Below are 120,709 nucleotides of genomic sequence, written 5' to 3'. Positions count from 1 at the left end.
CATCAATATAAGGTTTACTTTGCCTAGGGGAGTTGAATCTTTCTTAATAATTCCTCAGATAGTTTTAGAAAGGTTTATTTTTATAAATTTCCTGTTTTCACCAAAGTATCATTTTTACGAAGGCCGTATTTTGTCATAATGTTTTGGAATTTAGGTCCTCAACTTTTTACTTGTATGACTTTTTCACTATGTTGATTTGAGCGTCACTAATTAGTCTTTTCTAGACGAAACGCGCGTCTGACGTATTAAATTATAGGCCTGGTACCTTTGATAACTTATATTATAAATCGCACCAGTACTGATGTAAACGGTAATAACAATCGAACTCATATATGTGTCCTTCGAAAAGAGTAAAGAAAAGTTCTTCGGTATTGTCAGTATTTTCTATATTTTCAACAATAGACATATTTCTAATGAATGAACTTGAAGCAACCGATGATATTATTAAATGGAAAATAGCGAAAATACACGGTCTATTGTTTTGTTTTTACATGTCTTTGATAAGTTGAGGTACTGAACTAATTAACTATTTTGCAACGGCGAACTCGAAACTTATGACGTTAGAAATAAAGGACTTCCGGTTCAATGGAGGGCATAATCTTAGAATTCACATTGTTATTCTTAGTAACAATTCATTAAGCATCAATAACATTTTTATTTCGTCCGTAATCACTGACACAAAATATAATGTAAATCAAAGTATATTGACAGTTGATAAACTGCTTGTTTTTTTTCTTTTTCTATCAAATCTACCGATGTTGTCGATTTAAAAGTTGGGCATATAAAGGTTTTCTTACACGGAATATTGTATATTGATATCCTTTTAACTGAAAACAAAGAGAATTTTTTTGACAACCTTGTTAAAAACCATGAAGCGAATATTTTAGCGAATAAAACTTGAAACTGGTCGAAAATTAAAATGAAATATTCATGACTTACAAAAACGTAAAGCCACTAAAATACTGAACTCCTAGTAAAAATCAAAACGGACAATTTGTAATTAAATGACACAAATCAAAAACTCAAACACATCAAACGAATTATTATCAACTGTCATACTCCTGACTGGGACAGGCATTTTTATATGTAGAAAATGGTGGATTAAACCTAGCTAAACCTTGTATGACAGTCGCATCAAATTCAAGCGATTCCGGCAAAAGGGGCGCTGAAACTTACCTCTACAAAATAAATCCTACACTGGTTTTGTGTGAATATATTGTATATTCGATCAGTGTTATTAAAGTTAAGCAGTTTGGTATCGTTGAGACTTTGAATCGTCATGTATCTGAATGTGATTTGTAAAAAGTACAGACTTTATTATATTTTTAAGCATAAGTCTGATCTTTTGTGTAAACCAAAAGAGTGACAGGAGAATCGACTTTTCTCTTAAAACCTGCTCTAATCTTTTCCGTACACTGTCAAAATTGATAAAAAGTAATCCTTCGCTTATAACTGAAGTGTTGCAATTTGAAAGTCATCTGACATATTGAAAAGATAATCAAACGTTGGACAATTTACTTTTCAATGAAAAATATGTTTGGTATGGTAAAGCCAAAGTATAAGAGAAATGGGACTACAGGATATGTCAAGTCTTCAACTTAAACAAGATAAATCAATTAACCACCGATGCTTCATATGGAAGATGGCAATGATTTATCAAACTTCACTTTGTGCCTCCCTGATGATTCGTGCGACATTAGTATGTAAAAGTTCTGATAAGAGGAGGAAGATGTTAAAACTCAATTAATCAGGGCAGAAAGACAAGACAATAACACAATTACATATGGCTAGTTAGAAATATGGTGTGAATTAAGTCTGCCTGATCGTTAAATAATGATTATAAAAAGTACAATTAATACCCAAGGTAATGAACGGAAATCTGATATCATAGTTCTTCCAAACACCTCACCAGTAACAAAGATAAAAATATACATTAGTTATGAACATAGCTAAATAGAAAATAACAAATAGAAAAAAAAATAACAAGCAAACAAAGATTTCCGTGAAAACAACACGTGCTTTTAGAATAGCTATACTAGCAGGTAAGTAAGGTAGGAAAGACATACTGAGTTATAGTTTGAGATTATTAAAACCAAAAGAAATCAAAAAGTTACTTTGCTTTGGAAGTGGCAGCTTGATTTAAGAATTAAGAATTTTGAATTTGAAATTATTAAAAAAAAAAAATTTCATTACTGGTTTAAGGTGGATTATCGCTATATATTTCCTCAGATAGGATTTTCTTATACTTTACCAATATGAGCACTTCATCATGCTTTTCCCACACAACATGGCACAAATATCATAGGCTTAGAAAAAGAATAGCACTATGAATATCTTTAAAGATAAAACAAAAAACAAAAATAACAACTTGATACCAATACAAAAGTGTCTAAAGTATAAAAACCTAAAAGAAAACCATAACAAAGTTTCCTGACTTGTGAGTACATGTAGCGCGGTTAGATTATTGTTTTATATATACCCATATATATTTATTATTGAAAAGTTAATATTTAAAAAAAAACACAAAAGAACGCATGATGAAATCAATTTCAGAACAAACACTCACATCTATTAAAAAGTAAGATTACAAAAAACTGTGCACCGAGGTAAATTTAAAACGGAAAGTCCCTAATCAAATGGCAAAATCAAAAGATAAAACACACCAAACGAATTGACAACAATTGTCATATTCCTGACTGTATACATACAGGCATTTTCAAATGTAGAAAATGGTGGATTGAACTTGGTTTTATAGCGCTAAACCTATCACTTGTACGACAGTCGCATCAAATTTAATAATATTGATAATGATGCGTGAACAAAACAAACAGACACAATAGGTAAAAATGTCACAAATTAAGGTTAAAATAGATATAGGAAGATGTGGTATGAGTGCCAATGAGACAACTCTCTTTCCAAAACATTATAATCCGGTAGGTCACATTAAGTTTATTTTAAAACTACAGCAACACAGTACATGTACATGCAAACCAGAAATAATGTTTTGAACCTGCAAATACATGTATAAAAAGACCCCTTTTTACACTCAAATACAGCATGCGCAAACAACAATATGAAAATAAATCTTGGTTGAAGGAATGAATGAATGAATTAATATAAGCACACTTTATAGTATAAGTCTCGTTTTCAAAAGACATTATGATTATGAAGATTGTTTACATGTAGATGTAATTGGCACATGGTTTTCTTTTAAACCAAATGTGACTGGGAAAAAATGATACTATGTTAAGCAATTTAATCCAGTTCAAATGAATAAGGAAATATAGACAACGATACACCTAGAGACCAACGGATGTCAGCAGGGTGCCAAACATACTCCAACAAAGCAACAATAATAAAAAATGAACGAAACTTCAATGGTCATTTGAGACCTAATATCGTAGTACATTTTGGCACCAAAATATTAACTTTACCTCAATTTTTAAATAGAACGTTTAAAAAATATTTCAAGTAAGAAAAGATTTTTTTTTATTAGTTCTGTATAGTATTCCTGAGTTAATCTTTACTTACCAATCAAACCAAGCAGACGAGTAGAAGGAACAGAATTTCATGAAAGTTTATTTGCGCTACTGCGACCTGGGCAAAAATACAGTTGTCACAAAAACACAATAACATTCCATATTTCACGTCAAAATTCATCCAAAGTATGGTCAAGCTAAATACGACTTAACTCCAGGACAAATATAGACAAGTAGTGATGATCATAAGTGCAACTCATCCTAAAAATGAAAACCTTCAGCGGTTTAATAACAACAGTGCTTAGTCCTTACTTACAATAAGTCTTTATAATTATTACACAATTTAGACAAATGTTACATAAACAAAATTTTGTTTCTGTTTAAAGTAAAATTCATGTTTTAAAAGGCATATCAAGTATAAAAACTATATGTTCCGATGTGGTCCATATTTCAATATTTATTCGTTATTCACGAGTAAAATTTGTTAATCCGGTGCAAAGTTTTAGAAGATGAGAAACAAAAGAATAAAACGTTCAGAAGGTAGTGGTTACATGAATTGCCTCCCTTTCCACTTTTTGTTTGCAATCTTTATTTCATCTGATCCATAAGATATGATAATTGATACTTGCTATGAGGAATGAAGGAAAAAGAATTTAAAAGAAAGATTCACAGAACTTTTATATAAATCATATTATCTATCATAGTAAATGAACATTATAGCATATCACTTACAATAAATAAAAACAAATATCGCGATTATATAAACATATAACAAAAAAAGTAAAATCACAAAAATACTGAATTTAGAGGAAAATCAATTCGGCAAGTCCATAATCACATGGTAAAATCAAATAACAAAACGCATCAAAACGAATGGACAAGAACTGTCATATTCCTGACATGGTACAGGCATTTTCATTGCTTATCATTCAACTCATATTGTTTTTGAATACTCAATAAAAAATTCTTTAAATTACTATTCTCCTTCCTTAAAATAAACATGATGATATAGGGTCATTCAAACATTGACATTTTCAGAGATATGTAAAAACACTGTCGATAAGAAATCAGTATTTATTTAAAAGTTGATACGTATTTAAATAAGCTATTTTTCAGTCTGGCATGTTATAATTTTCTATTGCTTTTTATGGATTGAGCTCTTTAACACGATCAGTCATTAGATTGCAACAAAATGAGAAATTCGTTAAGATTGTTTGACATTAGAATATCAATAAGCTAACATTTTGTTAATTTTGAGTCGAAACAACGCGCTTGTATTTCAAAGCTGCTTTATAACACCGTTTCATCACTTGCTCATGAAAGTCAATTGATTTGCAGATGGCGTAAAGTAATACTGATCATTCTAATTGGTTCTTCTGGCGATAAATCGATCTTTCATAGCTATTTGTCAATTTCAACATGTGCTTTTTGTTTACGGTACGTGTTGTTTTCTACGGGAAACTTATTCAAACGTACATGATTGAGAAACAAGCGTAAATAACAAGGTGCTATTTACATCCGTGTCTGTCAATAAAGCTAATAATTATTAATCTAAGACTAAATAACGCCGGAAATAGAGAATAAATTTCTATGTCGTCTTTGGCAATAAGACTCCTCGAAATTAAATAAGGAGCGATGGTATTTAAATATCTTGTGAAATTTTTTCAGAATGTTTATTAAGATTTTATTATTTACGGAAGTTAATGAGTATACTGATATATCCATATATCTATTTACAATTTATTGCAACTAATTTGTGTTTTGCAAACATAAGGCAAAAGAAAAATAACTCAATGTTATTTGATATGCAAAATATACCCATTTTTTCGAGAAAAGTTTTTTACGACTTTGACAAAACAGTTACGGAATTATAAATAGTATAATGACAAAATATATCAAAAGCTTATCAGAAAGAGAACGAAAGAGGTGTCGTATCCTCTACCTTTCTTAGAATATATCTTAGAATTCAGATGTGATTGAGACGTATGATTTGTTTCCATAATCTTATATTTTCACATTTTTATATTTTTTTTCCAGATTAATCACGATCTATATATATAACACCGTGCTCAACATTATTTTTTGTTCCCCATGGTTTTTCTATTGTATTGAAACTAAAATAGAAGGCAAATTTTTCAATCTGTTTGTCAAGATTTTCAGTCGATCTGTTCTTTTAGATAATAAACCTCAATAGGATACCGAATATATGTAAAAAAAAAAGTCAAATAACAATAATACCGAACTCCAAGGAAAATTCAAAACGGAAAGTCCTTAAAAAAATGACAAAATCAAAAGCTCAAACACACCAAAGGAATGGAAATAAACTCCTATTCTAGACTCGGCATTTATTTATAGGGAAAATTTGAATAGCTGAATTTACTTTGTAACCTTTTTTAAAGCTATCAAAACCTCCAACTTGTATAACAATCGCGTAAAAATCTATTATATTGACAACTGTGGCAGACAATAAACAGCTGATCTGCAAATTTATAGTTCGTCGAGTGGTCTAGGGTCCGGGACAAAGTGCAAGTGATACTGTCATTGTGTATGAAATCCCACTGAGGAAAGAACTAAAATTTGTCAGCTCAAATTTCCAGATCTAAAATTATAGGTTTACATTTTAGACCAAGCAACTTAACAATTATGATGTCAGCCTTGTATAACCACATTTTATACGATAAAGACTGTCTGTTTGTAAGGTTGTCACACATTCTGACTGATATATGTGTGGAATGAATATTGCATTCCAAAATCATGATGAAATCTTCCCGAAAGATCCGCAGAATGTCAATTTTGAGTTTAGTACAGAAAACCTTCTGAAGATGATATTGGATAAATGTATATTTCCCCCTTCCCAAATTACTATATATATTTCTATCATCAAGATAATAAATGCTATGTAATAAAAGACATAGTTTCTTTTCAAGACGTAGCATCTAAATACATTCAGATATTTTTCAGTGAATGTTTTGACAGTTCTATATATATTGAGGGCGATTTGTCAAACGGTATTGAGATTTGCAAAAGTTAAATTATAGTTTTAAAGCTTTCGATGCTACTAGCATAAAAACAATACAATACTGCAAGTATGTTCCCTTTGTACTTTAATAATTTCAGCTGTATGTTTTCCTATTGTTATTGCCTAGAAAAAAGCGATAATTGCCTAATGAGTAACTTTGGTGGTTGCAGCATGTTGTATTAATAACATGGGTACGAATTTTTAACGACAAACAAGCAATATCGTACTTATTAACGCATGCATTTAATCAAAACGGCCTTATTTTATACAAATAAGACCGTTAGTTTTCTCGTTTGAATTGTGTTACATTGTCATATCGGGGCCTTTTATATCTGACTATGCGGTATGGGATTCGCTCATTGTTGAAGGCCGTTGTCTTATTAGCAGTCATACTGCATCTTCTTTTTTTTTTATATTTGACCTATTATGTAATTTTTTGTTCATTTGTTTAATATGTTTTATGCGACATTTATTAATGAATATGCTATTCCCAAAGGTTGCATTGAAATGAAAATTGCACACATAACTGCTAATAAAAAGTTATTATACCATATTGAGTTAAACAACTCACGAGTATAAATTGATAAACACATCAAACTAAAGAGTATAGGGAGTTATCAATTTAATAGATTGTAAAATTGCATGAGTTCATTAATTTACCTCATTAGTGGCTTAATCTCATCAAAATAATATACAAAAATATATATAAACAGCAATTTGACTAAAACCAGAAATTAATGGATATAACTTTTATATATCCAAAGACCTGGCATAAGATATATCTTAGGACATAGCTGATGATCTTCTTATGAATATCGTAGAACATTTCTCAGACCTAGCCTCGAAATTATCTTCGGCTGATATTAGCAAAGATATCCTTAACCTGAAAAAGGGGATATCACAAAATCCGAAGAAAATTTAAAACGAATAGTCCCTGAAATGGACCAAGATTTACATCTAGTTACTCGATAGTCACTTGTGTAGCTCGATCAACTAACCCTTCCGGAGTAACTGAGTTCGACTTTCTTGTGTTTTTTCGGTGGGGCTATTACTTTTCAATCTTTAATTTTCTGTGTAGGGCTTTGAAGATTGTCATGTTTTTCTAAACGTTTTTATTTGTTGGCAAAACTGTGGTCTTTATTCGATTTATGATTTAAATTCCCTTTGATATTGTTACCCTTTGCATCCTTTGCAATGACCTTTAAAACTGATTATACATTTGATGCGTCTATTGCTTCGATATACTTGCACTGTAGATTCTAAGGACCTAACTGTATAAATGATATAGTCACCCGTTGTCTAATTAATGTGTCTTTATTATTCATGTTCAATTTAAATACTATGCCCAGTAGATCTGGCAACAAATGTCCGAGGTCTGACAAATCTGTAATGATAAGAAATTGACAAGGCACAGTGGAATCTGAAATATTGATATGCAATTATCAGGGTTCTAATCAAAATATAATTACGAAGTCGAGTTCAGTTGGTTTTGTTATTTACTATACACTTTATTCACTGTATAATTCTGTTGTCAGGAATAAGGAATGGAAATGTCTGTTTGTATTTGCATACATATTTCTTTATTTTAGAAATCATTTTCTGATTACAGTCTAACGATTTAAGATTCATAGAAATAAGTCAACTTTGAAATTACCATGTCAAATAAAATTACTGGACGCGTTATAATGTGCAGTCGGACATTTAGATGTTGAAGGGAATTGTATAGATTTTTTTCTTTTGAAAGACAGATTAAATCGTATTTGACCGTAAAGTTTTATTTTCTGCAAAACAGTTGTCTTTTATTTCTAAATTGATTTAAAGGATACATTTCGTGTCTGCCCATAAAACAAGATAACATATATCTGAAAAACTAGATGAACAGTATCGTAAATGATAATGCATTTAGGTTTAGCTAGCTACAAACCAGGTTTAATCCACTATATCCTACATAATGGAATGCCTGTTCCAAGGTTTGAAACGAATTTGACAGTTGTTTTTCATTCGTTAAATGTGTTTAAGCTTTTGATTTTGTCATTTCATGACGGACTTTCCGTTTTGAATCTACTTGTAATTCGGCATTTCTTTGTTATATTACGTTTTTTTAAATATTTTTCAGCCTATATATAAAAAATAACTCGTCAAAACTGTAGAATTATAATTTTCTTCTTTAGACGCGCGTTTCGTCTACAAAATACAAACAGTGACACTCAATATAACAATAAACCCATCCTTTTGATGAAAACAGAAAACAATGGGTTGGTCTGTACTTACATATGATATTATTTATTTCTGATATTGTATGTCTAAGATCTCATCTTTTTTTCTAGTAAACAACAACAGGAAATTGGGTACATTTTGATTGTTTTTCTTTGTATTTTTTTTCTTGCTTCAACTAGTTGCATTCTCAAAAGAACGTGAAAGACGTTATATGTTATAATACTAAATCTTTTAGCGTGTGTTTAATACAACATTAATTGTAGCAATTAACAATGAGAACATGTCTTCATGTTTCCACTTCTGATTCAGATATTGCAGTTCGTCAACAAACATCACTTTCCAATTCAGTCAACAATCAGTTTATGTGTTTTCATTGAAAAGACCAAAAACAAGGTTATCTGGGTTAAATGTATGATATGTTATGAATTCTCATTAAAATAACAACCTTGTTGCATTCTACTATACAGACAGTTTTCTGTTTGACGTCTCGTATAATTTGTCTTTCTTCAGTTTGACAACAAACGAAGACAAACGAGATTCAATAACTCTATAAAGAACATCTGATCTGAACCTTCACAATAAAATGAATGCCTTCATAAATAACACAGAGCCATCGATCTGGAACTTAGCCTAAATTGGTCACAGATTGTAATTGTATTACACAGCATGTACTTAACAAGAGGATTAAAATGACAACAAATCAAGATGAACAGTATTCTGGTTTGTATCTGTTGTCAAAAAATTCATTTATGTTCCCTAATTAAAACTCCGTATAAATACAAGGTCTTCGACCGTTTTCATTCATCATATAGGTAAAACATTTCAGTGTAATCCTTTTGACTGACCATCCAGAAGCTTCGACACTTACTGCAAAAAAATTTATCTTCAGAATACTGAACAATCTTATATAAAATTCCAAGATGTTGTTAAAATGCATCAAGGTTATTTGAAGATGTGATTTCCTTTTTTATTTTAAAGTTGCACATTTTTAATCTAATTATCTATGTCCAAATAGTTAGTATCAAATAACTGTAATATTGTTCAGTTTAGAGGGACTCCGTGCATTTATATATTGGAGCAATATTTCATTTATGAATTTAATGACATGTCAGAGGAAAACCTATTAGTGAATATTATCCAATGTGCATATCATGCAATGTAGCGTGCGGTGGAAGAAATAATAAACAATCCCTCTTTATAATAGATTTCTTCTCACAAAATATTACATACATGAGGAGAGAGAGAACCAACATCCATAATTAGGACACAAAATCATAGTAAAAAATTGCAAAATATTATTGAAAGTTTTTACATACAATACTTAACTAAGAATGAACGAGGAGATGCGGGAAAACATATTTTTAAAAACAATTGTTAAGTATGTTAAAGAAAAGAAGCACAACGACTAAGTGTTGACATAACTAGATGGATACATTCATTTTATATACTGATGGAACGTGTACTATTCCTTGTTAAATTTATTATCCAGAAATGTACATTTGAACATTCGTGTTGCTTATTCCATAGATATCTATGTTGTGGCATGTGTACTATTGTTTTTCTGTTTGTTGTTTCTTTTTTAGCCATGGCGTTGTCAGTTTATTTTCGATTTATGAGTTTGACTGTCACGTTAGTATTTTTCGTCCCTCTCTTACAATAATGATTAATCAGATACAACACAAACACAGTAGTAGTAACCAGCACAATGGTTTTAAATGCCGATTATAAAAATTGAGTTACCGTACATGAAGGGTTCTTGATGGGCCTTTGTGAAATATCTCTGTTGCAAATATCTTTATGATGTATTCTTCCTTTTTCAAAACTTGATTCATATCCTTCTTTCATTGAGTTCGACTTCACAGAATACGGACACCATCATATCTTTGGTGAACCTTTATGAAATGTCTATGTCGCAGATGGCTTTATGGTATATTCTTGTTTTCTTATCTTTAACCATATCCTTCTGTACTTGACTTCACAAAATACGGGCACCATTATCTCTTTAGTAGACCTTAGTCAAATATCAATGTTGCAAATATCTTTATAATGTATTCTTCTTTTCTTAGCTTGATTCATATCCTTCTTTCCTTGAGTTCGACTTCAAAAAATACAGACATCATTATGTCTTTAGTGGATCTTAGTAAAATTTCTCTGTCGCAGTATGCTTAGTGTTTGTTTTTATTTCTTGTCCACAATCATGTCCTTTTTCCTTGATTTTGACTTCACGGAATAAGGACACCATCATGCCTTTGGTGGACCTTTGTTAAATGTCAATGTCGCAGATGGCTAAGCGTGTATTTTCTTTTCTTTGCCACCATTATTTCCTTTTCTTCTTTATTTTTCTCTTATAGTTAATGTGATTCCCTCGTTTTGAGTTTGACACCCGGTTTGGTTATTCGATTTACAGCTAATAGACAGCTGAATACTTATGTTGCCTTTATTTAGCTAGCTGTAAAGCCAGTTTTAATCCCCCAAATTATAAATAAGAAAATGTGTCAAAAATATGACAATTGTTTGCATTCATTTCTTATTTGAAAATGCCTATACCAAGTCAGGAGTATGAAGGTTCTTGTCCATGTGTTTTTTTTTATGTCTTTTGCTATTTGATTTTGCCATGTGATTAAGGACTTTTCCATTAGAATTTTCTCTAAGTTCAGTATTTTTGTGATTTAACTTTTTGATATGTTGGAGCTTTGATTTAGCCATTTAATAATGTCTTTCCGTTTTGAATTTATTTTAACTGCAGTTCGGTATTTTTGTTATTTTTCTTTTTTTAGAGCGTTGCATGTTGATCGTCTTTTTTCCCCTTTGGTCTGTTTAATTGTTAATATTAATGTATCTACTGTCAAACAACTAGGATTGGATCTACGACAGATGTTCTTCGGGTCAAGATCCTATTTGGACAAGTTATCAGTTAATACAGACTAATATCAAATTTATGAATACCCTATATCAACTATATTACTGCTGTAAACCTGTATTGATAATCTGTTTCTAGTAAAATGAATATATCGACATGAATAGTTACATTGTTCATATAAATTGATGATATCACAGTTATCTCCACTGATCTTTGATGAATACAATAAATGGATAAATTGAGATAAATAGTATTATTGTAGAACCGACAGTTTATCAGATCACAATATTTTACCATTCAATACAAATTAATTATTAGTCAGTTTATTATCTGTAGACCATTCTTTCAAGATAAATATAAATCATAACCTGTAAAGAAGATATATTGTATGATGGTTCATTGTGAAATATGTATATGTACATTTTTATTAACTGCATCAAAGACGCTAGATTAAATATAGCGAAAATTTATATCATTCTGCAATTCCCATATTCATTATTGAATTGAAGCGTAAATAACAAAAGTGTTCACTGAGATTGTGTGTATATCTATTATATCTGGGTTTTTGAAATATGATATACATACATATTAGGTTTCAAAATGCAATGACCATAGATAAAGTTATCAAAGATACCATGATTTAAATTTTTTATTTGCGCCAGACGCGCTTTTTGTCTACTTAAGACTCATCCGTAAAGGTCGAATAAAGCATTGTTACAAAGGCCAAATAAAGTATGAAGTTGAAAAGCATTGAGGACTGAAAAATCTTAAAACTTTGGAAAATACAGTAAAGGTAAAAATATATACCTGAGGTGAAAAATCCTTAGTATTTCAATAAAGTAAAGTTTTGTTAACAGCTAATTGTCAATTATCATCATATCAATAATGATGCACGTAAAAACAGAAGTGCTGAGTACTGCGCTGGGATAATAGACACTCCAGCATGCAGTGGTTGTAGATAAACTCATCATTAAAACATGGATTTAAATTTTGTATTTTCGCCAGACACGCGTTTCGTCTACATGACCCCTATAATGAAGCACGAATAAAAAAAAGTTAAAAACGCCAAATAAAGTACGAAGTTGAACCTTTTTTTGATGTAGAAAAATTTTAGTATTTCAAAAATGTAAAGTTTTGTAATATTTTATTGTTAATTACGACAATATCAATGATAATTCATGTCAATACAGAACTGACAAATGGTTTGGTGATACCCTCGGGAAATAAAACTCTACCAACAGTGACATCTACCAAGTGGTTGAAATAAACCTTTCATAGATACATGTACCAGATCCTGCTCCTGAAATGTCAACCGCCATGCAACTCATAATGAGACAAGTCTCCATCCAAGTCTCAATTTGTGAAAAGTAAACCATTATAGGTCAACGTACATACAGATTTTGATTACACAATATTGCTACATGATACCAGACTTAAGCTTATTCATATATCATGTATGCTTCCATATGAAAGATTATTTCTCATTCAACATTTTATATATGTATTACCTTTGGTAAAGGGGTGATATATTTTTCTTCTTATTTTTTTCTTCCGCACTTTATTTTTATCCAAGATCATGATTATAAATTCGACCATATCGTGACGTCACATTCTTTTTCGTGCACAGATCTTATTTTAGATTATGAACATTTCCCTAATCAGATATTATAAATCTTAAACTTCTCGGGATAACCGCATTTTTACAGGCAAAGGGGGAACGGAAATGCAAACAATTCTAGTTATAAATGTGTTTTATACTTTGGTTGTAAGTTGCTATAAAATTGCTAGTATTATCTAAATCCCTGTAAAAGTATATCAAATGTACATTTCGTGATCATGTGATTTAGATTTATTATTGTAATCTAAATTACAGCAGATTCCAATTATCTAATTCCTATATTTGTTAGAGATACCACATATGTCAGCCATATCAATGTATAGTATGCTGTCTGTTGAAACGTTGTATCTTTGATGTGTTGACAAACTCAGGTGGTTACACTAACTTTAATAAGAAAGAGCTACAAGTAAAGTAACACGATATTAATTAAAGTCTTCCTTCAGAGCCATGGAATTAAACAAAATGTGATGGAATTGTCTGTCTGTTCAATTCTCAATTCGTTTGTTCAACGACCTTTGGTGGAGATGAAGCTGATTAGCAGAAGTCGCAGTGCAGAAATAGTGAAAAAGATATGTTTTAATCAATTCATCATGGTCAACTTGGATATAGTTCCGAAGTGTCTAATTTCTTCGAAAAGACTGGATAAGTAAAGTAGGCTACACATCGTTTAGATAAAAGTCACAAAAAGAGACAGCTGCTTCTCGAAATAAAAAACGTATTGTAATTCCCATAACTTTTTGTAATAATGAGAATATCTCGAATACACAATATTGCATGAACATGGTTCTTGCTGGACAATATTGTTTTACCAGAGCTCAATACCTAATAATATCCCAATTCCAATCTTAATCAATTTTTTTTACAGAAAAACAAATGTAGTCTGAGGGTTTTTTCAGATGCAGCTGTGTGATAATTTTAGACAAATAATTTAAGAATGTATACAAAAGAGGCCGAAGAAATGAAGGGGACATTCATAACGAAAAATTCGAGAGAAACTGGCGTCATGGGTTAAATAAAAAGAACACAAAAAGATAAACAAGTTCACAAACTGATAAACAAATAAAGTGTTAGACCAAGGAACACGAACCCCACCTAAACCGTTCTTTTTGAAAAATATATATTATAAATAATGAAAAATTAATTCATAAAGTTAACCTAGAACAATCATTATGATATCCATACGTTATATACTGATGTGAAAAACACTGGACAATTATGCAACTAGATTGGTAACGTTGAATTTGAATAAAGCCAAAGATGTGTAATTAAGATAAACAGTAATTCGATGCTTTACCCAATGCAAGATGGATCCATAAGAATGAAACACATGAATTTGAACTGACAATGGAAAAGATTCTATGAAAAGATTATGCTTTAAAGATAGGGAAATTTTGTCTTAGTTCTCCTGGATAATTAATACTACAGTCGCCGTCTTTTTTTATTCGATTGAACCCGCTCAGGGTTCCGCTGACTGTCCAGTACCGGGTAGTGCCGCATAGTTGTTTACATTCTCATTTTGGCTTTCTGGTGGATAGCTGTATCGATGGCAGATTATACTAGAACAAACGGGTAAAAACAGATCAATTGTTACAAATCTTGAGACAAAAGAATTTTTTTTAATCCCGTACTGGTCTGGGTTATGTTTTACGATTCTATTTGTTATCAAACATGGTCCAACCATTTATACTAAAAAAAGATGGAGAATCCAGATACTCATGGGGCAAAGTATAAAATGGACAACAAATGCCTATCATTTCCCGTTTCCATTCCAAATTAAAATAACTTTTTCCATGTTTTAAAAATTAAGCATCATGTGTGTAAACTGTATGGGTTCTCGACCGTATAAACAAAAATGGAAATAATAAAAAAGAAAAAGATGATTTGTGCAATGATACTAATAAAGATATATTAGATCGAATATGATGTCTATCAATTCATATTAAAGTACAAATATTTTGGCACAACAAACGCCCTTCATCAGTGTCAATATGTCATTTTGAAATGAAATATTTAGCCAGTCTTACAGTTCAATTTTACGATTGCATGTTCAGATGGTAACAAATATTAATAAAAAAAATCGTTTTGATTGATTATATTCATGCAAATTGACCTTTGATATATTAACAGTAATAAGATTAAGAAAACAATATATGGACTATGTCCTGGTTTCTTTTTTTCATATTAAATGATCTTTTCTATGAATCTATCATTTAATATATTGTTATATTATAGTTTGTTTCTGTGTTACATTTTATCGTTAGTTTTCTTTTATTTCTTAGTGTAAATTCACATTGCGATAAGACGTGTCACGGTACTTGTCTATCCCAAATTCATGTATTTGGTTTTGATGTTATATTTGTTATTCTCGTGGGATTTTGTCTGCTGCTTGGTCAGTTTCTATGTGGTTTACATTTTAATGTTGTGTCGTTGTTTTTCTCTTATATTTAATGCGTTTCCCTCGGTTTTAGTTTGTTACCTCGATTTTGTTTTTTGTCCATGGATTTATGAGTTTTGAACAGCGGTATACTACTGTTGCCTTTATTTAATATAATTCAAATTAGATTTATCATGCTTGACTTACAAATGCCCATAGAAAACAGGTTGTTGCTAAAAGAATTATTTACCCTGTTTAATATTTTATTTAAAATCCTTATATCCCATGTACCCAATACCAGAAATTAATTATGTACCGGTTAGAAAATGAGATGTTTTGGAAAAAATATGAGGCAGGTGTCATATGCATTGTCCAAGTACCTTGGATATACCACGAATTTAATTTGATTTTTATATCTTTTTTTTAATTCGATTATTAATGTTTAAAATCAGTTTATTTCATTTAAAGATAAATGAAAAAATAAAGAAAAATACAATGGGGTGATTTTGCTTACTTAGCGTGTGGTATTTCTGTAGACCCTGAGCCATACGAATACTTTATATCACAATAATGGATACATAGCGTATATTTCCTAATCGGATTTGAAGTACCCTTATTTTCAGTTGAGTGGTTGGAGTACCATTCTGCTTATTATCGTAACAATTCAGACTTGGTACTTCAGGCAGACGACACCTTGAATCGTGTAAATATAGAATCAGTACTTGAGATGGGATGGCATCGAGGTCTCAATGACATATTGTATAAATATGGTGGGATATTTGTTGAGTATACTATAACATTCTTCTGAAGAAATTAAATGAAGTACTAAGATTTCATTGACAATGTAATTTGGGCTAATGAATGTTATGACAGCATTCACAAACGCATGTGATCTATTTCTTTAAATAGGTAATTCATTTAGTCCTTTAAGGCATTGTATAAACTTTATTTAAGTATCAAAAGCAAAGTAGATAAGACATATCAAATGTTTTAAAGTATAGAAATTGTTCGTGGGAAAGTTATAATTTATTTAATATCTAAATCATAACATGCATGTACTTATGTTGGTGGATTTTTAATTGCCTTCGATAGAGTGCGAATCGTAAAAACGTTTATATATAATAAGGATTGATGTCGCTTTGACCCTGCCAATATAGATGTGTACAGTCATGATGTTTGATACCTGTTACAAGAAAATATATTTCGGGAAAAGAAGACCGTTTCTTCGCAGTAAATTATTTTGAAACAACTATTTTTAAAAATGAAAAGTTTTTAAAGTCAACACTGATGAAAACTGCAGTTAAAGTCATTTTGAAAAGACATTATGCAAAATAATGACACTAGGTTGAATTGGTTATGTCGTTTTGTCAAAAAAATCAAAATGGAAAAATATGTATATTAGCTTGGAATATGAAAAAAAACAGATATACTTATATGTATATATACCCTAAGTAAAAAACGACATATTAAAAAGTCATGAAATCAGTAAACATTTTGACGATTCAAGTAATATTTAAATTGCAGGACAATATATCTGAAGAAATCTTTCGACATCAAATAACATAACAACACAACTTAACTTAAATTTCATCTTTGCATGTAGAATTTGCGAACCGACGGTTGATACATAGAATAAAAAGGACAAAGATCTCAAAATATATTGAAAACTCACATATCGAAAAGAGACTTATTACGCAATGAGAAAACAAGAACAATGATTGAAACATAAACAAGCCTACACACCACTACACATGAAACAAAAATATGACCGACACAGACCGACCAATCCTATCTGGTGGTATCTCTGATGCTCCGGGGATTATTGTAAGGAAACATTTTAAATTTCGAAAAGAAGAGATTTGGTTTTCTTTATTTCAAAGAAATTTGCTGTAAGAAAAAAAATTGTCCGGAAATTTTGAATGTAAATCCCCTTAGCAAAACTAAACGATAGTTTAAGCAAACAAAGAGATAACAACGCAAAAAGATTTGGAAAACATCTGAAAAAACGTAAAATTCAAATAGATATCTTAGGTGTAAAAAGCCAGGATAATAAGCAAACTTGAACTCTAATCTCCCAGTATGAACGTTTAAATATCAGATAAGAAAATATATAATTTTATCTACATGTATTGTTAATCTACTAATTGTTTCTGAAGCTTAAAGAGGACCAACTCTCCCCACTCCTTTAAAAAAGCGTGAAGAACTGACCGATTTGGGACGGACGGGATGCAGATTTTATAGCCTCCTTTGGCATATAATAGTGATCTAGTAAAGGTTTATAGTCCTTCAATTTTGATCGTATATTTTCGCTGTATATAAAAATATTGGTCAACATCGCACCGCGACAACTAAAAAATGAAAGAAACATTCCATACATCTTTCAAATTTTGGAACAAAAACAAATTATTACGTAAGTCCTGAAATCCTCCTTAATAAAAATATCATAGGGGAATGTCAATAACCTAATTAACCTGTTGATTAGATAAATAATTACTAAGAAAGAAATCTTATGAAGAAGGGGTGGATTTAAAAGTCTTTATATTGTTGGAAGTGCATCAAAACTATAATCAGGGGAGATTTGTTTTGCATCCAACAAATAAATTGGATAAAACCATACAATACGATTCCTTATGATAAAATAACGAGATATTTTAGTCGATATCAATCAATGATTAGCATTCTATAACAATATCAAAACGTTTGTTCACCGACTGCCGACAATGGCGTAGATTCAACTGCCTCACTATATTTCACCCACGGCATAAAATAAGGACAACATGTACATCGTGTATTCCATACTGTATATATCTAGAGAAAAAATGGACCAATCTTTTTAATTCTTCGTCCTTTTCGCACGTATTTCAAATCATCAACTTATACTTAGAGACCGAGTAAAATAATAATCAGTTCATCATTGGTGTATAAAAAAGACCAACGTAGATACGTATAATACTGTCTTATTGTTACATTTTGGTTCGTTTAAGTATTTCGGAGTTTAGTGTGGCGTCCATATAATGCTAAACTAATATGCAGTCTTGTTTAGGGGCCATTTGAAGCCAACCTCTTAATGCGGGATATTTGCTGCGTTGAAGACGAATTGTCAGTCTTGTGCTGTTTTCTGCTATTTTGTTTGGTGGTTGTCTCTTTGACACATTCCCCGTTTCCATTCTTCTCCTAAATGAATGCATTCGATAGATGTGGACATTAAAAAAAAATTATAAACACACATAATATTCAACTCGTTGCAAAATATCCTTATTGTGTTGAAGCGACGTCAATCAGTTCAATTGTATTCTATGGAATTTCGGCATACTTATTACGCGAGGTACTTCTACTTGGTTTATGCCAACAAACTGTTTTCAAGTAGCACACTTCTTATAAGACTTAATACAATTAGAACTATACAGCAAAACACGAAAATTGTTAAACAGTGTAGCCATCTGTGAACAGAAATCATTAATTTTATCTCTTTTCTATCCATAAACATGTGCAGTATTTGATAAACGATAACAAATTGGTTTTGTTTTACCTCAGCATATAACCGATCTTTCAATTTGAATAGTGAAGCCATTTTCATGCAAATTGCTTCTGTGTCATCTATAATGTTGTATAAATGTTGTCTGTATTCAACAGATAACGATTTTTATTTTTCCTATAAGAAACCTTTCTTGAGCGGATATTAAAGTAACGTTTAATGCCTGCTTTTTATTGAAGTTTCGAATTAATTTTCACCGTTTATTCACAAAATTGAAACCGTAAAGCAATTTTGAAATTCTATAGTTTAATGAAATGAAATATGGTGCCAGTATAATTTCTATATAATGGATATCATATATTATTTCTATAATGTCTATATCATATTAAATAGAAATTCTTACCATGTCTCAAACGTAAAATAGAATTTGGCGAAAAACTGCAAGCATATTAAAGACAATTGCAAGACATCAAGAACTAATCTTTAAAAATGTTTCTTTTGAATTTATGTAACATCATGTCATATCATTTATCTATCAAATTCAGTATTTAAAGATATATTATACAGATACATGTACATATGACAAAGATAAGCTTTCCTGTTTTTGGAAAATATTCAATTAGAAAACAAATATACCACATTTGGTTTAACACTAGTTGTTTTATGAAATTTTGTGAAAAGAAAAAATTATCAATTCAAAACATTTTATTATTTGAAGAAAATTGACAGTTTTCTTCAATTTTGAGTAAAAAAAAACCAGGATAACTTTGTATAACGAAATATTGCTTGTGTTTGTGCATTGGATTAATAAAAAAGATAAACAATGAAAACAATAAAAATTGAAATTTGAAAATTCAAGATCTCCAGTTCATTTAACGAAGTTAAGATTTTTATTATTTATTTTTTTTAAACAAATGCACGATTGATTGTTGCCTGCATGTGAAATGTGAAATAATGAAGAGACAGTTTAATACTTGTACATGTCTAGGTTAATAAAAAAAGAAAGCTATAATGCTAGTAGTCTATATTTTAAATTTATGTATCGTTGTCAATTTGCGTAGTTTCTTTTGTTACATATTCTGAATTCATGACACAGATTTCCTCAAACTGAGAAATTACTGTGCGTATTGGTATGTGTTTCTTTATTCTACATAAGCTAGAGGTATAGAGGGAGGGTTGAGATCTCAAACGCCATGTTTTATCCCTCCGCATTTTAGCGCTTGTCCTAAGTCATGAGCATCAAGACTGTTAGTCTTGTATGTTTTGTTTTTTTTTAAAGTTTGAGTTTATTTATATGTTTTGAAGTTTGGTGTGACGTCCATCTTTATTGAACTAGTACACATTTTGTTTTGAGGCCGACTTAGGCCCTCCTCCGAGTGCGTTGTTTTCTCGCTGTGTTAACTCTGAGCGCCATCGATGGCTTTCGGCTGTTTTCTGCTTTTTGATCGGGTTGTTGTCTCTTTGACACATTTCCCATTTCCATTCTCAATTGTATTTTTATGGTGAAACCATTACAAGAACAAGAGGTTGACGGAAGTCATCCCCGTCTATTTTATCTTTCAAGTTGAATAACAAACAATTCAGAGATCATACAACAATAATTAGTTTAGACAAACGCTGAACACGATCTAATTTGTATAACAGACAACAACAAAACACATCACAAATGAATACTTAAACAAAACAAAACAATACGGAATAAAAGGATGATTGTAGTTACTGAAAGGAATTTCAAAGTAGTTCATAGTATATGCTGATGTAAAAATAATGAATCTTTAAATTCATATGTAGCTGTCATAAACATGGCATCTAGTTTGTGGTGTTTGTCTGGGTTTTAATGTCGGTTTTAAATATTTGGCAGGTATTATGGTTTATTCATTCACTGCATAGGCAGAGTTTGGTGGATTTGTAAAGATTGATTTAGTCAATCATCGACAACGGTGACGAAATCTCTGAATAACATTTGGTGAACACGTGGTGTTGGCCAACTGCTTTATTGACGTTTTTGTCCAAAATGTCCATGTCAATATGTCTGGCATAATTGGTCAGCTTAATATAGGTTTCTAAAAAGATTGATTGAAAAGTCAAGTATCATTAACCGAGTAGATTCATCGATTGTACAATAATTACATATTAGACAAAGATTTCTGGCATACTTGAACAACTTCAGCAGAAAATAAATATGCGGCATTTGGTAACCAATGAAAAATATCTTGAAACGCTATTATAATAGATGATAATTTGGTAAAAAAAAAAATAATTCATCTTAAACATTCGCAAAAACACATTAGAAAATTCTGTCATTTTAAGTTCAAGTTTCTGATACAAATAAAAAATGTATTTTGAAATGATACTACGACAGTTTGTTTTCTATTGAGGAAAACATATAAAATTAAGCTATAGAGAACAAAAAAAGAATAACTAGTGTATGTCTTAACTAGTCTTGAAGTCATGTCTGGGGGAAATGGTAATTAAATCAATATTACTTCTTGAAAACAAACATGTGTGATGAAAGTCAGTAAACTACATTAGGAGAGAGCGAACAAAGCACCGTTTACATCGTATTTGGTCAGTAGCATACATACCGCGTAACAAATTTATCTTGCCTACCATCTTAATATGGTGAATTAAAACTTAGTAAAACAATTGGTAAAACAGTTATATATATTTTTTTTCAGATGTTATTAAAGTGATCAGAACGAGTTGTAAAAGAACTATTTGGTATCTGGTTGACCATTACAGTGAACTAGTCTTCTATATTAAGAACCTACTTACAATGAGCAGTCTAATGTATACAACAACAAAAAATGCCAAAAACTAATTATTTTTATCTTAGTACCTTCTTAACGCTTCTAGGAATAGAATTGGTTAAAAGTATACACATTGAAAACCGTGTGGTTTATTTTTCTTATACGTAGTTAGTTCTTTGTAGAGAGTTCGCAAATCAAATAACAAAGTTCCGTTTTATAAAGGTATGTCCAAATTCCTTTTTTAATCATACCAAGGAATTTTTAAAAGTCTTGTAATATTTGCTTCATTTCAAAGTATCACAGCTTTTAAATGTGTGCGCGTTGAGGTTCTTACAATAACGCTTATTTCTACACAAATCACAAAATTAATATAAACACCCAAATTAATCCCAATGTAGACGGATTGTAGCATGTCTTAATTTTTTGATCCCAAACTGTGTAGGAAAGACATTGCTATCCAAAATCTAAATAGCTTAATAGTTAAATTGGTTGTTTTTGTGGATACAAATTAATTCAATTTATTAGAGGTTCAGCGATGCAATATTTTTACAAAAAAAAATCAATTTCGAATCAAAGTGTATTTAATAAATATTTGTAGCAATGAAAGTAATTATGATTTAAGAATATGATTTATACTTCGTTGTTGAAAAATATTTTTATTTCCTTAAGTTTTAAATAGTTTTATTTTTGACCTTGAGAGTGAAAAATCAACAGGTAAAAATGCCCTACCTCTTCAAATGTAAATATATGAAAGAAAATTAGGGTGACACCTCTGTCATTTCCTTTCTATCGAATATTTCAAGTCCTACTTTGTTTGTGACATTCAAACCAATTTTAAATTGTATTTACCGTGTTACCTTGCACTTACAGAAGCAGGTATTTTTTCTTATTTACTTATATCTTGAATTCAAGTGGTTAGTTAAAAAAACGTCGTAATTGTGTACATGTTATATTTTTCAAAATTTATTAATGTAAATAAGCACTTTTGTAACATTGTCGTATCTGTATATTGGTTATACGACAGTGATGTCGTGTGATGGACCAATATCTCACTAACTAAGATGTCGTCTGTCAAAGATTCTATGGTAAAAATAGGAAACACAAACTCTGGGCTCTTTCTGGAACTCATTTCTTATCCTTTCTTACACTTATTATTTATGTGTATAAAACTTGTGTGCTCATGTATTTAAAGATTTAATTATGCTACTGCTAATAAATCTTAAAACACAGATTTCATGTTATTTGTATGTTTCTGATTTCCCTTATTAAGCGTGAATTAATGTTGGATTTCATGAACATCACAAAATGTGTTTTTTTTAAAAGATTTTTTTTTAAATCTGTTTAAAATAACAAAAACACAGGTGATGACTTAATAAGTTTTCCAGCAAAACTAATTAGGTTAATTTCTTTATATAAGAATGAAAGAATCTGAGGTCAAAGTATTTGGGTTAAAGTCCTATCATAGAATTCCAGAGAACCAACGAAACAAACGGCCCTTTAATTGTTACTGTTATTTTATCAATCTCTGTAAAACGCTATTTTGTATTATTCCCTCGACATATCAAGGAACATACGGTTTATAACAATTATCAAATGTTTGTAATATTGTAGTTTTGTATAAACAGATGTTTTGTACCACCGCTGATGTATTTGCGTGTAAACATCTTGTACGGTTGTATTGATAAGAGCAATCAGTATTGTATCGATGGAAGACGATGTTTGGACAAATCTCAAGAGACGCTACTTGAGGCTTGCTTAATAGAACGATGCTCTTGTTTTACGGTATCTGATTTATTTGTTTTAACCTTAGATTGTTTAGGTCTGGTAAAACATTACTGCATCGTTAAGAAAGAATCTTGGCATTTTATGCAATGCATTTCTTTGTAGTTTGGATATAAACATGTTTCAGTAAGAGGAGAAATAGACCTGCTACATGTCCATTCCTAATCATTTTACTTCTGTATATTAACCCCTTCAGTTTTATTACTATAGGAAGTGTTTGTTATTGTATTGATACATGCAAATACAAGGACGTGTGTCTTGGGACAATCGGTATAATGACAGTTCGTAAGAAGACAATTAACAAGAACTGTAGCAAGGCTATAGGAGAATCAGACGTTGTGCAAATGTATGCAAAGAAATACACTTTTAAATGGCTAACATTGTATATGGATGTTATAAATACTCGAAAGTGAAGACAGAGATAAAAAGATGCAAATAGATGGGTGCACTAAAATGTGAAAATGAATCTTTAGTTTAGATTATCTCAACAGTTTTTTACAAAATCGTTGTTTTATTCCGAAAAGTCGCCTTTTCTTCTTCAACTAATGAATTCATTATGATTGCGTTATCAGTAACTCAATGGGTATTATAATTTAAGCAGAAACATAAATTAAACTTTCATTCATATAAGTTCATAAAGGTTTCTTAATTTTCTTGTTAATGTCACTTTTTATTCTTTTATTGTCATGTTTAACTTTCTAAATCGGTACGAATATGTAAGCAATGACCATAAGATAAATAATATACCCAACTATAAATAATATTATGAAAGCTGTTTCATTCTAAAGATTATTTGATTTAGATTTTACAAGAACAGCTTTTATTTTTAGAGGTTTGTTATGACATATGTTTATTTGTTCCCTTCTCTGTGTTGGGGTAACATCCAGGGTCATCAAACAAATCGTTTTAAATTTAATACCCCATATCTCTTCTTTATCATAATTACACTGACAGAATCTATATCTTGCGGACACCATAGTTTGCCATATGCTTGAGGTATGCATTACTTACTTAGAGCATCACTTTGTAATGAGTAATAAATCTGAATTCACTATTTCTTGGTTGCTCTTTTTTTAGAATTTGTTTATCAAAATGTTTTGCAGCCCATTCGAATTATTTTCCTTACTTATGCATGCGTCGTTCCTTTGTATCTCAAAATATAAGAGTTTGTTAGATTGCTTTGTCCGCTCTAGTCTATAATATCTTGTTGATACTACCCATATATGGATCTGTGTTCTTCCATGTATCAAGTCAGCAATATGACAGTTGCTATCCATTCGTTTGATGTGTTTGAAATAGGGGTTTTGCCATTTGTTTAGGGGCTTTCTGTTTTGAATTGTCCTCGGAGTTCGGTATTTTTTGTGAATTTATTTTTTGCATGTATTTATGAGCCATAAACATACAGTAGTGTTACAAACTAAACTTTTTTTCTGGTAATGTTAAGAAATGAAATAATTATGATATTGTTTGAGGATTATCCAAATTTGAAATCGTGGCTAATTGTACTTTTAACTGATGTATTAACATGTTAAACGTGTATACTAAAACTAACTTTGAGTTCGAAGCTTATCATAATGATTTAAAGGATACTTGAAGTGATTTAAAACATCAAATAAACAACAACAATACAAACCTTTAGAGTTATTTGCCTACTGCTTGTAGTTTCAATGTTTGGTTGGCTTGCTTGCTTTGTTCGAATAAACGTTTGTTCAATTTTAATTACAATGCTTAAGAAAACATTTACACCAACAAAGGAAGCAAGCCAACCACACCTTCAAACTACTAGCATTAGAAAGTAGCCATAAGACAACTTTATATACATATTAAGGCAAGAAGACACATACAAATTCTTACAAATATCATCTTTAATATAGTATGTTCAAGTAATATTTCGTTGTACAAATTTTCTTATGACGTATAGGAAAATAAACAGATTAAGTTGTGTCAATACGATAGATGATTTAACGAACGCACTCATGTTATGAGAAATATAGAAAAATAATCAATCTGATATCTGTTGATAATATACTTCAAAGAAATGGATATAAAAAGTGCAACAAATCGTTAAATATGATCCTTATCAAAGAAAGTTTGTGTTGTTTAAGTATTTTGGTGATAAATTCTCTGCTTATAGATCTATTATTTGCGATTTTAAGTTTTTGATGAAGATGTTTTTTGACAGTTTGATTTTTTACTGAATAATGAACAAATTGCACTGATATTTAAGTCATTACCGCAAAATCTATTGAACTCTATTTGGTACAACGTTCTAAGTATAAAATGCCATGGACTTTCTAATGGATGTATTTGGATATTTTGATTATCAAAACTTGTAAAGCTTTGTTCAGTAAAAAACAGCAACTTCTCGAAGCAAAAAATAAATAAATGACCAAATCAAATGCTTTTAGTAAGTGCAGTTCCCATACCTTTTATCAGAACTTAAAGGTGGGCGTGAATCATAAAGTGAGGGAGCATATAAAAATATACTGAGTGTTCCGCATACACATGCAGTTGTAAAAATATAAAGAAACAAACGGTCCATCACCATGGCAATATACTTCCAGTCACGTGCTTCCTAAAATAAAAATAAAAATCGTTATAAACGGATAAGTACCATACGACAGTTAAGGTATGAATAAAGGTTACATGTGTCATTTGGTCCCTTGTGGAGAGTTATCTCATTAGCCATCATACCACATCTTCTTATTCTTATAAGTAGCATTCGGGGAACACATCGGCTTTGACGAAGGTTGTCATTGGCTTTTTTTTTAGGAATACCATCAGAACATGACAATTTTCTCACCTTAACCATGATACTAGATCATGATTGAATTCATTTCAATAACTTTTACACAACTTAGGAGTACATCCTTTGATAGAAAAGTTTCTATTACTGGATAATTATAGTATGTTGACATCTAGATGTTTTCAGTATATTGACGTCTTGAAGTCTTTTGGTTATTAGTTTTGGTTGGTTACTGTAAAACTGACCTATGCCCCACATCAATCTTTTAGACAAATTAAAAACATCGAAAACAGTTTGTACGGATAAGAAAAAAAGATTTGAGATGGAAATTGCTTAATGTAACTGAAATTCTTGTTCTTATTAATAATATCTTTGTGACCTATACTATAATCTGATATCATAATCAATTAGGCAACCATTGTGTGTCAAAACAATATCCTTAACAATCTTTTACAGAATCAGGCCATTACTGAATATACTATACTATTTACTTTCACTACTGGTCAATTAGACGGATGGTACACGCAAATCATGAAGGATATTCTAATCGGTAAAACGTCATGGATACAAAAAAGTATCTTTTGATCTACATGATCTATGCATTCTTAAGAAGCTGCTTTAATCATGAAAATACATATGGTTCATTTAACTTGCTCAATATGAGACCAAGGAGATGCGGAGAATTCCTAATTTCCGTGGCACGTAGTGTAACGGGAATTAATTGTCTTCTCACGTAGTTCGAAGGCGTATGAATTTTTTTTTCTATATACACAAGCAGCAAGCTAGTCGACAAACATACGTTTGTGTTTTAGTTGTCTATTGTTAGAAGTGTTGCTATGTTAGGAACATAAGGTTTAGAGAAGACTTCCTAATTTCCGTGGCACGTAGTGTAACGGGAATTAATTGTCTTCTCACGTAGTTCGAAGTCGTATGAATTTTTTAGGCGGGAAAAATTATTGTGTTAAATGATAGGTGTATATATGGTCATTTCTAGCCCTGCTTTACTTGAGTGAACATCAAATTTTTTAACTTGTACGTTAAGAAACGTTTTTTAAATATATAAGTATGTTCAAATTAGCATTAAAGTTAAAACTTTTCGTTATATATAGGTGGTATGGCTATACAAACGTAATCGGATTCGGTTATTTCAGATTCATTTCTGTCTTCAAATTATTTCATTTAGCCGCAGTCTTTTGACTGATAGCAGATTCTTTGTTTTTTAAATGTTTTCTTAAATGTTTTTTGAACATTCTTATATCAAGTGCGGTCCAACACTTGGGGTTTCGCATGGCATCGGGCAAACGGACACAGGTTTCTAAAAGTAGTTTTTCCTGGACGGCCACGAAACATTTAGATATTAGTAGTAGATATTAGAAGTCATTATGATTGCCACAATTTTGTATGTGTACTGATGTGACATGTTTGTACATATTTGTTTAATAAAATCGGCAGCTCAGAATATACACAAGCAGCAAGCTAGTCGACAAAAATACGTTTGTGTTTTAGTTGTCTATTGTTAGAAGTGTTGCTATGTTAGGAACATAAGGTTTAGAGAAGACAACATTATTAAGTGACCAACCAACAAGAAAAATTGACAAAACATATTTTTGTTTGTATACCTCGTAATACATTTCCGTATTATTGATTTTGATTTCTGTCAATAATTTGAACCATAGGCTGGATTAATTTAAACCGATTTTTTATACCGTCCGTATCATTCATAAATGTTAGGATATGTGTTTTAGCGTATAAATTGTCCCTCATCACTTTAGAATTATGAACGACTTTAAACGATACGATTTTTTAACTGTTTGCATCTGATCCCATTTCTCAACAGTTCGCGTTTCCTTTAACATGTTTAATAGTTTTTTTAACCCTGTTTCGGTCATTTTTGATTGTTGGAAATTTTGAAAGATAGCAACTTTATGGATAAATGAAATTCGTTGAAATTAAAACTTACAGAGTTCTCTTCATCCTCAGTTTTTAGATGATCTGCTATAGATATAACTCCTTGAAACGCCTCTTTAATTTCTCTTGGATATTTTGTTAAATCACTGTTTTGTTGCGTATTATCATATGCACACTCTGTCGTCCACTCTTTGCTATGAGAAGACGCTTGTGAACTGGAATAGATGTCACGAACATCACGCATTTCTATCCCATTACAAGTTCGAATAGGCACTCTTGTTGTCCGTTCCATATCCGGCCTACGCATTAAAAGAATTCTGGGTAATATCTCTGTAAACACACGTCTCACCCATGGACTCATTCTATGAGTCGCAGGCCGACGAAAATTTATTCCTAAGGTATACACAGCTAAAAATATAGACATAGTCACAACTATCATAGTAAAAAGCAAATATTTACCTATAAGAGGTATCACAAATGAAGTTGGAGGATTTATGTCAGAAAGCAGCAGGAAAAACACAGTCAACGCCAGCAATATAGATATTGATAACGTGATCTTTTCTCCACTGTCGGATGGAAGATAAAATACCAACACGGTTAAACATGATATAGATACACATGGCATGATAAGATTTAAGGAATAAAATAAGGTACGTCTCCTCAGTGTGATATTAAATGTAATATCAGGATACGGTTCTGGACAGCACGGGTAAAACTTTTCTTTCCGTCTAGCTGTTACGTTTATTATATCCCATTCAACGTTTGGGTAAAAATCTTTTATATCAATTCCCCATGTTATAACTTTCTCTTTTGTTTCTTCATTATATACAGCTTGGGCATCACAGATATGTTGTAAGTCCAGCTCGTGTCCATCATATGTCCAAGAACCAAATTTCATAAAACATTCCTGCATGTCAAAAGGGAAATATTCCACATCAATTGGACAATAACTCTTGTATATCACAGGCGGTTCCCAAATAATCTTCCCATCAAAATTAACGGTAGCTTTTGTTAGCAAAGTAACAACAAAATCACCATCAGCGCTGAAAGAATAGAAAATTGGTTGTTGACATTGAATTAAATATGAATATAAATTAGTATGAACACTTTGAACACTGGGATTAAAGTTCTAACATGTATGTGAATAATAATAAAAAAAAAAATAGGATATAAGGATTGATAAAATTCAAAGAAAACTGACAGAGATACTTTTATTACCAGAGCTTTTTGACTGATTGAAAGAATCTTGTAACATAGTAGGACCATGGAAGTATTATATTGACGTCAATATAATACTTCCATGACATATAATACTTCCATGGTAGGACATGAGTAAAGAAAATTGAACTGATTGAAAGTCCTCAACTTTCTTCCAATGGACATGTCGTTAAAACTTAGATGAGGGTTAACTCATTTTACACTATACTCCCCTTTTAAGTTAAAACTCTTCCATAACTAATGGGACAGACATTAGAGTCGTTTCTATATAGCTTGGTTAATAAATATGCCGTCATATGATATTCCAGTGGGTAATAAATGTGCCTTTTTTACGCAGATTTATCCTTAAATATATTCATAATAAATCATTTGAAATATAAAAAGACACTACAACTAAATTATAAATGTTAATACTTTTGACCTTTTAAAGCCGAACTCTAGATATTTGCTTTTTTTGTTGTTGCTTTTATTATTTTCAAGTTGTTTTTTTTTCTAGAGGGAATTAGCGATGACAGTATATCATTGAAAGTCTTTGATATGTTAATATTCTTTTAAATTGGAACCCTATATACATGCAGCTCGACAAATTACAATACAATCGTAGTTTATATATTAATGGTATATTATAATAGATAATAATAATGTTATTTTTTACAAAGTATATACAAAGAGAATTTGATGTAAAAAGTAAAATCACAAAAATCACTGAACTCCGAGGAAAATTCAAAAAGGAGAGTCTCTAATCATGCTAATCAGATGGCAAAATAAAAAGCTCATACATACACAATTTTGTTTTGTTTATTTACAACTTTTCTTTAAACTTGGGATGATTTTGAGCATGGTATATATTGAAGAACGTTTGAAAACTTAAAGATGTCCTTGTATTTTTAAGCTGTCATTCGTTGCCCTCTCATTTGCGTAGGCTCCACACATCTCCGTTAATTGATAGTTGTCCAAGTTCAAATGTTCACTCTTATTTGGACTGGTACAGCAATTTAAATGCACTTTAATCATTTTGAGAAAAAAATTTCAGAAAAAAATTGAACTTCTTTTTTTGTTAAGAGTAATTCAATACGGGAAGTTTTAGTGATTATCAGAGAGAAGTGCCGTTTCATGCGGAAAAAGAAAATGACAAAATTGTATCCTTTATACTTCACTTGCCCAGTGATGCACACTAATTTCTTGAAAGAAATCAACTTTGATTTATTAGAACAGTTGCTTTCCGTAGTTTACTGTTATAGTGCTGACGAAAACTAAGATTTTATAATATGATTTGGTCAGAATCAATTTAATCAGTCTGAGCAGTGATTTCCAAATTGATGAAGAAGACAGTAAAATGAGGGGTCACACTTAACCATATTTTATCATCAAAAATATATTGTTCAATCGATTTACATGACAAGAAACTTTACTAAAATGTATTGTAATTTGATGTTGCTCTTTCTCAATAAACTGTTGTATTTATTTGGACGCCATTTCTAGCTAACACGATTACTACTATGCTCTAACAAAGCCGAACCAAATTGCACAGACTTAATTACATGGGATGATAGAAAATGTCATGTAAAACTTGGGAATTCCATACAAATTTCTTCATTTCACACGGAAACAAAATATTACACCATAACTTCATTGTAGCTTTAGATCATTAGTGAAGACGGAGGTTTTGCTTCAATTGCTGTCAGACATTTATAGGTTTTCAGGTTTGTGTTACTAATTATTCTGAACAAGCCTGGAACAAAATGAATGTACATGTTCAACAAATGTTTTCCCTCTCTCTCTCTTAATCCTCTTATCCTTTTGTCTCTCTCACAAAATCTTCCTATCCTTTGCTTTCTCTCTCATATGTCTCTCTTAAAATCTGTTTTTCCCTCTCCCTCCCACCCCCTCTCCCATCCCATCTCTCTCTCTCTCTCTCAAATTCCATTATCTATCTATCTGATTCGTTTGGTAGTTTTAATAAAAGGAAAACCCTATGGAAAGTTTCATTGTGTTTACGATTTGATATTTTTCATTTTAGCGATTCTAATAATGTCAATATAACATTATATCAAATTGTGATTATACTATATCTGATTACCATTTTGCATTTTGGTATACAATTAAGTTTGACATTAAGCCTTCTTTTTTGTGTAATGCAATGATGCAGAGATTTAAGTGACAGTAAGTTGGTCTCATCCAGACAATCGCAGTACCACAATTAACGGATTAAGTTATAGGAACACTGCAATTTAAAGTACATAAGACAAACACGAACCGTTTACCACTTACTGTGGATTCATATATTTTAGTGGATATCAATTTTCGTGGATAAATAAAAACTTTTCGTGAATATTCAATTTCGTGGTTTTCGCAAAGTCTGCAAATGTTTCTGAAGAAAACTTGTAATTCGTTGAACATTTTAATTCGTGGTTTCCTTGCACCCACGAAATCTACGAATATTTATGAATCTACAATATACGTACTTGTTGTAAAGTAGAATATCAGGACGCCAAAGATGATCAGACGGAATATGTGTCATTTTGATTCCTCCATATTCACTTGGATTCCATTTCAAACGTTGGTCAAACCATTCCTGTTAAAATATAAATTATTCATTCTTTTTGTTTCTGATCAACTACAATAGATATATCACAAAAACCAATTTAATATTTAATTTACAAAACACTTTTTTCGTGACAATGTCTTGGCCAAGAATGAAGGTCCCCTTATGATTTAACATACTGTTGTATTTTAAAAAAAATATTCAACAGTGCTTATTTTTTTTTCTACTTTCAAATTAAGACCATTAAACTTTAATTTTTCATTAACTTTCTCATGAATTTAAAATGAACATATATGTAAACAGTTATCAAAAGTCCAGGATTATAATTTAGTACGCAAGACGCGAGTTTCGTCTACATAAGACTCATCAGTGACGCTCATATCAAAATAGTTATAAAGCCAAACAAGTACAAAGTTGAATGTGTAAAATGATCCAATTTTAGTTCACTAACATCTCCTTATTAAACGCAAAGCAGACTGTGAATTGATATCGGAAACGAAGATCAATATAATTGGGAATCCTTCAAAAACCCAATCAGAGATTACACGTATCAATTTGTTACTCAAATTTTAAAGTTTAATGTAGGAATCAAAATTATACGAATCTGATTCAGTTGAGTTCTACATGTTCTACAGAATGAATTGGAAGAAGGAAATAACTAGGACCGTGTTCCGTCGTACTGAAAACTCCCCAAAAATCTCACGGCAGTTTGGTATATCTGCAAGCAACATCTTGTTAACCAATTGATTTACTGTTATTACTGTCAAATTACTACTAGTATTTCTTCTGGAAAAAAAACCCCACACGCAACGAGAACAAAACTGTTGTCGTGTCTAGCATACAGGAACTTGTATAATTGAAAGTATTGACGAACAGAAGGGTGACATATCAGAATATCGCCCAAAAGTTGCAATACATCACTGTCAAGATTTTGACCGAATACGAAATCATACTAGTCAGCACTATTCACATGAGAAAAGTATGACTTTGACACACATTCCGAAAAAAAATGTCGCATAGTCCCAACTTATAGAGTAAACTTAACTTGGTGTCTCACTTTATATAAAATAGAAAAAGAAAAGGAAAAAGGAAAAATCATACGTAGGTGTTTTTTTTGTACATGTATGTTTCTCTTGTTGTTGTTTTTTTTTTTTTAGGGGGTGCTTAAGGGAAGCATGCAAGTCGGAATACTAATTTCTGATGGCGAGTTAAGTTAAGCATTCATTTGGCTTTTAATATCTGGTTTTCAATAAATGCGTTAGCATTCAAAGCTCTATAAACTGATGCCAAAGTGTCAGTATTTACACATTATAGTTACAGTATTGCTTTGAATATTATTCTATTTTTATTTTGTTTTTGTTTTATCAAACAAAAACAAAAAAAAAGGTATTGGCTTCTGTGTCATTTGATGTTAGTATTTCTTCATTGTTTCATTTTCACTTTTATATATGTTTCTCATCCTTAAAAAAAATTGCTGTACACATTAACCTGTTTAAAAGTAATAGTATATACCTGCCGAAGCCAAACACTTGTTGTCATAATCTGATTCTTCTCATCCTGAAAGCAAAATAAAAAAATCATTAAAAGAAACCTCATATTTTTCAGGAATTTCTATCTCAAATGGAGGTGGAGCAGATTTCACTGAATCACTATAAGTGTTAGTTTAAAATGGCAGTATTATACTTTAATATTCCTGCTAACTTTGTTTCTCTTGTACAGCTGTTTCATGCCAATGGACATAAATTATGATTGAATAAGAAAGTTAATAGAACTCAAGAATCAATTTTGAAATTTCGATAAACTCCAACTACAAAAAAAGTAGAATCACAAAAATACTGAACTCCGAGGAAAAATCAAAACAGAAAGTCCCTAATCAAATGGTAAAATCAAATTACAAACCACATCAAACGAATGGACAACAACTGTCATATTCCTGACTTGGTAAATGCATATTCAAATGTAGAAAATGGTGGATTGAACCTGGTTTTATAGCGCTGAACATCTTATTTGAACGACAGTCGCATCTAATTTCATTATATTGACAACGATGCGTGAACAAAATGTCACAAAAAGGGGTACAACAGCAACACGAACCCCACCAAAAACTAGGGGTGATTCCATGTGTTCCTGAAGGATAAGGTTATCCTGCTCCACATGTGGCACCCGTCGTGTTGTTATTTCAAAGCTATTTAATAGTTCAATTCGGTAGGTCACATTCGTGAAAGGGGACGGGATTGTAGGTATGTCATAAGGAACATACCCGATATCATCTGTATAATGGATATTCCACAACGGTCAACAAAACAGACATAATATGTAAAAATGTCGCAATAAGGGTACATCAGTCATCCGCGTGTCACAATATCAATTAGAACAAAAACAAACAAATATTGATTATTTATCTTTAAAATCAAATACTATTTCAAAATGAAATTGACTTTAAGATTGCAAATTAATGCATTTGGATATGGTATGTAATTGTCTTATATATTTATGAACAACTGCACATGCATATATAACCGGGCGCATTGCATTTGCGCAATTTGTTGAAGAATGCAGTATAATTATACCCAATAAGTACACCTTACAAATCAGGTGCATTATCAGCCTTCGGTTCCTGTGCTGATATCGTGACCTAAGGCTGATCTAAAAACTATCATGTAATAATCTGACAATATTAGTTGCACCACAAGTTTATTTATAATAATAATCAAAAATTAATGCTGTTAATGCGCCAATTAAGAGGTAAAGTTATACATGTTATAACCTAGCAGCTAAGTTCAGTCAGACCTTTAAATTGGCATAATTTATCACTTTGTGATAAAAGCATGAATCTTTGCACAGTGTTAGTTTTGAAGATGATAAACATTTTTGAATATGGTGTCACCATAAATAAATCCAATGTAGACGCACAAATAAAGAGGGTCGACAAAAGTTACTGGGAATCGTGTATAATATTTACATTGATGGTAAAGTTTAGATATGTGCTATCCTGAGTAAACAAAGCTCGTATATAGGAAACTTGTAGAGTATCCCACTGCGCTCATGCTCATTTTGAAATGGGAAGATGACAATGTTTCACTTGCAGACAAAAAGAGAAAATACTTTAATATTTGTTAACGACCACTCATATGATACCTAATGTATTGAAAACAGGAGACAATTCGTATTGGTATACCATTAAATATAGTATAGCCATAATCACACCATATATGAACAGCAAAACAATTATATTAACATTGAAAGAACACAATTTACCACGATACCACGCATATGACTGTATTCAAGCAAGATTGTTGATGTTGTTGTTTAATCATCATTTGCATTTGTCACACCTATTGTTTGTATTTACTTAAATGACAAAAATGAATTACTAATATGCTATCACAACTACCGGTATGTTGGTATTAAAAGTCTTGTTCAAAATATATCTAATAAGCGTTATCGCAAATATCATGTTTTATTGTTGTGCAGATGAGATATTTGTTTGACGAACATGGGAAATTTCGTTGTCGCAAATGACATGCCAATTGTGGCAAAAAAAACATGATATTCAAAATACTGGTATATTTTGATTTCTTAATAAGAATAACATAAAAGAACATAGAATGACAATTAATTACAAAGTTTCTATGGCCATGGGCAACCTTAATCGAAATCTATTATTGTCTTATATTAATGTCCAAAATTATTAAAAGCCGTCTCCAAATAATCCAGGCAATTTTCTTAACTTTAGTTTCATTATAAAAAGTTGCAGATCAGTGTAAAAATGGCACTGAGGCAATAAGCAACCGGACAGTTACAACTTATTCTCGATAACCACATGTTTCATAGCGGATGTTGTCTAGTTATCTAACAGGGATCTTCAGTATAATAATATCCAAGAATGTCTGAATTTGCTTTGTAATATTCAATACTTAGCAGTTACTTGGTATTATTTTACTCATTCTTTTTGTTTTGACGTCTGTAAAACTGCTGTTAAAGAGTAAACAACTCTCTTTGCACTGATTGTTGTATATTTCTTTATTCTGCCATAATCCATTCTTAAAGATCAAAAGGGGTAGTTGGTTCATTGCCTAAGAAATTACTTATATACCATATGTCAAATGCCTATCAAGTCCTAGACAATTTCATTGCGGGTATTTTGTGGATGTCCTTTTTGGTGAAGTCTCAACGTTTAGCCACCAGGTTACTTAGAACTCACTTTTGAATAAACGCTTCACCTTTCATATACTTTAACAGATACATGTATAGCCAGTTTACAAGCCAAAAAAGAACAATCGATATCTTAAAGACTAGCTTATTTTTTTTATTTTTGTAATGTGTGTATATAACCCTAGTGTGATTCAATTATGTAACAATAAAAACAAACATCAACAAAAAATTGCTTTTTAACACATACAATACCATTGTACATGATCATTTTGTAATTTAGAGTTTTATTTTAAAACACTTCAAATCTTGATCGTCTATACAACTTGAATGTCACAGTATTTCGTGTTAGCAAAATTATAACATTTTAATCGCTTAGCGTTGATGTTGAAGTTCCTTAGTACAGCGTTAATCACGTCTATACTCCATTAATCTTTATTGTGATATAAGTAATGGCAGCATATCTTTGATTTTGTAGGTTTGTTTGATTTGATTTGTTTTGTTCTTAGCTTATTTTGTGTTCTGATAAATTGAGAACTTTTACCAAAAGTCACTATTTCAATAGCATGACCATCGACGTTGTTGGCCAACCGAATTCAGCAGGTAAAATAGTTCTAAAATCATTGCCCTGCAAAAGTCATTTTATCCGGAAATAATTTCGAATTGTGCAGTATTCTTGTATAATTCAAATTATATATACCAATGAAATTATTATAAATTGTAATTATAATTACTTCTTCACTGAATCAGACAGTACCCCATAGCAATGTTCTCTTTCTTGAATTATAGTTCTTTCAACACTCTGAAGGCCGTTAACAATAAATACCGTATCTCCTATTCATTAGCGCATCCTGATCAGACGTGAAGCTGCCCAGTTAATGGGTAGGCGTCAATCTTGTTTCCGTGCAATTTATTCTTAATGATCTAAATTCAACTAACACATCTGGGGTTGCTTCAATGTAGGAAACATTAAAAGATCTATAAAACTGTATCGTTTTAAATTGTAGAATAATGAAATTATTTATTTGAATTTGATTTAATCAAACAACCGTTTGTTCAATGATTTGTGTAGCTTTAAACAAATAATTCGATACCAAAAGAATATTCAAAATCATAAGTCGAAAAAAAAAAAACCGCCAACGCCGTGTCCAAACAAAATATATAGAAGTAACGAAAGGACAAACAACAGTATACAAAATACAACATCGAAAAACGGAGACTGAGTTACACGAACCACACCAAAAGCCGGGTGATATCAGGTGCTTCGGATGAAATCGTTTTCGAAAATGGACAATAGCAATTAATGCGATGTTAAGTAAAGAATATCTTTAATCTAAGTGTAAAGATCAAACCAATCGGCTTTTTGTAATATTTCACAAAAAGTCTGGACGAAAACAATTTGAACAGTTACTGAAACTAATTAGGGTCTACAAAGTGACTCCACCTAAAAGAAGGATAAAAAATAAGGAATGCCAATAGAAAAGTGAGTAACAGTCAGCAGTTACATAAACTCCTACTCGGACTGCCTCTCCTGACAGGTCTAGTCTTTGACCTCCAACTCACGGATTTATTGTTCATTATAATAAATTGTATTTATCCCTACCATCTATAAATAGCAGCTAGTGTCATGTGTTTAGTCTCAGAACATATTTGGTGTCATGTAACAACTGTTAAGTCCGTGATTTTCATTGGTGTTGTATGACAATCCTTTCCTTTTATTGCTACCTAGGTTGTAGACTTCTAAATATGTCTTCGGTATCATCCAGTTAACATTGTTATTACAAGTCAGTATCGTAAGAAGAATTGCTGTTTCTGACTACAGAATTATGCAATGTTACACTGAAAGCACAAATCAATTACAATGTCATGCTATCAATTGACCATCTGTCCCAGACACTCAAACTCTGTCATATTATTCGCAGCCAAACAATTAATTGTTTCCAATCTGTAAAATTCTATTTGCAGGAAGAAAACTGTCGTAGTTAAAAAATAAAGAAAATGTGTTTCCACTTGGGTTTCCATAAATTGATGTTATAAGCTACTTATCGCAACTGTCAGTTATAAGAATTCAGTAGTAATAAATCTTTTTTCCTTGAAAGCATTTTAATGTTTGGTAATAATCTGAACAAAAAGAAAACCATGGGTTAGGAATGATAACAATAAAATAAGACAGGAAAGGACAAATGGCGATGATTTTTGACGCGTAGTTCCTTGGAATAATGATCAAATATCATAACATTTAACCGGCAAGAGCATACCAATTGTATAAGATACATTGGGGAATAAAGTTAAATCAAATCATGTTATGTTCCTTTAACGGAAGCTATCACATGAGCATAGTTAGGGATGTCGGTGCTGCAATTGTATTAATTTGCAGCTTTGTTTTATTATATAAATTTGCAGCTTTGTTTTATTATATAAATTTAAATACACTGCTTTATTACTTCCTTTTGGAGCAATGGTATTTGTGAGATCTAGAGATAGTTATTTTCTTTCTGTGTATCTTTTCGTTTGATAGCCCTTTTGTATCATTAGACAATGATTTTCGTACTCCAAGTTAAATGCTTTTCCCTGATGTTTTATATATCCCTGACACTCTTATCCGTTAGCATTCATTCCATATATAATATTTTTTTATACCCCAGTACTATCTTTCAATCTTGAGACTTGCAACCATGACCTTATCAATGGCATATCACATACACTGAATAACTTTGAAGTTCTGTTTTCTTCTTGGAATAAATTGAATACCAAAGAATATATGTATATTTCACATACTTTGCAAAAGTATCACCTTCAAAATATCTAAATATATGATTTACTTCTAAAATATGTAATTAAGGAAGTGTGGTTACTAAAAAAAAAAAGAAATAATGTAAGCAATTAAAGGCAACCGTATCAATGTTTGTTAACTTTAAATTTTGTATGTTTGTTAATAGTGTCATCTGCTCGGTCTGGTAAAAAATTGCAATATTTGGATTTGACACTAAAACATAATTTGATTTGATTCATACAAAGGGAAAGAGTTTCATATTGTGGAGATAGAGACTATTTTTTGTTTGCATTGCATTTGTTTTAGGGAGGGGGGTTGTTGTCTTCTGAAAGTTCAATTACCTATCTTTCCATTGGAGTGAGACATATTTGACAAAATATTTGGTAATGCATTTTCGAATCTACATATAAATAACATTGCCATCTTAATGTTTTACATGACAAACACACCTACGAAGAATAGTATATATGAAGTTCTCCTTCGACACGTTCAAACTTCATTTAGTAAGAAAGTAAGTAAGTAAGTAAATTATTCATTATAGTGACATGTGTAAATATGTACAGATTATAAATATACAATATATGATAAATATTAATACACCCGGCCCAATGGACCTATAAGTCACCTCAAATGAAATTAAGTAATTTTAAAACAATATATCACGTTCTTCAAAATAACAAATTATTCATGAAATTATCTTTTTTGTTGACGAAAGTTAACCTTTAATTAATTTTAAAATAAAAATATATGGATATTAAGCTATTGTATGTATTTCGTCTATCAACATTTTATTTCAGTACAAGAGGATGTTTTTCTTAGCTGTCACTGAAATCTGATTTGAATGGATTTTTTTTAAAAATGGTATGTATTCTCTCATACGTGTAGCACGTATTTATACCACATTGTCAAAGCAAATACATACTCTTATTAACGTTTCACACACTTCTATTAGCAATTTTACCTGACCATATCGGGAAATAGGTATTTAGTCGGATCTTAACACGTACGTGTGATTTGTTTAAACCGGTTTTCGATAAAAAAAAAAAAGATATACGAAGAAATGTCAAAATGTTTAGAACTTAATTAAATCCGTATTTCGGTAAGATTGTGCAAGCATACGATTTTTATTGCGTCTTACACTTTGAGAAACGAAAAATCTGTAACTACTTTATTCAAATATTCTGTAAAAACAGATTTTTTGAGCTATGAAAGTCAAGTGGCTAGAGAATTTTTCCTGGGGAAGTTTTAAAAAAGTGCAAAAAAATATTTTTACAGTGGGTTAGCTTTCATTAGTCTTCACTATCTATAGATAAACAACTTTTGGTTATATTTATAATTCAGAATCATCATTGAAGGTGGGGCGCTATTGCGCAGTTAACAGTAATTATATGGATGTGCCATTTGTATGATGAGTGACATTCCGTGGTATTATGTGCCAATTACAAAAAGTTATACGAGAATTGTCTCCCCTTAACAGGTTCATTTTTTTTATAATTATGTTTAGGTTTCTGATATAACTTTGAATAATTACAAAATGAATCAATGCAATATATTTCAGTTTTTGTTATTGATGTATCAAAACATTTGAAATTTAAACGTTTAAAATTTTTACATACCAATATAAAGAACTTTTTATCATTTTTTAAATAGACTATGAATAGAATTTGCATGAAATTACTTTCCTTCATGATAGATTGATTGGGAAAATGAGCCAGTGTTATCACAGAGACACTGGGGTAAAGCTGATGACCGTAACTGCATTCACGGTCATCCCAAGATGTCGGATGAAAAATTAGGTCAGTATTTTTATTGTCTTTAGGTGTTTCTGCATCATTTTCTTTACAAAGCATACTTTGATACGATGTAAATATATAAAAGATTCACACGGAAGTCACAAATCTCTACCGAGGAACGTGTATAAAACGGGAATTTGTATTTGAAAAATTCGCGAGGATGACCGTAAATCGAAATCGAGATGACCGTAACAGGATTAGCGATTCATAACAAGGCTGACCGTAATTGGTTAAAAGATGACCGTAAATTGTTAAGGATGACCGTAATTTATAAAGAATGACTAAATTTAAAAGGATGACCGTCAATTGAAAGAACTATCCATATTTGTATGCATTGTTTTTTGTTGAGTTTGTCGCAATAGGGGCTCGGTTAGTTCTTTTTAACTATTTTGTTTGTAGTTGGATGCTACATATGACGAACCATGTATTTGAAGCACGTCTTATTTTTGTCTACCTTTAGGATAATGTTGTCTTAAAAAATTACACCTTTGTTAAGTCAATTTAGTCTTACTCAAACGATAGATGAACCTACTCATTTTACTGAATCGTCGTCATCATTGTTAGACCTTTTTATAACAAATGATGCTCGCATAATAAATTACTGTGGAGTCGGACCACCTTTATTAGACCAAATACGTTTTCACTGTCCTATAATCAGTCTTTTGAACTTTCCAAAATGTCGTCAAAAAATTTTTAAAAGGGAAAAATTGGCTATATGATCGAGGAGACTATGACAGATATCGTAACATTTTATCTGAAAAAAATGGAATTCCGTAATTAACTTAAATAATGTTGAACAATTTACAACCGAAATAACAAAAACTATCGCAAAAGCTGCTGAAAAATGTTTTCCAAATAAAATAATAACTGTTCGCAAAAATGAACCTCCATGGCTAACAAATGATGTTAAAAAAAGATAAGGAAAAAAAATAGAAACCACAGAAAGGCTAAAAAATATAATAACCCATCGGAGTGGTCAAAATTTAAGAAAATACGAAATGAAGTTCCTAGTTTAATAAGAAAATCGAAGGATGATTATAACAACAATTTAATAAAAAAAAATCATGAACAGTAACCCGTCCACTACTAACTGGTGGAAAACGGTTAAACAAATATCCGGATTAAAAACAAACGACGCAAGTGTACCCCCATTAATGGTTAATAACAACTTAATATTTGATGAAATCGAAAAGGCAAATGAATTTAATCGATTTTTTCCTTCCCAGTCAAATATTTATGATCCAAGTGCTGTGTGAACTTCATAATATTAGTGATGACATTAGTTATATGATCTTATATAGAACTTACTGTTACTGAAGTTGAAGATATATTAAAAATTGTTAATCCCGCAAAAGCTTCTGGCCCAGACCTCATAAGTCCCAAATTGTTAAAAGATCTTAAAAGAAGAATCTTCTGTTTTAACGTGTCCACTTTGTAAACTATTTAACTTATCGTTAACAAGGTTAAGTACGTCTACTTTTCCAGATCAATGGAAAAGAGCAAATGTTACCCCAGTTTATAAAAAAATAGTAAACCGAATGACCTATAATATTTTAACGAAAATCAGTCGGGCTTTACACGGGGGGGGGGGGGGGGGGGGGGTTCAGCAGGTAATCAATTAATTAACATTTCGAATGATTTTGGGAAGGCTTTAGATAGCGGTAAAGAAATAAGGGTAGTATTCTGTGATATAAGTAAAGCGTTTGATCGAGTCTGGCATAAGGGACTGCTATTTAAACTTCACTGACAAGCGGGCATACCGGGTTCTTTACTTAGGTGGTTTGAAAATTATCTTACAAATAGAGTCGAGCGGGTGGTTATTAACGGTTAAAAAATTCAAGTTCCGAATGGTTACCTGTAAATGCAGGCGTCCCACAAGGGTCCATTCTAGGCTCTCTCCTCTTTTTATATTTATAAACGATATTGTAGAAGACATTCAAGCTCAAATTAAGCTATTCGCAGATGACACTTCATTATATATTATGGTTGACAATCCAACAGAAACAGCTAAAATTTTAATGACGATTTAGATAAGATTTGTCATAATATTGGTAAAAAAAAATGGCTTGTTAATTTTAATGCCCAAAAAACTGAAAGTATGATAATTTCAAAACAAATAAATAGACCCTTTCATCCTCCATTAATATGAACACCCAAGAGCTACAAACAGTTAGTAAACACAAACATCTGGGTGTCTTTTTTTTCTAACAACGGATCCTTGAACGACCATATTGAATATATATAGTTTCTAAATCTTACAAAAGAATAAATATAATGAGAAAAATGAAAAATTTTCTTGATAGATTTTGACTTGAAAAAATTTACATATCATTTGTTCGCCCAATTCTTGAATATGCCGATGTCGTTTGGGACTCTCAAAATCATCACAAAATTTTGAATAATAAAACTCCAGAGTATTTAAGAGACTTATTGCCTGATTCAGTAGGCAGTAGGCATGATCATAATACAAGACAGAGAACTAATATTTCACAAGTCAACACACGGACCCGTCTATATTCTGAATATTTCATCCCTGCAACAACAAAACTATGGAACACTCTTAACTTAAAGTCATAAGAAACGAGTGACCGGTGAAAAATTATGTTCTTCCAATTCTTGAACCAATGCATACACACATCATAAACTTAGTCTTCTGTGCACGAATTTATCATTTTTTTCGTGTAAATTTCGTATAATCGTCAATTTTTTTTTCAATCGGTCAATGTTGTTGTGAAAATATGGCAGGTAATTAAAGTTCGTGTTTTGAAGCCGAAGTTTAACGATGGTCACCTGTTTGTCAACAATCGACAAAAAATAAACAAAAAAGCATGGAAAGAGAGCACGTGTTTAACATGTGTATTCAGATAATAGTTTATTTTAAGGACTTCCATGCGTATTGTGATCACCGGAGTTTTACGAGATGGGTTACACTGAGGTCACTTTGCATACGGAAAATATGTCGGGGGAATTGGTTGCTGGAAGCAAGCAATTAAAATAAAGTAAACTTCTTCTTAATATGAATAAATTAAAGAATTTTCTTCAGAAAAAAGTATATGTACATAAGTTTTATAATGAAAACTATCCATTGAGTTATAAAAAACATATGCATTATTTTTTTTGATTTGAGGTTTCTTATGACTTTAAACATAAGAAAATGTGAATCTTTATCATTATTAAAAAAACAAATTAGTACACAAAATGGTAAGATCCCATCGTTTTGGTCAAATTTTTCATGCTCGCTTAAGAGTGGATTCAAGCTCATTGAATTCTCACCTTTTCCTTCGTAACTTAGTAGCCTCTCCAAATTGTCGTTGTGGTGATGTAGAAACAAATTCTCACTTCCTGTTATCTTGTCCTATATATACTAAGACAAGAACAATTGGATTCTGTTTCAGTTCTTCCTGTCCAAGTTAACACAAAAACTTTGCTTTTTGGATCAACGGTACTCTCAGATGAGCAAAATAGTCTTTTGTTTAGTTTGGTGCAGACATATATTATTAAAGTAAACGTTTTAACCCTTGATGTTAATGCTTCATCACTCTATAGGAACCAAAGCATTTCACACTGTATACATTACAACATTTCATGTTTATTTTTTTTTATTTTTTGTTTTCATTAAATTTTTTCTTCATTTTCTTTCACCTTTTTCATATTCATATATTTATTACAGAGCATGCCAGTATTTATATTTATGTATTGTTCAATAAGTGTATCATTTTTGTAAAGGAGACAGATTTGTAAAAGCAAATTGCTTGTTTCTGAATCCTGAATATTATTTCCTTTGTATAATATCGTATCATGATGAATTATCTGAATAAATATTGTTTAAACTAATGTTGTCTTATAAATACGTCTTACACCAACACGATTAATTATTTGATACAAAAAAAGGTAATACAAATACGGATATTTCTTAGAAATGACGGTTATACTATGAAAGGTACGGTCATCCTTTATAAATTACGGTCATCCTTTCGAAATTACAGTCATCATTTTACCAATCACGGTCATCCTTATTATATGTCACGGTCATCTTGAACATATTTTAAAGATGATTTACGGTCATCTTAGCGAATTTTTCAAAGCCAATTTCCCGTTCTATACACGTTTCTCGGTAGAGATTTGTGACTTCCGTGTGAATCTTTCATAAATTTACATCGTACCAATGTATGCTTTGTAAAGAAAATGGTGTAGAAACAACTTAACCGACAATAAAAAAACTGACCTAATTTTTTCGTCCGACATCTTGGGATGACCGTGAATGCAGTTACGGTCATCAGCTTTACCCCAGTGAGAGAGGGACTAGCAAGCAAATTTTGATTGCAGCTATTTCATTGTTAAAACAATGTTCCACTATAAACGAATGTTATTTTATACAAATATAAGGACATAGTTAGATAAATCTACAAATTTTATTTGAAATTATGAATTTTTATTGCAATAGATTAATATGCTACTTCTATCTATAATACTTATTTAAAAATCTGTAACTTGAACATGTTGAATTATTATGTTTACTTATCTGTCCGGGTTATTCCAAGTACAGAAAACGGTGTTAATTAGTCAATTCATATGTTAATGACCTTTTTTATTTTATTTGGCGAGTTTAAAACAGTTTGCTAGACTTATAAATCTGATAAATAGCTTTAAACTTGTGACAATGTCAGCCGAAAACAGATTCCGGAAGCAATTAGCGACAAGATATTCCTATGTGTACATATCAATAGTTACAATTACGGCATAAAATATTACTGACTCCTTACTAAAACACTATTTTTATTTTCAAATTACGTGTTGTTTTTTTTATCTAAATGCGAGAAAAAGAAGTCAAACAAGTTCAAAACTTTCATTGTAGACTGCTGCATTAAAAAGATTTACTAATCTATTATATATATAGAAATACGGTTGTAAAATAACACGAGTACAATTGGTAAATTTGTAACTATTGAAGACAGGGTTCAATTCACGCATTGACGGTATATCAATCATCAAACCACCTCATTAATCAGTTTATGAATAAATGATTTACTGGTGTATAAGTTATTTATCAATAAGACAACAAACGAACGACAAAAAACAACAGAAGAAATATATACGGCAAAACACAGTCTTCGTCAATGGATAGGTGGCATATAATTTTCTTTTCGTTTTCGCTTTAGTTTGTCCATAGACGTATAAACCTTCTATGATGTTTTATCCAATAAATTTAAGCACACCTCTCTCAGTCAATCTTGATCTTCACACGTTCATGAAAGAAAGACAAACAAATTACCCTTTCAGTTATGATTTGTCACGATCCGATTTAGATCATGGTATGAATAAACGAAGACGTGATGTATTTGTCAACGAGACAGTAAGCCCACAACAAAAATATCAAGAGGGACATCTGAAAGTCAACATTATTTCATGTATTAACAGTTGTCTACACAATACCAAGGTCAATAAATAGCTCCGACTATATGAACAATTGTAAATAAATTTAAAAGAAATAAGAAAACTTCTTCCATTTTTCTAAATAAATGACTATCAAGGAGAGAGACTGAAACTGATTAAGAAAAGTTAATGGCCTAAAGGTTATCAACCTTGAACGTCTTAGCGGCATAAGAAAACTTTCGCATCAGCAGTCTTCCGTATGTAAAATTATGTAATCCATTGTTATGTGTTAACACAGTTATTGACCAATCACATCGGTAAATACATGTATTAGTTACACTGCACAGCTTGGTGACCCCTTTGACGCAAATTCATGACGTCGTTTGGGTCAAGTAGGGTCACCTAAGCTGATGTTTCGTTCAAAGATGCATTTAACATTAATGAAGTGAATATGGCGTTTATTGAAGTTTATATGTTATTTAAACTGCACGATGGAATGTCAACATTACAGACCTGCATTCCATCGTTTACAAGTTGGTATCCATCATACATTTTACATTGACATAAGAAGATGTGGTATGAGTGCCAATGAGACAACTCTCCGTCAAAGTCACAATTTGTAAAAGTAAACCATTATACTAAATGTATGCCAAATTACGGTCTTCAAAACAGCTCACATCGAACAGCAACTATAAAGGACCCCAAAAATGACTAGAGTAAACATCATTCAAACGGGAAAACCAACGGTCTAATCTATATTAAAAAAACGAGAAACGAGAACATATTTTTCGGCTGTTGTCTGCTCTACGGTCGGGTTGTTGTCTCTTTGACACATTCCCCTTTTCCATTCTCAATTTTATTGTTTTAAACGACTTTTATTTTGATAAAGAAAAATCGATGAACAGGATTTCGAAAAATAAGACAGCAGCATTGCTACATGTTCCATTATTTGGCAACGTTCTTTATAATTTTTATTTTGTTCCGAAGCATCGTTTATACAAGAACTGCTTATTCTAAAATGTTTGCTTTTTGAAAATTAATTTAGTTACCAAGCAGGTAAAACTCATGAATGATCTTGTGTATACTGTTTTAATGCAATACTAGTACAATATCTTTATTCTCATAACCTTTACAGATACATAGGCTGAGAGAGAGTATAAATATATACAGGAATATGCATTCATTTACAAACATTTATATTTTTAATACAGTGGTTTCAAAATAATATACATTTAAAGGGTTATGAAATCGAAAGATTTTTTAATTGAATTAATTCAAAACATTCCTTTTTTATTTAACGTGAAGGCGTTTTGTGTGTTGTTTATTAAGTCTTTTTGTTTGCTAGATTTTATATGTCTAGGAGTAACGATGTTAAACTATGTTTTATTATAGAATTCTATCTTTCCGTTTTTACTTGCTTATAATTTAACAACATTACTTTATTCTAAATACTATCATAATCTTTTCATGTGTTGACGAAGTAAAAGTCGGAGCAATTAAGATCTGTATTAACAACCAGATTGTTAAGTTTGAATAGCTACAAGGAATGAAACTTCAGACTTAGAACGCGCTGTAATTGTATGAATTGAAATCTTTTCGATTGCCAACTCGACAGTTCTTTTAAGACACTGATGAAATGACATATCTAATGAAATAAAACATTTTCTTGAATAATTGTTAAGCATTTTATCTCTTGAAGGAGGTATTTCAGAACGATTACAAAAGATTCAATATCGTTTAAGCCTTATCCGGGATTGGTGCCGTTTTTAGGTTGATTCATTATTGGTATTCAGCGGGTAAATGAAGTTTGTAATAATGATTTCCTCTATCTCAATCTAACTTGTATTTACATCTAAAATCAAATGAATTAAATGAGTAGACTCTTGATCAGATATTTACAAAGATCAATACTAGATGTCTTGTTACCCATGGATGAGGAATTGCAAATATGCTATAGGTCATTGTATGTCTGAATTTGTTATCATTTACTTTGTAACCAAAAGGATAACCTCTTGAGCAGACGATCCATTTATATGTCAGCGTAAGAAAGCAGGCGTCGATGACTTAAGAAATATCGTTTTCAAGACTATGTAGACGACAACAATATTCGAATGTTGCCTTTTTTTCCATCTTATTTAGACCTATTCGCAGTGCTTATTTATTGACTTATGAGCATGTCAATTAAAATCTTAAAAGGACCAAGTCTGCGTTATACTCAAGTCATGAAAAATGAATGTTAAATGTGCTTTTTAATGTTAGCTGCTTTGTAAATTATATATTACAGTTGTAAAAAGAAAAAAAAATACTTAAGTCATAAAAATTTGTTGTGGTCTGCGTACGAAATTTATTAATGATCTTTTTCATAAACACTATACATACTTATTTCTTCTAATAATCAGAAAATGCTTTGAGCTTTTTAGAGTTTAATGAACTCTCACTTTGCAAATGAGGAAACACAATTCGTTTCATTTATTGTGACATCACCTGATGGGACTTGTCCTCTAAGTTGAACTAACACACATATAATCTCTATATAAGCAACACAAAAGGTGCGAACTCTGGAGCAAGATCTGGTACCCTTTCTGTTTGGTTATAGGTAGGGTTGGTATTGATAAGTTTTTAGCATATTATGAATATTGTTTCGAAGACTGTTTGTCCTTTTTTATGCCATGGTTTTGTCGATTTCTATTCGGCTATTCACTGTAGTTAGCTATGACTGGATGTTTTAATTTCGGTTAATTTGCACGATTAATCAGACAATATGATAGTTTCTTAATTCAATGTTTTAGTGTGCATATTGCATATTCCTTCTTTATGCATTCAATTTAAAATAAAAACACGCATTGCCGCAAATTTTACGATTGTATAAAATATTCAATACCATGCGTCCTGTGCAATCAGATGTCCTTTTCGGATATGTTCTTTTCCAAAAAAAAAGGTGAATAACCTATGTTTAAAAGAAATATAATCAAATGTTCTCTCGACAATTCTATAACAAAATTGTCAAACTCATAGCCAAATTGTGAATATCAAAAGATACATAACAACTATAATCATGATAATAAAGGTTTTTTCAAACAATTACAGTATTTTGTAAAAATAGATTTTTTTCTACTCAATACTGTATCATAATTGTAAATGACATCAAAAAGAATTTAAATCTACAAGAAACAAAATATCGCATTTAGTAATCAATTTAATTTCTAATTATAAATTGGTTTGACATTTAAGAGTGAATTACTTACAAAATTTGTTGTGTTGATTTCCGCAGAAACGTTTGAGGAAAAAATTACGAGAATTATAAAAATAAAAATCAGTGAATAAAAAACAGGCAATATAATTAACAAATAGTTAATACATTCCAGTATCATTTGGGGAATATCAAAATGCAAAAAATATCAACATGTTGTTCATCAAAATATATTTACTCAATCTAAAAGTTTGGTATAGTCGGCATGGTCAAAGCAATTTGGTTCGAGCTCATGAGTAAATAAGCTTGAGCTACTACTTAAAAGTCTAAGTCGTGTTTAAAAACATAATGCTTATATTAAAAGAACAAAACATTGTGGGTATTATTTAAAAAAACGGAACTTGATAGACGTATGTCATTGTATGTTGTGTAAAGCGGGATAAAAGCAGGTTTTTAATGAATTTATCTACCCTGTTGAACGATCAATCTATGCCATCTCTACAATGACTTAGTTGCATAATTATAGAAATTGAGACATACATGACATAGGCATATTCTAAGTGTAGTGACAGCATGACTTAGAATAAAAGTGCTTAGAGCTTAATTTCAAGACTTGGGAGCATTCTTTCATACTTTTTTTTATAACTATATAAAAGTTAAATGCTTTTCCAATTATGGTTGTTATTGTGTGTTCTTTTGTTTATGGTTAGTTTATCTGATGACCGAGGCTTAAAATGGGAGGGTTAAGATTTGCAAAATAAATAAATATAATATACTCGCGTCTTTTCATTTGCATGCATGTCATGCATGTCCAAAGTCAAGAACCTCATCATTAATAATGTCATATCTTCATTTTGTTCAGAATTTAGTGCTAATTGCTGGTCTTTGATTGTTTTTGAATAATTCATCAAACGTTTAAAGTGTTTATAGATATGTGTCCTTTGCTGAGTTCTGCATCTTGCCCTTTAAATACATGTATCTTTTGGTTATTTTGTAGTTTGGTTATTGTCTCTTTGGTGGAATATACCATTATCATCTTTAGAGAACTTGCATATATCGCATAATTTAGATATATGTTTGTGGAATGAATACAACTTCGAAACTACATTCAGTGGCACACAAATACTCTTTTTTAAATAAATATACATGTTATATATCAATAATAAGCATTTTAATCAATATTAATAATGCAAAATAATTTACACTTAAGTATCAGGGTTGATTTTTTTTTATTTGAAGTTCACTTGCAAACCTAAATTCAATATGACGATTTTTCATTTCATTAATCTTCCAATGTTTGTCTATAGTTTGAAAAAAATGCATGGTGCACACATGTAGCGAATGGCGAAAAGATTATCCGCTAGATTATGGCCGTTTCAGTCTGACCATTCTATACTATTGTTGTCAAACACAATTGTTGTTGACCCTGAACTGGCACGACTACTCTGTGTCAATGGGAAAATGCCTTCTAACATCAATCTTATTCGTACACAGATGACAAATGTGTGAGCTGAACTTAACAAAATACGACAGATGACGCTTGTATTATTGAGAATATAGTTTGAAAATGATAAGTTTTCGGCATGACTTACTCTTTATACTAAACATGTTGAAAAGGGGGTTACTTATTTTAATTAACTTAAGGACATCATCGCTTTAATGGTTTTACTGAAAAGTTTCAAGAAAAAAAATGAACAAAATTGACACAACATCATTCAATCTATAAATATCATACACACATAATTTAATAATGAATATATCATAAATTTACACAGATATAAAGGCAAAAAGTACTTTACATAGATATAAAGGTAAAAAGAACTACATAGATACAAAGGCAAAAAGTACTTTACATAGATATAAAGGTAAAAAGAACTACATAGATACAAAGGCAAAAAGTACTTTAAAAAGATATAAAAGCAAAAAGTACAGTGAAGGGAGTGCGTTTTGACTGTAATAAACTTAATCATGTTAATTGGGCACAAAATTAAACTAAGTCTCAAATATCCAATCCCCCTTTTCCCCATTCATTATCATTAACTACGTTTGACAGTGACTTACCATATCTAGAAGCTGGGATAGACGTAAGCCTACTTTAACAGTAAGCCTTTGTAGATTACTATCAACAGGTCGGATGAGTTTACTGTAGGAACGAACGTGCAAGAGATCGTGATGAAGACGATTTTCTACCGGTTCTGGTGCTTTTTCTATGCAATAACACAATCCTATAATAGTCACACTCAAAATTCCAGTCAACATTTTCCTATCAAATTAGTTTCCTTCATGTCAGAAAAACATCACTTGAAATACGACAAATATTTGTTGTAATTACCATAAAACACTATCCAAACTTATTACTCAATATTCCTAACTATTGAAGACAGGCGACATAATCTTTAAGCATTTATCAAAAAGTCTTAAGACTGAAAAATTGATTTTTTTACAAATAATTGTCCGTGTCGTTTAAATACACCACACACACTATACATACTTATCATAGCTACAATAGAATGTAAATATTATTTCCGAATTAACAGTAAATAATCCATTTTTTCAAAATATTAATACAGTGTTCATTCATGTGTTGTCGAACGATTTTATTTTGGGGGGAATGTAACGACGGTACATGTACTAACTGCTCCGTTAGCACATGGGGCACTATGTAAACAAATAATAACAAACTTGGCATGTCAGAAACTCGACTTATGATGAATTGTGCGTTAATTGTTGCTGCACGCGAATACAATATAATATTTCAACATAAGTGTGTGAAACCCCGCGCCAGCTGTTATTCATAGCATCTTAATATTGTAAATGTAAATACAGTTTACTTGTTAAGCACATATGCTACAACACTTATGTGTTGGACATTATATTGTGTGATACGGAAACATAATGAGGTTTTCATTTACAATATCTACTACAATACTGTAAACGATTATATATTATATTGTTTTCTTTGATGCGAAATTAATATTGACAACACAAATCCATCCTATCATGTAATGAATACGAATGGTTCCAGTTACAAATATATCTTTGTTTAAATTTGGTGTATAAAATCTATTCCTTTTATTTAATTAAATTCTTACAATTTACTATTAGTTCTAGTTATAAATTGAAAAAAAAATGTATTGTTTTCCTTTACTTGCAAGAAATTAAAATGCAATTAAATGCAAAGGGGAAAAAATCCTTTCATTTAAAAAAAACCCATATCGTTTCTCGTATTTTTTTATCACCCATTGCAGACGCGCAATAGCAACAACAACAAAAAAATCCATAAATTGTTTACATAGGTAATTTTATTTACTAATTGACATAGACATAAATGCATGCTGCGAAAATTAAACATAGCCAAGATAAGTGTTGTTTAATTAATGCAAATTGCATTGGAGGTATATGACAAACACATGTTGAATACAAGTATTTTTTACTAAGAAATTATGGATCAGCATGTACATGATTATAATGCAGTGAAAGACATAGAAATCTGTACCACAAAGGACCTGCAACACGTGTTCCCTTTGTTGCCTGTATTTAAAGCTTACACAGCTGTATATCAAAGACAACAAAAATCAAGTTTCTGTTCGTGCTTAATTTTTAATCACCATGATTTTTCTTCTACGTTAGCGTATAGAGTTGCTCGTAAAACATATGCACAAATATGTTGCAATAGTTAAAGTCAAACGGACAACGCCTGTTACGTTATCATTTATTCTAATAGATATAAATGCTTCTGAAAACTCCACCTGTAGATTAAATGTATGATTTATAAAGTTATATAGTAAAGGAAACATTATTATAAAGTGTTAGGGACACGTTGATTTAGCATCTTATATAACTATAAACAAATGCATTGATGTATAAAATGTTATTACTTTATTTTCATAACTTTTTATGTAATATTAATCCAATATGTAAATAATATAAAAGTCATTTATAAATGCAATCAATTATTAGTCAGATATTGACTAGCAGATTAGTCCTAGAACTGTTTAATAAGATATCAATATGTTTTGTTTTATGTATAATACATGTATGGACACCTCAAAATAATAGAACTGATTGCCGAATACTCAAATATTTCCATAATTTGCTGAGGTAATAGTAAAATACATACCGCGATAAAACATATCGGTCATGACGATCCGATGTGGTATATTGGTTCTTAAAACTATGTCAACTCATTTGCATTATATGGAATATTATTTCAGAGACACCGACCCAATTGTAGATCATCTTGAGACTATAGCAGCAAAAAACTTATACCAGCAAAGGCACATTGCCATTCTTGAGAGGAAGTTGTACTATATTTGACTTAATTGTTATAACTTTTCAATGATATCATGACTGCCTAAACTAACAAAATCATTGACAGTTTAAAGAATAATAACAGCAGATGTAATAAAAAGGTGTTAAGTTACAAAAATACTGAACTCGAGGAGAATTCAAAACGGAAAGTCCCAAATTGAATTACAAAATCATAAGCTCAAACCCATCAAACGAATGGATAACAACTGTCATATTCCTGACCGTTACGAAGTAAATGTCGTACAAAACGACCATCTCATGGGCAATATAAACAATAATAGCATCAGCTGTCCTGACTCCTTTGTAGTATATATGGTACAACTTACTAGCATATCTATTCTATTCACACATTAAGCATTGCTGGTTCAACCTTCATCATGAACGCACGATCAAATAAATCTAAGACAGCAAATACAGGAAGTTTAAAAAATAAAAACTATAATTCTTAACATATGGAAATTACAACTTTTATTATTAGAATGTGTTGCTTAAATTGGTATATCATTATCGACTCACTGCATGGTTTACTTTTTTTTTTTTTCTCAACTGAAAAATTGACAATCAAAATCCTTTGGTACAATGTATATTTCATTGAGCGAACATACTCTTTATATTGTAATTTTAGCACGGAAATAAATATATAGTTGCTAGTGCGTAGGGGCTAAAGATGAGACGTTGTAAAAATCTTTTTTTCAAGCTTTATAATATATAAAACCGAAAAAGTAGACTAAATATATAATAAATAAGATTGTTTATAAATTTTGTATCTGAAACAGAATCAGATGTGGATATATTTCATAAACAATCAAAACAAAACAAAACAGTACTTGTCAAATCTAGGTTAACGGCCCATGAAATAGCTTAATGCATCTATATGTCAACAATTGGTTGTCAAAAGTATATGAAAGGAAATGCGTTATTGAATATTCAAAATAAACGAAAAGGGTACTTGATATACAGCTGATCACCCTCCCATAATATGTTGATTTAAACAATTTTATAGAAGCGGAAGAAGTGGAAAATGATTTTAAAATATTCAGAGAACCACTAATCAATTAACGATAATGATTACTGTACAATGTATGTGAGTTTTAAGATTACCCATTCAACCGATACAAGAAAGATAATCAAACATTCCTATACTTGATCATAAATAGTATACAGTCTTTCATAAAAATATGAAGGATGTTTAGCGACGTCATTTAGCTTCGTATAATAAACAAATTAGCACGGCAATGAAACCAATCGGTATCATCAGCCACACAAGCTAAGTTTTACCTAGCGGCGACACTATCAATTTCTATTTGACAACAAAGTTTATCGGAATACTTTAAAGCATAAACCCACTTATTCATGGCCCTGGGATTTTTTCTTTGCTAAAATATGTAGCTACAAGAATTCTTAGATAATATGTTTGAATAACTTTGAATACAATGACAGTCATTTCATGTAAAATATACCATATCCTGGCTTGCTCTGGAGAATCAACCACTCCTTTTTTTTTGCATATTACTGCACACTGTTTTCGAAAGTTAGGTAATACAAAAACAATGACTTCTGATACAGGACAGTAGAGACTTTTGTTAACGCATTGCCAGACTGGCGTAAAGAATAAAAAGCATGATATTTTTTTATGACATTTTATAAACAAAAAGATTAATTTACAAATGATATTTTTTTTCTTCTAAATCATGTAAGGTAGATGATAGATGGCAATGAATATACCTGATTTATTTCATATGCACGATAGTGGAGTTTCATGAGTAAAACCGTGAACCGGTGAAAGATAGACCGAGGAATGTCGTGGCTAGGAACATGATTAGTTATTAACACAAATAGAAAATAATGAGGTGTCATTGTTAGAAAACTAACAGATGAATACTTGTATATCAGAAGGACGAGGGTTGAGTGACAAGATAAAAAAGTCGTTCATCTTATGGACAATATTACAGAATCACGACGTGACTTTCAAGAAACATCAGGTCTCTACAGACTGGAGAAATCCATGCATATAAGCATGCCGACTGCGGGATGTTTTTAATGACTTCAGAAAATGTATGTTTCTTTGTTACATATTTGATGTTTTTTTTTTTTGTTCAATGACTGTAGTACCCCTTTTTTGACATTTTTATCGATTATGTCTGTTTGTTTTGTTAACCTACCGTTGTCAATTTAATGGAATTTTATGCGAATATTTTGCAACTGAGAGCTTTAGCTAGTTAAAAAAACCAGGTTTACTCCACCATTTCCTAAATAAGAACTAGAACAGACGTTATTCATGTGTTTGCATTTTTGAATTTGTCATTTTTTTGATGAACAGTTGATTGAGTACCCTTTTTTTTTTTTTAGAATAACTGTTAAAAGTTTAAATAGAAGTTGAGAAGAAAACTAGGCGATTTTACATTTTTGAATATAACGTTTCCGTTAGTGCATTGACGATGATTGTTAATTTAAACATTGATATTCTAATTATTCAATTTAAAAAAGCGACGCTTCTAACCCTCTGTTTTTTGCAATACTAAAATGATGCTTCTTTATATACTTTTTTACTCAGTGAGAGATAAAGATGTATCTCATGAACGACCCGTTGTATTGCAGACTTTTTGTTTTGTTTTTATGTTTGACCATCATCGATTTACCAATTCTAGTTGACCATCTTGTTAACTTCAATGTTTCCCATTATCCTGTCATTCATCAATTGATATAACTAGAGAGGGATTTTAATTGCATCTGCTGGGTCGATTTTACTGCAAGTGCAATGTAAACTTTGTGTCATCTATTAGTAGCCAAGTTTAGGCACTAGGGAACGACAGTTTGAATTTCTTGGAGAGTGACAGGAGGGTTTATTATGGATTGACCATTTATTTTCATTTGTTTCTTCGCATGTATTACTTTTCCTTCCTGCTTTGAAGCACGAAAAACTATTTACAGATTTTTATACGACTGCTTCCTGCATTTTGTGTTGCAAAATATTCATTTTCGTCACGTTTTTTTTCTCTCCAGGTATTCATTTTTAGCTCTTACCAGGTCAGGATATTCTTTATCAAAAGACTCCACTCGGAAAATCCCGTGACATGACGTATAGCTACATTTTTTTTAAATATGTTGCTGCCCTTTATTTACTATAACTTCAGAATAAAATTTTGAAACCTTTTTGTCTCACTGAATCCAATATTTCTGTGTTCAACCTGTTTCTAAATTGTGTCTGTCGAGCATTTCATACGTTACAAATTCCATATGGGATTTTTTAATTATTTGTCAATTATTGTTCAGCAGAGCCTCCATAATGCATTCACTGCCAAACAATGTCTGGTGATTGTCAAATATTGTTTATCCTTTACTTGATGTAATAAGGTATCATGTCAAATAGACTGTTACTTTTGACCTTATCAATAACGCGATGACTGAATTTGCATTTTTCTTTCAGAAACCAAGGTTTCATTTCAATCAAGCATAATCTATGCAAATTGTCTTAATAAAGCTTCTTTTGTATTTATACATCTAAGGTTTTGTTGGCCTTATTCACGTTGAAGCTGAAGGTTGATACGTTAAAAACTCTCAGTTGCTGGCATATAGTCAGTTCTTTTTCGACTTAAGAGTTTAAAAATCTCTTTGGTATCTTTTGTCATTTTTTTATCCGTAAAACAACTTCACATAGATTATTATGTATTGTGTTTTTGGCATTAACTTTATAACTACTTAACACTTTTCTTTGTAAGCAATCATGATTTTTCGAACCTTTGAATTATATCTCAATTCCCGCAATGTTTAATATTATCTTTATGCAATCTTCCAAAAAAAAAACAATGCTTTCTGAGTTTTATTCAACATTCCAAACCTTAATACAGAAAGGATTCGATTGAAGAAACGCTGGTTCATGACCCATAAAATAAGTGTCTTTAGTATTGATACATGTTTATGACTGCAATGAGTATGTACTATGCATATGTTTGAATGGTATTAATTTCATAAAATGAAGATCAATGGACAGAGTAAACAAAAAGCATTAAAAGAATTTAATATAAAAAAAACTTCATGTGGTATAGAACCACTTATTCGGGTCCGATCTGAAAGAACATACAAGAAATAAGTTCATAATCAAACAAAATAATTCCAGCGCAAAGCTGTAATAAAAAGACACAGCAACACGCACAGCCCTCCAAAAACTCGGGTTGATCTCAAGTGATCAGGAAGTGTAAGGATATTCTATTAAACATGTGGCATCCGTCGTGTTGGTCATGTATATAATACAAATCCAGTGATAAATCCAATTTGCTATTACACATTCGGGAAAAACAGGTCGGGATTGTAATCACCACACTTGGAACATATCAGTCGCCATCTGTGAAACAGATATTCCAAAACAGTTAACCAACTCGTAATGGCAGCCGTTTAATTTACAAATGGAAGATTTCAACTTCACCAATTGGAACTCATTATTTGATAACTTCCTTTATAGGACATACTAGTCCTTGAGTATTGTATCAACTGGAAGTTATACACTCTGTATAAATGTTTTCAATGAGTAAATATTTTGTTAATTTTGGTATTAATTGAACGCTTATAAAAGGACTTGAGATTACTGTTAATCCCTTATATAAGATAATTTTATCCATAATAAAAATATATATGTAGTTAAGATATGAAGGCATATTTGCCTTGTTGTTCAGATCAAAAGTACCTGTTTTTAAACTTCGTAACTTCCTGGAACACGTTCACTCTAATATACAATTAGAGGTATGTCGAATATTTCAGAACCAGTCATGTTATAGCTTTGAAATGAAATTGCTATCACGTCATTTATATAAAATGTTGGTTAACTTTGGTGAGTTTGTTTAAACATTGTCGCCTCTTGTTGAATTATAACATATATACGTCTTCTGTTTATGTTGTGTACAGTTAATTGTCAAGTTTGTGTCTTTTTTGTAATATAACGATTTTCTTAACAAACAAAAAATTATGAAACTTTTTTTTTGTATGGTTATAAGCAGCATTACAAGGACTGAATGAGTCATACAGTCGCTATGAATGAAAAAACAAAACTCGAGTCTGGCGTACCAAATTGTTTAGATATTTTTATGCGTTAACAACAACTTGTAGAATGCAATTGCTTATTGACGCCTTGTTCCGAAGCTTATCCCAAATAAGTAGTCACCTCTTCTTTATTGACATGAAATGTCATTAATTGTACCAGGATTATAATTTTATACGCCAGACGCGCGTTTCGTCTACATAAGACTCATCAGTGACGCTCAGATCAAAATAGTTAAAAAGCCAAATAAATACAAAGTTGAAGAGCATTGAGGATCCAAAATTCCAAAAAGTTGTGCCAAATACGGCTAAGGTTATCTACTCCTGGGGTAAGAAAAACCTTAGTTTTTCGAAAAATTCAAAGTTTTGTAAACAGAAAATTTATAAAAAGGACCATATAATTGATATTCATGTCAACACCGAAGTGCTGACTACTGGGCTGGTGATACTAAAGCAGTCAATGTCTGTACATTTGCTGTTCAAAATCATTCGAAACGCTAAGACCTGCTGCACCCCTGTCATTGATTGGCTTTGTCTGATTTGGTACAACGGTTTGAAACAATTTTTTTTCATTCGTTTTCTGTGTTTGAGCTTTTAGTTTGCAATTTAAAAATCGGACATTCCGATTTGAATTTTCTTCGAGTTCCGTATTTTTGTTATTTTACTTTTTGTTACGTTTGAACGACGTCTCAGACAATCGAGATTTTCACGGACATCAACTGTGCTTCTCTTCCTATCGACTTATGCATTTATTCATACGAGACAGGCTTTAACTAGGAATTTTTAAAAAGAATCAAAAGAAACTAAATTTAACTTTACATTAACCTATATATAGATGATGTCCAAACAATAAATAAATACAAGTTTGGTGACTATTTTTATCGCAAATGTTTTAATCGAACTTGAAATTAAAGATGCAACAGAGACAGTTGAGCCTGCTCTCTATCTTTACTTACATATAGAAATAGTTCGAAGCTTACAATTATTGATGGTTGTAATTAAAAAAGATAAGCATATACCATAGGTATAGTGGAAGAGAAATCGAAGTTCCCTAGCAGTGGTATCATCCTATTCTGTACTGAATTAAAGTAAAAGGCTTATAACGTAAAATTTGTCAATGTGAAGGATAATTCGAACAATTATAACTATACAAAACTAAATATAATGTAAAATGAAAAACGTTATTTTTTTCTACTAATTCAATCTTAAGAATAAGGAACCAGTGGTACTATTAAAGGCATTACTTTAACATACTAAATAATACAATAAGAAATTCAAAACCAGTCTCTCTCCAATCGATATGGAAATTGAAAGTGCACTGTACAATATATGACGGAGGATTGTGGAGATTTTATAATAATAACCAAAGAAACCTTGCATTCGGTATATTACAATTATGAATCGTCAATGCTTTTGTATTAATTTTTTTTTTTAATGTTTACATTAAAAGAGGTCTGGATTTTTTTCTTTTCAAATCTGAAAGGATTGGTTTAAAGGTCTACATTATTGAATTTTTCATTTTTGTGTGACTATTTGATTTGAGCAATTTTATTATTAACTTGTGCTATATTTTAAGTGTACTAAGCTTTAACTTACATATGTCTTCTATGGTATCTTACTGTGCACTATGTGTTTATAACTGTGTATGACTTTTGTATGTGTGTATTATATTTTGTTTATTAAGTCGAGCTTGTGTTTATTTAGTTTATTGAACTCTAAATTAATCTATAAAATTTGAATCTTGAATCTTAATGACAAGTTGAATATTAGAAAAACATACTTATTTATACAGCATTTTCTTAATTTTACAACCGAAAGGTAACATATTATTCTAATAGCTGCTTTTCATACCGTAAAACCTGTAACTGGAATAATGGGACAACCGTGGTTCTTAACCGCTATTTTTGTGTGTGGTCCTAGGTTGTTTTACATGTACGTGTTTGTTTTTAGCTTTTTAGCCGTTTGTTTTTGTTGCACTTCAGTGTTTCTGTTGTTCCCTTTTTCTCTCTTATATTTGATGTGTGTCCCTCAGTTTTAGTTTATGACTTGGATTTGTATTATATCAATCGATTTATGACTTCGAACAGCGGTAAACTACTCTTGCCTTTATACCGTAACATTAATTCAGTACTTTTTGTTTGAATCATTATGAGTTTGCTAGTGTCCTAGTTTCTTAATAAAATACAAAAAAGCATTGATTTCAATCAATTGATTGATTTTTTGCTATACACGGTTAGTGACAAATAGTGCATGCATATTCAGGGCGAGATCATATTAACAGTAACTCGATTAGACAGATTCTGCAAAGGGGTTTGCTTGTAAGAAAGTAAGATAGATATAGAATTTGAACTATTACCGGCAAATAAAATGATGCAACGTTACAAGCCACCTACTGATCCCTCAAAGAGTGTTTGCAAAAATTATGTAAGGTGCAGCAGTAATGACACTCTCTCTTAACAATGCATTGGTTTGAATCACCTAAAACATCATTCAGAAATGCAAAAGTCTTATGTTATATGTGTTTCTGTTGTGTCGTAGTTCTCTTATATTTGATAGGTTTCCCTCAGATTTAGTTTGTAACACGGATTCGTTTTTTCTCTATCGATTTATGAATTTCGAACACCTGTATACTACTGTTGCCTTTATTTATTGGAAAAAACAAAACCAGAACTTACATTTTGAAAACTTGCACAACTCAAAGAAATATATAAAATTGAGAATGGAAATGGGGAATGTGTCAAAGAGACAACAACCCGACCAAAATAAAAAAAACACAACAGCAGAAGGTCACCAACAGGTCTTCAATGTAGCGAGAAATTCCCGCACCCGGAGGCGTCCTTCAGCTGGCCCCTAAACAAATATATACTAGTTCAGTGATAATGAACGCCATACTAATTTCCAAATTGTACACAAGAAACTAAAATTTAAATAATACAAGACTAACAAAGGCCAGAGGCTCCTGACTTGGGACAGGCGCAAAAATGCGGCGGGGTTAAACATGTTTGTGAGATCTCAACCCTCCCCCTATACCTCTAACCAGTGTAGAAAAGTTAAAGCATAACAATACGCACATTAAAATTCAGTTCAAGAGAAGTCCGAGTCTGATGTCAGAAGATGTAACCAAAGAAAATAAACAAAATGACAATAATACATTGATACGATGGATAAATCTGTTGTAGAGTTGTCACTTGCTCAGACGTACTTATAAATATAATTATTTTCTGTGACTGTATCTTACATTAATTTGTATGATCCTTTACTATAGATAATTTAGCTGATCTGTAAAAATAACATATCCATGCCTTATATATCTATATAAGTACGTCTGAGTCAGTGACAACTCTCCAACAGATTTATCTATCGGATCACCAACAATGTTAGTTCTGTAAATTTGCTTTCGCAATTTTTTTGTGGAATCGCCGGGATTCGAACCAATGCTACTGAGATATCGTGACACCAAACCGCCTGCACTGTAGCCTTCCCGCTAGACCACACGACCAACTGGGCTTTACAAAAATAAAGCTTTCAGTGGCCGTGTGTTACCTTTCCTCGTCAGTTTTAATCTAACGTCGTACTACAGTACATGATATATAAGGCATTGAGATTATTGTTACAGATCAGCTCAATTATCTTAAGTAAAGGATCCTACTTATTAATGCAAGATACAGTCACAGAAAGTATTTATATTTATAAGTACGTCTGAGTCAGTGACAACTCTACAACAGATTCATCCATTGGATTACCAGCAATGATGGTGATACATGGCTGTGTACATTATGTATATACAATTCGTCTAAACATTAACCCAACAATGTTAGATCTGTAAATTTGCTTTCGCAATTTTTTTGTTCTTCCCTCGCAGGGATTCGAACCCATGCTACCGAAATATTGTGACACCAATTCCGATAGACCACACGACCACCTGGGCTTCACAAAAAAAAGCTTACGGTGGTCGTGTGTTACCTTTCCACAACTCGTATATATATATGATGTTTTAGAGAAGCAAAACTATATTAAAAGGGAGAGGGTGCAGTTAAACACTTAGACGAAAAAACCCAGGTCATAATACTAAAAGGTAATATGTCGAATAAAAAGACAGGATTTTTTTATAACATTTTTTCTTTTTTGTTTCTTTTGTTTACAAGTAAATACATTCAGTTCATAAACATTATGTATGTGTTACTAACATGATCTACAAAAAAATCATAATAAAACGTCCTATCAAATATGTTATACTAAATGTATATGATATGACTCAATAAGGAAGTTGCATGGCACTCAAAAGATATTGAAACGAATATAGATATTCAAAGTGTATAGATTGTCGATCCAAATCAGTTCATACATGGGAAGAGTAGTATACGCACTCACAATAATTTCGTACTTATTACCATCGAAGAAAAGTTCATACTCCAAACAAGAATCCCAAACAGGTCTACACGTTACTGACGGGTTGGTAGTGAAAACGAACAAGCAACCAAACCACACATATACAAGAATAAAAGTAAGTTGAAAAATTAATTTTCAAAAGACGATTCAATAGAAAACCTGGGGTCTACAACGTGAGTAAACAAGTTCACATGCAACTTACAAAAATGAAACTTATTAGAAAGTGAACGGGTCGACATAACATAGATTAATCGGGAAAGCAATATGATAGTAATAACAGAAGATTCGTGTGTTTTAATCCAGTACTGAAGGAAGCATTGTGAAAGTATTTTTTCACTAATATGAAGACTTATAACACTCACACATAAACACAAAAACACAAGATGAAATGGCTGAGTTGTGTTTATAAATGGTTGAAGGGAAGTAAAAGGACATTGATTATTACTAGAACGTAATTTGGCACATATTCATGAAATGTGCAAATGAAAATGTATAATCGTCATCGTTATTATGTTGAGAGTCATTTTATCAAAAAATATATTTACTTAATTTAAATTTTCATGTGCTTAAAATCCTTTTTTAGAGGATACTATGTTTAAAAAAAAATGAAATGTATATTTTCAATTATTTCTAAAAATTGAAGACATTCAATATTCCATATTGCAATCGAAAAATTCCAAATCACTAGGATTGCATAATAAGATCACAACAAAAGCTTTCCGTCCGAGTGAAGAATGATAAAGCATTAATGATAGTTTCATTGGATTTCATTTCCATTTTTTTTGTAATTTTAGTATCGTCACAAGGTAAAGTTTTTATACCTCCAGATGGCTTGCAATAGATTCGAAACATCCTCTCCGATATTTTTACTAATGATTTTTAGCTTGATATTTATATATCGCCATTTTGATTCGCTGATGAATCTCTAGTGGACATACTTAGTGACATGTATAAGCCTTCTATACATACTGAGTTTTTGGATGCGTTGCAGTCGACAAATGATGATAGACTGTTGGAATGAATATGACGATTAATTAGAAAGGTATATAATAATGTTCCTGAATGATATCAATACTATAAACGGTATTTAAATGAATAAGGCACTGCAATTCATTGAAATCACATGACATATATACATAATTACTTTACAATGAAAGACATATGTAGATTATTTAAGGCCAAGACAAATTTTTCAATGCAATGTTAAAATAAAGCTCAGTTTCATGCAAAAGTCACATGGTAGCAAAAAACGATAGCATATGCCATTTTTGATTGTTAAATTATTTCTGATTAATCAGGTTGTGTATGCTGATGAAAATACAATTCTAACTTTATTGTTTTGAAAGTCAATTTTTAAAACGATTGCATTTCACAGTAGCTGAAATGAACAGAAGAATAAAATTACTTTGTTATTAAATTCCTCGTCTAAAGTAGGATGAAGTAGCTTTTACAAGTTTTTGACGCATGTAAATTATCAAAAATTGCCATCAAAGCGTGTTTATTGCCTCTTAACGGTTTAATTAATTTGCAAAAACAATTAAAAGAACAAATATGTAAATTGAAATCTCTGTACTTGACCTTAATACTTACACGCCCCTTCTGCCCGTATGTTAGAGCTTAAAGGTGGGCGTGAATCATAAAGGGAAGGTGCATATAAAAATATACTGAGTGTTCCACATACACAAGCAGTTGTAAAAATATAAAGAAACAAACGGTCCATCACCATGGCAATATACTTCCAGTCACGTGCTTCCTAAAAAGTAAAACACAATTAATGGTATTATTTATAGAAAATTATACTAGAAAAAAATATTTCTTATCAAAGCCAACATAACCAATTTTTTTTTAAAATCACAAATGTTAATGTGTGTAAAAAAATCTTTTTTTTTTTTTTGTATTGACGTACCATGACTTTTAAATGTTTAAGTTTCAGTTTTCATGATGAAAGAAAATCGAGTAAGATCTGCGCCCGCACGAAATCTATAAATTGCTTAGATTTAGTAGCACTATGTCGATACTGATGATGAGCTTTAAGTCCCCTAATTTATCTTCAGCACAGTTTTCAGTGCTTTTTTATATATACTTTTTTCAAAACCCACCTTTCATAAACCAAGATACAACGGATAACCTAAGTTTACAGCTCGTACAGTGAAAGTTTTGTTTGTTTTGTTCTTGGTCAATCGGCTTCTGCTGTAGAAGCGAATTTAAGCATCCCTGGCTTTCAAATGCTTAAGAATGAGTGTTCCTATTGTAGGTACACACGCGATTTATAAAGTGTATACTAGCATGTCATTTGAAATTATTAATTATTTTCGTCTTTATCAGAGATCTAGACATACTGAGGATTGAGATACATTGCCTTCTCTAAAGCATAGAACTTTGACCGTGGTTCTCTATTCATTTAAATAATTTGGTTTTGATAGCATTGTTTATACAATGTCTCTTGTTTGAAATCTGCGCGATTTTCTTGTGACGATACTAAGTCAACATCTAGTTATATATCGGGTTTGGTTTAACTTTTAAAAATGAAGTTGGGCTGTTGGAATTCTCACAAAATATCAGGTAGCTCAAACATCATATATCTTTACTGCACGTACATGTATGTTAGTCGGATGGTTTCAAAAATGTAAATTGTATTTTCCCTATAATTGATGTTTCCGATTAGTTTACTTACAGAATTCTCCTGGTCCTCCGTCTTTAGGTGATCAGCTATTGAAATAACTCCTTCAAAAGCCTCTGTGATTTCTTTTGGATACTGTTTTAGTTCCTTGTTAGGACGAATATTTTCATATGTACTTTCTGAAGCTTGTGAAGCAGAAAGTATATCCCTGACATCACGCATTTCTATCCCATTACAAGTTCTTAAAGGCACTCTTTTACGCATATGTTCCATATCGGGTCTGCGCATTAATAAAACTCTCGGTAAAATTTCCGTGAACACACGTCTGACCCATGGACTCATTGTATGTGTTGCTGGTCGACGGAAATGGATTCCTAATGTATAAACAGTTAAAAATATAGACATAGTCACCACTATCATAGTAAAAAGTAAATATTTGCCTATTAGAGGTATCACAAATGAAGTTGGAGGATTGATGTCTGAAAGCAGCAAGAAAAACACAGTCAACGCCAGCAATATTGATATTGATAAAGTGATCTTTTCTCCACTGTCTGATGGAAGATAAAATACCAAGACGGTTAAACATGATATAGACACACATGGCATGATTAAATTGAGCGAGTAAAATAAAGTACGTCTTCGAAGAGTAATATTAAATAAAAGATAAGGATACGGTGCGTTCGGACAACATGGATACAATTTTTCCTTTCGCTTAGCAGTTACATTAATAATATCCCATTCAACATTTTGATGATAATCGTGAATATCTACTCCTCCGATAATCAACTTTTCTTTCGGTTCATTTGGTGCAGTTTGTAGTATAATTGATTGAGCATCACACACATGTTGCAAGTCAAGCTCCTGTCCATCATATGTCCACGATGAGAATTTCATGAAACATTCCTGCATATCAAAGGGGAAATATTCCACGTCGATAGGACATGAACTCTTATAGATGACAGGAGGTTCCCAGATTATCATTCCATCGAAATATACTTTGGCTTTGGTTAGCAAAGTAATGACAAAATCTCCATCAGCACTGTAAGTAAGTATGTTAAAAGATCAGAAACGTAGTAAAAAACAAGCTTGCTATTTATTATATACCTTGTAATGCTTTTTTTTTTTATATCTATTATGTATATTAACGTAAAAATAACTTACTCCTTTGCTAATCTATAATTAATGGTAAAATCTATATATAAATAAGATGTGGCATAAGATAAGTACAATTTTTTCAAGAGACTTTTTAGTTGATATAGTATAATGGAATATGTAGACAGCATTACTGCAAGCAAACAAAAGTAACTGTAAAATACTAGGTCTCCCTTGATCGTATAGCCCACCAACTATGGCGGTTCTTATATAGTCTTAGCTTTCAAAGCATTGACGTTTAGAAAAGAGCTTCGGGTGCACGAAATTTATTAAGTTCTGAATCAGTCATGATTGTATTTCTTTCTCTACAATGCAGCTTGTTTATCACTAAGGTAAAAGAATCAAAAAAGTTTAGTACCAATGAACTTTACAGCTGATTAAATTTAAAAAAAAAAGCTAAAGATATCAAATGCAAAAGTGTAAGGTATCGAAATTAAAAGGCTTTTCTGATCCCAGGCAAAGATTACCTTAGCCGTATTTGGCACAACGTTTTGGAATTTTGGGTCCTCAATTGCAATGCTCTCCCACTTTATATTTGTTTGGATTTCTAACTTTTTTTTATCTGATGAATATTATGTAGACGAAACGCGCGTCTGGCGTAATACATTATAAGCCTGGTATCTTTGATAATAATTTTGTGACTTTAAGTTCTGCTTTATGTTGCCATCTGAATATATGTGTTATATTTAAGGACTCAGATTGTGTGGCAACTATGCTATACATATTTTTCGTGTCCTAGAATAAAACATCAACAAATATTTAAACATAGCTTCTGCATTATTTTATCATTATAATAAATACTTGTTATAAAGAACGATATCTGGACGCCAGAGATGGTCAGATGGCATATGCGTCATTTTAATTCCTTGGTATTCTTTAGGATCCCATTGTAATCGAGGATCTGTCCATTCCTGAAAATTAAAGATATATAAACATCAACATGAGTATGCGCTACATCTGTTTCGTTATAAGCCCTCGCAACAACTCTTTCATGGGTCCGTAGTTGGACTGTTGTAAGACAAAATGAATGTCCCTATCCAATATATTCCTCTTGTTCAATCGAGACTATTAATCAGAAGTTCTCAACATTCATCCCAGTCGATACATATTACATGTTGTACTTTTTGTATTCATTGTTTATGGGTTTGTGTCTTGTATATCCGTGAAATACATGTTTTTGCCACTGGATGCAAAGCGTACAACAATCAATCAACCAATACATTTTCTGGCTTTCGTTAGATCAATACTCATGCAGGGTTACCTTTTCGGAGCTCATTAGTTCTTGGTATGATTCTTTCGTTTGCCAAAGTGTTTTGTTGTTGATTGTTATTTTTTTCCATTACCACCTAGGTTTCATCTCCTTATGTCAAGGTTCCCCCTACTGTTACAAGTTACCTTTCCAGTTGTTGCCTTAAGCCTACTTGAGGAAAATAATGGCAGAAACACGTGTAGCATAATTAAAATAAATGCATGTGGTTAATAAAAGATACTATCGCACAGATATGTCTTGTTAAAAGCTATATACTGTCTATATGACGCAAGATGAATTATTAAAGACACTTCATTTGTATTTATAATATGAACAATGTATTTTAACTGTACAGTTGGTATGTGTAGGTTACAAGTTCAGATTTGTTACTTTTAATCAAGTATCACATGTAAGTCATGCTTTAAGCCTACCTCATATTTTCAAAGGAGATAAACAAAATTAATAGAGATAGATCGCAAGTACTGACACGTTTCCCGCTTTAATTGAGCGATAAACATTCTTCATCCCTTTGAATGGAAGAACAAAAGGATCACTTGAAGACTCATAAAGAAATAATGTTAGAAACAGCACATGCATTATGGGTATTGGTATTGTAGAACAGCAATACATAAGTCTAACTTACTAGTACTTGATAATACCATATATTTAAAAACGAACGCATACTCTTTCGCGAATTAAAATTACATTACAAATCAAACGCTTAGTAAAAATAACGTTTTGTTATTTAAAACTCTATAGACGTAGGTTGCATAAGCCGTTTTTCTGGCATATATTTTAATTTTATTTTCGTTTTTTGGCGCTCTTTAATAGAGAAAAAAAAAGATATCAAAGGGTCGTTTAACTTCTTTTTAGATTTTGCGAAAGGTTTTGATTCGATTAACATTTATATTTCTTAAGTAGACAAAAAGGACGTCTAGCGTATCAAATATTACGCCTGGTATCTGTTCCTATAACTTGATTCCTACTTTTCATAGCAAGTCTCTATACTTGAGATTAAAATAGCAGGGAAAATGGAGACGGGATCTAATTGTCAACAGATATGAGGGTTTCTAAACTGTATAGACGTTTTACACATACAAATAAAAAAAGACCCTCTTGAAAAATAAAGTTGGTTGGCTTGTATGTCGAGGCTCGGTAATTTGAACTGCCACTAGAAAATGGAGGTTTATTGGCTGGGGACAAAAAATCCTACCTAACAATAGAAAGAGTTGTTTCAATTAATTGTTATTCAATGCACAAATAGGAGGATACTATCGACGCCAAAACAAGGGATTAAGCGTCATCATTCTTTCTGTTTAGACTTGTTTGCTTTTTTATACACTTAACATTAGACAAAAAGCAATAGCCCGGGTAAGCTCATATACTTTGAAAATAAACTACGCTTTCGAACAGCAATTCGGTCTCAATATTGCTATGAATCGATGCCACAAGTGTAAAGAGAACTTATAGTATCTCCGATTTAACCGTTACATGTATTCTGCAGTGTCGTTGAATATTTGGTTGATGTTTGGATATCTAATCGTGGAATAAAGTTAAGGGAATTAAACAAGTAAGTACATGTACCTGTCTAAGCCATACACTTGTCGTCATTATCTGGTTCTTCTCATCCTACAATAGAAAATTTGAGTACATATTTATTATATTAAGGTGAATACGTATTCCCCGAATAGTTGAAGGCATATATTAAAAATTACAAATACCACTAAGCAAAGATTATAGAATATTGAAATGTTATCATATAGCAAAGAAAGTGTGTCCACCTTCGATCTAGCTCCTCATTGCAAACGACTTTTCATTGAAAGGAACAAAAGTGCGTTTACTATTGAGATCACCCCCAGTTTTTAGTGGTGTTTTTGTTGATTAGTCTTTAGTTTTCTGTGTAACTTGTTGTGTCTTGTGTACTATTGTGTGTCTGTTTGTCTTATTCTTTAGCCATGGCGTACGTTGTTAGTTTTATTTCGATCTATGAGTTTGACTGTACCTTTGGTAAAATTTCGCCCCTCCTTGCGTAATGATATTAATAGTAATTGCACTAAATCCTTTTAGATGAATCTATCAATCCCAGGTAAATAGTATTAATTTCTTTTTCAATCTGTTTACGAATAAAATATGGTAATGAAACAATGGGGTTTAGCTTTAACCGTCATGACCGTGTTTATATCTAAATGTTAACAAGGTTTATGTGTTTTCTTTGTGAACTCTTTTACATTTGCACCTCTCTTTTTCCAAGAAATGCATTACTTGCGCTTTGCTTATTTTATTTTATATTTTAATTTTCAAAAATATTCTAAGAATATATTTGTAAATTTTATATTTTGTATGAATTTTACTGAAAAGGAGAATTTTGCGGCTTTGTAATTTAAATTTATAAAGACCATATATTCATCATATCTGTATACAATCAATTATTTAATTCTTTTCTTGTTGATAGTTAATACTTTGTATTTTTTTTATGTCTATTTTATTTGTGTTAAATATTTTTCTACTTATGATAAGCATGGAAAATGTATCGTTTATGCTGATCCATTTAGATAATAGGAAGAATCGTAAAATAAAGGGATATTTTTACTACAGTTATAATTGTTGTTGCTGAGCATTTCAATGATTGCACTATAATAAAAACATCTATGGTATACTGGGCTAGTTCTGCTCTCTCAGCTGTTTTGACAGATTGTTTACTAAGTCCAGTTGTTCTACATGTTATACCAATTTTTTAAATGAGTTTTCTTTACTTGGCTAATATAAATCATTGCAAAAAAGATTAAACTTACTTTGCTCAGCTATCAGCTTTTATCATATTTTCCTATAAATCTATATATCAATTTTAGAGTTGAATATGAGAATTGGGTTAACAAGGGATTCAAACAATTTCAATTTACAGCAAAGATGATACCACTTATTTTATCAAATGTCAGTGAAGGAGAATGCACTCATAAGCTGTGACTATCAATTGAAATAAAACGATAAATACCAGATATCATTGAACGTATACTTCTTGTATTCAACGTAAGTATTCACATGAATAACTAAGAGAAGGAGATATTTGGGGGAGTTTAATGCTTTTGGAAAAGATATGGTTTTTGGTATAAAAAAAAAAACAACAACTTAAGCCTGGAAAGAAGTCACTGAATTATTAATTTGCAGTTCTAAAATTTGCGACAAAATAAACGCTAACAAACACAATAACTCTATACAATGTTAAAATTGACTTCCGAACTTCTTACATTCGACAGTAATACTTTTGTTAATTAGATAAATGGGTTTGAGTCATCATATTTGTCATCGAAGGAAATGTCAAGGAAAGCAATACATGCTTTTGATTTACAAATTTCTCCTACTTGGAAATAACCCTTATGTTATATGAATAACTTATATAACTCTCTACTTGTTTTTACAGATAAATACATTATCGACAGGAGGTTATAAGCTTTAACAACGTTTTTACATTGGGTGTATGATAGTCATGGCAACAGTTGCTAAAAAAATTGGAAAACATTGTACCGATTGACGTCTTCTTTTCGCCAATTGTCTTATATAGTCCTTGACGACTGCACCTATTTTTAGTAAATATGTTGTTTGTATTTGATGGTTTAAAGCTCTTTAGATTAAACGCTTTGAGGGACCCTTTAAATCTAGGTTCACACTGCCGATCATATCAACTCGATGATCCCGACTGTCCAAATTTCCACGACCAAGCTCAGCCAAGTTCTTGATCGGGCATGTTTACGACTTCTACCCGACCGCCATCTGACTGTACGCGACCATTCACGACTCCTTAATGACTCAGTTACGACTCCATCCGAACAACAAAATGAATACTTAATCGATAATTCCGACCACTTCACGATCTTTACACGATCTTTACTCGACTAGCTAGACAAAATCAAATATTCACGATCGTTGGTAGTATGGTCACATCCCGATCAATACTGTGAGATACACATATGAAAATAAAAAAGATGTGGTATGATTGACAATGAGGCAAAACTCCACCAGAGACCCCATGATATAGAATTTAACAACTTTAGGTAACCTTCAACGCCAACAATGAACAAAGCCCATACCACTTAATCACCTAAATAAGGCCCCTATATGACCAAAGTGAAACATTACAGAAATGTACATAACCAACGAATGAAAAACAAATATGATATACAGCACCCAACGACAAGCAGTTAATCAAAGGCTCCTAAATTAGGGAGGACACACACAGAATGTGGGACAGCTTGTGACATCAATGTCGTCGATGATGTCTACATTTTGTTCCTTAAAAGCAGGTTAATGTTCTGTAGCAAGGCAGTACAATATGAAGCTTTAGCGATAATAAACTAAGTTTGTTATTAAATGACGGACGTGTCTGGATTTTAGCTTCCTTTGTAATAAAGAATCGTGACATTTATGTTCCATATACACTTATATGACACATCTGCATAGAAAACTACATAAAGTTATTTTACCATACCGAATAAATTTGGTTAACAAACATTTATTTGTATTTCTCCGTTTTACTAAAATATATGATCACATCCAAAACAGTATGTTATAACAGAAGCATTTTAAAGACAAGCTGCAATTTAGTATATAAATAAACATGTAACCAGAACCTAATAACTTCAAGATATTGTTTCATGTCAAGGCGACAAAATATGTGAAACTGCACTTTAAGGTTAAGGTAAAGCGCATTATACTAACGCAGTTTCAAAAGTGTTAAATTCCAATGAAATTTGCTTCTTATTAATTTGTTAGATTTGAATCGCAATGATATTTGCTTTTTCTTCGTTATATTTGAATTGCGATGATATTTGTTTTGTTTTTTTCGTAAGATATGAATTGCGATAATATTTGCTTTTTTATTCCTTTGGTTTTTCAATTGCCATGATAATATTTGCTTTTTTCTTCATTAGTTTTTAAAGTGTTCCATATTGTGTAATTATATTGGTGATATGTATACAATGTAGTGAGAATATATTTGTTCAGGGCATTTAAAGCAGCATTATAGAACAATAGAATAAAGAAAACTTCTACGCTACAGATTTATTGTATTTTATATATCAAAGGGGAAAGTGCCTTAGATTTTTTTTGTACTGCTTCATAATTGTATAAGGTTATTGGCAAAATGAATATAATTAGACTATTGTTAGATCTTCACATCGTAAATTTTCGGTCATAATAATTTTCGAATGAAAGCATTGCAGCCTTACGTCTTTCTAGTTTTTCTAGCTCTGCATATAACTAAGTTAGTACTACATTTATTGTGAGGTCAAGTTGCGGATATTGGGATGTAAATGAACTGAATTCATTATTAAATAATGAAATACTTTGACTTTGTTCTAGGTACAAAACGCATGTTATGATGAATTGAATTGTAAATGTATTTATTGTGTGATATCTTCAACTTACTGAGAAGACGGGACAAGGGTACTCCCCTGTTTTGGTGGAGTTCGTGTTGCTTAGTCTTTAGTTTTCTATGTTGTCTCTTCTTAACTATTTGTCTGTATGTACTTTTTTTTTTATTTTTAGGCATGGTGTTGTCAGTTTATTTTTAATCTATGACTTTGACTCTTTCATCCCTCTTTTTTGAGCATACTCGCAGAGCTTAAAATACGGAACAATATTTCGGAGCATGTGTAAAATTGGGAATACGTGGTCGTTATAAGAAGGTGACACGAGAGGGCTGACTTCTTAAATCTGGCCTTTTTATAATTTGTTCTCACCTCCTACTTATTTCCCAGACCCCACCTTTTACCACTATTATCTAACATATCACTGTTTACCACCTATATCTAACATTCCTAAATGCGTGCCACTCCCTCTTACATGTCTTCTATTGTTTTTCTTGTACAAATATGATTTTAACGTTCAATGCTAAATCGTACTTTTGGCTTTGGAAAGACGCAGCCACGTCAAGTTCTCATGAATAGGCTTGTAAAGCACAAAACAAATTATACTGGGCGTTAGGCAAACAATAATCAATCGATCGTTGGCCCTCTTGTGAAAGTAATTTACAAAATGCTATAACCGGGTCGATTAAGGGTTTACAAAATGTTTGCGTCATTAATCTATCAAGTTGAACAAAATTATTTTGACTGCGACTAAATGTCTACATTTTAGTTTCGTGCGCTTGTTGAACCTGTTATGTCAAGACAAAACGGAGAGGGAAGACTTCAAGATTGCACAGTATGTTCTTATACATATTTTACATAGACTGATCCATACGTTTTTTGTTATATATCGGACATTTATACCATTTTTGCGTTCTGATGTCGTCAAATCGAACGCACAAAATGTATGTGTTGCATTTTGAGTATTATATATCTCCCAGGTGATACAGCTGTCAAGGGCTTGTATTGCCTATCATGATTTCCTTGATCGAGAGTAGCTGCTCAAAAAGAAACTATTAAACCAATAGGTCCAAGTTGTGAGGTTGAATTCATCCATTTGTAAGTTTTTGGACGCTATCACGAGTTGGTTGACCGTTATGGAATATTTATATTTCGAAAATCCAGTCAACTTATGATGTTTAATACATGTTTAGAATGATATAGGGATGTGCGTCAATTAGACAGCAACTCAACGACAAAGGCAATCAATAACATCCGAGAGCTGCCAACTGTCTTCAACAATACACATGCATCTTTTAAATGTGTCAAAGTCTAAACTGTTCCGTGTCTATTTTCAAAGTAAAAGTAGTGTGCAGGTATATGACACCATACAATTCTCTTAAAGAGTTTGCAATGGTGTTTTTTCGTCAGAATTAGTTTTAAATTGACATACGATACCTTGAGTAGGGGCGTATATTATAATTATGTTTGCCTGGGTGTGTATTAAAGGGAGAGAAGGCAACACAAATGGGGTGGAAAAAGAGTGAAATATTCAATCCCTAATGTACACTAAAGTGATCTTTATTTAACAAATTATGTGTGATGCGATATGATTGCCAACTACTTGCTTCTTTTCTATTGTAACTTATCGACTATAAATCAAACTCAGTGACTGGCTATGATAAATGTTTCACTGATGATAAGTTATATACAGATTCCATCAAGCAAGATATCTTTTTTTCATTCTGCTGTTCGTAACCATATCGATGTAGTCTAATGAGCTTCTTGTATATCATTCATGCACAATGTTAGATCTATGGAACCGTCCTTCATTATACATACATATGACCTATTAATCTAACGTCAATATTTTCAATATGAATTGAATATTTCTGATTAATTTTCCATTTTTCTTTGACATATTATCTGAGTCAACGATCTGCAAATTTATTTATAAATCACATTTGCATCTTTTAGATTTTGAAGATTGAGACAGCCGGCTTACTGTTTTCCCTGTATTTGTATATAAAAAAACTGGGTACCAAAGGATAAATTTGGAGAAACACGTTAAAATTTACCCTTGTTAGCTACAAAATATATTAATTAACGATTGTTTTTGAGTTAAATTACAGTTCTTAATTTTGTTAACGATATGATTGGTTTCTTGAAATCAGTGTACAAAGGTGAATGCAGATTTAACATATAAGATGCCTTATAAGCACCTAATTCGATTATGGTTATGCATACGCACCCTCAAAAATACAGAGGATCGGAAGGAGAAGGATAGTTGCTGTATCTCCATAGTTAACGACACATCGTCACGTGTAATTACTTACTTACTGCAGCAACAATGCAACAAAGCATATAAAGTCATGTGATCTCTGTAGAGAAAAGAGGGGGTTATACCTTTTATATGTTAACCTGTTTTGACCTATTTCAAGTTGTTGTTAACTGTTTAAAATTGTTAACTGTTTTCAACCCACTGTGTTTACTGTTATCCACATTTTTGAATTTGTTGTTAACTGTTTTTGCCAAAATCGTGGTGTTGCTAACATGTTAACGGACCCCCTATTGTCCCCCTCTATGTACATACAGATTTGGTCCGATTCCCTAATGTATCATTTTAATAGATTCGCTCGGGTTTGTAAAAGAAGCAGTCTGGTATCGCTCCATTTGGGGTTCATGCTAATCTACCGGTGGTTTATTTATGATTTATGTATTCAAAATGAATTAATGAAATGTGTTAAGCTACTGGAGCCTCTTATCCGATGTCATTTCGGTTTTAGTACATCTTGTCTAGGGGTGCATAGTTGTTATAGATCAATTATGTTATAACTGTAACACTATAGGAGATAATCTTTTGATTTAAAGTATATCAGAAGAAAGCAGGTGCTCACGAAACATCGATATCATTATTGGCAAACTATTCAGCCTTATGTTTTACTGTGATGTAGTGGTTAGAGCAATGAAATGCTACAATGAAAGGTACCAAACAGCCTTTTAAAGATACATGTTTTAACACAAAAAAAATCGCTTTGTTTACAAGTTTTTGTCTTGATTTTTAGACTTTATATGGTAAAGAAAGTTAAAAGATTATTGAAGACACCATTTCACAGAACATTAATCTGACAATTTAAAGACAATAGCAGTTACATAGCTTTAGAGAAACACATAGCAGATCGCATAGTACAAAGATTTGATGATTTAGAATAAAAAAAAACACCTACTCTTGCTTTCCTGTTTTCTATTTACTCCATCACTTGCAAATTTTTTTAGAATACCTTTTGTATATTTATGTCTGCTACTTTTGCATTTACCTTCAACTGATAGGGCTTAAGTTTTTGGTTAAAATGTAGTTAATTACGGAAATTAGGTCACATCAACTTGAAACTGAGAAACCGTGTTCATTTTGATAGAAACTTTAAAAATAATATGGGTACAACATGTTTGTGAGCACAGAACCACCCATAACCAAATCTCAAGTTATTACAACATATAGACCATATAAAAATAATTGAAATCTTGTCAAAGTTTGGAATTGGACTAACACAAAGGTACTTATCTTGGGAAGTTTTTGAGATTATAAGTATTAAATATGAAAATTTCCTTTGAATTCTTGACATTTTTTTTTCTATAAATTAGATTTAAAGTAATTTTGATGCTGTCAAATAAATTGATAAAAGAACAATGAAGACATGTTTTTGGAAAGCCACTAAGACCTGATTTTGGGATAGTCTACTAAAAGACTAAAAATAAAATGATGTCATGATATTGTCAGCTGGTTTACATAGAACGAGAAGTCTATTTCTAGGCCTTAGAGATGGATTTCTGATACAACCCGTAGAAATGTGATGATGTCATAATATTGCCTTCTGTTATGAACTTAACCCTTGGAATGTAAGTATGCTAGTAATTATGTTATGATATTATCATATAATATCTCAAATAAATAGAAATGTGATGATGTCATGATAATTTCGTCCGATATACATATCCATAAAAATTATAACATTTCATGATGTTGTCTTCTGATGTAAATCCAACCGATGTACATGTATGATATCGTGATATTGCCTTCTGGTATAAATCCAACACATAGAAATATAATGATGTCATAGTATTGCCTTCTGATATACATCAAACACATAGAAATGTATTGAAGCCATGACATTGCCTACTGCCACAGAAATGCAAAGATGTCATGATATTGCCTTCTGATATCAATTCAATTATATATATAGAAATGTTATGATGTCATGATGTTGCCTTCTACATTATGTATGACAATCAAACCTATAGACATGCGAGAATGTCATGATATTGCCCTCTAGTATATATCCGACACAGATAAAAAAAAAAATCTAAAACATGAACTTCCAAAATGCAAAGACACAAACAAAGTATGAAGCTACATGTAGCTCATCGATACACGTTAAAATATATGAAGTCTGTTTGTAAAGAATCGAAAATGAAGATCATATCCAAATCGAATAAAAAGAAACGAATATAGATCTAGTGCGTAGAAAAGGCATGCTTAGCAACAACCAAAAATTTATACGATTCAGTCATATGTGTAACCATCTTACAGAGAGACGGTCAAGCTTCTACCTACTTAACGATTTAATGTGTCCAAACCAAAACAAAAGAGGTAAATGTTTCCTTTGGTGATGGTAAACGTTTCACGAACATTTCATAAAACATATCATGATTTTAATTTTGTATGTTTTGTATTCGTTTGAAACCACAGTATGAATAACACTAATATACTCATTTACATAGCGGGACATTGATGATGCTGTCAATTATGGTCTAAAAATAATAATAATCTATACCAGTACTCATTACGAAAAAATTGTGATTAGATTTAAGATTGAAAAAAACATATCAAGTCTTCACATTTGCATGTTGTTGTATTTGTTTGAAACCGCAGCATGGATACATGTAACAGTATACTCATTAACATAGCGGGATATTATGTCAATAAGATCTAAAAATAATATACTCGTAAGGATAAAAATATGATAAATGATCATGAATGTCAAATTTGAAAAAATAAAATGTCAATGTCCTGCTTTAACCCCAAAGTTTTACCGATAAATAGTAGATACTTACAATGTCGAGCAGCTGAGACAAACGTAAACCTATTTTGACTGTCAGTTTAAGAGAATCATTTCCAGTAGGTCGAATCAGTTTACTGTAAGAACGAATATGTAAAAGTTCGTGATGAAGACGATTTTCTGCATTCATGCTTACACTGTATGATAATCCAATTATTGCCAAAATAAAACATTCCGTCAACATCTTGGTTTTACATTAGTTTCCGTCATGACAGAACGGCATCGTTTAAATAGAATATATGTATTACTGTACCTTTTTCGAAACTTATTGCACAATTATTCCTCACAGAAGACAGTCAACAACATCTATCAAAAGTCGCAAGAAGCTAAAATTGATTTTTCATCGCTATAACTCCTATTCGTTTATATTACATCACACACAACTTAGTTATCCGTACATACAAAAGTACTTTACTGACGACTTATTTTTGTTGATTAGACATACATGATTATTGTTCCGTTCAAAAACTTGGCATACCACAATATAAATGTGAGGTAATCATAGCTCCACACACTAATTCTTTATGATATTTCAACATAAATGTATGAAAACTTAGTGTCAGATGTTGCTATTTTTTACATGTAAATGTAAATACGGTTTGCTTGTCAGCGGCATATGTTACAACACTTATACGTTAGATAGATATAATACACTCACTATACATAAGAGAAAATAATAAACTTTCATTCATTGTGTACGATACAATACAAACTATGGTACCATGTGGTATAGAAGACAACTAATAAAACCAGTTATCCTTTTCATTTACATTTTTTAATGTTATATACGAATGTGAGGAATGTTTCAAGGTTATTTCAACGATATATACCGTTAATTCAGGGTAACACATATAGTTTTCCTTATTTTATTATTGGTAAAACGACGATATACGCCAATCATTAGTATATAAGTTGTTGTAATAATATACAATAAATAAGTAGATCGAGATACGCTTAATTTGATTTACTAACCACATCTATTAATATATATTCGTATTCTGGCTAATTAAACCCCTGTTATGAAATCAAACTGCAAATAAGGTCCATATGTCTTCATAGAAATAAATTAAATTAGCACAGGTACAAAAAAAAAATACTGCATGGTAAAGCATTTTAGTTAGGTAATTTTACGAAAACGGTAATAACAAAAAATTTAGAAGGGTATATTTTGATAGCTCATCTTTGATGAATAGACAGGTTTCAGTAAAGAAAAAATGTTATGAAATCAAACTGCAAATAAAGTCAATGTCTTCATAGATATAAAATAGATTAGTATTGCACAGGTACAACAAAATACTGCATGGTAAGGCTTTTAGTTAGGTAATGGCTATAACAAAACATTTAGGTGGGTATATTTGGTACAGTTTCAGTAAAGAAAAAACGTTATACATTCCAACAATAATGATGATAATGAAATAAGTTAAAACTGAATATTTTTTTTTCGGATTTAATTTTATCTATAAGAAAGAGATATGGTGCTAAATATCAGGACTATTAAATCACTGTTGGTATTGTCACTTTCGTATTGATAGGAAGCTGAAATGTTTGTCAATTATTCATGTCAGAGTTAACCTTCGACAGAATTGACTTTAAGATGTATGACTTTTTAATGGTAAAGGAAATGTGCCTTTCCAAAATATTTTCTATAATTACACTTGACGATTTTTTCCCTTCTGCATGGTAGTCCTTCAAGTGAAATAGATTTGGTAGATATGTTTATTCGGGATTTTTTTTCAATAATACAACTTGACAAAGGCTCCGAATACTCCTCTTGCAAGCACCAGTTTCTCCAAGTATAGACCAGTTTACACGTATACATAATAATGTTTATAATTTATAACCAGTAACTACTGTTTCTGAGAGCGATGATATTTGTGAAATCTGTTTTTCAAATTTACATTTGACAAGAGATTTCCGCAATCAATGTTAGCAATTTATTTTCCATAAAAATCTATTACACTGTAAAGTAAAAATTAAAGTAAACTTGTTTGTATATTTTCAAATATATAAACCTTTTTCTTCTATCACAGTCATTAAACTTATGCAACAACTCTGGTAAATGCAAATTAATATTATAATTTCATCATGCGGTTGTAATTCAAATTTCAATTTTTATGCACCCATCTTGCTAACATTGTCTATACGCATATACTAGAAATAAGTTATAAATATAAAACTGTCATGAGAAACCGAAGCTCACTTTTGACATATTCGTGAAGAAGAAAAAATCTTCTTTGAGAACAAAGAGCAATAACTTCTTTAAGGTGTTGACTGACTATTTCGCCGGATCAAAGTGACTAATTTGTATCTCTTGTGATGTTGAACATTTTTCCTGATATTTGTTCATTCTATCTACTCATGCTTGTTTCGAGAGAGAAACAAAACCAAAAAGGTAAATGACTCCAATAAGTCTTTCCTTAGAAACAAAATCGGCAAATATCATTATTGAAGGGAAATTACTTCTACAATTATAAGGAGTGTTTATAACCCTGGGGGAACATGGAAGAAACGTTAATATGACCGTCTGAACATTTACCATTATCTTATATTTCAAGCCTTGTTGGTTGGTAAGCAAGATCATCGAACGTATTTTTTGTTAAACTATATGCCAGATGATGAAAAAAAAGTAGCACTTATCTTTTTGACCAGCTGACCTAAAGAATTAGTAAAAATGATCTAGCTCTGGAATTTCGTACCAACTGAGAAAATATACACATGGTGTACAAAGTACACGTACAGGCGCTACTGCAATGTTTATAGATAGACATTGAAAGTTCTTGTCATTTGAATGAAGTCAAAATAAAACTTGACATTACTGTGACGCCTTGCACTGAGCAGAGGAACATATTTCATGTTAAATCATGCGAACAAATATTAATTGTGTTAGAAGAGAGATAATTCAAAACAAATCTTTAAAAAAGTTGAATTGCTTGTACATTTCAGATCTTAACCAGTTCGTAATCTGATTTAATGACGTAATATGTTCTTTTGTCTTTCTACCGCAGTTCATAATGACATTAAACGGTTATGAATACAATTTTTTTTCTTCAAACTATCTATCTACCTTCGCTGTTAACAACTACAGCTATTCTACATTGAATTGTTATATTTCATTAAGCATCTTATATAATTATTAGTTTACATTAGACTAGTAATTTATAATAAATACAATATGTGAGCAATACAAATTAATCGTATAATTTATATATCGTCGAATAGAGAATGGAAACTGGGAATGTGTGAAACGAAAACAACCCGGCTTAAGAGGAAAAGAAAACAGTCAAATATATATAAAAAAAAGAAGATGTGGTATGATTGCCAATGAGACAACTATCCACAAAAGACTAAAATAACTCAAACATTAACAACTATAGGTCACCGTACGGCCTTCAACAATGAACAAAGCCCATACCGCATAGTCAGCTTTACAAGGCCGCGATAAGACAATGTAAAACAATAGACCACTTTTGAGTTCATCCGTCACCGGAAAAAACTCGTCAATTATACGCGCCTTTATCACCGTCATTTGTGCGTTTAGGGGCGTCGTTACTTCCCTTCCAATGTTGAGCGAGTGGTTGAAAAACTATAGTTCTATATTGTACGAAATATTCGGCAAATTGAATTCTCAAAATTGACAATCAACACTGCTGTCATTAGGGAATTGTCAGTAAGTACCTACAGAGCAACCATTATTTCTAGTTTATCCTGCACAAAGACGATCACTAAGACGCTTGATGAACGTAAATAGTGCAGGAATACAGGCGACCCCCTCTATCTGGTAAATGACGTCATAAAGGCGTGCATAATTGACGAGTTTTTGCCGGTGACGGATGAACTCGAAAGTGGTCTATTCAAACGAGAAAACTAACGGCCTTAGTAATGTAAAAAAAATGAACGAAAAACAAATATGTTACACATAAACAAGCGACAAACACTGAATTAAAAGCTCCTGACTTGGGACAGGCAAATACATAAATAATGTGGCGGGTTAAACATGTTAGCGGGATCCCAACCCTCCCCTAACCCGGGACAGTGGTATAACAGTACAACATAAGAACGAACTATAAAAATCAGTTGGAAAAGGCTTAACTCATCAGATAGACAAAACATACAAGTGGACGTTGCCGGTTACTTATACATCCCGACAGGCCACCAAAAGATCAATGTTACTGGCCAATATAAATTCATCCAATCCGGTGTAGATCTCGATGCTCCAGAAAAAGTAAGCTGATCCTGCTCAACGTGAGTCACATTTGTCATTGTGAAATTACAAACCCAGTGATTTAGTCTGATGCAGTACATCATCTTCGACGAAACGAGGACAGGATTGTGGTTTCGACAATTGAAATATATATTGTCCATATTGTTTCCTAGTAACTTGGGTAGGAGTTGATTACAAGTGTTTCATTTGTTCGTCGTCGGTAATAGCGTCGGCGTCTTCGTCTTTTCATGCTTTTAGATCGTTATGTTTCTCGGTTGTTTTGTTTTTTTACACATGTCATTTCGGGATCTTTTAAGCTTACTATGCGATAAGAATTTTTATCTGGTAGAAAGTTAGACTCAGCAAAAACAAGATTTAGATTCCTAGTCAGAATTTGTTTTTCCGAGCTATACTTGAGTATATATATCTGAAAATCAACAATCGCAACCATAGGAGCTTTAAATAGAACAAATAAAGAGTGAACTACATAAGATAAAACCACCGAAGAAGTTTTAGTCAAATACTACTAATCCAGTAAGACCAATCCAAATGTCAATTGAGTATTTATACACAAACTGAGGATAATTTAGCCAAATTCAAAAGGACTTTCAAAGACACAAAATTCACAAAGATAATGATGGGACATGACCAACAACTAAAGTCAACCATGGTGCATAACTTTAAAAAAATATATAAGTTGCAGCTCATCTGGAAATTCAAAACATACGCAAAGCAACTTGTTTGGACCATTTATTGCTAGTGAATGCTCAAGAGAAAATGCTGACTTCAAACAGACAGAAAACAGTCAGTTTTTTGATGAAATTTGGATTTATAGTCAATCTTCAAAAATCTTTTCTTATCTCATCAAAAGTGATCACTTGTTCAATTTCAAGAAGGAGATAGTTTCTCCAACTATGGAAAGAATTAAAAAGAAATGTTAGTGATGAGCTAAAATTAAGGGACACAATACAGCAAGCACTTATCTAATGTTGTTGGGTTTGATAGCTTCTTGCAAATAATTGATCCCAAATGGACGACTTTATATGAGGCCTATCTAATCACATCTACTTCATTTCTGGAAATCTTCTATCAGAGATCTCACTTGTCAAATTTCATTTACACACCATCTAAAAGATCGTTTGAATTGGTGGTTGGACAGAGCAAACACTACCAAGAGCAAATTATTATACCAGTGTTCGGCAACCGTCATAATAACAACAGATGCTTCAAAGACGGGATTTGAAGTCACATAAATAATCAGATTTTTCAAGTTTTTTAGTTTGTTCAAGAACAGAAACAACTCATAAATCCGCTGGAAATGGGAGCTGTTATTCGAACAGTACAACATTTCCTACTAAAATTACAAAAATAGAATGTGTTGCTCAAATCCGCAACACAACAGTATGTGAACAAACAGGAGGCACCAAGTCAAAACACCTTTGATACAAGATATGTTGTCTAATAAAAATGGCAATTAAAAACAATCTGACATTTAGAGCAGCTCATATAGCGGGAAATTTAAATATTCTTGCAGATCATTTGTCTCGAAACAAAATACACAGAGAACACTGGCCAAACAATTAGAACAATCAGTGTTTCGAATGTAGCGAGAACCACCAATAGACTTTTTTGCCTCAGTAATTAATTATAAAATACCAGTTGTTTGTGCTTGACTACCTCATTCAAGTGCACTAGCAGTAGATGCTCTGTCGATATCATGGGGAAAATGTGGGCATATGCCTTTTAACCAATATATTTTATACCCGTATCTCTATTTGTCCGCCATAACTTGACTTCACACAGGTTCCCGTAAAATTTTGACGTCGTAATTCAAAATATCTGACGCCACAATGGAAAAGTGATTGCTGTATGACGTCAATAGTTCAAACAAGATATATTCTCGAGACAGCCGGAAATTGCAACAAAATGTATTCCAAAGGTATAAAACACATGAGTCAGTTAAATTATTGACTGAAAATGCATTCTGACAGCTCCAACGTGTCAAAGAAGATATTGGTACACAGGGCTTCTTCTAAAATTCAGTAGCGAGTACAATTTTACTACCAACAAGGCAAAAACAACTCTCTCAGCCAAAACAACTATTAACCATCCAATTTCAGAATATCTAGTTATCAAAGGTACCAGTATTATATTTTAATACGCCAGACGCGCGTTTCGTCTACATAAAACTCATCAGTGACGCTCAGACCAAAATAGTTATAAGCAAAACAAGTACAAAGTTGAAGAGCATTGATAACCTGCAATTCCAGATGGTGCCACGGTAATCTATTCCTGGTATAAGATAATCGTAAGTTTTTCGAAAAAATTTAATTTATTAAAATACACCGAAGTGCTGACTACTGGGCTGGTGATACCCTCGGGGACGAAACGTCCACCAGCAGTTGCATCAGTGCTCAAGCTGACATGTGGAGCAGGATCTGCTTACCCTTCCGGAGCACCTGAGATCACCCCTAGTTTTTGGTGGGGTTCGTGTTGTTTATTCTTTAGTTTTCTATGTTGTGTCATGTGTACTATTGTTTTTCTGTTTGTGTTTTTCATTTTTAGCCATGGCGTTGTCAGTTTGTTTTAGATTTACGAGTTTGACTGTCCCTTTGGTGTCTTTCGTCCCTCTTTTACACAAGAGTTCGTCATTCCAAATTAAAAGACAAATTGAAAGAGTTGGTATTACTTTGTTTCATTAAAAAAAATGGCGAACGTAGTTACAAGTATTTTGTCTTGGGAAGGGATAAATCCTACTTTGTAAAGAAAAACTTTGATTCAAACAAAAACTTCTCTTAAACTGACATGTTCAAATTGCTTGATTTCTTGATTGACAACATATTTATTACGTTTTGAGGACGTGTTTTTCAACAGACTGTCGGAATTCCATTGGGAACCAATTGTGCCCTTCTTGCCGTCTTGTTTCTTTATTATTATGAGACTGACCTCATACAATAACGTTTTAGGATAAATGATAAGAACTTAGCAATATCCTTTTACTTTACGTTCCACTATAAAGATAATGTTTTCTTCATACAACTTCATACAGGAACTTCTTAGGAAAAATGATAAGAAGTTAGCAATATCCTCTATACAGTTCCACTATACAGATGATGTTTTCTCACTACATCATACAAAATTTGGTGACTATGTTGAACGCATCTATTCCATCGAACTAGAGATAAAGAATACTACAGATACATTTAATTCTGTCTCATATCTTGACTCCCATCTAGAAATTGACAATGAGGGTCGGTTAAAAACAAAACTTTACGACAAAAGAGATCATATTAGCTTCCCAATTATGAACTTTTCATATCTATGAATCAACACTCCAGCAGCACCTGCATACCGAGTACTAGTATATATCTCCCAATTGATACGATATTCCCGAACTTTGGTTTCATATCAAGCTTTCCTTGATAGACAATTGCTGCTCACAAGGAAGCTATTAAACCAAGATTGTGAAGTTGAAATCATTCCTTCGTAAATTTCACGGAAGCCATCACGAGTTGGTTAACCGTTTTGGAATAACCGTTTCACAGATGATATCAGATATGTTTCTTCTGTCGTAACTACAATTCCTTTCTCATTTCACAAATGTGACCTACCGAATTAGACCTTTTACCAAATTTGTTATAACATAATCCACACGACGATTGCCACATGTGGATCAGGATTTGCCTATCCTTCCGGAGCACCTGAGATCACCCCCAGTTTTGGTAGGGTGTGTGTCGCTTAGTCTTTAGTTTTCTATGTTATGTCTTCTGTAATTTTATTTGTCTTTTTATCTATTTATTATCATTTTTTATATATTTTATTTTTAGTCATGGCGTTGTAAGTTTATTTTCAATGTATGAGTGGGACTATGATCCCTCTGGTATCTTTCGTCCCTCTTTAAAATTGATTGCTCTCCACACAAATTTCAGAATTAAGGTTTTTTCAAGAGAAACTAGAAAGTTTCTTAGAAGATCATGGAGATCGGGCACACAGCAAGACTGTGCTTATAAATTCAAAAGATTTCATAGTTAATATAATGAACGGGAAAAATATCCCTATGCAGCTACTTTAGCAGATGTTTTATTTCATTTGTACACCTCAGGTTTACAGTTTTGCACTATAGCAGGTTATATGTAAATGTTATCATCATTCTTTACTACCTCCAATGTATAATGTTTCTAATTTAGTATAATAATATGGAGATGTCCCCTATATTATTATACTACTAAAAGGTTTTTCAACTCTAGACCTGCTGAAGAAAATTTAATACAATAATGGGATTTACAAAATGTTTTGGACATGTGGCAACATTCCCTTTTTGAACCCTTATTAAAAGCTGGTATGTAATGTTTAACGAACAAAGTTGTTTTTCTTGCAGTTATCACAATGTTCAGGAGATGTTCGGACATTCAACCACTGGTGATAGGAGAGTGTTTTGTAAATGTACAAAAGGAATCATTATGACTTGTTTTTTTAAAGAACAGGTTTATCAAAACAAGCTAGAACAAATCATTATGGAACTGAACATGCTGTGCCTTACTTTGAACCGTTAAAAACTTGATCATAAAAGAGCCGTTGCGATATATTTGAAACGCAAAGATGAGAAAAGAAAAGATGAAGGAAAACAATTTTGTCAGCAGTTAAACCTTTGAAACCAGTTACGTCACAACTAATTTCTAGGAGCTTGTGAATACGATCAAAATGACATACTTTAAAATACAAATTTAAAATTTAAAACTCATAGTACAAACAATTGAACCGTCATGAGCCTTATTCAATGGTGCTTGTATAAAGAATATTTTAGAGTCAGCTGGCTGGTCTTCAGATACAATATTCGTCAAGTTTTATTTGAGAAATGTAGATGTTAATGTTTCATTCTAACGTGTAGCATGTTTGTTAGGCAGACGTGATACACAAAACCAGCCTTCATTCAAATAAATCAACACACCAATTAAGAAGTACAAGGGCACAAGCTCACGTCAATGTCCGAATCATAATGCCAACCATTGACCACCAACATACACACAACATTATATCAACCAGAAAAATCAACATCATCAGTAAAATAAAGAAATGCCCCATTATGGCCAAGTAAACCAGCTGTTCTACCAGCATTCCAAGCCAGAAGCAAATTATGACGCCAGTGTATACTCAAAGCAATTTGATAACGCAAGCACCACCTTTCTACTCTAAGCAAACGCAATCTAGAATGTCAACTTCAGTACAACAGAGCCCCTTATTATCTCAGGGAACATATACTCCTTTACAACCATGGTATGTTAAGAGCCAATCTCAATATGAAGCGCAACGTAACATTCAGCGAATGCCAGATGAACCAATTTTAAAATCCCAATAGATCGTGATGGAGTATCAATTTTATGGCCAACAGAAAGGAGACCTTTTAAAAAAATCTAGATGATGGAAACAATAGAATAGTTGCTGTAGAAATTTTATTAATCTGCCAATAAATTCATATGCATGCTAACCAAAAAAGTGAATTCAGATTTTGAATATCAAAAACACTTAGATATTTTACAATCAATAGTTACTGTAGACAAATAAGAAGACACTCATTCAGTACAAGTCTGTGGAGATATAAATGGTACCTATTTAAATGAAAGGAATAATAGCCATGGTGCAAAGTGTAAGAGGTTTATAAAGAAAAAACAACATGATTTTCCACCCTGACATGAAAAGCAATTAAAATTTTTATTATTATGATGACAGATGTCTCAAATAGATTATACTATATCAAATAATGACATTCCTGAAACAACAATGGTTATCCACCAAAGTATAACATATCTTAACACATCTACCAGTTAAAGCCATAACAAAGAAACTTGATTTTAAACAGCAAAAATAAAATAAGAACAATAAAAATACTACTGCATACAAACTTCTGTGGGTCAAAGAAGTCAGAAAACGATAGCAATCAACATTTAAAAAATATTAGCAAGTTCACGAATTTACTTGACCAACTATTCTGTAGATAAAAAAAACTACATTTACCTTACCTCCGTTCTACATAAAACAGCCAAATTTGTTTTAACAAATTGGAGCATGATCCAAATGACAAAATATTCTTTCAGCTAATAAAACAATCATCTGCACCAGCATTTTTTTTTAAGAAAAGAGAACAAATAGATTCAACCTCAAACGAACAAAGACAACTTTTCGCTGAATACTTTCAGGAATTAGCCACCAACAAAACCATCCAAAATTTAAAGGCCAATTCATGCAAAATAGCGAAATTAAATATATTTAACATCATCAAGAAAGTCTCAAAGTCGGAAAGAAACTGGAAACTGATTTTACAAAGGAAGAAATAAACTAAGCTACATTGAGCAGAAAACAGATGAGTATTGAATAATACCAGAACTTATTAAGCATACTCATACTGGAGATTAAGCACTAATTAAGTTTTGAAATATGTATTTAAACAAAAGGCAAAATGAATCAATAAATATGCAGTTTGGATTTACCGAAGAGCTATCTGAAAATATGGCCTCACCCTTATTCTATCTGAAGTATGCTCTGATATACAGGAAAGAACACATTATTATTTTTTACGACCCTTGAAAACCGAAACCGTTTGATATGATCAATCATCAAATTCTACTTGACAACATATATTTTCTAGGTATGAATATGCAATTGAAAGCAAGACCCATATGTTGATACAACATCTACAGTGAGATGACAGGGAGATCATAGCTTCATCTTTAGAATTTAACAAGGCGTAAGGCAAGGGGAAGTCTTATCAACCCATCTCTATAAACAATTTATAAATGTACTACTTCTCAATCTGGCAAAAAAATTGAATCGGTAACTCGATACGGAACACCTACACAGGATGTCTTACCTGTGCCGACCATATCGACTGACTTTAATATGATCCTGCAGCAATGCAAGGAAATGTTGGACACTGTGTATACATATGCTAGAAATCATGGATTTCAAATACATCCTGTGAAATTATGCCATTATCAATAACATTTCCCAACAAAAATCAGAGAACTTTAGAAAAAAAATAGACAGTCCTTAACTTGGGGAAACCGCTATAGGCATCAAATCTGAGACCACACACCTTGAACTCAAGAGAATAAATTATGATGACAGAACAATACATGTGGATGAAAGAAATTCATAAGCTAAAACTTTATATTCACTCATCTAAAGTGGAGTCCACGGAACAAATGAATTAAACACAAAAATTTCAGTCAAAAACCTAATTATATGTTATACAAAGATTATTGTATGGGCTTTAAACTATAAATATTCAAAACAAGGACATGGTCTCAATCTGAATTTTCCCTCTGTCCCTCTGGTATCTTTCGTCCCTCTGTTTCCATCTAATCACACTTAAACACATTCATTCCTTACAAAATAGAACCGCTACCTCAGCAGTATACAGTGCAATGCAGTGAAGTTTAGCGTTTAATAGTATAATAACATTCTGGCGTATCAGACACAAACAACTTGTAACGTCTCATTTCACGTGAATACTGATCAGTTCATTCAACTTTATAGAACGCGTGTTTTATTTTCTCAGGTGTGATGTCGAAGGTTTGGATTTACCTTTCACTAAGCTTGGACGCATTTAAATGTATCTCTTAGTTGGTGCTCTTTCAATTGCTGCAGAAATCTACAAGAGACAGTTGAGTCTCTTCCACTCCATTGCTATTAATAATAATTTCTCTATCAGGAAAATAGCTCGCAGATAACATATAAGGAAAACACAATCTAGCTTTAGGGATGTTTGCTTGTCATGTTTTGGAATTTTTGTCCGATTTTCGAAATCCATTGGTTTTATGCATTTACTTGCCTAAAAAAATGGCCAATGAACCCCCATTTTTCCTTTTATAATTCTTTTACATGTATAAATATAAGCCATTTGTAAAAGTCTTATAATATCTTTTTTTTATTTTTTAATAGTTTTTGAGAACTTTAACTAGTCTAGGGTAAACTATGATAAATCAAGAGAGAACATTTTCCTGCCAAAATTCCAATGGCTAATATCTCGAAAACAAGCACATTGACGCCTTTATTTATTGTTTTGCTTTTTTGATTCCGCAATTAATGCCCTATCAATAGATACTAGTGATATGGAAAGTCAGTTATTTTGAAACTGAGCAGCAATCATCCTTAAACTACAAGACGTACTCACTATGTACTTATTACCGTCGTCCAATAAAATAAGGAACTGCCATTTTAATAAATTAAGATTAAAGCAAAATTACATGCATCAGAACATGATCAATCAATTCATATTGGTCTTCTTAACTAAGGGAAGACTGTTAATTAAAAACCTTTTAGTAAAAACTGGCATTTGAAATTATGGTAATAGGAAAAACACATAATATATGGGATCTCATTATTAACTCTGTTAAACAAGCTAAACAGGCCGTGACAAAAGCTCGAATGGCTACAGGAGCATATACTCTTACAGATCCATAAAGTAAATTTAATAAGTCCGAACTGTATCCAAGTTGCTCTAAATGCAGATCGGAAGATGAGACATTTTTCCGTGTACTAAATAGATCTTCGGCATATAATGATTTTAGAAAATCACGATTTCAAATCCTGAAGAAATTTTGTACAAATGGAAAAGACAAATAATCTGCCAACTTAATACTTGACTGTCGGTGACTGGTTCAACAGAACTGGTTGTCCAATGACAAGGAATTTATTGGAACTTAAAATTCATTATTAACAGTGTATGTAAAGTGCGGATCCTAAAATATCATTTTTACTGTATATGCCATAAATGTCTAATGTAGAATGATAAATAAACAGACGAACTTTTTTTAATTTTTGAAGAAAATGAAGAAAATTAGTTAAAATTTATATGTTCAGAAATACATAATACTTATAAAACAAAGTAAGAGATGCGAGCGGGGTTTTATCGCGCTTAGAGCCATCCAGCTGTGAAATATATACCAAAATAGGTGAATATTTAGGACATTTCACGAACAGATCGTGCAGGTGCTTTATAACTAACAGTTAAGATGTTGTTGCAGTAAAAAATATTCATTTTAATACAATTATTAAAGTTGTATAACGTAGAATATGTTTTGTCATTCAGTTTCTTCATATTTAACTAAATTCCACTATGATGATATCGTAATGCTAGTCATGTTTACTGTCGAATAATGATACCATTCTTTCATTTTCACTGTGGAGCGAATCATTAGTATTGTATATGCGGTGCATTTTCACTGTATAATTGTTATTTTGTTTATCTATTACAGCTCATTTCTTTAAGCATGTAGAGCAAGACGTTAGTTGATTGCTTGTTTTTTTTTTATTGGATAATCATTATGATAACACCCAATTTAATTCAAGTATTAAAAATACATGTTAAACTATACCTATTCATATTGTTTAAAAATATCAATCTTATTTACAAAGTTTGTATAAACTTATACAAACAAAGCAAGCAAGCCAACCAAAGTTTTGCTGTACATGCATTAGGAAATCAGCTGTAAAGCCTTAATTTAGCCGACTTGCTCAAACAATAGATAAAGTAAGACAAAGATTTGATAAAATTTAACTGACGGAGGAAAGTTTGGTTTTAAAACACTCTAATAAATTCAATAGAAATAACATTTATTTCAAATGTATTCCATTTAGTTTCTTATAAAGCGTATAGGGATCTTTATCCTTATTTTTTTTTATCCATTTCCATGACACTTTACCACTAATTACGTACATCTTGATATAGATTGCACCTTTGTTTTCCCGTTTAAAAGGTTTTACACTGGATCCTTTTATAACTTGCTGTTCGGTGTGAGCCAAGACTCCATGTTGAAGACCGTATTTTGACGTATAATGGTCTACTTTTATAAATTGTGACTCGGATGGAGAGTTGTCTAATTGTCACATACGACATCTATATATGGCTCAAAAACGAAACGAGACGGGATAAAAATGGATAAAAAAATCCACGCTACTTTTTTAATATATTTATAGTAGTGGGGGAAGTGGGGGTTCTGGCGACTTTTGTCTAATGTTAACCCTATGGGAAAAGGGTAGCCTCCTGAGAGGTAGCCTCCCGATGTGAGGCTAATTTTTATGACGTCATTTTGGGTATTATGACATTAGTTAATTGTTTTTATTGTAAAATGTACAGATGTGTGTAGGTGTGTGTGTATGTGTGTGTGTATTTGTTTCTGCTTCTCGGTACCACATTAGTAATAATAATAACAATGGTGTGTACAATATTTAATATCTCCGTCAAATCAGACAAACATGGGTCGGAGAGCCACCCACATGATGCCTTTACAATATAACAAAATTATATACAACTATTTTATACATCGAGATAAAAGTATTAGAGAATTGTCTACCACTCAACAGTATCTATAACCTTACGAAAGGGCCAACAGTATGCTATCTTTCGTGCAGGGGTGTAAACTGTCGAGACCTGAAGTTAGTCTTTCCGGGGTAGTAAACTCTCTCAGATATTAGATAAATCGCGAGCTTTAATCCAAGAATTGAATTTCTTTGGCCAGTGTAACTATTTCACATAATATTGTTTGTTGGGTCCTTTGCCTTCTGTTTTGAGGATTTTTTCAACTTTCCACATATCGTCTTCCCGAACATCCACTTTTTGTACTTCTGAATGGTAGAAGGTTCCTGAAATTTCTTCGTTTTGAAAATCAATAAGTCGATAAACTGGGAGTCCACCACGTAATATTCTTTGAGATATTTTAAATATCTCTCCGCTCCATTTCTCATCGTATTCCCTGGTAAAAGGATTTCTCATGTATGTAATCCGAACTTTATCACCGATTTTGAAACGGAAAGGTTTTCGTACTTTCTCTGTCTTAGGTTGTAATCTTTTCGGCCAATACATTTTCCACCAAAGGTTGGTCTCTTTAGATATGGTGACTTTATCTGGTGCCATGGCAATCGTTCTATGGAAGGTCTTATTGTAGCTGTTAGCAAAATTCTGTAAGTTATCCACATAATCATATGACTGCTTACTGGTGATAAATCTCATGATTTTTGATTTAATAGTCTTGATAACTCTTTCAAAGTAATTAGCTTTGATTTCAGTATTTTGTGCAAATAAATGTTGAATATTTCTCTGTTTTAGGAGAGATTCTACTAATCTTGATCTGAATTCTTGTCCTTTATCTGTTCTTATTCTGTTTGGTGATCTTCTTCTGATAAAACGTGTTTCAAAGCATTCGCCACGGATTCGCCTTTCTTATTCTTTAGAGGTCTTAGCCATACATATTTGGAGAAAATGTCAATAACCACCAATACGAAATTGAATCCACTGTTAAATTTCGAGAATTTAGACATGTCCATCAAATCGATATCCCATTGGTCGTCTATTCCAATAACGATAACTCTGTTCCGCTTAAACGACCTTTTTAAGGGTCTTTGTAAACTATATGGTTCCTGTCGTTGTAGCCATTTTCGTATTTTATATTTACTGAGAACGAATTTTCCATCTGTTCGAACAAATCTGTAAAGTTTATCAGGCCCTGCAAAACTCGCTGGGTTAGCTGGATTGTAATAAATAGTTCTCAAGTACTTTTCCCAAGAGGCCATCTTTTCACATGGAATGATGAATATAGAATGATATACAGAGGACAACGTTCTCATATTTATATAGTTGAACTTTCATCGTCTTCATCCTCCTCCTCCTCCTCCTCCTCTTCCTCTTCATCGTCATCAATGCTATTGTCACTTTCAGAACCATCATTATTTGTTTCGTTTTCAATGGCTTCATCCAGATAGCTTTCCAACATAGGTTTATATTTCCTGATGGCTACTTTAGTGGCTCTTACAGTGTCCATGCCATCGTTAACTAATTCTGTAATCATATGCATGACTTTGCCATGTAGTTTACCATTTTGTAACTGTAGTAAATACTCAACTAAACTGCTATATCTGGACAAAAACTGGCCCATATCCTCGTCTTTTAATTTGCGATTGGCCTTACTTATGGCGTGGTCTTCATTCATGTCACCATCCATGTATTTATCAACCTTTTCCTCCCATATATCTGCATTTGCCTCTCTGGCAAGTTCAGCTAATTTTATAAAAGCCATATCTTCTCCACCTTCTATATCAATTTCGTTTACACGAGACTTCTTTGAGGGTATGTCTTCGTCCTCAATTTCCCTTTTTCTCTTTAAATCATTATTTTCCGGGCACCACTTATTCATATGTCTAGCTAAATCAGGAACGCTTTCAAAGACTACACCGCAATCATCACATGAAGGCATGATTTCTTTATCGTCTGGTAAATACGTCTGCTCACTTTGAAATGATTCTCCAAACTGATGTGGTTCAAGTTCTTTTCTGCTTATATACTCTTTAGAATCACCCCCACCAACCATGTTCTTGCTTTCAAATATATTAAGTTTTAGTCTGTCGTCTTCCGGTGTATTCTGTTTCAGATCAATGAATAGACTCCCATATGGTTGTTGTGTCCCCTCTTTATATTTATTCATGAATGTCTTCGGGTTATTAGGATACATCTGTCTAGCAAATATGGCTGGCCCAACTTGATCACGTGGGTTTTTGAATAGGACTATATACTGACTATTGATGGTCATGGTTCGACTCTCCTTTCCCTTCGAGAATGCGTTTTGCATTATACAAGCTACGCTAAGGTTCCTGTGATGGCTACCCTCCACAAAGAGTTCACACACATCCTTACTATTAGTGACGTCTCTCATTAAATCGTCTAGGATGATTAAACTTGGAAATCTAGAGTCCATGAATGAGTCATCATTCAAATTTTCAGGTAAACCTTGAACAAACAAAATGTTTTTAATGGTCTGTTGCATTTCACTAAATAATGGCTGCCACCGTTTATAGCACCATATTATCCTCTCTGGTGATGGTGTAATCATAGTCCGTGCTCTCTCCAATAAAGTTTTCATCCAAAACGTCTTACCTGAACCAGTAGGTCCAGCCAGCATCATAGTGAACGGATGATGTAGTATCACATTCTTTGGCGGCGGCGGTGGATATGCATCATTGATTCTGTGTTTGTTTCTTTGGTGTCGCAACATGACATCTTTTCTCGAAAATTCTGAACCACAATCTGGACAAGTATTCGACATCTTTGAGAGTTGTTAAAACACGTCCGCTTCCTTCGAATGACAGACGTAGAGTGATTTAAATATTGATTTTCATCCTGATTATATTCTCCAATGTCCATAAGCCAAACTTTGTATCCCATCATCTAGAAAGTATCTTTTATCATCATAAGGGGATAAGCCCAGTTTGTTGATTGATATATTATATAACGTATGGTCATATGAACGGATCTGTGTCATGGTAGACATGTGGATTTCTTTGTTGAATAAACTTTGTTTATAATGTTCGTGTCTTGTGTCATGTTTGATCGTGTCATGTTTGATCACACTCTTCTTTATACCCTTCGCTGTCTTCTTCTCGCAGATTGTTTTATTCTCCTCATATATCAATGAGTACATCTTTGACTTGAGACCAACAAATTCCTGTATGGGAATACCATGTGTCTCGTCTTTCATCTTTCCTAACACCTTTTTATTTAAAGTGCTATAAAGCCGATGTTCGGGGTTATACCCTGACGTATCAAACAAGTCTCTGTCTTCCAACATATCTTGATATATATCATCAGTGTTGACGCTGTAGCATAGCGAGTCGGTGTCTGTAAACAAGAGTGTTGCTCTAGATCCATATTTATCTTTCATGTAATTATAATGGAAATCGTACATAAGTGTCTTTGACAAATCGAGTATAGTGAATCCCACGTAGATGGGTCTGTTTAAGTATAATCGTTGCTTCAACATATGCACAGCCACCAAGTCGTCGTTGAATATTTTGAAGGCATGAAATGTTGGTTTGCTGATTAATTTTCTGGCCTTTGATTGGTCATTCAAAAGTTTTATATCTGTTCTCTTCCTTAAATTTTCCATCGTCTTTCCAAAGACTGCATTATTCATGAGTTTGAAAAAATCCTTCTCGAACTCATTTGTTGCAAGCTTTCTCTTCTCTGTATCGAAATCAATATATGTCTTTAACCAGGGTCGCTGTTCAAATGTCATGACTCTATGGATCTTTGTAAGTCTCATTCCAAGTGATAAGTAGAGTTTTAAATTTCTGTAATGTACCACGTATTTTTGCTTTGGATGTAAATTTGGTATCAATTTTTCTGTCGATGTTCCTTTTAAGTTTAAATCATCCAATAGCTTTTCTGCATAGGGTGATAACATATCATTTGTAACTTTTAATTTTTCTGGAGCTAATGGATATTCGTTGTGGTCGTCGTGTAGTTCCTTAGGATATTCTAAATCAACTTCTAATATAAAACCATTTTTACTGTCATCTTCAACGTCACCTATGTGTAGGTTCTCAATTTCAGAATCGTTGAGCCATCTGAAACCTTCAACTGGAAGCGCTTGTGACATGGCCCATCCGTATAGGTTGTTGGCATCTAGGTACATCACGTGATTAATGGGTTGATTTGGATTGTAGTTTGGTACATGTTTATTGTTAGCTTTGGCATGGCGATGGGTTATCATTGATATGCCCCCTCTTAAGCCTTTCTCTATAAACAAATGCATGTCTATGTCAGTGAGTAATTCCAACTTGACACCTGTCATTTTCAAGGCAGCTTGCCAGGCTAAACCGGGTGTTGTATAAAAATGTGCAGCGTCCAGTCCATAGTAGTTGAGGCAGATCTCCCTGAAATTTTCAAAGACGTCGGCTAATGCAAGAACATCTGATAGTACGTATAGATCGTGATACTGTCCGAGATTCTGTATGTTAAACAATTGCCATACGTGTTGTGCATGTGCATAATCCAGTTTGGTTATACTTTCTCCCGATAGTGTACTGTAAAATGATTCAATCGGGGGTAGTTGAGATTCTAAAAACTTTGCCTCGGAATCAAAATACTCGTATGGGTATACTTGTTTTCGCAGAAGCAGGTGTATTTTTTCTTCTTCAAAGTGGCTTGTCATGTGTCGAAATTTGCTAGAACCTTCTTTGGCAAGGTTTTCTACAAGTTTTTGTAAAGATGAAGACATGAACTGGAGCGAGTCTATAAAATCCATACATCCCAATGAAAAAGATATATACTTTTCCATATTATTAGCAATGCAATTCAGCTTTTTCCCTTCAACTTTTCCAATAGCTTGCATTATTAAATGGCTATCGTATCCTCTAAGGTTATGAAACACAACTGGAATTCGACCCGTAAACTTGTAATTAATATTACAGTCGTTATGAGCAGCCCCTCGAAATTTTCCAGTCACGTGACAATGATCTCGAACTTTTATGTCTGCTAATTATTTTTTACATATGTGACACAGGGTTGCCTTCTTAAAGGATTGCCAATCACTTCCAGTCATGATCATGGGTTCGCAATGCTTAAATCGTTGTTCTATTTCTTCCTGTTCTTTTATCATGCACTCCACAAATTTATCAGTAGCATCAGCACCCCGATAAACTACTGGTTCATTTGATGTTTCAGGTGTCAGACCTACCACTTTGTAAGCAAAGCCACACGGTATGTGTTTGGTAGTCTTTTTCGTCTTCTGATCACATTCTTTACTATCAACTATTGGTTCTTGAAGGCACTCAAAATCTGCATAAATAACGTATGGAACCTTAAGCTGTTTACGAATGTACTTATAATGTAACCACTTGTTGTCTTCAGTTGGTAGTTCAATTTTTTGGGGTCCATGGGTCTGGCAGTATGGTAGGTGGTTGCTTAATATTCTTTCTTTGGTAAATCCGTGTAAGCAGTATGGACAGTGAAAATGTCGTGCGCGATGGCTATGCTGGTCCCCTAATAACCGATTGAGATCCTTAATCCAGCAGAAATGTGACTTCTTGTTGTCCGATATCATGAGTAGATTAACATGCTGTTCAAATCGATGTTTTGAAATGTGTATAGGGAATACTTCGCCTTTGTTAAACCCAAACACGTTGATAGATATTGTGTTCTGTTTTTCGAACTTGGGTATGTCGGCTAATTTCACAGGAAACATGATGGTATCAAACTTTAAACTTGAAGTGTGTTCCTTGTATTTCCAAACTCTCTCTGCATCACGTTTTGCTGGGTTCAATGCTGCCAAAATCGACCACATGAAACATTTGCTGTCTCTATTTTTGACATTGATAATGGCATGTTTTGATCTGAGTTTAATTGGAAGTGGAATATAACTTGAGCCTTTTAAGGGTCTGTACCGTGCCATGTGTATGGTAAGATTTACCACTTTATCCACAGTCCAATTGCTTCCTTGTCTCTGATATTCAATGAAAGATGTATACATCTTTTTGATAGATTCCTTTAATCCGGCTTCGATATCCTCCAATTTTAAACTGGTCTGGCATTTCCCCCGGAAATGCGGCTCTGCAGTTTCTATGGCATCTTCTTTTCGTCTGCTCATTTTAACCTTCATGGATAGATACCACTTCAATCCACCTCTTTCTATAATTTTACGCTTGATGACATCTTTAACATCATCATACTGGCTTTTCAGGAATGACATTGGATCAAATTTATTCAATCCTTTTGCATCGATCGAATGTGTTTCAACGGTTCCATTGAGCGCTTTGAAGTTGCATGGATCCGTCTTTTCATTTGTTTCTGCACTAGTCGTAGTAACACCAGCACCATTTTGGACTGGTTGTTTATCATGGTTTCGCTTATGGCGTTGGTAGTTGTCTTTTCTTGAAAATACTACATCACAGGTTGGGCAATGCCATTTCGTTTCAGTATGAACCGATCTCTTATGGCGCATCAAACTCTCTTTATGGGAAAACGATTTTCCGCATACACCACATTTAATTGGAGATTTTGCCATCTTTATTTTTTTCGATGCTGGTTCCATCTTTTTTCTTCTTTTTTTTTTTTTTTTTCTTCTGAAAAGTGAAAGTGTATTCAATATAGGCATTTTTATTATTCCTTATAATATGATACGGACAACCAGTTATTATTCACATCAAAGGAGCCTATCGCCACTGGTACTCGCCCACGGGTCGGAAAAACGACTCCTCAGTCTACCGACCGTATGGGTTCCCAGTCTTGATACTGATATGAATAACGATCTGATTGATATACAAGAATGTTTGACTAAGGCTTTCGCCAAAGTAGTCACCGCCCGTCAACATTTCCATCACTGGAAACAGAGCTGCTCTCGCAGTTAAGCAAGACTGCAAAGGTTTTGGTCGGAGAGGTCTTCCTGACTATAGCGGGGCATGCCACATGACACTTCCTCTCCATTGTTAGCTAAATGACACTGCCCTAAGTCAGTACACCTTACCAGTGCAGGAGACTACTTCAAACTTTCGAGAACTCAAAATTGAAATACAACCTCCCCCTTTTATTTCTTTATTCTAAAGATATGCATCTGTCAATTCCATTTAATTGTTATTCATAAAATAAGTTTGAAATTTAAAAAACAAAATTATCAAGAAAACTTTAACTTATATCATATAATCCTTTACTATTCAATTTTAAAAAATGTTTAAAATAAACAAATTATTAGCCATACCAAACCTTTAAATCCTTAAGATACTGCCAAAATAAACTTGATTTCACCTTTAGAGTGTCATCGATAAGACTGTGCTATCCCCGCAATTCACAGCGTTTATATAGCAGAAATTTCATAAATTGTGGAAATTCCGTAATTTACGTAATCTGATTGGTTAATTTCAAATCCGGCAAATTTTTTCGATCGATTTTCAGTTCAGTCTAATTTACCTGTTGGAGCGATCAGACGTATTTTTCTTTGCTATCAAGGCAAATTTATATTTTCTGAAGTCTGATGTAACATGTGTAATACAGAATAATTTGAAATAAAAGTATTTATTAATAAATAAGTTTATCAAAAATGAATATTACTTAAAAGTTTAAGTACAGCCTAATAAAAAAGTAAAGTTTAAATAATCATTATCTGATAATATTTACTTGACATGTTTACATTAATGGTCATTCACCCATGTACTTAATCATACCAGGTTATTGGGGGTCAACAGAAACTGTTGAAATGTATTGTTTAACAGTTTGGCATTTTATAGTAAAAGGATTTCAGTTGAAAAGTGAATATGATCGAGGAAATAATCAAATAAGTTTTCAATTTATACTACTGAGTAAAATATATGATTATAACGGAGGGATTATTGTTGGATATTGAACAAAAGACGTATTTATATAACAGTATGTATCATCAAACACATTAAAATTAACTACTGGATAAATCTCATCTGTGTAAGAATAATACTATTCAATTCAATTAATATTATGATTTACTTATTTCAAAAGACTGCATAACGCGACAATGTTTGTAATATTTTCAACATGGCGACTACATTAAATCGGATTATTGACAAGTCCAAACTTGATTATGACACAGATAAGTTTATGAACGCTTTCAGTGATTTAGTACAGTGTTAATTCAAGATAAAATGCTTTTAAACATTTCAAACATAAATATTAAAATACATTATACTAAATAGTGTCAATAATATAACGATTTAATGATTTCAAAAGACCGAAGCAATTTTTCAATAGGGCAGATTTATTGACACGTATCAACATGTTAAAGGTCATTACGTACACTACTGGACAAGTTTAAACACGATTTCAATATTGATTTAATAATCAGAGATAAATAGCCGTAGGTGAATAAATAATACCAGAGACATTTAATACAATAATGATCAGTTAACACTGAGGTGGGGCTTTCCTGTGTATGTATTTATAGACTGGGAATTTTCATCAAATATAAAGAAAATATATATTTATACTTATTCAATAACGCTTATTAATTAGCCGTAATTAATAACACTTAATAATGACCTTATATTCCAAAGTAATTAATTTAATTAATTAGTGTCATCAAACTTAAATTGACGTCATAAAAATTAGCCTCACATCGGGAGGCTACCTCTCAGGAGGCTACCTTTTTCCCATAGGGTTAACATTAGACAAAAGTCGCCAGAACCCCCACTTCCCCCACTACTCCCACTACTATTTATAATGGGCTTAATATGAGTCAAAATAGGGTAAAATAGTGGGTCGCATTTAGGTATAAGCGTCACGCCGGATTGCCGATTTTTTGCAAGCGTGACAGGTAAAAGTCAAATGATTGTGTAGTGAAAAACGGGAAATGAAGTCTAGCGGGACACGGATAATTACAAAAAAATAGAACTGCATAGTATAAGCGGGATACGGGAATCTGACAAAACAATAAGCGGAATACGGGAATCTGCCAAAACAGTAAGCGGGATCCGGGATCAGAACCCCCCAATGAGACCCCAGAATAAGATATTTTTGTATATTCATCCTATTGTTACAGTCATGCCTTCAATAACAAATGTATCCGATGCATGCATTTTTTTATATTTTTGGTCCCTTTTTCAATTTTGTGGGGTCCAAATTTATAGACAAAAGTCCTTTAATATAGATATTTGGAATTTATTGACATGCTGAATCTAACCGTGTATCTAGTTTGGGGATTTTTTGCCTAGTTGCTGAAATAGCCCACATAGAGTTCCAAAGGGTCTAAAATCAACAAAAATGAATTGTAGCATGCATTTCGTGTACAATAACCCAAATGTGCATGGTTTTACCTCTGCGGTAGTATCCATTCGCGGATCTAGAATTTTTCATAAGTAGGGGCCCACTGACTGCCTAAGAGGACCCGCTGCTGTCACGCTCCAGTGATTCTCTATATAAGTTAAAATCAAGGAGAACGTAATCTGAAGAATACAATATGACATTTTGAGAATCGCTTTTGTTACAAGTTTGAAAAGCTATATATTTGATGAAGAATGAATGAGGAGTTTGTATTTCAATTTGAAAATACATGTATCATAAATCGTAAAGTTATCAACTAAGTTTTTTTTTCATTTGTTGCAAGTGCATTTATCACATAATTCTACAATAAAAATTCCTCGCATCTTTGAAAATTCTACATTAATAATGACTGCACTAACAGTGATAATTCATCGCATCTATAGTTAAAATGGATCGCTTTCAATAATCGATATGCTATATTATGATGCTTTTATAACACTTATTTGAACTTTTATGCTATGTTTCTATATTATAAAGATATATCACAATAAAAATATGTTAAAACTTAACTTATTTAAATAAAATCCTTTAACTTGATATTTTCAAAACGTAAACAAATACAGTTTTCCCATGATCCTTTATTCTACAATAGACATACCCGCATATAACAGTAAAAATGAACTAGCTGGATTCGCACTTTATATACACTGATTAAAACAACATCTTATATCTAAATATTGTGTTTTGTGTATTGAAAAAATAATTACCTTAACTAGGAAATTACATACTATCGTAAATTTAGTGTCATTGTCAATTTAACATAATTTTATAACAGCAAATAAGATTCTTAGTCAAAATATATTTACCCTGCTTGATTTCTAGTAATCAAAGCTTAAAGTCAAGACGATTTTTTCATAGTACAGTATCAATTAAACTTTATTTGAAAAAATAAAGTAAGAACATGAATCGGAAGAAAGTTGCTTATAACTATTAATAAGAAACGATTACATACGAAAAGAAAAATCATTTTGATAAATTGTACAACTATGTTATTTTGTAAACATTAACAATACTTTCTGAAAAAAACCAGGTACTATTAAAATGTTTCTTTCTTTATCAACGTCAATAGCCCAACCATTCTTTTGACTTGTCAATGTACGACTCTGTATTCCATCGGGTGATATTACCACAATGCTGTCATTGCTAAATGATGCCACGTAAACGTTGGAGTATTTGTCACATGACACGGCACATGGTGAATAGATAACAGTTTCATCTTTAAATTCCCAGACTTTCTCCCCAGAAACTTTGTAGCATGTGACCGTATTATTTGCCTTATTTGTCAGAAATATATTATTTTTATAATATGCCACATAGTTCGTACCTTGTAATGTTTTGTCTATATCGACAGAATTATGATGGCTGCCATCTGACAGGTTTATCATATTTATGTTTTTTCCAGGTCCACGGTATAATAACTTATCCTGTCCATAAGAAATCCCAGATTGTACACTTTTGCTTAATTTAATCGTCCTTTCTACTCTTTTAGATGACAAATCTATGATTTGAATCTCTTTTTGTTGAAATACCGCGACACTTCTATTGTCAATAGACGTAACATCAAATGGTGTTGTTAGTTGTATTTCGCCATCTACAGATCCATCAGCATTCAGAATAATAAGTCGCTGGTTGAAAGTATAATCCGCAAATACCATTTTTCCTGACTGGTTTATTGTACACCCCGTTATAATGGTAGGCTGTTTTCCCTCCGGTAAAGTAAAAATTGTGAGCTGTAGGTTGAAATCTCATGATCTGAGCCTGCTTTTCTTTTTCTTTCTTTAGAATAATACTTGGATTATTTAATTCAGTTGATATTGTACAAAAAGAGGAAATAGAGGATAAAATTTCAGTAACATTACTATTAATACTACAGTTCAGAGTAACTTGTTGCAGACTTCCATCTTCCACTAAGGAAGTGACGGACCTCTCTGACTTTGATACTTCTGCTTCAATCTGTTTCCTCCCAAGAAATCTGTGTAAATCTGAGGCAAAGTCCGTCATTGCTGAAATAATATTCTCTGCATCTTTGATTTCTCTACTGCTGTGGGAGAGTTTACTTAATATAGTTTCAATTTGGCTTTTGACTTTATCTTCAGTAGATTTTAAATTTGCAAGTGCTAGCCCTTCAAGTTTATCGAGGTGTGCATTTATTTGTTGGCGTACCTGTTTGATTTCACTCTTGACTTTGTTTCCCTGTTCAAGAATACTTTTCAGATTTTCCTCGCGGTCAATCTTTATCCTATCAATGTTATTCTCTAGATCTCTTAAAGTCAGTTTCATGTCTTCGAAATGACTGGACAATTCCGATGTCTTCACGACTTCTTCCAAGACTTGTAATCCTTTACATTCGCTATGGCTTGTTGATATACAGAATGGACAACATGGGACCTCATGGATTTGACAATAGTTCTGATACTTTCTATCATGGTCTGGACAGTGCTGACGTATACTTGTTATGTACTGTGGTAATTTTTTATAATTTTCTATGGAGATAACACCATGGCCTCGTAAAAGCTTGGACGAATTGTGAAAAATAAGACAGTTAGAACAAAAACCTTCCTCACAGTCAGGGCACCAATGTTCTGCATCTTTTGTGATATGCTGAGAATCACACACGCCGCATTTAAATGTAATGGATGTTGCCATGGTTAGAATTCCTGAAACAAATAACAATTCGTATATGATTCTTGTGACATCAGTTAAAAGACAAGCTTAACTTTATAAATGTGACCAGCCTTTTCTAAATGTATATTTATACATACTGATAAACGTAATCATCGCATTTAATCAGATTTTCTGTACGGAAAACACGTTCAAACTCATTACAAAACAGTGACACCTGATACCCTGAAACATTCAAAATAAGCCTTCTATTTGATGAAATAGAAGTTCTACATTATTTTTACTTGTGTTAAAGGACAATCTTTGTCAATATTTTGGATTTATAAAATCATTTTCATCAAAAAAGAAAAAAATAATAATATGATAGTATTTAAATGGTTCGAACAAAAATTATAGGTGGAAGAAATGCAACATGATGAATGCAACTATTAGAGCGAGCATACACAGATTCTCCTTCGATGGAAATAAGTTAAATTCAAGATCTTGGTCGGGAGCTTGCTGTCAAATCTTTTTTTTTAAATTGTGTTACAGGGGGAATAAACTTAGTACTTTTACTGTTGTTTGTCCTGTTTTCCAGGCGTCGGCCTTTGATTTGTGTTTTAAAGCATCATTAATATATCTTCGTACATTTGATAAACAGGTTTATTTTATGTTGTTGGGGTTTTTGTTTTTATCTTATTTTTGTAGCCTTTTCCAATTGTCTAGTCAGGGATCTTTCGTGCATAATGTCGATATTTGTAGTAGCTTTGTTCAAATGTCATATTTTTGTTACCACAAAAATTCTAATAGCAATCTTGTAAGTGAAAATATGTGTTAAAAAACTGAAAATAGTTGAAATTTACCTGAGATAACGCCTTGTTTTCGACCAGGAAGATCAAAGTTTGCTTATGACGACTAAAAGATACCGGACACATGACATATCTAATTTTTAAATGGCGGGAACTGTTGTGATTTTTTAAAACGTGTACAAATTGCCGAAACTGTTTGTAAAAGCATTATTTTTTTAAAATGTAATGCACAATGAATAGTGTCCCCATTTTTTATTCGAATATGTATAACAAAATACGTCTCTTGTCATTGGATATAACGTATCAAAGTAAAAATAATATTTCGTATTCCCGAGAAGAGAGTGTACTTAAGGGATCAACAAATTTGAGAGTCGAAAGCGAATTGACAATGTCAGAGCAAAAAAAACCAGCATGTCTTGTGTTTAAACACCATGAAATGTGTTTTGAAATTAACGTGTTAAAAAACATGTTTAGATCAACACGTGTTATTTTGTGCACAAAATGTGTGTTTCATAATTATTTTGTTCTTTTTAAACAGAAAAGTTGAGAAAGTGATTTTTGAATCATGTCGGTACAGAAGGATTGACTACTCATCAGATTTGATATTGTGGCGAGAATGCAACAGCAATAAAACAAATGCTCAACAAAATACCTAAAGATTGATCTGACTGTTTGTAGTAAAAAATCATAAAAGCTGATTGCTATCAAGACTTCATCATACTGTCTCTAAGTCGAACTTGATGTTCCTTCAAATAGATCTATACCTTCCTATAGCTTTATGTGAAAAGTATACCGCAATATATGATATGTACCTCTCTCTTGCTTCCGTATAATTTTTGTATGTCTGTACAGATACACTATGTAATTAGTGTGTGTATCTCTATACCATTGTAATTTGGTTTGTTGAGAAATAAAGATATATATATTTTCTTGTAATGGCACCTAAAATTGTTGTCTCGGGTACATCAAACCTTTAGTCCAATAGACATGCGTATCTGAATTTACAAGTATGACAATACTCTTTAACTTCAACGTACTTTGTTTGATCATTTGTTATTCATTGATGAGTCTTATATTTGTAGGCAAAGTGCGCGTTTGACTTACAAAAGTATTATCATGGTATCCATGATGAGTTTAAATGCATAGAAACGATGAGATCCTGGTATCTATGATGGGTTTACATGTATATACAGGTGCATCGTCGAAGATAGTACAAGTATAATTTCGAAATATTTCACGTTTTTAAGTTTTTGGTAATTTGGAAATTTGCTTGTGGCAATTGAAAGTCTAATCCCTGTAAATATCCCTATTGAAAACGTTTTGTATGGATAATAAAATTATTGGGTTCAGTATTAAATCTTGCATGTATACGAGAGAAACGATTTAGATGTAATCTGAGACATTGCTGTAAACCAGAAATCAACTTAAACAATGATTGTGTTTCAATATATTTTGATATTTTTACCCGATAGGTTTAAAATAACAGTTAGCTTGGGACTTATAATACTCCGTATTCATTTTTTTTTTGAATTCGTTACCATTTAAAGATATTAAATGAAGGTAAAAATTTTAAATATGGGTGTTTTAAGTATTTGATTCTGTATAAAGTGAAGAACTTGCAATAATCTTTTAGCAGTTATAATGCTATTATTTGGTGGTAGTTATCTCTCTTGCCATACAAAATCACGCCAGTTTACATAATAAAAACAATTGCAACCTCAACAAAAAAAATGAAATTGGACAGTACAAAAATCCACCATTACCACCAACAATCGGCTCAGCAAATACAAAGACAACCAATAGAAACCGACTTCTCCAACAATATAGACAAACAAATATTTCAGTGTATGTTCACATGTGTTTATATGTCTTCCGATTTAGTTAAGTCGTTTCAATTGATATGTCATAGTGTGTGTTTCTACATGTATGTTGTGATATTACACTACTGTTTCAGATAAGGGTGAAGGTTAGTTCCTATTAAAGCATTTAAACCCGCTGCAATTGTTTGAACCTGTTCAAGTCAAGAATCTGATGTCCATTAGTTATCCTTTGCTGGTGTGGTTCTATAGTGTTTCTCGTTTCTAGTTTTTTTTATATAAATTAGACCGTTGGTTTTCCGTTTGAATGAATTTACACTAGAAATTTTGGGGGCCCTTTGTTGTTTGCTGTTCGGTGTGTGCCAATGCTGTGTTGAAAACCATACTTTTGACCTATAATTGTTTACTTTTATAAATTGTGACTTGGATGGAGAGTTGTCTCATTGTCACTCATACCACATCTTCTTGTATAAATACACAAAACAAAAACGACATTTGGCAATCATATTTCATCTTTTGATTTTTATAACACACAGTGCAAATAACATTTCTTTATATAAGCACGATATAATGTGAAATTTAATCACATTCACCTTCACACAAATAATAATTATTTAATATATCGGTGTGAATCCAGGATTTTGAAAAGGGAAGACCCCTGGCAAGCCATCGTTTGGAGTAAAAATATATACATTTATCATATATGAAGCTACAACACAAAATAAAGACTGGCGTGCATAGCTCATGTATCACTACAACATATATAAAAAAACACTGACTGAAAACAAGCAGACGTGTTTATTGTCCTGGATGATTAAACCACATTGTTAATGCTTTAGATATTTTTCTTCTCCTCGGTGTTCCCTTCCTTCTTTTTTTTTATGTCAATTGGGATTTTATATGGAAAAAAATGACAGATAAAAAAAAATCATGTGGGGAATGTTTAATACATATCTAGGATTAGAATTTCAAACTACTGGAAACTTTTTGTTGCATGTTTAATGTGACTGATATCAGATTACCTCAGTTTGAGGATATCAATTGCTTTTCTTTCAAACTGTTCTGGCTTCTTCCGCCTTATTTTTAGACTTTTATCTCGAATTTGACTTACACAGTCATCTCTGAATCTATGACGAACGAGACGATTTTAGTTTTGAAATTCTGAATTTCCCCCACCTAAGTAGGAATATACAAACCTTACCTGCATATGGGATATATATTTCCCAAGTTACTCGATATTCAAGAGCTTGTAGCTCCTACTCAGACTTTGAAAACGTCATAAGTGTATGAGTAGAAAGTTGATGAACCAGGGAAATGTCAAAGAACGTCTCTTCCTTTTTCTAAAAAAAGTTCATCGGAAGGTACCAGGACCTTGTTCATATATATTCCGTATCGACTTCACAAATAATACATGATGGTCATGATGTATAGATTCAGCGTACTGATGTTGTTTATCACCTTAACAACGTGTTATATTTTTTTTAATACATATATCTTTATTGCAAAATTACACCCATGAGGGTCAAGCAATACAATGAAACAATAATTTTATACTATACAATGCAATACAATGAAATACAATGTAATACAATGAAATACAAAATAATACAATACAATATATGGAAAAATAGAACATTAGAGTTCAATTATAAATGTATGTAAAAAAAACACCATCATAACCTTGCCTGACACGGGTCTGACTCCCTCAGTTCTAAAGACTGTTTAATGAAGACTCCAATATGACAAACAAGTTCAGGGATGGGGTTTAGAATGTGTTTAAGTTTATTGAATGCATCAAGATGCTGAAATAATGGTACATAGTCTTTTAGATAAACAAAAAGATTAGAACGCAAAGATATGTTAATGTCACAATACAAAAAGAAATGATATTCGTCATCTAAGACTTCACATTTTTTACATAATCTTTGTGCTCTTGGAATGTTTTTGTACCTTCCTAATTCAATGCCTAGGGAATGATCACTTAGTCTAAATTTTGAGAGTAACTGCCTATGTATAAAATTATTGCAATTTAAATATTCCTCAGACTGACAATTATTTTTTAATTTCCCATAAAGACAAAGTTTTGATGAGGAATCCATTTTTGAAAGTTTAATTAAAGTATTTTTTTCATATTCCTCTGAAACACACTTTTTTATATTACATTTTAACATGTATATTGTTCTTTCATTTGTCTTTGTTCTATTATTAATATTACTTATACTGTTAGATTGTTTTATGTGATATCCATTTAACGTGACGGTACTTAAACATCCCGTCAATGCGTTTGTATTATCTGTCATTTTTTGCTAGAGTGTTTTGTATATGTAATTTTTTGTGTTTCTTTGGTTCTTATAACGTGACTCTGTACTTTAAAAGATCCCGTCAGTATGATATGTCATTATGATATATTTCTATTATGAATTAGAAAATACGTTGAACCTCAATAAAGGCAACAGTAGTATACCGCTGTTCAAAACTCATAAATCCGTTGACAAAAAAACAGAATCGGGGTAACAAACTAAAACCGAGTGAAACGCATTAAATATAAGAGGAGAACAACGACATAACACTAAAATGTAACACACACAGAAACGTACCGAGCATCAGACAAAATCCCACGAGAATAACAAATATAACATAAAAACCAAATACATAAATTTGGAATAGACAAGTACCGTGACACGTCTTATCGCAATGTGAATTTACACTCAAAAATAACGTCCAAAAAGTTAAATCGCGTAGTGGAATGAACTATTTGTGGATTCTTATAAATTCCATATAACTTTTGGACTATTTTAAATCTCGGACAATTTCTGAAATATATTTCTTACATACATTACTTTTGATTTTTTTTAACCCTGTATGCAAACACTGCCCATGTGAATTTTAACATTTATAATACAATAATATGTGACATATATAATTTTCTGACGTCAGACACGCGAATCAATGAATGTGTTTGTAGATAGATGTTTTTGTTTTCTGTTAAATGGTTTCTTTTAAAATAGTTACACTACTGCTACTTACCAATAGTTTGACTATATTATTTATTATGTCTGTTTAGTTCACGCATCATTGTAAATATAACGGAATGTGATGTGACTGTCAACATAGTGAGAGGTTTAGCGATATAAAACCAGGTTTAATCCATCATTTTCTACATTTCAAAATGCCTCTACCAAGTCAGGAATATGACAGTTCTTGTCCATTCGTTTTTTATGTGTTTTGTCATTTAATTATGCCATTTGATTATGGACTTTCCGATTGGATTTTCCTCTGAGTTCAGTATTTTTGTGATTTTACTTTTTTCCATCAACTCTGAAAATATGCACAATAGTTATATCGTATTCTCTATAGAATCATATTCAAAACAGTGTGGTCCTGGCCATTGATTGACGACCTAAATTATCCCATTGACTGGGACAGATTCGGTGAACGTTTGTCTGTAACGACCATTGCTCACTTCTTACTTATTATAGATTTTAAACTGTGGGGTCACCAAAGGTACTTAACGCCTTTAATAATAAAATAATTCGAAAAATTATTCAGGAATAACCTTTATGTTTTGATTTATATTATTAATATAAATCAACACATCGTATTATTCCGGATTCGTTTTTCGAATTGCTCTATTTAGGTGTTGAGAACCTTTGGTGACCCCACAGATCCAGTGTCTTTTACAAGTACATGGTGAGCAGTGATTATTACCGACAAACGTTCACCTAATCTGTCCCAGTCAATGGTATAATTTAGGTCGTCAATCAATGGCCAGGACCACACTGTTTTGAATATGATTCTCTTCAAGCTGCTTAAAATACAGTGATACAACACATTATTTCTGACACTATATTTTAAAATATAATATAACGATCAATCTTATTAGTTTTTACTAGAAACTACAATTTCGTAATCAAATTTATGAAATCACTGACTGAGCAGGTTTACATTAGACTGCGGAGAAAAGTGAGAAAGGCAATTGTTGGTTGTTGAACCGGTGCTTATATCTTTTGAAATATGTTTGTACTTATTTAACAAAAAAGAACGATGTTTTATCTATCCCTCTAAACAGTATGTATTTGTTAATATTTGCCCAATAAAGAACAATATTTGGATTTTTTTTATGTGAAAACTAATGATTATGGTATGGTATACGACAGCAATACAACACAGTGAAACATAGTATTCCTTAAGTAAAACGGGCACAGGACGTTTGCGCATCTTTACATGTAAAACGATAGGACATTTGCGCTTCAAATACTATGGACAATTGAATCACCTGTATAAAATTGACCGGACATTTGCGCTTTTAACCTTTAGTCGTCCACTTGTAATTTTAATGAGAAGTAATATTGCGTAGATGAATTTAACTTATATTTGTCATTATTACGACCAAAAATGCAGCATCCTTCCATGTCCACTATAATGAACAGTTCTATTTATTCATTCTTTTAAAAAAAATCTTTTTGAAGAGTATCATTTTACAATTGTTGGTGAATTACATTACGATTTGTTATATTGATGAACAGGCACCCCTGCCAAGAATTGAGAAATATGATTATGTATTTGAAATATGGGCGAAATACCAGTCAGAACAGTTAACAAGAGCTAATTTTGTTCAGCCCTTGGGCTTCAGATATCAATCTAAAATGTCCTGTGATGACTGTTTTCATGTCTTTGGAATGTTTTCTTTATCTTTTTTTAGCAGTATATAAACTTTTTAACATATATCAATGTGCTACGAAATGTGCTATGCAATGATTTTTAAACTTTTAACTTTGCCCGGACAAAAGAGGAGGATAGTTGTAAAAACCAATATTGCAAAAGCGCAAATGTCTTTTGTAAAAGGCGCAAATGTCTTTTTTAAATAGCGCAAATGTCCTATGACTTGAAGCGCAAGTGTCCAAAAGTAAAAGCGCAAAAATCCTCTGAAAAAGTGCAAACGTCCCGCGCCGAGTACAACATAGTTTGGAATGCCAGTGTAAATATTCATGACATGCTTTAAAATTTTGAATGTAAATCCAGTAACGGTAATCATAAAATTGTCCAAGGTTGTTTTATAACAAGACCAGAGAAAACTTAGAAGTGTCGTAATATCAAATCTCCTAAATGTATCGATGCCAATTCATGACTAAGGAATTCAACACTAGGTTAGGTTCGGGTTCAATTGTTCATTAATATATTTTCGTCACTCTAAATTCTTCAAAATATTTTTCAAAAGTTTTATTCTACGTTCAGTTTTCGACAATGAACCTTTGTCAAGATTATTTTATGAAACTGTAAAATTTACCAATTTATTTTAATTCATAATGTGAGTTTTTTAATTTTAAAGTTGCAACATCTTCGTGTTAAGTTGACAACACGCATTTTTCTGTTTATTTGACTCTTTTTTATCTAAATCCTATGACATTTTTGACCTTTTGCGGCCTAGATCGGTCTCATTTGGTTATGCCAGAAACAAAATTTCAGCACACGAAATTAAAAACTTGCATTGAGTTTGTAATACTTAGAAATATCAACATAATATGCTGCAACAACATTCTCTAAATTTGAACCAGCAGTGACAATAGAATTTTTTCAATATTCTATTTGCTCATGTCTTTATGCTTATCGGACAATTTGTTGTCCAATGAACGTACCAGGAAGATGTTATAATAAGGTTATTCAACTTGTGTCATTACATGTAAACAAAAAACAAAAACAAACGGCGTGAATTATCTTAAAAAAGTACAATTCAACTTTGTAGTAAAAACTATTAAAAGATAAGTTCATTCTATGTAAAGATGTGTTTATTCTTTATTATGATTTCATTTGTTGAATCTATATTAAGAAGCGTTAGTTCAGTTATGTTAAATGAGTATCTCTGCTCTTGGTGGAAGTAGATATGATATTCGTGATTTGAAATAGTAATATTTGTGAACACATTTGGTTTACCCTTTCATTTGTTAGTGTATTTATTAATTCATCAATTTTCTGTACATTCTTTTAATGTAAATAAGCAATATGGAAATGTGTATTGATCAGATAATTAATAAACAAATCTGAACAGGGAACAGCTATATGTAAAATTATTATTTTACTGTACTCCTTCCTGCACTGTAAATTAAGAAATGATTGCGTGCGTTTAGTTGATTATTTTGATATTGGAGCTTTGTACAAAATTGCGACATAAATTGTTGCGACTTCACGAAATGATGAATACAAACAAAAAATCGAGTTTAACCAGTATCGTTGCAATTTTCGAAAAAAAAATCGGAAAAAAGTTTCCGAATTTTTAGCATATTATGTAGCAGTATGCTGAAACTGAAGTTGTATTACGTAGATATAATCTTGCAATTCGTTTTAGGCTCACTGTCACCCAAACGTATTACTCCCACTCCCCAACCCCTATATTTCATTGACCATTGACCCAAGTTAAAAAAAAAACATATTAATTTTGATTATCCTATCTTAAGTTTTTTTTTATTCAAACTCTTGGAAAATCTCCGTTCCCTTTTTTTGGCGGAGCATCTTAAATACCTTGTGTTCTCTAAAATTTCACAGATAATAGACACTTCAGAAAAAAAAGTTTTCATATTTTATTCTTCTTAAAATTTGATATTACAGTTCATTAATTTATTCGTCAAATTTGATCAGATCAGCACTTTTAACAATTCTAATACATGTATGGTTTTATTCAAGCTGTTGTCGTACAAGCGATAAAAGCATGTAGGAGTGGAATGAAGACCCATCCATGCGAAGGATACGTACATGTAGCTATATGATAATTGATTTATGTTTGAAAAAAAATTAACTTAGCAACATATTTCATCTATTTACTGTCATAAGATGATGACGAATATCGATTTAATATAAATTTAAATTTTATAAAACAGTATATCAGTTCGTAACTAATAAAATTCACAATGTTATGCTGTTATTATTAATGTTTCTTTTGCTTATGTAAAATAAGGCAGAAATGCATATTTTAGGTCATCATTATTATGATATTTATAAAAAAAGGTATTTACCAAGTAATAATTTCACAATTTAAATTACAGTTAAAATGTTTTAAATTCATATTGCCAGTGAATGTTTGTGTCTGCGCCATTCTACCGACTTTTGTCATATATGAGTATATGTTGTGTCTGAGACATGCAACGAAACGATATACTTGATTTATTTCTGACTTGTCCACGACAGTAAGACCTTTTAATTGTATCTCCATTTGATGAATACAGATATCATCTACACAATGATTTTTTTTTTTAAAGTATTTGCTTCAAATGATAACAGCACCATGTAGTTGGTACCACATACTGCATAGTTACAGTATGCTAAACCTTTCTTGTTTATTATTTTTGTCGTTTTTGGTTAAAGGCTGCTAAAGGCTATTTCTATAATTTGCTTTCCAATGAATTTTCATCACATGAATGGTTCTTAGGTAGGTATATATCAAAACGTGCTTCAAAGGCAAAATATTTGGTAATGATGTACGGTTATAGTTTAATAATGAATCATTCGAAGCCCTAATGCTTGATTACCCCTATGCATATATTGTATTGGCCGTGTTGGGCACAACAGTCCTTAATTGTCGTGTTTTAATGCTCCTTTTATTTTATTTGAGCGTCACTTATGCGTCTTTTGAAGACAAAGCGCGCGTCTGGCGTATCATATTATAACCCTTTTTTTTTCTTTGGTGAGTTTTCCAAAGATTGACAGTGCTTGAAAGTCAGATGAATCGAAAAAAAAACAATGATTACAATTTAATATGACGATTCGGGATAACTTTATTTAACCGCAGTTTTAATGATTTTATGAATGTGTGATAGGCGTTGCAATGATTTAGAGCCATGGAATAGGAGGGGCTTTGGGTTGCATGGTTAAATGACTACAATGATTACCTGCTTCACGAATAGCAAGGAACTGAAATAGAAATGGGTTAACAATACCTTCATGTATGAGAAAAAAATTGTTCTGAAGTTTAACAAACGCAGTTGGTATACGGGTTTAACTTTTTCAAATAGCCAACAATTTCAATTCGAGTTTATCTATATCAGCATCTTTGCATTAGATTTCACATTACAATGTTAAAACGTAGCTTTTGAACTTTACACGTGTTCAGCTGACAAAAGATGTAAAAAAAACTTCCTTCTACGTTATAGTTGGTTATCTGCGTGAGCTGTCATCAGCTGTTACACATTGTCTGAGTATATAGATAACTATCGTACAACTCGGCTGACCACAATACCTACAGGTCTAACATGAAGTTTGTAGCAATCCTATTGATATTGGTCATCTCCTTGGCTGAAGGTGGTAGCACCAGTTACCGATGTAATCCAAGTAAGTGTATACCATACGACAATAATTTACATTAGAAATTTTCATTTTATCATACAGGACAAATTTGCTTTAAATATGATTTCAGTTTCTTTGTTATGCATATTCTCATAATCCGAAAACAATTCGTTGAACGTTTAACGTTTTAAAGTAAGCAGCTGTTTCATTTAATTCATTTTTTAAAAGTTAATTGATACATTTGATCATTAGTTAGTCCTTTTGTATTTTGATTTAATTTAATGTACATTCATCCTTCTGTACGTAAATTACTCTCATTGTTTTCTACAAAAGAAACTCACATCTTCAAACACTCATCTTTTTAGAGTGTGGTTTGCAGAAAGACAAAGGGACGTGTTGTAGACAAAGATATTGTTATCCGAAAACTCAATATTTCTATGACCATGGAAAAGGGAGATGTCGCCGATTTAAATACAAGGGGTGTAATGGTAACAAAAACCAATTTGCTAGCAGATGGACATGTATGAAAGCATGTCGAGGTATTGTTTATTTTTTATTTTCTTTTGTCAAACAAATGTATAACGTGCAAATTCAGATTACATTTTTAAATAGCATGGCGGATGGGTCGGATCTTTAAATTGTAGCCGTCTTCCAAGAGGAAGGGGTTAATTTATCCAGCATTCATTTCATTTAAGTTCAACAAAAACTCAATCTTTCCTTTAGTTCAAAGTTTTTGCACATTCTTGTGTTTGCCGACAGTTTTTATCTGAAGATGTGACCAAACTTTGTATGCATTTTTTATAGTTGGAATTTGTAATTTTGCTAGATTTTGACATTATTTTGTTTAAATATATAATATTTATATTTGATTAATTTTTAGCGAAACTCTTTTGGAATTATATTTGTAATTTAATATAAAATCAACCTCAAGATTCAAATGAATATATTTTTGGTTAAAGATATCATCCGATGCAATGATTTCCAATACATTTGAAATTCGCCGTATAACTGCAACAGAAATAAATATACCCCGGTATGCTAAGGCTGATTTATGTTGGCGTTTTTGTGTATAACAGCTCTGATATTCTGTTGTTTCGTTGTTTTCTTATCATAGTTAATGTGCTTCCCTCTTTATTGGTTTGTAACCCGGATTTGTTTTCGCTTAATCGATTAATTACTACTGAACAGCGGTATGCGTGCCTTTATTTACAAAGTCATTTTTTTTTTTATTTTTTTTTTTTATTCAAGAATATGATTTAAACTCTTTGATATTTTGAATAATGTAATTAAACTCTCTTCTTCTGTGTACATGATAAAAACATCCCGTGGTTATCATAGAGGATAAGGTTAAAAGAAATTGGAAATAATACACTATTTACTTCAAATAAAATGGCATATAGAAAACAAAAATGAAGAGTCAAATCAGTGATGACGAGCCATTGGTCGATAAAAGCAGCCGATGTTGACGTCATAGAAAAGGGAATCATCGTCTTTTACTGTATAACGAGTATAACTGCATGTATATGTACATTTATTTGAGCCACGGGTTGAAAATCACTTCAACCCAGCTATTAAAAAGTAAAATCACAAAAATACTGAACTCAGAGGAAAATCAATACGGAAAGTCCATAATCACATGGCAAAATCAAATAACAAAACGCAATAAAAACGAATAGACAAGAACTGTCATATTCCTGACTTGGTACAGGCATTTTCAAATGTAGAAAATGGTGGATTAAACCTGGTTCTAATTGGCATGCTGAAATCGGGAACCGTGTCTGTGGTTGTCTTAATATGTTATTTAGATACTATGGTGTTGTTGGTACCTAGATGTTTATATTCAATTTAATTGATGACGAAATGTGTAGCTAACTTGTTAAATGTTTTGTTGAACACTGTTTGTTGACCTGTTGGTGTATTTTCGAATGTATTTGTGGTTCGATTGGTTCATTATAAAACGTACACCTCACATATCCTTTATGCATACGAAGGAGGTACCAAACACCTTGACTAAAATTAATTTGGCTCGGTTAATGATTTTGACAAAATATTTTATTTGACCCTTTGACAAAAGTATAAGAAAAATTCAAAAGCTTGAACAACATACTTCATATGAAAAATTTCATGAAACATATAGCAGTTTGACAAACACTAATTTTGATCATTGAGGAACTAGATTTTTCCTTAAAAATATAATGTGATTAAAACGTTCAGATGATCTTTAAAGAGTTCTCTCCCTGTAGTGCTATGTACCACCTTAATCAGTTGTCAAAAATAAATTATTGTACGAAATTATGCATAGTGTTTTATTTTGTCGCCTCAATAATTTTGTATTATTTTAGATTTAGCTCTGCCTCACTCAAATATTAATTTCTGACACTTCACTTAAATTGTCCAATATATCATGATATGCTTATAAATACATGAATTATTATCAACTTTTGTTTAACTTTTAAAATTACAAAAACATTGTTGCTTTTAGGATGTGATTTCAAATATGGCTACGGCTATGGTTATCAAAAAGGAAAAGGTGAAGTTCATGGATATGGACATACAAAGGGAAAGAGCTATGGATATCAAAAGGGAAAAGGCGAAGGATATGGCTATGGATATCAAAATGGAAAAGACGGAGGTCATGGTTATGGTTATGGATATCAAAAAGGAAAAGACGGGGGAATTGGTTATGGGTATAACAAAGAAAAAGGAAAGGGATATAGCTATGGATATCAAAAGGGAACAGGTGAAGGTCATGGCTACGGCTATGGAGGTCATGGTTATGGCTATAGCAAAGAAAAAGTAGAGGGACACGGTTATGGCTATGGATATCAAAAAGGTAAAGGTGAAGTTCATAGCTATGGCTATGAAAAATTAAACAGCAATAAACATGGTTATGGTTATTTATATCCCAAAGGGAAAGGGGAAAGTCATGGTTATGGCTATGGATATCAAAAAGGAAAAATCGAAGGATCTGGCCATGGATATCAAAAGGAAAAAGGTCAAAGTCATGGTTATAACTATGGTTATCTATATCAAAAGGGAAATGGCAAAGGAAAAGGACATGTGTATGTCAAAGGAAAAGGACATATGTATGTTAAAGGAAAAGGACACGGCATGGGAAAAGGACATATGTATGTTAAAGGAAAAGGACACGGCATGGGAAAAGGACATATGTATGTTAAAGGAAAAGGACACGGCATGGGAAAAGGACATATGTATGTTAAAGGAAAAGGACACGGCATGGGAAAAGGACATATGTACGTCAAAGGAAAGAGACATGGCTTTTACAAAGGAAAAGGACACACATTGAGCAAAGGAAATGGGCATTTTTATCGCAAAGGAAAACGTCCTTTTAATCGCAAAGGAAACAATCATTTCTATCGCAAACGAAAAGGTCATTTCAATCGCAGACGACAAGGACGTTTTTATCGTAAAGGAAATGGACGTTTTGGTCGACGTGGCTAAGACCTGACACTTTTAAAAGAAAAATACATCAATATAGCTAAAAACCATAAAAATTATACATATGAGTATTGAAAAGAAAATGATAAATATAACAAGACCCTCGAAGTATATTGGAATTATTTGGAAATTATTGCAATATAGTAACCACTATATCTAATTCAGCTGGTCCAATAAACCAGTTGAGCTTTTGATATCACAACCTACTTTTGAAGGGCTTTTTTTGGTATTATAGCATTAAAATTATTTAAAAAATACTGAGATATTGATATTTACTGTACCCTTATTAATAAATGAATTAAGTAGCAGAAACTTGAACGGTTATAACGTTGACTTTAAAACACTCATTCTCAAAACACTCGATGGTTTCAAGAAAAGAAAAAACAATAAATTTATACAAACATTATTAATACATACATGAATAAAAGTAATATAGTTTGATATAGATAAATATAAATGCAAAAGCAGTAACAGATTGTATGTCTCTATATTTAACTATATCTAATTATGTGTTCATGTGAAGTGTATTTTTTCTTAATCATATTAAAACTGTACATTTTATTGATTAGTACAATGCCTTTTTCTAAGCATCGATATTTTCTTTTAGAATTATATTATTTCTATTGAAAGGTTATTAATTTTTCCGCGAGATAACATCATGAAAATATAATAAAAAAATGCACAAATGATTTTTTTTATATCCGAGGAACACACACTAAAATGTCTTGCATGACTTTACAAGATATATCATGAACCAGTCAAGGGAAACCATTGGAAATGTGCGAACACTGCAACAATTCAAAGACAGTAGACTTAAACATACTCCATGTGTACTTTGAAATTATCACCACAAGCAATATATAAAAATGGCTAATGAAGTCAATCATTCGACAAACAAATCAATCATCAACAGTTTTATTGTAATGCCTATATTCGATAGAAGAGGAGCTTTATGTTTTTCGGTCTGTGCGTCCGTTCGTACGCTCGTATGTCCCGATTCAGGTTTAAGTTTTTGGTCGAGGTAGTTTTTGATGAACTTGAAGTCCAATCAACTTGAAACTTAGTACACATGTCTCCTATAATATGATCTTTCTAATTTTAATGCCAAATGAAAGTGTGATCCATATATTCAACATCCACTAAACATCGAAAATAAAAGTGCAAGAGGGGCATTCAAGTACTATGAACACATTCTTGTTTATCAAATGTTTCATTGTGGTCGTTTTGAGAACGAAGTAATAGTCCATATGATCTTAAAATCTTATCGTTATTGACAGGGTTAGCCACACAGTCGACAAATGGTTTGGGTTTGATGGAATGAGGATTGAAATATTTTTTTTAGATACTAAACGTTACGTGTTGTTAATCTTGAGTCTTCTGTGTTGAGTCTCGTGTAGTAGTATTTGTCTGTTTGTCTTTTTTCCTTTTTAGGCATGGTTTTGTCAGTTTACCTCCG

At 31.9% G+C, this 120,709-nt stretch overlaps 6 protein-coding genes across 6 annotated transcripts; 1 reads left to right on the top strand and 5 right to left on the bottom strand.

Annotated features, from left to right (window-relative positions):
• Positions 1–25,468: 25,468 nt before the first annotated feature.
• Positions 25,469–52,062, bottom strand: LOC134716023 (acetylcholine receptor subunit alpha-like 1). The gene is made up of 5 exons (XM_063578689.1): positions 51,334–52,062; positions 33,504–33,548; positions 31,912–32,021; positions 28,281–29,271; positions 25,469–26,149 (listed from the first exon to the last, which is right to left on the bottom strand). The coding sequence occupies exons 1-5, from the start codon at positions 51,529–51,531 to the stop codon at positions 25,979–25,981; spliced, it is 1,515 nt and encodes a 504-aa protein (XP_063434759.1). The 5' UTR covers positions 51,532–52,062; the 3' UTR covers positions 25,469–25,978.
• Positions 52,063–62,728: 10,666 nt separating this feature from the next.
• LOC134716022 (acetylcholine receptor subunit alpha-L1-like) lies at positions 62,729–79,102 on the bottom strand. Its single transcript, XM_063578688.1, has 5 exons — positions 78,479–79,102; positions 69,609–69,653; positions 67,577–67,686; positions 65,678–66,662; positions 62,729–64,756 (listed from the first exon to the last, which is right to left on the bottom strand). The coding sequence occupies exons 1-5, from the start codon at positions 78,665–78,667 to the stop codon at positions 64,583–64,585; spliced, it is 1,503 nt and encodes a 500-aa protein (XP_063434758.1). The 5' UTR covers positions 78,668–79,102; the 3' UTR covers positions 62,729–64,582.
• Positions 79,103–93,206: 14,104 nt separating this feature from the next.
• LOC134716820 (uncharacterized) lies at positions 93,207–93,692 on the bottom strand. The gene has a single exon (XM_063579829.1). The coding sequence runs from the start codon at positions 93,690–93,692 to the stop codon at positions 93,207–93,209; it is 486 nt and encodes a 161-aa protein (XP_063435899.1).
• Positions 93,693–95,856: 2,164 nt separating this feature from the next.
• Positions 95,857–97,845, bottom strand: LOC134716819 (uncharacterized). The gene has a single exon (XM_063579828.1). It carries the CDS (start codon positions 97,843–97,845, stop codon positions 95,857–95,859), a length of 1,989 nt encoding a protein of 662 aa, XP_063435898.1.
• Positions 97,846–103,895: 6,050 nt separating this feature from the next.
• Positions 103,896–104,939, bottom strand: LOC134716817 (E3 ubiquitin-protein ligase TRIM71-like). The gene has a single exon (XM_063579827.1). The coding sequence runs from the start codon at positions 104,937–104,939 to the stop codon at positions 103,896–103,898; it is 1,044 nt and encodes a 347-aa protein (XP_063435897.1).
• Positions 104,940–115,704: 10,765 nt separating this feature from the next.
• On the top strand, positions 115,705–119,473 carry LOC134714207 (prisilkin-39-like). Its single transcript, XM_063575448.1, has 3 exons — positions 115,705–115,839; positions 116,160–116,333; positions 118,277–119,473. The coding sequence occupies exons 1-3, from the start codon at positions 115,761–115,763 to the stop codon at positions 119,254–119,256; spliced, it is 1,233 nt and encodes a 410-aa protein (XP_063431518.1). The 5' UTR covers positions 115,705–115,760; the 3' UTR covers positions 119,257–119,473.
• Positions 119,474–120,709: the final 1,236 nt, after the last annotated feature.

The sequence above is a fragment of the Mytilus trossulus genome, chromosome 4 (assembly GCF_036588685.1).
Source record: "Mytilus trossulus isolate FHL-02 chromosome 4, PNRI_Mtr1.1.1.hap1, whole genome shotgun sequence".
Taxonomy (NCBI): Eukaryota; Metazoa; Mollusca; class Bivalvia; order Mytilida; family Mytilidae; genus Mytilus; species Mytilus trossulus.
This window is presented reverse-complemented; position numbering and strand designations above follow the sequence as displayed.

What these genes read in the sequence shown, in the direction of transcription:
- LOC134716820 (XM_063579829.1), bottom strand. Translation starts at nt 93,692, where the DNA reads ATGAGATTTATCACCAGTAAGCAGTCATATGATTATGTGGATAACTTA.
- LOC134714207 (XM_063575448.1), top strand. Translation starts at nt 115,761, where the DNA reads ATGAAGTTTGTAGCAATCCTATTGATATTGGTCATCTCCTTGGCTGAA. An exon ending in CAGTTACCGATGTAATCCAA is followed by an intron (nt 115,840 to 116,159) that starts GTAAGTGTATAC and finishes TCATCTTTTTAG; the next exon opens with AGTGTGGTTTGCAGAAAGAC. An exon ending in ATGTATGAAAGCATGTCGAG is followed by an intron (nt 116,334 to 118,276) that starts GTATTGTTTATT and finishes TGTTGCTTTTAG; the next exon opens with GATGTGATTTCAAATATGGC.
- LOC134716022 (XM_063578688.1), bottom strand. Translation starts at nt 78,667, where the DNA reads ATGTTGACGGAATGTTTTATTTTGGCAATAATTGGATTATCATACAGT. An exon ending in CAAGTGTATGGCTTAGACAG is followed by an intron (nt 67,687 to 69,608) that starts GTACATGTACTT and finishes TTTAATTTTCAG; the next exon opens with GAATGGACAGATCCTCGATT. An exon ending in CGGAGGACCAGGAGAATTCT is followed by an intron (nt 64,757 to 65,677) that starts GTAAGTAAACTA and finishes TTTACTTTTTAG; the next exon opens with GAAGCACGTGACTGGAAGTA.
- LOC134716819 (XM_063579828.1), bottom strand. Translation starts at nt 97,845, where the DNA reads ATGCAAGCTATTGGAAAAGTTGAAGGGAAAAAGCTGAATTGCATTGCT.
- LOC134716023 (XM_063578689.1), bottom strand. Translation starts at nt 51,531, where the DNA reads ATGTTGACTGGAATTTTGAGTGTGACTATTATAGGATTGTGTTATTGC. An exon ending in TATCCCAGCTTCTAGATATG is followed by an intron (nt 33,549 to 51,333) that starts GTAAGTCACTGT and finishes TTTTGCTTTCAG; the next exon opens with GATGAGAAGAATCAGATTAT. An exon ending in CTGAGGATGAAGAGAACTCT is followed by an intron (nt 26,150 to 28,280) that starts GTAAGTTTTAAT and finishes TTTTTATTTTAG; the next exon opens with GAAGCACGTGACTGGAAGTA.
- LOC134716817 (XM_063579827.1), bottom strand. Translation starts at nt 104,939, where the DNA reads ATGGCAACATCCATTACATTTAAATGCGGCGTGTGTGATTCTCAGCAT.